The sequence below is a fragment of the Cupressus sempervirens genome, chromosome 7 (assembly GCF_028749045.1).
Source record: "Cupressus sempervirens isolate cs-2001-9-10 chromosome 7, ASM2874904v1, whole genome shotgun sequence".
Classification (NCBI taxonomy): domain Eukaryota; kingdom Viridiplantae; phylum Streptophyta; class Pinopsida; order Cupressales; family Cupressaceae; genus Cupressus; species Cupressus sempervirens.
Window position 1 is genome coordinate 431,095,070 of NC_143124.1, and position 144,179 is coordinate 431,239,248.

Below are 144,179 nucleotides of genomic sequence, written 5' to 3' on the forward strand. Positions count from 1 at the left end.
CCAAATAGTGAAAACACAAAAAAAAAAGCATCTAGGAAATTATTTGGAAAAAGGTATATGTATAGTTCTAAAGACCTGTAAATCACCTATCTAATACTACATAATTAATTAGAGATACTAGTCAAAATTTATGAGCTTGGGAGTTGAAATTGAAGATCTAACTTTGACTATGTAGCCAAAAAAATAAAATTGGATCTGATGATGAGACCATTGCCACTAGAAAGTGCCCATAATCAAATTTTTCCAATGATATCTTGTTTTCCCAATTTTAATATCATATGCAAATGTTATACCCATTTTACCAAAATGTGTCAAAAAATGTGGGCCAATTGGTGTGTCTTGATGTTATCATAGGGAATATTTATTAATAATTTGGCCACTAGAAAAAGGTCAGTCTCTAGAATATGCTAATTCCCTACTAGAATATTCGTTCCAATAAAACATCTAAAAGTTAGATGAGTATATATGAAGGGATGATCAAAAAAGAATATTCTATAAGGTGTGTCAAAACTTAAGTCAAATTGCAGTATTAGGTGGGATGCCCAAAAGGTACATTGTTGGTATACGATGCGAAGGTGCATGGAGTCATATGAGAAGGAAGGGGCACTTGGGGATAAGTGTCCAACCCCCTTTTCCATGTCCCCTCCTCACCCCTTCTTAATGATTTTTTCTTGTTATTTTTTAAAGATATTACTATTTTTTATTTTGCAATTTTGCATGGAAAATGCACATAATGTTTAGGAAAGAAAAACATTTTTATGAAAAAGACCAATATTTTCTACAAAAATAAATATTAAACTTGAGAATAATTATTTTTTCCAACTATAATGGGGCCTAAATTATTTAGTTTTCTAGGGAAAGTAAAACCCAACAACTAGAAAAGTTTTTTGATTTTGAGGAAAATTTTGAAAACCTAATAAAAAATAGTATTATACCTCCATGTAGACCAATAAATTTGAAAATATGGCATGGATCCTAGTACAAGAACCATATTACCAAAAAAAAAATTCCTCAACTTCTCATTTTTTGTAATTAACGCAATTCTTATTTTTTTGTCATTCTAAACATAATAATGAGGCTAGATTAAACTCAAAGTGCAATCAAAATTGTTTTCAAGGCTATATTTCATAAGAATATTGATAGAAACTTTGAAAATTCACTCTTATACTATGTGGGAGTAAAGATTGAGCTTTGGTATTGTTGCCACAAAAGTTTGCACCTATGCTTGGGGGTATGACCCCCAAGAAATCTTGTGAAACATGGAAACAACTTCCAAGCATGGGGCCTTGTCTATGTGATAGTGAACCTCTAGAGAAGCCCATCTTCTTTTCCAATGCAATGGTATTGGACCAACCCAACACATCTTGTTAAACTAGTAAAACCTATCATTGTAAAACAACTCAGCTCAACATGTTAAACTAACTAAACACTAGAGAAAACCTAATGCTCAATCTAAACTAATGACTTTTAAGGAAAAGGGGAAGAAGAATTATTGTAAAGTAAAGGGGGTGATATGCACAATATTGATACTTATTTTCTCATTGCCAAAAATTGAGCATAACATCAATGAGAGCCTTAAACATACACATATCTCAACCCTGATCTACCCCTAAGGACATATACAATTCAGAACTAATGATATATTGCAAAGAAGGATACATTCACACTAAAAAATTCATAACAACATCAAATATGAAATATAAACTTAGAAGACAAAAAATAAACAATCAACATTAGGCAAGAAAAATCACACATTACATCAAACTAGGAGAAGAGGCAAAATTGTGGATTTATGTTGATGTAAGGAGAAGAAGAAATTACAAATGTGAAGCATAGTCACTCCAAAAGAACAAGAGAGTTAAACCCAATAATATGTATTATGATCTCTGCATATACATTTGACTGAGAAGTTAATATGAGGTAACCAAATAAAGACCCCTGCAATTGAGAAGATAAGAAACATGCCCCAAAGATGGATTTTTACATATATAAGTCATGATTTTGAGTCTTTATCATAAAGGAAGGGTACCTCTTCTAGTGATAACTAGGCATGGAAATCTCAACTTACATATGAAGAGACTAGGACAATAGTTAGAGCACTTAGTGCATCTAAACAAACCACAAAAGATTCCCTAGAGTAGTTGAGCATTAAATGCAAACTTTTTCCCAATAAAAACCCTCATTGGGCATTGGAAATTTGGAATGTTGATCAACTATGAATGTGTACCATTGAGTAAATCAGGACCATTGACACATTTACCTTTGGATCAGACAAGTAATGAAGTTACATGCTTAATTTCAATGAGAAAATTGAAATAATCATGCAAGTGTGAGAAAATATTAGCTTGGTGAGCATGTTGAAAATAATCATGTAAGCATGAGTGTAACGCCACTCCAAGAAACCTTAAAAAAATCACCTATTATGTCACTATATTTGCCAAACAATTTTTTTGAAAGATTAAAAACCATAAGAGATAACATAGCAGAAGAAATAACTCACATACATACAAAGCAATACACTAACAGTTACATCTCTCAAGGGTCCCATGACATTGAGTCACATACATAAGTTTCATTAAGATTAAATCTTATACATAAAAAATCCAACATCCTAGAACAACCTTAAGTATGAAATCAAATGACATAATAATACAAGTACATAAGATGCCACATGGCATAACCAGAATGCATAATCATCCTCTATACAAGTCATGGGGTATGAAATGCTAAAATAATATACATCATCATAAGGTACAACATATCATAAGATCTCAATCAAACAAACTACAATAAATTAGAATATGACAATAGAATAATATCAAAGGATCATAAGGACATAACAACTACACAAAAACATCTAGCATCAGCATCTAGTTTTTGGATCTCAATGGTATAATAAACACTATACATGACCTCGTGGAACCTAAATGGACCACTACTAGCATGTTGAGGAGATAATATCAAGTCCCAAACAAATAACAATCCAAAATTGTAACAAGACTAGGTCAAGGAATCCTAGTTGCAATCTATCTTAAAGGTACCAAGTACACAAGTAATGTCTCATTCTAGAGGCAACAAAGACATGGAGGAAACCTACTATGCATGTAGGCAAGTGTAATCACATGATCCAACACTAAGGTTACCCTAGCAGCCTCTCTGGACTCTATCCCTCTAGTGACTCTATGTGGCATTAGTATCCTTTCTTATAGACAAGGCATACTAATGAGGCAAGGTCACACCCAAGAATCCTTTCTACTCCATTACTAGCCACTTCCCAACATACACATAGATAACCAACCCTAAGCTCATAAAAAGTATCTCTCATAAAATCACAATATTCACCTCAGTCCTATACAAAAAACTGGAAATCACCAATAGATAACTGATTGAAAACTCATAGGTTACACCAAGAAAATCACACTATTCACCTTAGTCCTATACAAGCAACTAGAAAGTACAAATAAATAACTGATCAAAAACCTCATCACAGAAATACATGAATGCATCACAATGGTTCAAAATAAAATGATCGTGACCAAATAACGTACATAACAGCATCACAAGTCCCAAGCCTCTGGTAAACATACCTAACTAGTCAAACTAGGTTTACCCACAAAACCCCAACATTAAATAAACATAGCATCTCTTTAAGTAATTAAAGCAAGTGTAGATATTTAATCATTCCAATTTTCTATAGTAATACTCTAAGTTTCGACTTTGAGTAACACTAGTGTTTATTATTTGCTAATGTTCTTAGTTGATAAAATTCTCCATTTTAGTTTGATCAAAATGAAAGTTTCATCTTCATAGTTAACCCATAATTTCCTAATAACCATGCATCACCCTAGTTCGATGATTAAATACTTATTAGAAAAGTGTCCTTTTAAAACAAAAGTCACAAGGTAAAGAGGTTATTTTAATAATAATTAATATTCACATCTAATTATATTGAACATCAATCACTATTTAATTGAAAAGTTTAATTAGCATTAGACAATAATCAAAAATTCAAATATGATTGAATTTAAATTATATTATATTTGAAAAAACTAAATCTATTATTTATTTTTATTTATACAAACTATAAATAAAATATTTTAAACCAAATAACATTTACATAATGTATTTAAATTAATATATAATATTTCATTTAGTTATAAATACTTTTTCTTTTTTCTTTTTTAAGAAAAAATAAATAAAACTTTTTTAAAAAATTAAATTACCAAACCCATGATTAAGAGGTGGTTGTCACGCGATCTGGCTACCATTGCACCCAAGTACACACGAAAAAAGAAGAAGGAGAAGGTGTTGGGGGAGGTGGTGGACCCTATGCACCCAAATTATTATTTTTGAAGTATATATATATATATATATATTACATTTAATAAATAGGTAATTTCATTGTTTCTTTATAAAAAAAATTCAATTGATTTGCAAGTATAGGCCTGGTATATGAGTTTTTCTAGCATCTTTTTTTAAAAATAAATAAAGAACAAAGTGGGTTTTCACAAATTGTAATTTAGTCCCAATAGATTTCTATCAAACCCTAGTCTTATTTGTGTTTCCTAAAATCAAATCTTTTGATGAGGGTTTCAATTTAAAATACAATTTCTAAAACATAATCTGTATACAAGTACAAAGCAAGCAAAGAAACAATATGAGATTTATTGTAATAAACTAAAATAGAATTCCTACATCGATCTGACGCTAAATCTGATGGACATTCAAAGAGTGCAACATTCTCGTCTCCTGAAACCCTTTCCAAAAATTATTCTTCCAAACCTTTATGTTGAGAAATAAGCTCTAATCTCCTAATAAAGGATTTTCTCCTCTTAGGATTTCAATTTTATGAATATGCAAAAACCTTTAATTTTTTAAATTTATTTAATTCTTTGTGTTTTAATTAGAATAATTTTTACTGAAATTATTCTCACTTTATTTTTATTAAAAGTAAGACATATTTAGATAGTATATTTATTAATATAAATAATAATAATATTTAGAGTTCATTATTAAAATGAAACTTCTAAATTAATTATTATTAAATTAAATGAATATAATTATGCCAAATGTGGACTTTTAATTAAATCTTTAAATTTATTTCTTCTATTTAATTAATTTCTCAATTAATTAAATATAATTAAATTTTGTTTTTTCTTTATAATTTTGTTAAATTAAATCATTTAATAATATCTTCAAATTTAATATTAACTAAGAATCACAACAGACCTGTAAACTAATAAAAAACTCATCTAAAAGACAAACTACAAATTCAAACTCAAGGGTTAAAATCTTGAATTCACATCCCTTGACAAATTCAAAAGGGTAAATAACTCATATACTTGTCCTATATTCTAGGACAATTGGCTCAAGTTTAGGATTTGGACTTGAGAATTATCTCTTCTCTTTACCATTGAGATACTACGATAGGGCATGCTCATCCTGGCAATTTAAGGAAGTCAATGCACGGTACCTACAATCTACATAAAAGTTGAACATGTACATCTACATATATATCTAAACTAAGTAGGTTATGGTAGGGAGTGGTATATCATGTAGGTCCCAACTAGCAAGTGACTATGACTCCCTCCCTCAACCACATTTCAAACATCAAACATCAAGCAAAACATACATGTAATCCATAAACAAGCAAGTATGGGGTAAGTAACCAAAAAAATGTATATATCTAACTATCATCATGAAACAACTGAAATCACTATATGAACATAAAAATTATCATCATCAAAAGAATAAACATGAACACATGAAACAATCAAGTATCAAGTAGCTCATCAAATATATAGACTAAGTATGAAATAAAATCAATCAAATTAGGTAACCAAGTAACACTAAATCATAACACATAACCATAAAAGTTGGCCTAAAATAATTCGGCAATATATAACATGAAAAGTAAACTAGGGGTAGGCACTAATCCTCCTCCCCACTAGACTTAAGCTCACTCCTAGAATCCTATAAACAAGTTAAAACTCAAGCACTCGCTAGGAAAAGGATCCACTGCAAACACCCCCTGAGATCTACCCATATCTCTAACTGTGGGTTCTGAAACTATAGGTCTTTGATCTAAGAGCTATGGTTTTTGTTGAGGACAATGGGATGACTTATTCCCACATTGCCTAAATGAAAAAATTCTCCAAAAAACTCCCCTATAAAGCTACCCCCACTAGCAAAAGAATTAGTGCTCTTTGCTAGTCGGTCGTACTGAATCTGCCTATTGTGCTGAGAGTAATGAGAATCCCTAGAGTGTAAACCACCACCACCACTCCATGTTGGAGGATGAGATCCTCCCTCCTACTACTATTGTTGATTTCCTGTAGAAGGAGGCTTCCTATTACTACATGTTCCCTAATTTTGTGTGCCTTTGGACCCAAATGGTGCATGTCCACTAGCAAGTGCACCAAAAAAACCACCATGCCGCAAAGTAACATTCTACTCCACAAGAATAGCCTAATGAAATACTTCCTTAAGGATCTTAGGCTAGAAAACCTTCACACCCCCAATGAAACGGTTGTTCAGACCCTTAATGAAGTGTTATACCATCAATGTTGAATTGTTACTGATTCCTACATATGGCATGAGCTCATAAAAATTTTATTCATACTCCACCATGGCCATGGTAAATTTCCTCAAATTATGAAAATCATCCACCCTTTGGTGGTGCCACTATTTTGGTAAGAAGCGATCATAGAATTTTTCAAGGAAAAACTCCCAGGTAACTGTATTCATGTCTACACCTAGCTTCCTTTCCTCAATATTCCACCATGTGGCTATAAAAATCTCTAAATGTGTGATGGTTATCTTTCTTTGACATTAGAATCAAATTCTTGCATCATGAAACATCTGTCCAAGGCTATCAACCAATTTTGTACATCATAACTAGTACATTACCTGGTAAAGGGTTTGATTTTGACCCACTGTAGGTCTCTCATCTGTGTGGCCTTGTCCAACCTCTTCCTATCACCATGAGGATCTCCCCAAGGAATCCTAGACCTCCACCTCTCCTCATTTCTAGCATGATGTGATTCCTCATGATCACTACCCTTTGGAGGAGGTAGGCACTCTAGAATAATCCTCATCATCTACCTCATATTAGCTTCTCTGAGTTGGCATGCTCTTCTCAATGGTTCTCCTCCATATTTTCTTCCTAAATAAGACTATCTATATGAGTCAAAGGAAGGCTATCATGTCCACCTATACCTCAACCTACACTATGACCCCTAACAACTAATCTAGTCTCAAATGCCATCCTCCTACAACACCCAAGAAAGAAAAAAAAGAAAATATTGACAAAGTTAACAAATGCATACTACCTTAAAGAATAATCATAAGAAACATGTTTGAAATCCAACTCAAGAGTTATTCGATTTTTGCCTTTTTCTATGTTTAAGTAGTCGAGTCTAAAATTCAAGATGTTGAAGTTATAATACATGCATATAGTTGTTTAACTCTCATTTAATTTAACTATTTTTCATCTAGTGGTGTTCCAATATTCCCAAAGCTCTCAATGTAGAAACTTGGGCTCTAATACCAAATATAATTCCTTGCTAGTGAGCCCAATAGAAATTAACCTATTATGTCACTAAGTTTTCCAAACATTTTTTTTGAAAGATTAAAAACCACAAGAGATAACATAGCGGAAGCAATAACTCACATACATACAAAGCAAAACAATAATAGTTGCATCTCTCAAGGGTCCCATGACCTTGAATCACATACATAAGTTTTATTAAGATTAAATCTTAAACATGAAAAAATCAACATCATAAGATAATCTTAAGTACAAAATCAAATGATATAATAATACAAGTACATAAGATGCCACATGGCATAACCAAAATGCATAATTATCCATTGTACAAGTAACAAGGTATGAAATGCTAATAGAATATACATCATCATAAGGTACAACATCTCATAAGATCTCAATTAAACAAAGTACAATAAATCAGAATATGACAATAGATTTATATCACAAGATCAGAAGAACAAAACTATTGCAGAAAAACATCCATCATCAACATCTGACATCCAGCTATCAGATCTCAATGGTATAAGAAACACTACCACCCAACCTCATGGAATCTAAATGACCCACTCCCACCATGTTGAGGAGATAATCTCAAGTCCTAAGTGGATAACAATCTAAAATTGTAACAAGAATCTAGGTCAAGGAATCCTGATAGCAATCAATCTCAAAGGTACCAAGTACACAAGTAACATCTAATCCTAGAGGCAACAAAGACACATAGGTGGGCAAGTGTCATCACATGATCCAACTTTAACGTTACCCAGGCAGCCTCTATGGACTTCGACCCCCTAGTGACTATATGCGGCATCAGTATCCTTTCTTACAAACAAGGCATACTAACAAGGCAAGGTCGCAACCAAGCATCCTCTCTACTCCCATCCTAGCATGTACTAGAACTCGAGGCATGGGCGAGATAAAACATTGACTCTTGTTAATTCATTTTAACCCATTTAATAAAATGTTATCACTTATAAATACAACTTACAATGGGCTACCCATGCAACCTCTTTAGGGCTCTGGCCTCCATTGCAAGACACTTCCCAACATACACATAGATAACCTACCCTAAGCTCATAAAAATTATATCTCATAAAATCACAATATTCACCTCAGTCATATACAAGCAACTAGAAAGCACCAATAGATAACTAATCAAAAACTCATAGGTTATACCAAGAAAATCACACTATTCACCTCAATCCTATAAAAGTAACTGGAAAGAACTAATAAATAATTGATAAAAACCTCATCAAATAAATACGTGAATGCATCACAATGGTTGGGAATAGAAAGATCATGACCAAATAACATACATAACAATATCACAACTCAATCACTTCCCAAGCCTCCGGTAAACATACCTTACTGGTCAAACAAGGTTTACCCCCAAAACCCCAACATTAAATAAACATAGCATCTCTTTGAGTAATTAAAGCAAGTTTAGATATTTAATCATTCCAGTTTTCTATAGTAATACTCTAAGTTTCGACTTTGAGTAACACTAGAGTTTATTATTTTCTAATGTTCTCAGTTGATAAAATTCTTCATTTTAGTTTGATCAAAATGAAAGTTTCATCTTCATAGTTAAAACCATAATTTCCTAATAACCATGCATCACCCTAATTCGATGATCAAATACTTATTAGAAAAGCATCCTTTTAAAATAGAAGTCACAAGGTAAAGAGGTTATTTTAATAATATTTAATATTTACATCTAATTATATTGAACATCAATCATTATTTAATTGCTAAGTTTAATTAGCATTAGACAATAATCAAAAATTCAAATATGATTAATTAAATCAAATAATATTAAAAAGACTAAATCTATTATTTATTTTTATTTTTATTAATTATAAACAAAATATTTTAAACTAAAAAACATTTATATAAAGTATTTAAATTTTTATATATAATATTTCATTTAATTATAAATACATTTTTATATTTTTAAGAAAAAATAATTAAAAACTTTTTTAAAAATTAAATTATCAAAACCCTAATTAAGGGGTGGCCACCACATGGCCCAAGGCTAGCGCACAACCTAGCTTCTTGTTGTCACAGTAGTCCTTGATTGCACAACAACCATAGCTTCCATTGCAACCAAGTATGCACAGAAAAAAGGAGAAGGAGAAGAGGGGGTGGGGGGTATACCCCACCCACCCAAACAATATTTTTTAAAAAATTTAAATATATATTACATTTAATAAAAACATAATTTCTTTATACACACACACACACACACACACACACATATTAAAAAACATTAATTGATTTGCAGGTAAAAGTCTAGTATATGAGTTTTTCCAACATCTTCTCTCTTTTTTTAAATAAATAAAGAATGAAGAGGGTTTTCACCAATTGTAATTCAGTCCCAATAGATTTCTATCAAACCTTAGTCTTATTTTTGTTGCCTAAAATCAAATCTCATGATGAGGGTTTCCATTTAAAATATGATTTCCAAATCATAATTTGTATACAGGTACGATGCATACAAAGGAACTATATGAGATTTACTGTAATAAACTCAACAAACTTCCTACCTTGATCTGATGCTGAATCTAATGGATGCTCAAAGAATGCAAAATTCTTGTCTATGCAAACCCTTTTCGAAAATTGCTCCTTCAAATCTATGTGTGGAGAAATGAGCTCTAATGTCCTAATAAAAGATTTTCTCTTCTTAGGCTTTTGGCTTCACGAACATGCAAAAGCCTTTCTTTTTCTTTTTTTAATTAATTTAATTCTTTGTGCATACTTTTTGCATTTTAACTAGAATAAAGTTTATTTAAATTATTCTCACTTTTTTTTATTGAATATAAGACATATTTAGATAGTATATTTATTAAATTAACTAATAATAATATTTAGAGTTCATTATTAAAATAAAACTTCTAAATTGATTATTATTAAATTAAATAAATATAATTACGCTAAATTTGGACTTTTAATTAAATCTTTAAATTTATTTCCTCTATTTAATTAATTTCTCAATTAATGAAATATAATTAAAATTAGATTTTTCTTTATAAAAAAATTGTTAAATTAAATCATTTTATAATATCTTTATTTGTTTTAATAATAACTAAAAATCACAATAGACCCATAAACTAATAAGAAAACCCATCTAAAAAATAAAGTATGAATTCATACTCAAGGGTCAAAATCTTGAATTCGCATCACTTGATGAATTCAAAAGGGTAAATAACTCATATACTTGTTGTATATTCTAGGACAATTGGTTCAAGTTTAGGATTTGGACTCAAGAATTATCTCCTATCTTTACCATTGAGATATTGCGATAGGGCACACTCATCCTAGTAATCCAGGGAAGTCGATGCCCAGTACCTGTAATCTGCATGAAAGTTGAACATGTACATCTGCATATATATCTAAACTAAACAAGCATTGGCGGGGAGCAATACATCATGTAGATCTCGACTAGTAGGTGATTAAGACTCCCTCCCTCAACCACATTAGAAATATCAAACATAAAGTAAAACATACATGTACACCATACACATGCAAGTATGGGGTAAGTAACCATAAAAAATCCATATATAAATCATCCATCTAACTAATATCATGAAACAACTAAAATCATTATATGAACATACAAAGCATTATCATCGAAAGAATAAACATGAACACATTAAATAACCAAGTATCAAGTAGCTCATCAAATAGATAAACTAATTATGAAATAACATCAATCAAATCCAGTAACCAAGTACCACTAAATCATAACACAACCATAAAAGTTGGCCTAAAAGAATTCAGCAATATAACATGAAAAGTAAACTAGGGGTAGGCACTTCAATGAGAATATTTGAGTCACTGATCTACATGGAGATAGTTGGAGGATAAACATTAAAGACCTGTGGGAGAACTGGAATAATAGGTGACCTAGAAGAAGGGATCAGTTATCAGATAGACAGAAGGGACTCAATTCAATCACTTTATAATATGAATGAAAAACTTAAGGTGTGAAGTTGAAATATTTATGGCTTAAGCCTTATAATTATATGATGCAGGAGCATCCTAGGCTTTCTTGCAATCCTTCATGTTGGAGAGATTTTTCTTAGAGTTGGGTACTCAATCAAAGAATAAAGTATAACTAGGCCAATGAAGGCATTTGGCAAAGCTTGGGGCACTTGGTTGTATTGTTACCCGAGTCAGCTTATTCGATGAAGGAGCTTGGTTTCTTTTGGAGGGCTTGACACATTTCATTGCTCGGCATGGTCTTGGAGCTCAGCGTGGTCATGGAACTCAGCATGGTCTAGGAGTTTGGCATGCTCTAGGAGCTCGACAATGCTTGTGAAATTACTAGTGTTCGGCTTGGTTTTGCTAACACTTAGCCTGGTCTTGGTTCCTATTGGTGTTAATTTGTTTGTGAGCCTAATCTTGGCATTTAATTTATGTATGGGTATTTAATTTTTTTTGTAGCCGACTTGTGGCTCAACATATATTTAATGTGAGGGATTTAATTTAGTTTGTAATAAACTGGGCTGACTTGTGGCTTAGTTGGGTATAAGTAGGGGGTCTTGTAGAGTCTTTAGGCATGATCAAGGGGATGATTATGATCATCTAGATTGGAGAAGAGAATGAAGGGTGGATGTGAATTTTGAAGAGCTAGTAGTTGTGGCTTGGGAACTAGAAGATTGATTGGTGGACCTGAGGGTACAAATGTAGATTCTTCTTAGTGTTCTTTTCCAATTGTGGATCTAGGCTAGCTTAGATTGGGTTTGTGAGTTGGATATTGTGGGATCTTGCAAAACTAATGTTTTAATTGTTCTTTGTATTTGGCCCTAACCCATTGGCCTTACAACCAGGCATATTGCATGTAATCAGTTATTTATGAATAAAAAGTTGTGATTTGGTATCAGATCTTGCATTGTTTTTCCTTTTTTGTTGTGTGGTTATTTTTTGGGGGCTAGGACATCTCCTTTGGGTATTATACTACCTTGCACTAGGTTAGGTGGTATTAGAGTGAATGTTGTTCCTGAGTGTGTTGATGGATTAGAGTGAATGTTGTTCTTGAGTGTGTTGATGGATCAACGAAGTTGAGACAGTTTGCACTAGGATTTGCAAAGAAGGTTGATCTTATGGAGCTAATTGATCTTCTAGATTTGTGAATCTATTGCTTAGGGCTTGTACAAAATTTGGAAGATGCCTCCAAGAAGATTGGACCCTAGGTAAATTGATGATCTTAGTGATGTTGTGGAAGAAAGGATCTTAGAGAAGATTAGAACAGAATTTATATTTGAGATTGCATTGATGAAGAGTGACATGATTTCTGAAATCATGAGTGTTTTAGGTGGTGTACCTAGGCATGTGGGTACTAAAAGTAGTTATGAGGAAGATGTTGAAGACTTTGAAGTTGTTGGATCTAATGGTGAGGACAGAACTGACCATGTGGAGAGACTTATTGGAACAAGGGTTGGTCAGTTTGCTAAGCCTGGACCTTAGTTAAACTAGAAGGATAAGATGGAGGTTTCTAATTCCTTGGGTACTTTGAATCCTAAAGACCTGATTGATTGGATTGGTGAATTGGAAAACTACTTTGAGCTTGAGGATATTAAGGATAGACTTAGAGTGAGGTTAGCACAAACTAAGTTGAAAGGACATGTTGCTCTTTGGTGGAAGGAATTACAAAGAGACAAAGAAGAAGAAGGTGAAATGAAGATCACTAGAAGGAGGTTGATGGTGACTAAGCTAAAGGCTAAGTTCATTCATGTTGATTATGAACTTGATTTGTTTAAGAGGTTTCAAAATCTAAAGTAGAAAGATATGACTGTGAAAGATTATATTGAGGAGTCCTACAAGTTAGCTATTAGGTCTAGTCATACAGAATTGTCAAAGGAAAAGGTAGCTTGGTATGTTAATGGTTTGAGATTCAATATTTAGGATGAGGTTGGTATGTTTGAGGATGCTTATCAATATTCCCTAAAGGAAGAAGATAAGTTGAAGAGGAAAAGTCAAGGTAATGCTAGAGGAAAGGAGAAATGGGATAGCTCGGCTCAAGATAAACCAAGTACAGAAGATGAACCAAAACTTGTTGATTAGAAAAGGAGGATGGGTGGAGGTGGGTTCAAAGGTAATTGCTTCAAATGTGGTAAAGAAGGGCATAGATCTTTTGAATTTCCTCTAGGTAGAACAATTGCTATTGTGAATTATGTTGTAGTCTAGGATAGTCAATTTGAGAAAGGAGAGAGTTTACTGGGTCGGGGAGTACTGGTTGGTTAGAGGACACTAGATTCTTGTCAGAGGACTAGTTTGTTCAAGATTTTTTGTAAGTCTAGTGGTAAAGTATGCAAGGTGATTGTGGATGGTCATAGTACTGATAATCTTATTGCTAAGGAGATGGTTCAGAAACTTGGTTTGAAGAGAATGATACATCCTTATTCTTATAGGATTGGTTGGTTGCAAGGTGAGCATACTTTGGAAGTGAGGGAGAAATGCCTTCTTGACTTCCAGATTGGGTAGTACAAGGATCAAGTGTTGTGTGATATTGTGGACATGAACAGTTGCCATGTGGTTCTTGGTAGACCTTGGCAGTATGATTGTAGAGTTGTGCATGATTGTGTCAATAATGTGTTTACTATTAAGAAAGGTGGTAGGAAGAGTTCCCTAATTGCTTTGTAGAATGAAGAGCTTAGTAGAAGAAACCTAAGTATTGGCAGCTGAGTTGAGTTGGCAAATTTTGAGAAGGTTGGAGATCAGTATGGAAATCAGATATGTAGCACATTGTGGATGGACATGAAAAAGTAGAAGAAGAACAAGGGAAAGAATGTACAAGCTGAAGACTTGGAGGATATGTAGGTGAGGAACTAATTTGGGATTTATATGTTGAATCCCAAAAGATGTTCTGCGAACTTTTGGAACATCTTTTCAAACCTAGGGTATTTGATGCAAGAGCATCCTAGGCTTTCTTGCAATCTTGCATGTTGGAGGGATTTTTTCTTGGAGCTAGGGACTTGGTCAAAGAAGGAAATGTAACTCAATTAATGAAGGTGTTTGGAAAAGCTTGGGGCACTCGGCTGTAGTGTTACCCAAGTTAGCTTGCTCGATAAAGGAGCTTAGTTGCTTCTAGAGGACTCATCACATTTCATTACTTGGCATGGTCTTAGAGCTCGCCATGGTCTTGGAGCTCACCATGGTCTTGGAACTTGGCATAGCCTGGGAGCTTGGAAATTCTTGTGAAATTATTGGTTCTCGGCTTGATTTTTCTTACACTCGGCTTGGTCTTGGTTCATGTTGGTGTTGAGTTGTCTATGAGCTAACTTTTGGCATTTAATTTATGTATGGGTATTTAATTTGTGTTGTATCTGACTTGTGGCTCAACATATATTTAATGTGAGGGATTTAATTTAGGTTGCAATGAACTAGGCTGACTTGTGGGTTAGTTGGGTATAAGTAGGGGGTCTTTTAGAGTCTTTAGGCATGATTAGGGGGTGATTATGACCATCTAGATTGTAGAAGAGGATGAAGTGTGGATACGAAGTTTGAAGAGCTAGTAGTTGGAGCTTGAGAACCAGAAGATTGCTTGGTGGACATTAGGGTACAAATGTGGATTCTTCTTGGTGTTATTTTCTAGTTGTGGATCTAGGCTAGCTAAGATTGGGTTTGTGAGTTGGATCATGTGGGATTTTGCATAACTAATATTGTAATTGTTGTTTGTATTTGGCCCTAACCCGAAATTCCTTACAGCTGGGCATATTGCATGTAATCAGTTATTTATGAATAAAGAGTTGTGATTTGGTAACAAATCATGCTTTGTTGTTGTGTAGTTATTTGTTGGGGGATAGGACATCTCCTTTGGGGATTCTATTTCCTTGAATTGTGTCATTATAACATATCTTGTTGGCAACAAATGTGTAATAACAAAACCAATTGTTTGAAAATACGACTTGTTAATCTATGCATTGTATTGATAGAGTTTAGTTCACTATGAAGTTGTTTTTGATTGGTTAGTGATGGCAAAAATAGTCAACATATACCATGTAGAAGTTGATGATTATTTCAATTTACAAGTCAAGAAGCATTTACTAGTACACCACTTGTCAAAAAGAGAAATCAAGATAATTTTCTCAATAGACCTAATACTTTTGTAATGATTACACAAAATGATAATGAGATTTGATTAGGACTGAATTATAATGTATAATTAATTGTTTTTATAGAAACAAATATCCCTAATAATAGTAAAAAGATAAAAAAGAAAAATATAGCTCAACTAGACTCGAGTACACTTAATTAGGCACAACTAAAGCTTTTATCTATAAACTTGACTTGAGCATGAATGTGAAAAATGTGGTTAAATAAGCATTAGAGTGCATGATTATGGGTGAAATTATGTAATTCAATATGAATGTGTATTATAATACAATTGACTTTGGATTTTCTAGGAGATTTGGATCTTTCCTTGGACTTGGATTTATTGTGCTTCTCATTCTTCTCATATTTGCATTTATGTCTTCCATGAATTTTTAGGGTCTACTTGGCATTGATGCATATGATCCTCCTCATATCTTTAGAAAGAAAATAATTCACCATATCTCTAGTTGTCAAAATTAGAAAAGCACTACCAATGGCCATAGCAAGAGAACCCCACAAATCAAGCAAAGAACAAAGAAATATTTGAAATTCACCCTTCTCGTCCATTTTGATGCAAACTTATTCCAATTGATTCATCAACATATTGAGTGCTTCTTGATGGTTTTCAATTCATCTACCCTCCTCTATTCTCAAGGAATAAAATTTCTTATGTTAAAAAAGTATTCTTCATTATAGATTTGTCTTGATACATAAGACAAAATTTCTTCCATAGCATCTTTGCAAATGACTCTTCATAGACATTGATTAATATAGATGTTTGAAGCACAATCTAATTAAAAAATTGGCTTTATATTCCATAACATCATATTAAGAAATTTTAATGGCATATGTGGGTCTAAAGATATTATCTTCAATAACATCTTATATATCTCAATTTATGAATAGATCCTGCATCTTCAGCTTCCACATCTCAAAATTATTTCTAAAGGAATTATCCACCCCTCTTCTCCCTAAAGAACTTGTAACTCTGAAATTCTTGTGACAAGATAAAAATTTGTCTTCTACACAAGCTCCCACTTAAAACTATATCAGTTCAAGAAATCTCCAAAATTCACAACTAAAATCAAAGGTGATCAAGCTCTGAAAGCACTTGTAAGCAAGCTAAGGTAGTAAAACCACTTACTATGCTAACCTTGAGAGGAGGGTTATGAAAAAAAAATTTGAGATCTTTACAAAAATCATAGAAACTTCACAAAAATAAACTTAGATAACATGTGAACCATAACATATTGATCTACATGGGAAAAAACTTTTGGGAGAAGATAAGATAAGATAAGATAATTTATTAATGTCCAACAAGAGACCACAAATGGGTCTAAGGGATTTAGAATACAAACATGGGCTAGAAGGAAACCAGACCACCAAACGGTGTCTAAGTACAACAAAAAAAAATAGAAACAAGAAGAACAAGAAGAAAAGAAAGAGGAATAACAAAAAAAGGGGGTTTACAAAACCGTAAAACTAGTGGTTCATAACCATGGAAAACTAGCCAGTGAGAACCCACTCTAGAAGAGCCCAACTAGATGCATAGGGCATGGGGCCATCAGTGAGAAGAGTGGTAGGGAAAAACAATGGTATCATCTTGGATGTCAATAAAATGCTCCACATAGAAGGCCATATGAGGATGGAGACCTCCCAATAGGTTGACCCAAGTCACTTGGATATACCTATTTTAGATGTCCATCCTGGTAATCTCGTTCAACTCTGATCAAGGGGGAACGAGATAAGTAGGAGCGTCCAACGAATACTAAAAAGGGGGAAGGTGATCAATATCAATACCAACAGTGATGAGGAGCCTAGAAACTTGAGCATACCAATAACGAGCATGATAGTTGGATTCGAGGTAGCAATCAAAGATGAAGAATAGTAAGTCGGGTAAGAATAACAGTATCTACCATAAATAGAGTTTGTGAAACCCCTGAGGTTGTGAAGTAACCAAACTAGATCAAATATCCTACAAAGTCTAAAGGGATGAGCACTAAACTCGTCTAAGATAATACTAGTGGAGTACTCGATAGACAATGGATGAGGCATCGCAGAAGGAGAGTTTGAACTCTCTCTACTAAAGCCTAGTTGGTGGTCAGGAGGGAGGGCCCCTAGATAGTGGAACCATAGAGGACAATAGGTCTAACTAGGGAGTCTAAGAGAGACATCTTAGACGTAGTATCCTGAAAATGGTATCTGAAGCATTATTTCTCAAGCAAGGCCAGTGAACCCAACCCCTTATTTACTCATGGCATCATGGTTGGTCTCAAACTGAAATGTGGTCCTGAAAACAAAATGCCCAAATAGTTGTAGCTGGAGCTCCTCTCAATCTCAGTCCCACTGAAAAAGAATCAGCCATCTGAGGTTTTCAAGCTATTGAAAACCATAACTTGGGTCTTACCCAAATTGACCACAAATTGTCAAGAATCACAAAAGGAGGCCAAACCATCCAAAAGTTGATGTAACCCATCAAGTGAAGAGGACAGAAGCACCATGTCATCCACAAAGAAAAGGGTGGACATCTAAACCTTATGAAGGTAACATCCATCCTCAGGATGTGAAATGCCTCTCGGGATAGTCTAAAGCTCATCAATGTAGATGCTGAAAAGCATAGAGGAAAGAAGGCAGCCCTGCTTAACACTGGTAGAACTCTAAATGAAGTCAGATAAGCCCTATGGAGTCCTAAGATGTCCAACAACACTCTCATAAAGTCTCATGATGGCAATAAGTAGAATCTCAGAAACCCCAATATCTCTAACTCACTAAAATAACATTACCCAGGGGACCAAATCAAAAGCTTTGTGAAAGTCAACAAAGTAACAATAAATTTTTTTTGAGTGGTGTCAAGCCTCCTCAATAATGGCCCTAAGGGTGAGAATATGGTCAGAAGTCTAAAAATCTGCTCTGAAACCTACCTGACCTTTAGCCCTACAATCCAAACTATCCAGTTGTCTCATGAGAGTGATATGTAGCACTATGGCATAGAGTTTGGAAAAGGTATGTCTGATCATTATAGTCCTATAGTTTTCCGAATCAGACATTGAACTAGCCTTATGGATTGGGTGGATAATATGGTGAAACCAAGAAGGCAAAAAACTAGTGCAAACCACTATGTTGAAGAGAACAAAAAGAGATGATCCAAGGGCCGAGATCCCCATCTTGAAGAGCTCCACTTGGAATCCTTCCTCATCAACACTCTTACTACAACTCATGGTTCTAACAGCTTCAAAGATGGTAGAGATGGTAAAGATGTGGAAATAGGAGGGGAAGTGACACAAAGATGGGGTTGGTTAGGGATGTCATAAAGGGTGATGATGTGGGAAAGGAGGGAGCCAAAGTCTAGGTTTGTGGGAAGAGTGAGGGGGCGAGGAAAGAGCATACACCAAAAGTGTTTCAAGGAGACCTAAAGGGAGAAGCTGAGAGATGTGCATTGCTCAAGGTAGAAGAGACACTTCTTCCATCGAAAAAAGCTATGATAAGAGAGCCTAACCAGGAGAAAGCAGGGATCTAGAGCAGTGTGCATGGAATAGAGCAAGCGATGGAAGGACTTGCAATCATCATCAAACCACCAATTATGAGGACAAAAACTAGGGCGAGAGGGATGAGCAACAAGAGTGAGAGGGGAGTGAGGGAGGGAGAGGGTGGCCGACTCACAGATCATCATGGAGATAAGGTCAAACATGCTAGAGGAACAAAGTAGGTCGATGAGGGAAGCAGCTGGAAGGAGGCATCAAAGGTGGGTGAGGAAGAGGTCAAGATCAACATCATTGAACGAGAAGGTGGTGCGAGTGGGCGAGGGCAAAGCTGAAGGGCAGTGGGGGTGTATGGTGGGAGAGGAAAGGGGGTTGAGAGGAGGGGCATGAAGGGTGAGACAAAGGAGGGAGTGATCTGCCAATGGAAGGTTGGAAATAGAGAAGCGATTAATGAATAAGATGAAGGAGCTACAAGCAAGGACGTAGTCAACAACACTAGCCCCACCACAATGGGGCCAGCATGTGAAACAACCAGAATTAGGGAAGCAAGAGAGTCCATTAAGAACCACAAGAGAGGAAGATTTACATAGCTGAAGAAGGTGTTAGCCATACCGTGTTAGAGGGCCCTCAATGTCCTTGGATGAACATTGTAGATTAAGATCATCCCTGTCAAACTCAAAAGTGCACACGGAGTCTGTCCACCAATCATGAAAAGTCACTTGATATATTATTTAGAATTCAAGAATAGATTAATATATTTTCAAAGCAAGCTTCTTAGAAGAGTATCACCAAAAGAGTTATGAAGGCAACTCAACAACTATCGAACTCTTATGATACATCACAATATAATAGTTGTAATACAATGTCGCATAAAATAAGGTTGTCTTCTGAGGCAAACAAAGGGCACAAACTATTCGTAATTATATCTATAACATAATGATGAATAGTCAAAATTCATAATCATAAGTTATAAATATTTTTTGTTTTAGAAGTATTATCCTCAAAAATCCCTGCCAAAATATGCTACCCCTAGCCCCCATCTAATTTTATTAGTCCAAGGTTGAGACGCCATTTATGTACCATTAACTAAGAACAATAACCCGCGAAAAATAAACACTCAATTTTTTATAGATAGCACAACTCCCAAATAGTGAAGGCAAGCAAACTCTATGATTGCTTATAGAACTTTCATTTTTCCCACATTTATTATTCAAAAAATATATTTTGTTGTACTACTATCGCAACTCATAAATCTTGTTATATTTGATAATTATTGATCATTTTCTTTAATGTTGTTATTCATTTATAAATTAAGTACTCTTCTGAATAGTGATATTTGTTATTAAAAATTATTGATCATTTTCTTTAATGTTGTTATTCATTTATAAATTAAGTACTCTTCTGAATAGTGATATTTGTTATTAAATAAATAATCTCTAATACTGTTATCCAACTTGCATTACATCATATTAAGTGGTAAAACCTTTCTCAAAAACAAACAAATATATAATTACGTAGTTGTTTATATCTCTGTATACCACATATTATATTCCTTACTTTGACATATAATTATTGATCATTTGCTTTAATGTTGTTATTCATGTATAAATTAAGTACTATTCTGAATAGTGATATTTGTTATTAAATAAATAATATCTAATACTGTTATCCAACTTGCATTACATCATATTAAGTGTTAAAACCTTTCTCAAAAACAAACAAATATATAATTACGTAATTGTTTATATCTCTTTATACCACATATTATATTCCTTACTTTGACGTATAATAATGCATCTCTCCCATACATTTATAAAATCCATCCATCCATAAATAATGCAACCCATTTAGTTAAAAGGTAATATCACCGAAGCCATAGAGTTTGTTAAAAAAGGAGCCTAAATATGTTAGGAAATCAATTCACATACCAATGAAGCAATATAATTTGTTAAAAAATACTTAAAAGTGTGTTAGGAAATCAATTCAAGTTCTATATTAATAGTATTGTGTGTTGGCAAATAGCTTTGACTTAAAGCCTTAAACCCAAACAAGATACAATTATGTAAGGTAGATCTCAAGCTCATTTACCATTATAAACAAACAACTAAGTGCAAACCAAATAGTCCCCACCATCACTAGTCCCCACCAAGGGTCCATCTGGTGCACATGTAACCATTCTTATCATCCTTTAGTCACCTCCAAAGTGCACATGGCACCACACCCAACTTGAATCCAATAGGGATTTTCATCCACAACCAAACAAAAAAATACAAATCCCAAATTCATCTCATTCCAATCCGCATGTTGCATTTGGTCGGTGGATACCAAGGAAAAAAGTGATAATGCCAAACAAATCAATCAACAAATTATTTTCCATGATGTATAAGCACAACAAACATTCACCACCAATATAGAAACCAATTTACGTATTAAACAACAATATACAATAGACATCCCCAATGACATAACTCAATTAAATGTCAAGTTAGTCACTTTTTAAAAGGTCCAAACTGTGGATCCAAGTATTCCACTGAATTATGGAGATTCCTTTGAAAATGTCCGTATGTAGGAAAAAAATGCAAAAGCATGCCATGCCTCGCTGGCATGTCGCTAAATGCCACGACGGCGGGCCCACCTTCGTAGTACGACCCACCGGCAGGATGTCATGGACGGTCGAACTTACGTTTCTTGCCAGATGCCACGTAGGACTCCTGCGTGGACTAAATTCTCCTGAGTCGAATGGTATTTCAATATTGAGGAAAACACTACGATCTGTCAGCAATGCTGAGCTGGTGACAACGTGGACAGATCAAGGGTGATGTGGCGAAAGCCACGTCAGATTCCGTTGGTACAAAAATATAGGCAGGGGAGCTGTATTAGGAAGAAAATTTGCTGAATATTATCTCTGTGTTGTTTGATTTGGGTGTAATTATAGTGTTTCCTGAGAATCTCTAGCCGCCTTCTTTGATTCGGGTGTAATTATAGAGGATTTCTGGGTTTCTTCTTTGATTTGGGTGTAATTATAATTATAATTATAGTGTTGCTTGAGGATCTTAGGCCTTATGCAACTCTGTGAAATTTTGGTAGAATAGAGTTGTTTTGGGTGTGTGAATAGATAGCAATGGGGGAATGCACAAGCAAGGAATGGGGGAGGGGGAAGAAGAAGATGGTGAAGAAGAAGCTTACAAGAGCAGAGGTGGAGTCTCTTATACCAAGGAGGCCTGGCATGACTGCCTCTGAAGCTGCTGGTGCAACTGATGTCATCATGGCCGCCATGGAAGATGTTTCTACTTCCTGGGAAGTTCATGATGATGATAAGTTTGATCGCCATGAAGATCAATCCAGTGCCAGAAAAGATGATGAGGTATTTTTCGCAATCTATGATGTCAATTGTTAAACTTTTAGATTAAACTTTGCGAAATTTTATTTCATCATCAATGTTTTGGATCATACATCATGATCTAAAATTTAAGTACTTTGATATTGATTACGGCCATGATCTAGAATTTACATACCTCTGCTACACTTAGCATTAGATGTGATAGTTTACAGAGTTGAAATTATAGATTTTGAAAGCCTCCATCATCTACTTATCTCATCCAATTTAACTCCATACCAGTACTGATGTTTTATTTTTCTCTGAATTTAACTAATTTTGGTGAATACCAATTACATAATCTATGCTTTGTTGGTAGAATTTATATACCTCTGCGAGACTTAGAATTTGATGTCATAGTTTACACAGCTGAGATTATAGATTTTGAAAGCCTCCACTATATACTACTCAAGCCCATCCAATTTATCTAATGCCAGTAAGCTCTGTTCTACTATGAATTTAACTGATTTTGGTAATTATCAAGCACATAATTTATGCTGTGTTGTAGAATAAATATATGCGCCTGATATTTCAAATTTGTATTCGAGCAAGGATTTAGGATTTTCTTACTGATTCTTTCCCTCAGGAACTCTTGAACTAAATTTTTATTAATAAATATATATGTGGTCTTATCTACTTAGTTATAAAAAAAAAATTTTAAATTAAATTAAATTAAATTATGCTGTGTTGTAGAATTTACATACCTTTGCTAAGTTTATAATTAGACGTGATAGTTCACATAGCTGAAAGTATAGATTTTGAAATCCTCCATTATCTACACTTAAAGCTCGTTCAATTTATCTAATATCAGTATGCGTTTTTTTTCTCTGAATTTGATTAATTTTTCTGAATATCAGTCACATAATTTTATGCCGTGTTAGTAGAATTTACATGCATTTGGCTACACTTGGAATTAGATGTGATAGTTTACAGAACTGAAATTATAGATTTTATGGTGTTCTGCTGAAGCCGATCTAATTTATCTAGAAATCAGAATGTTCTGTATCATTCACAAAAGCATAACAAACAATTTTTGACTGCAAGCTGAGCAGATTTTACTCCGCGTTGTTTTCTTATGTGGGTACTTGTGTTTTATATGTCGTCCAGGTCTTCAATTTTGATCTGGATCAAGATTTCAGATCTGGGATTAATTTCGCTCACTCCTCAATATCAAACCCAAGATCTTTCTTTTATTAAGATCTAGCTGTAGTTTCTACCCTGATTTCCAAATATAACCGTAAAAAGTTAAAAACCTCCTGTTTTTTCTCTCTAGTGATCATATTTTGATTTTCTGATTTAGAAAACTAAAAATTATTTTTAATGCAAAAAATTATAAAAATTGATTCAAAGAATGGAAAATATTTTTCTTATTTTGAAAAATTTTGAAAAATTTTAAATAATTTTTAAAAAGAAAAAAATTAGAGTTATATTGATTATTTGGTCGGCTTTAAAATTCAATTATATGGTGTGAACATTTATAATACCAAGTACTATTGGAATTACAATAGGAAAGGTAAACTTCTGAAGGGAGGTGGAGTGGGATGGGGTCGGGTCGAGTCGGGTTGGGTGTAGTGGGGCGGGTGCAGCCGAGGGGAGGGTGAATCAGCAGTTTAAACTTTAATTCATAAAAACTTTCACCACACATCCATCTCATGCATTCAATAAGTAAACTGAAATAACATTTAAAGCATATACATTTAAATCATGTAAACATATAAGGATTCACACATGTATGACACCAAATATGATTACCCAAAAACCTTCCAATGAGAAGGTAAAACTGGGGTGGGTATGACACCCACAAATCTTCACTGCTACAATAATAAAGTGTATCTTAACTAGTACTAATACATATACTTCATTTAACCACTAATATTTATATATATAATAGTTACTTTATAATTACTAAATAAACCCTACAATTCTATGTCTATTCACTACAAATCTATTAATCTATGTTTTGCTTTAATACACCCAAATGCTAATTTTATTATTCATACCAACTACTAACATAGAACCCTAAATTCCCCAAAGACTCCACTAATCCCTTTCATAAAACTTTCCCTAAATATCCTAGTAATTCCATTAGATAACATGCATTCCTTTTTCTATACATAAATATGAAATAAAAAGAATAACAAAATAATTTAATACCATCATCATTCTAACTTACCACCTACACTTTCTTTATACCACCTAAGACTTTTCCTTTTTCCAAAGCATTAATATTGACCCCATAACATGTCATAAACTCCCCTTATCCTAACAACTAACACACAACTCAATAACAATCTAACCCTAAACATTTTAATTTTTTTAAAAAAAAAAAAAAAAAAATTGTTGTTTTTTGCCTTGTTAAATATAGGGCATGACAAGATGACACCCACAAATCTTCACTACTGCAGTGATAAAGTGTATCCAATGAAGGTTACAATGATTTGATCATGAGACATGATCTACCCTATGAAAGATCTGCCATGTTAAAGGCTTACAAAGACTGTTAGATCTCACCTTATTAAAGGATTTCAACACCCTATTAGAAGTGTGTCTTGCTAAAGGACTTTAACTCACAATGAAGTAAGCACCTTGTTAAAGGATTTCAAGACAGTCTGTTAGGACTACTCTGTTAAAAGATTTAATTGATTCACCTGCTAGAATGATTCTACATTTAGCACTTGATTGCTTGATAACATATCACCTCTAAACTGATGTATTCTCGATCCTTCTTAATCAAATGTCTTTTTGTTATATGCTCTTATCTTCCTCTGTTCTCCTTTAATTGATTCTGCAATGCAATCTCAGATCATAACTCCTTAGCCACCATGAATGATCTGTTTGTGCATGCAAACTTCTCTCTTCACTCCTTCATACACCTTCTCACACTCTTTAAGAGTTTAGGAATTGTCCTCCTTAAGAAGACTTAGGTGACTTAGGGTTAGCTATGAATCAATGGCTATGATTCATCCATTTTGCTGCTTAAACCTTCCCTTTTTCTAATTTTCTACATGTAATTACATTGGGAATCCAACTTAAGATTCATCTTTATCTCCAAAATATTGTAATTCAATCTTTAGTCAGCTCAAAAATGGTTTACATAGTAGTTTGTGCCTTTAAAAACAACTATGTCAAAACTATCTCACTTGGCATCTGAAGTCTCTGATGCTCGGCATATACTATCTTCTATATTGTGACTCAGCATCTGTATTACTCGGCATGCACTGCTTGCTCGGCACCTGAACCACTCAGCATACACTCTTTACTCAGCACTTGAGTGACTCAGCACATGAGTGGCTCGGCACTCACTATGGACTCGACATGCACTATTATATACATGTTGTGCTTTGCATGTACTACTTGTTCGACATGAACTAAGTAAATAAGTGTGTAGACACTCACTTGTCAAAATCAATTTGAGATCAACAATCTCCCCCTTTGACATGAGTGTCAAAAATACTTGGTCATGCATTAATATTCTTAATCTTTCGAGCATAACATATCTCTTATTCGGCTTATGTACAAAACTTTCAAAATTTCAAAATTTTGTAACTTATATACCTCAAAATTTGATAACTCCCCTTGAGTTGATAAGTATGTTCTATATTCAAAAATTATATACTCCTGCTGAGTAAATGTGTCTCACTGATAGTCTTTGACTTCATGTTGTTTATCCTATTCTTTGATTGCTCCCCCTTTGCATATTCTATCTTTTTCTGTTCCTTTTCTTACTTTCCCCCATTCTTCTCTATCTCCTCTCTATTACTCTCCCAGAATCTATATCTCCCCCTTTTTCTCTTATCTTTATTTCTCCCCCTTTTTAACACTTATGTCAATGGGCTATACACTAATAGTGTGTTTGTCCATAAAAGATTTATGGGCCTCTAGTATTATCTTGAGAGTTGCATCCCAATTGTCACATGCTACATTCAAAGACTTGATTTGGATAGCCAACTTGGTAGCAAGGTGGACTAGGTCGTCTAATGTTGAAAGATTGGGGTCTTTCTTAATAAGAGTTTCATCATAACCTAATTCTTTTTGCAAAATTTCCATGTGTGGGGTCAATGTGGTTTGGATGCTAATCAATTTTGCCCTTATATTGGCTTCATCTATTGATAATGTAGCTAACTAACTCTGGGTTTGTAAAAAAGTTCTAAAGTGCTTCTCATTGAACTGGATTCATAGGCAGTTTTATATTGGCTTCATCTATTGATAATGTAGCTAACTAACTCTGGGTTTGTAAAAAATTTCTAAAGTGCTTCTCATTGAGCTGGATTCATAGGCAGTTTTGCACATGATGCATTAATTTGGCTTTCTAGGCTCAAAATGTGACTTCTTGTCTCTTGTATGAAGAGTGTTGGATTGCACAGTTTAGTGTACAATGAGAACATGTTCTCAAGTACCTTCTTCACACCTCCCACTTTAGTTACCAATGCAACTTATGTGAGTGCTATGTCACCTGATATCTTTTCATTTACTTTATTCTGAAATTTCTTTTCTTGCTCACCAATACAAGATTATCACATAATTTTGCCTACAGTGTAGACTAATTAAGTATCTTCTTGAGATCTTCCTCTGTAAGGGGATTGATGTTCTGAGCAGTTAGATCAAAAATATCCTTTCCTATTATTGTTTCAGTATTTTCACTTGTTACATGTTGAAGGCTGACATTAGGCAATTTTGTATCTTGTATACTCTCTTCTTCTTGCTACTCTGCCTCAATTGTTGCCTTGTCATCTATGTTCATTTTTGTCCCTCCCTCAACAGTGCCTTTATTTTTCTCACCATCTTCATCATCTTGGACCTCAATGGGTTCCTATTCTCCTTCCTTTAATATAGCAAGCCCATAAGTGATTTTCCACATTTGTGTGGAGTTCTTCACAACATCTTCACTATTGTTTTGCAGTATGCTAAAGGCTCTATATTTAGGTACAAACCTAACTACATATTTCTTCATAGCCTTAGCAATTTGTGCCTTACTAAGTTCAGGCATCACTTGTGCAAGTGAAGTCTCCCTTATTTGTCTTTCCAAGTTCAAACAATAGTGTCATTTCTGCTCAACTCTCTCATATAAACTTTTAGGCATAGAGTTAGCAATTTTTAGTGGGCTTTCTTAAAATTTACCATCATGGCATATATAGCCTCCTCCACTTGATTTTTTTCTACTTTACCAAGGTTATCAAAATCAACATGAGAAAATCCTGACAAGTCTGCATTATTCTTAACATTTTCACATAGATTCTCTAGATTTGACAAAGGATTGTGACTAACCACTTTGAATTGGGTATTGTCATATAATTCTATTTTCTCCTCATTAGATTCAGCTTGTGCAATCTATTTCCTCCTTGGATTTTTCTTAGCTCCTCCTTCATACTCTGTTGGTTTGGCTTTCGCCTTAGCCTTTTGAGCAGTCACACGTTTACTAGCCCTCGTAGTAGGTGTTCAAGGCTTGGGTTGGCTTGGTTTTGTAGTCTTCTTAGCCCTTGTCACTGGTTGTGCTTTGGCCTTCCTCTTCTTTTGATCAGTAGGTGTAGGTGCTTCCTTGGCTTCTTCTCCCTCAGCACCTTCAACAACTTTTGTCTCCTTCTCTTCCTAATCTTCTCGCATTCCTTGTGTGAATGCTAGTAGTGCTTGTGTTTGGATGTCTTCTTCATCTTCATCATTTTCCTACTCGACACCTTCACCAAATTTAGCTTTCAATTTCTTCATCAATTTTTCTTTCTTCTTTATAATAGAGTCAGTCTTTAATTCCATAGTGATTTTAGATTTTGTCATTTTATAGTTTCCAAATGCCTTGGCATTTTTGTCTACCTCTTATGCCAGTAAAGCTATAATAGTTGCAGAGGCCTCATCTACATTTATTTCATAGCCTAATGGTCTCAACCATCTTACCCTTGGAGTAGCAGCTTGAACAAATGTGTAGTCAGCATCCACTAGGAAACAAATATCATCATAATACTTTTCCACTAGTGATACTAGAATTCTTAATCTTTTCTTTAGATATTGCTTAAAATCCTCAAAATAACTTGTCATCAAAGACTCAAAATTCTCACCTAATTGTTCAATGAATTCACCAATCTATATTGCCACTGACATATTTGTTTTCTGTGCAACTGTGTCAAATGTAGGAAAAATGTTTTGAACATAAAAGAATATACATATCAGGATAGAACCAAATTTACATTGAGCACTCTTAGTCTTCCTTATTGCTCCTAGGTTCTCAACTAGTTGTTGTAATTGTAGCTCTACAAGATCATATGTGTGATCTTTCTTTACAATCTTATAACCAACATCTACTACAATACAGGGCAAATTGTTTAATCTGTTGGATTGGTAAAACTTATGTGAAATAACCCTTACTAAAAAGTCTATCAATGGATCAATAATGGTATCAATAGTCATTCCTCTTTTTTTCTACACAGCTCTGGTATTCTTCTTAATAACCTCTTTTGAATCACTTCTCAATGTCTTAGGTCAACCTAGGATTGGATGCCATTTTACCCTATGGATTATTCTTTTGGTTATCTTGATAGGTCCATTGTCTAACCAAAGTGAATTTTCATGTATCCTACATAATACTATCCTAATCCATTCTATTTTGAACACATTCGGGAAATCTAGGGCACAAGTTAACCCTTTCTTTTCTACAATTTTAAATTCTTCCTTCAACACACCATTCTCACAAAGTCTATCATATTTTTTCGTAGTCCCCATATCACAAATGCTTCCAATCTTACAATTATAACATTTCCTAACATCTTGAACCATTACAACATTCAGTGGTGTCATGGATAATGCACTAGAGGGGTCTTGTTTGTAAGTAATATCAAGTATGGCCTTGAATATTGGTTGCTTAACCTCATTACTAACCAATTGCACATTCAAAACCTCCTTACCCTCTACATTCTTTGAACTAGATGCCATTATGTGAAACTAGGGTTTAAAAAAATACAAATAGTATAATTCGGCACTTGGTAAATACCTTGCAAGATCTGATGAAATGGTGTTGAATCATTGCACAAATCATTTGCAATCACTTTGGATGGATTTCCAAATCACCTCTTGCTCTCCTTGCTCTTTCTCAATTTTGAAATGATGTAAAATGAGTTAAAATCAATCAAATACCCTTTTGAAAACCTACAATTAATGTTGAGTGCTTACATAGCTATAAGCTTGACATCAACCAATTTCATACTCACTCAGCATCCATTAGCATTTCATTCACTCGGCAACCATTACGAGCTCAGCATCAACTAGCCAATTTGTTACCTCAACATCCTCTACCATTTCACTCAACACATATAGGAAACTTTTCATGCTCGGTAGTAACTTGAAAAACTTAGATTTTTTCTTGGATTTCTAATAACATCTCGCATCTTTGTTCATGCTAATGTAATCTTTTCAGTACTAAATCCTTTTGGAACTGATGAATGATATAACTTTAAATATTAGTCCCACATACCTCTTGATTGCTTAGTTTGATGAGGTGTGATCACCTGACCCATTGGGTGAAGTGATCCCTTCTCCATTTGATGTGTTGCAATCATCTTTCTTCTTTCATGTCTTGTTCATTTCATTTTTGACATTTTCAACATCTGTCTTGCCTTTGCCTTTATCAAATTCACAAATTAGTGTCTTTGACTTTGTTGGGCAATATCTATTGATGTAACCAGTCTTCAAACAGCTAAAACATGTTGTTTGGCTCAAACACCTTTTGTAGTCACCTCTGAAGTGTGCCCTAATACAATTCTCAGGAACATGTCCATATTCTTGACAATAGTGATAGCTATATCTTGTATTAGAATCCCAGTTATAAGAGTTTTCATTATTCCTTACCTTTGTTTGCTTGTTTAATGACCATATGGGTTTGGATCTGCACTCAAAATCTCTATGTCCATACTTTTGACAGTTATAGCAATATCCTTCAAATCTTTGTGTGTGCATGGTCTTGGTTTTGCATTCATGTGCCTAATTACCTTGTTTCTTGCACTTATGACAGTGAACCATGCTTTTGTGCTTGACATTCTGATTTTTAGTTCTGCTCCTGCACATATTAGTAGTATGTCCTTTCTTACCACAATTATGACAGGTAGGTTTGGAATTCTTACCTAAGTTGCTCCTTTCTTTAGCACTTTTGGATGACTCTCCTTCTTTAGTACTTGTGTATCCTAATCTAGATGTGTCATTGTTAGGTCTAAGGTATCTCAATAATTTCTCAAAGTATTTGATGGCTTCACTTGGTTTATTGAAACTTTCAACAAATTTCTTAATTGCTCATTCTCCAACTTCAATGATGTTATCTCAATGTCCTTGACATTCAGCTCATAGTTAACATTCATCATTTGAGACAAAGTATCCAATTGTATGTTGGAAATATTGGTTAGCTCTGATGATTTCTTTTTCAGTCTATTGGCTAAGACTCTTTTGTCTTCTTCAATCATGGCTTCGTCTTCCATAGCTTTCTTCTTCTATTCAGTCACCTCACATAGTAGTATGGTTTGTGATTCTTGCTCTAACTTGAGATTTTGAATTTCCTTAGCTTGGGCTCTATTCTTTTCCATTAGATCTACAATTGCTACGTCAAATTCATTGGAGTATCCATTGGCAAATAGCTTAGTAGTGTCTATCTCTCTATATTGTGTGTCATTCTCCTCAATAGCAATTTTCTTCCTTCTCTTCAATGATTTCTTTAAATCTTCTCTTGCTTGATTCAGTTGATGTAGAATGAGATGTATTTCAATCTCCTATTTTTAATAATCTTTTTCAACTTGTAGACTTCCATTTCAAGATCTTTCCTCAAAGCTGCAAAGCTTCTTTTTCAGAAAACAAAGCTCTGATACCAATTGTTGGAATTACAATAGGAAAGGAACTTCTAGGGGGGGTGAATCAATAGTTTAAACTTTGACTCATAAAAACTCTCACCACACATCCATCTCATGTGTTTAATAAGTAAACTAAAATAACATGTAAAGCATATACATTTAAATCATGTAAACATATAAGGATTCACACATATATGACACCAGATATGATTACCCAGAAACCCTCCAAACAAAAGGTAAAACTAGGGTGGGGATGACACCCACAAATCTTCACTATTGTAGTAATAAAGTGTATCCAATAAAGCTTACAATGTTTTGATCATGAGACATGATCTATCCTATGAAAGGTCTGCTATGTTAAAGGCGTACAAAGACCATTAGGTGTCACCCTGTTAAAGGATTTCAACACCTTGTTAGAAGTGTGTCTTGCTAAAGGACTTTAACTCACAATTAAGTAAGCACCTTGTTAAATGATTTCAAGATAGCTTGTTAGGACTGCTATGTTAAGAGATTTAACAGATTCACCTACTAGAATGATTCAACAATGATCCTGCGGTTAGCACTTGATTGCTTGATAATAGATCACCTCTAAACTGATCTATTCTCGATCCTTCTTGATCAGATGTCTCTTTGTTGTATGCTCTTCTCTTCCTCTGTTCTCCTTTAATTGATTCTGCAATACAATCTCAGATCATAACTCCTTAGCCACCATGAATGCTATGTTTGCGCATGCAAACTTCTCTCTTCACTCCTTCATACACATTTTTACACTCTTAAGAGTTTAGGGTTTATCCTCCTTAAGAAGACTTAGGTGACCTAGGGTTAGGTATGAATCAATGGCTGTGATTCATCCATTTTGCCACTTAAACCTTCCCTTTTTTTGATTTGCTACATGTAATTGCATTGAGAATCCAACTTAACATTCGTCCTTATCTCCAAAATATTGTAATTCAATCTTTAGTCGGCTCAAAAAGGGTTTACATAGTAGTTTGTGCCATTACAAACAACTATGTCAAAACTGTCTCACTTAGCATCTAAAGTCTTTGATGCTTGGCATGTACTATCTTCTATACTATGACTCGACATCTATTTTACTTGGCATGCACTCCTTGATCAACTCCTAAATCACTCAACATACACTATCTACTTGGCACATGAGTGACTCGGCACACAAGTGGCTTAGCACTCACTGTGGACTCGACATGCACTATTATATACATGTTGACATGTACTACTTATTCGGCATGAACTAAGTAAATGACATAGTTTGTAGACACTCACTTGTCAAAACCAATTTGAGATCAACAAGTACAAGCTCACAATCACAAACCTGCAATCGGGCTCAATGAAATTATTACAGAACAAGATTTGCTAATATTTAATATTATTTTATTCATATTTTATGTTTGATTAATTTATAATATTTATATTTTACATAAAATGTTCTAATTTAAAGATTAAAAAATTATCATTCTATTTCAAATATTTAAAAAATAATATCTTTTAATATTAAAAAAATTATAACTAAACAATATTTCTAATTAATCATATATAAATGTCATGTTCTATTATATTATTATTAGTATACTAAGTTAAAATGTAGAAATTTTGGTCCATCATATCCTATTTTAATCTAATAATAAATTATTTGAAGAAAAATATGTTATTTGTATAATATTTTTACATAAAAAATATTAATACTCTTTCGTAAATATAATATATTAAGTATTATAAAATATAATATGCAAATATTATGGTGTACATATTAAAATAAATATTTAAAACTAAAAACTATTTATTTCCACAAAATTAAAATGTACAAATTTGGGTCTATGATAAATTTTAACCTAAACACTAGTTAAAAACTTTCTTTCACATTACAAAAGTCAATATGATTTATGCATGCTAAAATTAGGTATTATAAAATATAATATGCAAATATTATAGTGTACATGCTAAAATAAATATTTAAAACTAAAAAATATTTATTTCCACAAAATTAAAATGTTCAAATTTTGGTCTACGATAAATTTTAACCTAAATACTAATTGAAAACTTTCTTTCACATTACAAAAGTCAATATGATTTATGCATGTTGAGTAGTACGCAATGTCACCACCATCCCAATTACCACCCAAAAAATCCTCAGTTCCTCCATACAAACATGCCAAAACATATCACCATGAACACCAATAGTCATTCGCTTTTGTTCATTTTTTAGTTTTCTTGGTTGATGATTGATTTATTTGTGCAAAAAGTTGTAGTTTTTTGGGTGAGCTGCTATTTGGAGGTGTCTTAGTGGCGGGTTTTGGGTTAATGTTTTAAATAGCACTTTTAGACCACTTTGCACTTCTACGAAGGTTTAAACTCTTCACTCACCTATGAAGGTTCACTGAAAAAATTGACAAACTCATACGGATTAGAAAATGTAGTTGTGCAAAGTTAGCCTAGATGGCTAGTGGGTTGTTTCCCTTATTGTAATAACTTTTTGAGAGGGAAAAGGTTGTAGTTCAAATATATGGTTTAAATATGTAGGTATATGTTATTTTTATGCACATGTTAATACAACTTTAATATTTTATGTAATGAAAAATTTATTTTAAAAAATTTGAATTTTATTAATTTGTCTTAGTAAGATTGTATGACAATTATAAAGTATCATATTTTTTAATAATCCATCAATAATAACTTAATATTTGGTTCATATTGAAAACAAGAGACGCATTGCATCAAAGTTCTTGCCAATAGTTAGGAAAGAAGGAAATTAGAGAGTAAATTATATGAAGAGAGAGTTAAAAGAGATATATTCGTCGTAATAGTTAGAAAAGAAGGACAATGGAGATTTATAGATATGAAGACAAATTGAAAAGAGAGATAATGATAATAGAGATTTATAAATAGAAATGAAGGATACAAAGGATATGAAAAGATTTAAAAGAGAGAGAATGACATGTTATTATAGGGACACTAAATAGAGATAGTTAGAAGAGAATGTTAAAAAAAGATTAAGGATTATGTTATTTTAAGAAATATTTAAATAACAATTATAAAATTGAGTTAAACCAATGAAGTATTCATTTCTACCTTTTCCAATATAAATTCAAATATTAAATTTTAAAAAATAAATTGTTGACTACTTGATCCAAACCAACAAAAGAGTTAGTAAGTTTGAAGAAAAATATTAGTTTTACAAATTTTAAAATGCAAAAAAAAATATTAAAACAAGATTGGAAAAAATAGCTTGTTAAACATAGTGTGGAAAAAGTTAGCATTTTATGATTGACAAAAGTAAGGGACTATAAAACTAATAAATATATTTAAAATAGAAAATATAAAACATTAAAAACTAAATTTAAACTTTTTTTGTAACAAAATTTTAAAATATTTTTAGTAAAAATTTATCAAATAATTATATTCTTAAAATATATTTTTTTATTTATTAATTTAATTATAATTTAGAATAAAAAATTAATTTTCAAATTAGAGTAAAATAATTTTAAATTATTGTGAATAAAATTTAAATAAATGTATTTTAAAATGATATGATAATTAGTTTTTAAGTAAGATTTCAAATAAACTTAAATTCACAAGATGTTAAAAATAAGGGGCGCATGCACCAAAGTTTCTGGCTTCATGATTTTATGGTTGATTGAAGTAGGTTTTGGTTAAAATATAATGTATTTAATTTAATAAAATAACAAGTAAATAGTAATGAAAAATATAATATTATAGTGCTAAACTAAATTAAATTACAGAGTATAGTTAGTATATTATTAAATTATATAACTGCAATGATATATATATTAATTAAAATAGTAAAATAGTATATAAATAATAAATATTATAGTATTATGATAAATTAAAATTAGATGACATCCTAAAGAACATTTATCATACCAAAGATATTTATCAACTAATTATATGTAAGATATAGATTTTAAAAAAAAAAAAAATTAAAGAGTTAAATTGACTAATTTTAATTATTAAATTGTTTGATATATCTTGTTTAAGCGATAAATTCATCCAATTGAAGAAGTTGGACAATATTTTTAAGCTTAAATCTAATGCATAAAAATAAATAAACATAAATTAATTTAAAAATAACATTTATGCTTTAAAAAACCCAAACACACTTATAATAAATAAAGTTGATAATATACCAAGCTAAACAATTTGAACTTGATTAAAATCGATACAAAATTAATATTATGTATTTTAAAGTATAAATTAAAAATATCGATATAATAAAAAATATATATGTTAAATAAATGTATAATATAATAGAATTATATATAAAAATTAAAAATTAAAAAAATCTATTAAAAGCATTGGTTTAGATATGTAAAAATAAAAATAATTAAATTCTAATTTAAACTTATATATAAATTAAAATTAAAATAAATATGAAATTAAACTATATAAAAAATAATTTTTAAAAATTGACAATTTAAAAGAGTTAAAATATCTATATTTGAATAACATTTTACAAATTATAAAAATAAACATCAATTAAAATTAAAATTGATTGTCATTTTTAAAAAAGTTTATCCAATTGTCACAAATGTGGAAAAGATAAAATTGAAATTAATGCATTCATTAATAGAAGTGTTAGAAAAATGATTATTTTTTTAAAAAGTTTATCCACTTGTCACAAAAGATAAAGTTGCAATTAATGTTGCATTAATAGAGGTGTTGGAAAAAATAGTTGTATTTTTGTTGAAGAAAATTGAATTTTTTCATTGCCTTTTTCATAATAAGCCAATAAAGTTTTTTTTTAATTGTATTTTTCAATTTCAAAAAAACATGCAAATTAATAAACATTTCGCAAACATTAGTATATCAATGAAATTTTTAGATTATGGAACTAATATGAAACTTGGTGATTCCATTAGTTTAGATCGATATGTTTACAATCTTTGGTAAGAAAAATGATTTAGTTATTATTGTTGATTAGACATGCATTTATGTCTTAGGTAGTGAGGTGGAAGATAAAATAATTACTTTTTCAAAACTCTAATCAATTTGTCACAATTGTGAAAAAGATAAAGCTATCATTAATGCATGACATCATTGTTGTTGGAAAAAATATGTGAATTTTTGTTAAGGAAAATTGATTTTTCTCCCTACCAAAAATAGTATGGACCAATAGAATGAACACAAAATGTCATTTATAAAATAAGGAAAAATAAAAAAATAGATATACACATTGTAAGTTGCATATAAACTTTTAAATTCTCTGATTTGATTGGTCAAGTTAATATCATATTAGCACTAACATGAATGAATAAGTATTCCTGCCAATAGCAAGGCACTAATAATAATCAATTATCTTAATTGCATAATTAATTATTGGAGCCTGGAAGAAATTTACATTCGATAGAAAATTTATCTACCAATTTTTTTTATATAGCCAATCATTTCAAACCATATAAAATTAAGAATATTCCTTAAACTTTTATAACATGTCCACTTAGGCTTTATCTCTTAAGCAATTATTACTAAAGTTAAATATATTTTATTACACTTGTATCACTCAATCTCATTTCACTATTGTCCAAATATGATACAATATTCAAAAACATATTAATGCATACTACTTGTGGCTCTTTGTTATTGCAACCAAAGGCACACAAGTAAAAACTTCTTCATTTCTTAAGACTTTAAATCTTCCTTGTTATGTTGGTTGCATTAGTTAATTTAATATTAAAAACACTTTACTTATCTAGTACTAATGATTGAAGACTCAAACATTAGATGAAATATGGAGGCAGTAGAGTTATATTTTTAGTTTTATGATATGCTTTTCACTATTACTCAATATATGTGAATTTGGGATTCATGAAATTTTATTTAAAATTGTTAATACGATTATAATTGAAGAGGAAAGAATTAGCATATTTATAGTTTGTGTTCTATTTTTTGATAATCAATAAATTTTAATTTAGAAATCATAAAATCTTCCTAACTTAATTTTTATAAATATCTCATTATAATATTTAAAATAAATAAATTAAATCAAATGTAATTTGTTATCAATTTAAATATGAATATTACAAAAAATTATACTAGCATGTCGAATAAGAAATTATTTTTTAATATATTATAAATTAAAAAATTACTTTTAATAAGATATATTAATATAAAATCACTTGTATCTACTTTATATTGTCTTTAAAGATTGTACTATTTAATAATTTTAGTCATTATATTTGATCATTTGTTATTATATTTGTTTTTGTTAAAATCTAAAAATAACTTAATTACATTATTACTTCTCTATATCACAATTTCTATATTTATCTTTACATTATTTCTTTGTATCACAATTATTATCTTTATCTATATATTATTTCTTCCTTTATGTACTCTCAATTTTTTTTCAATTTCCATCCATTTCTTCTTCATCTCTTTTCAACCAAAAATATTATTATTATTATTATTATATAATTTAATCAATTAATCAATATTATGTCTTAAAAGAGATATAGTTTAAAGATTGAAACTAATGGTAAAGGAAATTCAAATAGTTTGAATTAAATAGGAGAAATTATAAATGTATAGAAGGTGAAAGGTTATTATTTTTAAAGAAAATGTCATTTTATTGAAATTTGGAATTATTAGATGAATTTTTTTTAATTATCTTAACTAGTATTACTTACTATTTTTAGGAATTTTATAAGCAAAAATATCATGAATTTTATAGCAATGAACAAGCATAAAACTTTCAACTCTAAAATATTCAAGTTAATTGTGTTTCTATTAATTTTATTATTATTGTATTAAAAATAAAAATAATTGGCCCCACTCTATTTTTTAATTTTCCATCTTGTGATTTTTCAAATTCTTTGATTTCTAACCTCTATGTGTGTCGTTACGAGGGGGCCTAGTGGGCCCTTTTCAAAACAAGTAAATCTTGTACCCTCTTTTAGTGGGACCTACTTATGGTGATCTTGTTGCAAGGGAATCCTCAATCCTTGGATTGGATTCCTTCTTTGCTCAGGAGAAGTCAACCTTTTTTGTTGCAAACTTGGTCAGGAATAACACTCCTAAACAAAAAATAAAATAAAAGATAGATTCTAGAAAAAGTTTAGCTATGTATTTTGCAGTTGGTCTAGAGGTCATTATATCAGACAAAGTTAGGATTCTAGGTTAGAAGATAAGAAACTTTCCCTAATAGATAAATTATTGGCTCTTCAACCAAATGTTGGTCAAGTTAAAAGATGGGTTAATACACAATGGAAACTTTCAGTTAGTGTGGCCATTACTACAATGACCAAATAGTTTATTCCTCTTTAACTTTGTTAGGTATGAGGATTTTGTTAAACTCTTGAGTGGAACTCCTTGGGATTTTGATAAAGGCTTGAGAAATTTCTTATCCTTGTCTAAGTTGGGATCTAATCCTTTGGTGGATCTAGGGGTGGTTGATTTTCCTTGGGTTCATCTTCTAGAACTTCCATTGAAGTTTTGGGATTATAATATCTTCAAAAGAATCACAAGTTCCTTTAGTACCATTTTCATAGTTGACAAAGCTACCATGTAAAGATCAAGCCACATCTTTGCTAGATTGTGTGTCAATGTTGAGGTTAATAAGGTCCTTCATACTTCCACAACTCTTAAACCAAAGTTTGGAAGATTGAATTCATCGATTGTGTAGAAGGATGCTAGTTTATTTTGTCAAAAGTGTAACAACTTTTGTCACCTAAGTGCGGAATAAAAAATCCTTACCATATGTAAAAACAAGTTGGTCCTAAGAAAGAATATTCAATACTCCTCTCAACATGAGGGGGAAGGAACCATGTCAAGAAGGTAGAACAACAAGAGAAAAATGGAGCTAAGAAATAGAGAAAAGAAAAAAAAATCTTAAATTAGGAAACAACATGATTCCTAAAGGTGTGAAAGGTCAAGATTCAACCAATGTGATTGAACAAGTTAAGATCTCTAATCTTTCTCCTATTAATATGATTGCATTGTTCAGACCCTTTTTTCCCAAGTTAATTCCTCTATAGAGGCTTTGAATGATAAAAATAAGGGGGAAGATCAATAGGATAAGGAATGATTTAAAAGCTCTAAAGATAGTAATCAATCAGTGGAGAGGGAAGAACAATAGGATAGTGAACATGCTAATAACTCAAAAGATAATAACCAAATTTAGAAGGAATTAAATAAGGGATAGAAGTCCAAATTAACCAAGAAGCTAATTTAGCCCTTTTTCTGCCTAATCAAGAAAACGTAGAAAGGGAGTATATCTCCCCAATTGTAGCTTAGGAAAAACAAGTTTCAAGACATGTTCTTTGCAAGATATTGTGGAAGGTGATAACTTTTTATCAACAAAGGTTGAGAAGAAGCTCCTTAAGATGGTGGATAAGTAAAAAGATTGTAAAAGTTTAAAAGGATTTTTTGGCCTTTTTCATGTTTTCCTCTCCCATAAGGATGGAGAAAAGGAAAACAAATAACCTCAAGTTCTAGGAAAGCAAAAAAACATATGTTGGCTCATGAATAAAAGTTGGGACACCTTTCCAAAAAGATCCAAAAATGAAAGAAGAAGAAATAAATGTTGTAAGTGGAAGGGGAAAAAAAACCTTGATAATGTGTCAGGGATCAAGAATAAGAAGAAATAATTTTTTGTCCTTGAGTCTATTGCCTTAGGTATATTTGTATTACAAATAAGAAATCTTTCTTGGAACAATAGACAACTAAATACCCCTATGAAACAACATTTTCTTAAATGGTTTGGTATGGAAAATAAAATTGATGCTCTTAGCACTCATGAAATAAAAATGAAATTTGAAACTTTAAAGAAAATCATTAAAAACATGTGGAATATTGACCATCTTGTGGCCTTTGATGTTGAGGTGGCCTGTGAAAGACTAGATATTCTCTGGAACCCTACAAAACTCAAGGACACTCTTATTTCCTGAAAGAAAATAGTATACTTGTTCATATGGAGAATGTTACTTCAATTGTTAATCTAACTATTTTTTTTACTAAAAATTCTATGAATGGAAGAGTTGTTATATAGAATCACTTAGGTAACATAATTAAGAATCATAGTATAGCGTAATAGATGATTGGTGGGGATTTTAACTCTCTTGTTTTTTACTTTTAAGAACTTGAAGACCAAGAGGAATATTAATTCAATATAATGGATCTTGTTTATTTCTTTTCTATATCATGGTTAATAGATTTTAAACTAAAAGGTGCTAAATTCACCTAGAGTAATAGAAGATGGGTTGATAATTTGATACAAGTTAAACTAGATAGATCTTCATCACTAGTAACTCAAATATCCTTCCACAATTCTCTCGTAATGATCTTCCTAGAAATGGTTAGGCATAATGATGTTCTTCTTAATTGGGAAAATAATATAATAGAGTTCATTTCCATTTATATACAAAATTGTGCGGTCATTCCACTCTAATTTTAAAAAACTAATTACTAACTAGTGCAATTTATCGATTAATTGTACATATGTTTATTGTCTCTCAAAACCTAAAAAAAGTTAATAACATGGTTAAAGGGTGGAATAAATTTTCCTTTTGGAATATTTTTCAAAAGAAAAAATAAAATAGTTCAGGAACTACAAAAGCTCTCTACTAGGGTTTTCATGTAGTACAACTTTTTGCTTTGAATTAATCTCTGGTTCTGCACCTGTCATATTGCATTTACTGTGGGACTTCTAGCAGTTTTATTATGGCTCTAGGAAACTTTAGCCCAATAGTTCGTACTAGAGCTAGAGTTGTTGAGACAAATGCTCATGGCACCTCCACTTAACAAACGACCTCGCAAGTTTGTTCTAAAAGTATTTCATGAGGTAAGTCCCCTGATATTATTCTCAACATTCAAGATTTTGATAATGCATGTGACTAGTTAGAGAAACATATCCTGATAGGGTATTTTGTAGGTAGAACTCCTCGTAAAAGCATGCTCAAAGAATGAGTTTCCAAGGCCTAGAATCCCCATGGGGTCTGCCTAGATGGCATTTCAAAGCCTCACCAAGGGATTTTTCTTATTTTGATTTGCTAACCCTTCCCAAACTAATGCAATTTTCAACAATGTGCCTTAGACGAGTAGGTGATTGTTGTTGGTTTTTTAGCATTAGTCCCACGACTTCTCTATCTTAGACGATAAGAAGTTGAAGGTTCATTTTTGGGTCAATTTTTTGGGCCTCCTTGTGCCTTGTTGGTCATTTATCTAGGCCATTTCTCAAACCCTAAGGTTATTTGCATGTAACCTAAAAAGTTCTTTAATGCTTGACCCTAGAGAATGGTATGCATTGAAGTCAACCTTTCCCGTGATCTTAAAGAAACTGTTGATATTTAGGTTGGGGCTCATACCTTCTCCTAGAAAGTGTTGTATTTGAAAATGTCAAACTAGTAGTATAGGTGCCAATCGGCTAAGCACAAGATCAAAGATTGTCCACTAACAATGCCTCACAAGCTAGCCCCTAACAAGGACCTACACGCCATGCCTATCGAGAATGGCAAGAAAGAGGAATCGACAACTGTAGTTTGCAAGGGTAAAACCTCTTTTTTTCTTAAACAACTAGCTTCCTCCTCAGCTCAACCTTCACATGAAATTGTTCTAGATACTTTTGTTGCTGCACTTGTTACATCGGTGGTACCTCTAGACCTGTTTCAAACCCTATTTCAAAAGGGACTAGAGCGATGTGGGTGCCTCTTGCCCCACTTGGGTCTGCACTCTACAAGTGGCCTCCATGATTGTTTCTTAGCCCTTACGAAGGTCTTGTAGCCCTAATGGTCATGGAGATGAGCTAGAGAGTGACTCTGAGAAGCAAAGGATCATCTCTAGTGATGAGTCCTCCCCCACCTTTGCCACAACTTCCTTCTTGCACAACAATTTCTCCTCTCTTGAGGACAAGGATGACATGCAAGAACTATTATCATGAACTTTCTTTCATGGAATGTGTTGGGTCTCATAGACCTTCCTTGCAAATATTATGTGTGAGACACCAGATGCAGAATTGGCATGCTTGATATTTTTTGTCTACATGAATTTAAAATTTTAAGGTTTTTGCTCAGTGTTTCTTGTCACATTATTTGGCCAAACAATGCTATTTTTTTCATCTCAACATGGAGCTACTTGAGGTGGTGTGGTTACTCTTCTCTCAACTCATTTAATTTCTTCTGTTATTTCTCATGATTTTTACCCCATGCACATGTTTGAATTTGTTGTCCTTCAATAATCACTCCTTTCACATTGTTAGTGTTTATTCTGCCAATGATGTTGTAGAAAGATCATGGCTATGGAGATGGATGGTGGATTTCCTATCACCTGCCATGTGGATTGTCCGTGGGGACTTCAATATGGTTGAATTGGCTTCTAATAAAGATGGCATGCTACCTTTTAGATGGATAGCTAGGGAAAGAGAAGCTTGGTACTAAATGCATAGTAAATTAGGCACTTTATCCCACTGCCCATTTATGCCATTGTTGTGGGATTTGGCATACTAGGTCTAATTTTAGAAGGTTCTGATAGAATTTTTTTAATGCTCAATCGTGCGATGATTATTGCACAATATTTCTTTTCCTTTTCAGAAGATCGAGAATTACATGCCCTTCCTCCATCAGATGTAACCTTGTCAGACCAAAAACCCATTCTTTTTACTATCACCTGGCAACTAGCTCAAAGGCATCATTCGAAAAAGTAATTTTTTCTCAACATGTCACTGTTGAATCATGATCCCACTATTGCTCACATTTTGCATGTTTGGAATTCAAAGCCTCAGCCCCACACCCACATTGGGTGGGTTCAATGGTGGAATGATGTCATCTCTTATACGAAGATATTTCTTCACATCTACAGAAGACAACTTGTGTTGCACCACAAGCATTCCTATGATGCTACCACCAAAGATCTTTGTGCAGCTTCTGAAGCCCCAGCTCTAAATCCATTTGATTTAGAAATGCAACTTTGCCTTGCCAAGCTTCACCATTAGAAGCAAGTTGCTTAAAACTATGCAGCCAGAGGTTCCTAGATCAAGGTGTGTCTCTACTCGCTCGATATTTGTGACCAAACCTCAAAGGAATTTTTCCATGCTCTTCAAGATTAGTACAATTTGATAGGGAGAAAAAAGATCAAGGAAGGTCAACAAATCTTTTCAGATTTTCTTGACATTCTTCAAGCCTTTGTTCGCCATTATGAGAAGGTTTATCCTCGCAAGGTCATTCACCTGTAAGGGACCATGCCTTCAAGGAGTGCACTACTATTACTCCTAATTGGCTTGCGGTCGAGCAATGTGCTTTCTGTGAGAAAATGCTCACCCTTAGTGACCAAGGAAGGAGTCTTCTCTATGGAAGATGACAAGGCCCCTAGGTGTGATGGCTTGCTCAATAGACTCCATTAGGCCTGACCTTTGGCTTACTTGGAAGCATTCTATTCTAAATCCTTAAGCAGTCTCATTAATAAAGGTAACATCAAATTCATATCTAAAGCTGGTGATCCTGGGGATATCTATAATTTGAGATCCATCACTTTGTTGATTGTCTCCTACAAAATCATCACTATAGCCTTGGCTCTCAAAATTTGACATTTATTGTCTTTGATCATTCAGCCTAAACAAATTGGCTTCACTTAGTCTAAATGTAATATTATGCAAGTGACAACAAATAAAGAATATAACCGTTTCCACTTAACCCATAATAGATCTGAAAAAAACATGGAATTAAAATCCACATGCAAGAGAATAGACAACATACCCACAAAATTGTGACACAAGATATACCTTAGGAAACCCTCATTGAGGGAAAAACCCAACCTCCAAAAGCATCCATCACCATGTATTATTCAACAAAAATACCATTGCCATACAACCATGGAAGCCTTTATGGCCATAGCCACAACCGAGCAAACTATGTGAACAAGCATGGATCCACACATCCCATGCCATGCTTCCAACCTTCACAAATGCTCCCTTGGCTAACCTGTCAAGCCTTGTCCCGCTCGACTCTTGCCTTTTGTCTTCTCCTTGTCACTCTCTCTCTCTCTACAACAACTACCCTTGTGGCTTCTTATATAGTAGCATGTCCCACAAAACCACCAAGTGGTATTACATAAACCATGTGCTAAAACCATGTGCTAAAACCATGTGCTACCTAACCCACTAACCCCACATTTAATATTGGGCATTTAATTCTTTTCCCCAATATTAAATAATTACATAAAATATTTTCACAATGTTACAATACAACTCATCAAGAATATTCCATGGGAATCTTTACATGTTGCACGTCCATCTAGGTACAACATTACATAATAAAATAAAATAATAAAATAACAATATTATGCAATGTGTGCAACACCCATTATCTCAACACTAAATGCATTCTAGACAATATCATTGTGGTCTGGAAGGGCATGGAATGGGCCTATTGATCCAAACAGTAGCCCTCTTTCTCAAGATTGACTTTGCCAAGGCTTATGATCATATAGAATTGCCCTTCATTCTTGCTATGCTTAGGTATTTAGGATTTGACATAGTTCATTTGCAATATGTGGACATTTCATTTGAGGATGCTTCTTATTGCATTACAATCAATGGAAGAATGTCTGAGGCCTTTAGGATTTTCAAATCCATCTATCAAGGATGTTCATTAGCTCTACCTTTGTATGTTCTTGTTGCTAAAGGGTTTGGGTATCTACTTTCCAATGTCATCTCCTTTTAGTTGTGTTAAATGCATTGCCCTACCTAAGTCTCCTACCTAGTTTGTCAATGGGCACTTTGTTAATGATTCCTTCCTCACTCTTATTGAGGACAAGAAGAATGTTTTGAATTCTCTTCATTGCTTGGACACTTTTTGTTTGGCTTCTAGGTATGTCATTCAATGGTACAAAAATATTTTTTATAGGTAGTCTTTCCTCCATGCTCTGCCTTAGCTTTTGCAATACCAATGGAAGTGGAATTCAACATGGTGAGATTTTCCATTTTCTGGGCATTCATTTTTCCTTCCAAGCCTCAGTTGTTGACCTTTGGAATGTTGTGATTGCCAAGATTTCTAAAATGTAAGACTATTGGCTCACTAAATCTCTTTCATGGGTGGTAAATTTCATATTTTTTCTAAGGTTTTGGCTGCCACCCATGTGTATTGATCCTCTTGTTGGGCTCCTTCCAGGGCCTCTTATCTTAAGCTTGAAATGCTTCTCAGATATTTTCTCTAAGCCTCAAATTTTGAGCATCAAGGATTTCACAAAGTCACTTGGGATTATTGTTGTTTTCCCAAGGAGTCTAGAGGTTTTGACCTCATTTCCACTCAGAAATAGGGTATAGCTTTGTGTACTAAATGGGTCATTTGCATCCTTTCTAGAGATGAGGCCTAGAAAATTCTTCTTAGAAATTGCATCTCCTCTAGATTCCTAGTCAATAGACCAATGTGCAAGGAGCTTGTCTTTCAAACCCTTCTCACCATCCTAGAACCAGTGAAAATCCAATGCTCTTTTGTTATTAAAAGCATCTAGAGAGCTTGGGAAGCTACCAAGTCTTGGCTTCGTTGGGCAGGAAATGGATTTGGATATGGTTTCTCATGAATCAACATAATATTTGGTGGGTGCCCTTGCTTTCCATTCAAGGGATGCCTCTAGCAAGAGCCAAGGTAACAATGCCTTATGCTTTTTCAAACATTGCATCAGAACTCCAAAAGATCTCTTTTCCAAATCTACTATGAGTCTTAGATCTTGGGAGGATATGCATGTTCAATTTCATCTAACTCACCTAGATCATCAGAAATTCGATTTACTGCTCTCTATTATTCCTCCTCATATGCTTCACAAGCTTGGTATCCAGCCCATCAAGCCCTGGTTGAAAGACTAGAACTGGTATATGTGTACTCCCCTTATTTTGATTAAGTAAAAACAAATTTTGATAGGACTCAAGACCTTTTACAAAGAGCAGGGCATATAATCAAAAAAAATTCCAAATGAAACTATGCATCAGAAACCAAAAGAAAAGCAACCATAAACAAAGAACCCCAACAAAGGGTCAGACAATAGAGACAACAAAAACACCAAAGAAATACAACAAAAGAACAGCTAGAAAGTCTTCAACAGGTCCACTGCCTGATCAGCCAGAATGTTCATTTTAACTGTAGAAGCCCTTAGCTCATCAAGCTCCTTATCATCCATAGCCTAAGGTTTCTTTGAACTTTCCCTAGTTTGTTTACTAGGTCCTTGATCATTCCTCAACTCCTTATTGTCATAGTCCTTTCTACCATGTTCCAACTTCTCCAAAAGGATCTTAAGATTTTCAACAGTGGCCTTTAAAATCGAGTAGCTCTGTTCAACAATCCTTTTCAAAGTGTTCTCAATTCCCATGACCCTGTTGTCCACCTTATCCACCCTTTTATGCACATATTTCACCATATTGTTTGTATTTCTAACTATCTCCTCAAAGGGTGGCACTCTTTTCTCATATTTGTAACATTTTCAGCATTACCAATAAGATCAGTAAGTCTATCTAGGTGTTAGCCCAAAGTTCTCTCTCCCTTATTGATTTTACTAAGATGCTCAAACTCCCTCTAGATATCATGCATTTTACCCTTAATTAAATCAATATCCTTCCTCATCAATCCTAGGTTGTTGAACACACCAATCACATTCCAATGATCTTTTACATAAAAATTGTCTCAGATTGTCCTCCCCTGAGTTCAAATTAACATTCTCAATGTTATCTTCCAAGTTTAGATAGACATCCCCTTTGAGCATCTTATTCTTACCCTCGATGCCCATAGCCCCTGGATATAGGAAAGAGGTTCCTCATCCAATGAAATGTCCATACCATTGTCAGTATTTTCTTTTTATTTCTGGTATTAGTTTTTCTACCACTAGTTTCTTTCCCCCCTTACCCTTCTTACCTTTTTTCTTCGCAATCTCCTCATCAATACCCAAATCAGTATCATAATTTACCTCCTCATTATTCCTTTTCCTTCTCTTAGAAGATGAACCACAATTGGCAGAAATCTTCCTCTTATTCTCCACCAGCTAATACTCCTCATTCGTCTCATCCTCACAGACATCTTCAAACTCACTCCCTTCTATACCATAATCCTCCAAAGTATTCCTGCTAATACGAGGCATTTCCACGTCCTTCATTTTCAAGAGATTCAAGATTAAAACGATAAGCCCTTCATGACAAGCATGGTCCCCATCTGGGTCATTTTGTAAACTCAGAATAGTGTTATCCAAAGATTGCATGAGGTAAAAAGGGAAATAAATTCTAACCCCATGCCTAAAATGGTTCACCAGCATGAAATGGTGACCATCAATTTTGGAATAGCACCCATCCAAGGTAATGTACTCAATCAAACCAAACAAAACAAATCTCCAAGGTCTAGAAGTATTTTTAGGGCTAAAGTAAGAGTTACTAATTTTAACCAACCTTTCTCTTTCCTAGTCCAACAATGTAAAAGAATCAACAACTTTGTCTAAAAATTTTCTATCCCTAAAGAAGTTAATCTAAGCTTGTACCTTCAGCAATAACATCCTTAGCAACCTCCATGTGTTTGTTCCCCACAAGAACGCTTACATTCTTCAAGGATTTGAGAAATTGTTAACTACAAGCCCATGATGGTATACATTTTGTTGGTGCCTCATTTTCCCATGGTTGAGACTCTCAACCTGTCCTAGCACCTCCAGTCTTCACAATAGAATCAGAGATATAGGTTTAATACTATTTGGAATGTCATCACTAAGCTAAAGATTGCACACTTTTCTTGGTGTGTCCTCTTCTAAGGGTTGCCCTTGGGCCCTTGGCTCAAGCACTTGGGAGTTTTTGACTCTCTTTGTCCCTTTTGTGGGCAACTACAGTCTTTCCTACACATTTTTTGGTTTTTTTGAAGAGCTTAACAGTGCTAGCTCTGGATTCATGTCTTTTTGAAGCCTTTTAGGTCGGATTCATTTTCCTAGCATATGATTCTTTAGGATGATTCTCTCATAATCCCTTTCAAGTTTTCCCAAATTTGGCATGCTTTCAAGATGGGGATTATTTTCACTCTCTGGAAGGATAGAAATGTAGTCTTATTCACTAGCATCTTTCTTGTTATAAATGTTTCTGTGTACACTAAAGCTTCCATATGTAATAATGTAATGATGCATATTCAAGTACAAGAAAACAAGGTGGCCCACTTATAGGAGCTACTCGATCATTAGGGCAATATGCCTTTTATAATTGATTGGGTTCCACATGAATCTATCTCAGCAGATCAAATGTCACCTCGTGGTCGCCATCGGGGGTCGCAGCTCTTTTCCCTATAACTTGCAAATGCCTCAGTCCTAGGCCCCCTATGGCTCTCCTAATAGCGATTAGGATGTTTGTTGTCATTGTTCTACCTCACCACGGCATGGTTCTAGTTGGTTCCCAGTTTCTCCTCATGTTGCCTCTGCTTTGCCTATTGTTGGTTCTAACCCTAAGTGGTCATTCCCCCACATAGACTTGGTAATTTTTCCTTGTAAGGCGAAGGGAGAGGAAAAAGAAAAGGGTGTCATTTTCACTGATGGGTGGGTTCCTCATGAGCCACCATCCAACCCCAAGGATGCTTGGGGTTTTCATGATCATCGGGATACCCCTCCCTCAGATAGCACTTCTTTAGCCGCTTGAGGATTGTTTATATATTATTTTTTATGAACAATTGTATATTTTTCAGCTCTATCAAGTGAACTCTCACAGAGTGATCTCGTATCACCTGGCCCTTTTTTGTGAATATGTAACTTTTATATTTTATTAATAGAGAAGGGACTATTCATCAAGAAGGAAAAAAATATACTACATTTACATTGAAGGATATCCAGTCTCAAATGGAGAAGGTACATGTGAAGGACAACATATATAACAAAGAAAGATACATGGGAGCTCAATGGTTTAAAATATCTAAAGAAGATGAAGTATTCTTGAAGAAAAAGTGAATGATTTAATGGATAAAGGAAGCAGACAAAAATCATAAAAACTTTCATTTATCCACTATGAAACATTGATCAAGAAATAGAATAAGAAAATAAATAAGATAGGATTTCTCAATTCTCACTAAGAAAGATGGTATAGTTTTTAATTAATGCAAAAATAGGTTTTGAAGGGACACAAACCCCTTTACAAAAGGTATTGTATGGATCCAAAACTCCAAACAAATGGTCACAAAAGATATTATGTGGCTTCCCAAAATGAGGAGCGGAACAAAACCAAGACGAGGGTTTTATAAGGAAGAGAATGTAATTACTAAGATTGTTTCCTTCTTTTCCTGAATTGATCAATAAATTCATGGCAACAAGATTAATATGGACAAGGTATTGGAGATAATGCATAGCTTAGTCATTGAAGTGATTTGAAATAACTAGTTAAACCAATTACTATGGAAGAATTTAAAAAGGCAGTATTCTCCTTTGCAACTTTGAAGTGCCCAAGATTAGTTGGTTTCCCTCTAAACTTTCTAGAGATCGCTAGAATATAGTGGCAAAAGACAATTTTAAATGGCCAAATATATTTTGAAATCATGTAGAATTCGTAATCATCTCAATGTTAAATTCATTTCTTTGATACATATAAATGAAGATGTGTCAACAATGTAGAATTTTTACCCTATCAACTTTTGTAATACCATCTACAAAATTATGTCTAAGTTGGTGGTTTTCAAACTCAAACTTGTCTTAGGAAAGTTGGACTCTCAAAATTAGAAGAGATTTGTCCAAGGAAGACACATTATGGATTATGTGCAAGGTAATATTTAAGAAACCCCCTCCAAAAAAATTTATATATATATATATATATACATTTCAAATTTTTTATTTTAAACATTATTTATATTGGTGATTATTTGGAACCATAATTTTTGTATAGAAAATTTTGGTGAATCTCAATAATAATAGAAATTTCATTAATCACTATAGAATATTACAAATGAAAATTGAATATTTTTTAACTCGTGGAATATTATGAGGATCATTACATTATATTTTAAATCAATAGTGAAAACTAAATATTTGTGATATATCCCTAAAGTAACTAATAATTATGATAATTATTGGTGAATTAATTTTAATTGCTCCAATAATATATAATATTGAAGTGAATTAAATATAATCATATATCGAATATATGGTGAATCTTTGAATATAATTTTTTTAATAAAATAAAGTATTAAGCAATTTTAAATATTTTAGAGCTAAAATTTATAAAAATATGGTGATTTAGGTTGCATTAAATCTTAAATTATTAGCCAAATTACTAGCCACAAATTTCTAAATTTAGCCAATTGATAAATATTAGCCACTAAAAAATACCTTGATTATGTGTTTACCATATCAATTGATACATTTTATGCAATATAGTAAAAAAATAGGTATATCCTTTAAATTTGATATATCCAAGGCCTATGATAGAGATTCATGGTTTTTTATGATAGACATATTCAAAAAAACTAGATTTAGAGGGATAAAAGTTTAAAAAATTAGAATCCTACTTCACTATTCCATCTTGTTTTCTTTTGGTGAATGGCTCACCCAAAGATTATTTTTCTTCTGGAAGGATCCTAAGACAACGTGGCATATTTTCTGCCTAGCTTTTCATTCTTGAGGCTAAAGCTCTATGATGAAATTGTACAAGGCTTTTTTATCGTGGTCTCAATTGCTTCCTCCCTCCTTACTTGTTAAAACTCATCAACAATTTAAGGGTATGACACAACTTTTATTGAGGCAGATCATTAAAGTGAATAGTGGAAGAATATTCTTATTAACTATGTTGGAAGCTTAAGTCAGTTTATAAACAACTTTAAAAGTAAGTTATATGTGCTTAATACTTATCCTATTTTAGCCCAAAAAGTCATGGATATCATAGCTTGTCAGAAAAATATTCTTCTTGTGTCCTATCTTATTCTCCTATTAATCTTTAAATCTCTCGATAATACATTCTAGAATGGTATTATTGAAAGGTTTCACAAAAAACTTTCAGGATGGAATGGTGACGTGTTGATCCAGAGAGGAAAGAAATAGTTACTAAAATCTTTTGTTTAATAGCTCTATTTATAATCTCTCCTTGTTCAAAATCCATGCAGTTATGGCTAATAATATAGAGAAAATCCAAAGTAAATCCTTATGGACGGGCAGAAGATAAATCTAATCTGTCTCTTGTAAGTTGGGATAAGGTTTACCACTCATATTTAAATCTCCAAACAATTCCTTTAAGAATGGTATTGAAAGGTTTCATCAAAAAAATAGGATGGAAGGGTAACTTATTGATCCAAGCTGAAAACATCTAGCACCTAAAATCTTCTCTTTAGAATATCCCTATTTATAATATCTTCTTGATCAAAATGTGTACAACTATGGCTGATCAAATAGAGAAAATCATGAGAAACTTCTTCTAGACAAGAGAAAAAAGATAAATCCAAGCTCTCTCCTATAAGTTAGGATAAGGCATATCTCTCAAAAGATAAAGAAGGCCTTGGTACAAGAAGACTTAAAAAATTTAACAAATCCCTACTTCCCAAGATAGGTTGGGAACTACTTAAAGGATCTAAGGACTAGGTGATTCTTTTGAAAGCTAAGTATATAAATGGAAATGATCATTTCGCTTTCATTTTTGTGATGGTCTTCCTAGTCATTCAATCATTTGGATTAACTTATTGAAATGAAGGAATTTTCAATGAGGAGAGTAGGAAGAATAGTTGGTAATGGAAAAGAAGCCCTCTTTTGGAATGACATGTAGAGACATGAAAAATGTTTGTCCTCATTAGATAATGAGAAAGGGATCAAGAATTATTACATAAGAATGATTGGAGATAAAGTACAAGATTGCACTATCTATACAAGGGATCTCCTTCTTGGATCAACATCAAAGAGATAGACTTACAAAAAATAGACAGAATAGAAATAAATGGTAGCGTGATTAGGATAACAAGATTAGGGACATTTTATTTATCATAGGTGAGTGGTCTTTATTTGACCATAATTTGTAGGATTCTTGGGTTTGGAGACTTTCACGTTGAGGTGATTTCTCTATCAATTTGACTTGTTTTTTGTTTGATTCGCCCTCCAATGTTTTACACAATTTAATAGGTAATAGATTTGGATCCTGAAAATCAATAGATTTTGGTGGATAGTTTCCCACGACAAAATTTGGATTCTAAATAATCTCAATTTGTTAATAGGTGGTCACTATGTTACAAAGAAAATGAAAGCATCAATCATTTGTTCATGCATTGCCCTTTTTCCCTAGAGGTCTAGTCTCAAATTATGCCTCTAACTTTGATGAATTGAATTTTCCATGCTCCCTTTCCCCATTTCATAGACTCGTGGTCTCTCTAACGTTTTAACAATATTATAACATAACTATGGAAATTGATTCCTCCAATGGTCACCTGGGATCTATGGAAGCAGTGCAATAATAAAATTTTCAAACGACACTACAAAATCTAACTTGGAATTATTTATGATTATAAAACATCAAATAGCAAAGAGTGTCAATGCTACTTCATTTGTGGATTTTAAAGATATGCCTACTCTTCAGAAAATCAAACTAAAACAAATATGAGGCCTCACTTGCAATATGAAACAAATTACAACTCACTTTTAGATTACAGATCTCTGTGTCAATCCTCCATTCTGCTTGGATTTCACACACTTCAGCTCCAATAGCTTGTTCCCCCTTCGAGCATTCATACTCTTAAGCCTTCTTGATTTTCATGTCAATTGCAATCACTTTTGGTCGGCCAATAAATGAAGCAATACCCTAAACTCCTTGTCTTTCTTAGGTTCTTGCACATGAAAACCTGTGCTTCTAACTAGCTATCTCTATAAATAGAGAATTAAGATCTTTTGCCGCTTAACCACAATCGCCCATTTTAGGGTTAGGTAGGATATAATGAATCTACCCACTTTTCCATTTGGTTCTTCTAGAAACTTCTTCTACAATCTTCCTTGAATTCACCTTAAAATAGTTTACCTTGAATTATGTGCCACCAGCTCCTCATAATTATCTTCCACATGTTTCACACAATTCAAGAAAACAAAATAGTTGGCTCAGATTTGTATTTTTTGTCACTTGGCAACTATTCAATCACTCGGCCAACACTAGTTCACTCGGCAAACACTAAATTTCACTGATGCTCAGCACCAACTAAACTTTACTCGACATATACTAACAATCACTCAGCTTGCACTATTTTTCATCTTTGCTCAACATCTCTTTCTTTTCACTTGACTTCCACAGATTTTTTCTCGGCTTCCATTGACTGCTTGCCAAGGCTTGGCAAACACTTTTCATACTTGATCTTCTTCTAGTCTTAACTTGAGTAATCTTTCATTTCAGACTAAGTAGATAAGCAATACACTATAGTATCAATGTCTTACTTGGTCTTACTGCTTCTTTTACATAGCAAATAACTCAACCTTTCTCCAAGTGTTATTGTTATCTCCTTTTTTCAAATCCTCTTTGCCAATCAACTAAATGATAGCTTTCAGACCAAAAAGCAATCGTCTCACCAATAGGTAGCAGGTTAGACATCATTGAAAATATAATGATTATTCCATTATAGGTTCTTCACTTAAAAACAATCTTATATCAACATTTTAGTCTTGTCCTTCTAGGTTCCCTAGCAAGGCATGACAAACTCTTTTTACCGTAATATTATCTTATTTATCAAGGAGATTGTTATTTTTTACCTTTGCCCTATAACTTTCATTAAAAAAATCTAATTGTGCTTTGGTGGGATTGGTGATTTTTTGTTGTTATAGGGAGCCTAGAAAGTGTACAAATCCTATTAACTATGAGTCTTTAGTGAAAAATGTTGAGTTGTGACCTATTTGTTGCAAACTGTCTTTCTCCCTTTTACAAAGAAAAGTAGGGGTTCAAAGTTCCCCTCTCTTCTACATTTATCAAACTAATGGTTTAGAAGTAGAGTTAAAATCAGAAGCCTAGAATTTATTATCTCATCTCATATGATAGAAGAGGCTAAGAGTTTATAAGTGGTCAAGAGTTTAGAAAATATTGTTTCAAGTGTTGTGAAGAAGAGTTAGAGCAATTATCCAATTTATACGAATAAATTATTGGAAGGTGGTGAGCAATTGAAACATTTCAAAAGGGTTGCAATAGGTGTGACCTCCATCCTCCATATTCTCTAGTAAGCTTACATATCATGCACGATTTCACTTTAGAAGGAAGATGCATGGTCGTTCATGCTTATCATTTCCCATGATTGAGCCATGTCAAGCCTAGGGAGAAAATTAGTATTCCCTTCTTTCTATTTTCTTCTCTATAATAATATTGAGAGTAGAAGCTCTCTACCTCTTCATCAAGGCCTAGTTATGGTTGTGTACCATTTTTTCTTGGATAGGGGTCATCATGGTAACCACATACCCCTTGAATATGAGGTGTGCCTTCCCTTCCTACCTCACAACTCCCAATTGAGGTTCCCAAGCATGTTCTTATGGGTAATGCATAGGCCATCCCTTTAGCCAATAAGGGCAAGAAATATAAGGGGGTTGAGAATCCCCATCCCCTTCTTATTAATGAGTTTTTAGTGGAAAACCCTAAAAAAGTAAGCCCCTTTTGGACTTCCCTGTCTCAACAAAGAAAAAACCTAATAAAGACTCTTCTAACAAGGGGAATACTCTATCTATTTTGGAGGATAATGAGGAAAACATGTAGAAAAATCCATGGGTGTCAAAATTGAAGAGATTACCCCTAGAACATGGAATAAAAGGTCATCTAGGTTGGCGAAAAGTTTGGCAAACCCTCTTACTAAAGGGAAAAGAATAATTTGTGAGGAAGAAGATACCTCTTTTAACAAAAAAATTTAAGAAGATGACAACAAAAAAGATAATTTTTATGTTGGAGAAGAGGATTAAGAGGACCAAGACACATCTCCTCCTAACTTGTTAGAAGACCAAGACATTAACATTGAAAGAAAGACATTAAAGCCCCTAATAAGGATAACTATAGCGACTCCCAAGAGGATGAGGAATAAAACAAGAATATGCAAGTGATGGAGGGAAAAGAAACATCTTTGGATAATCCTTTAATTGGTATTATGGGAAGACTTGATCAACTCAAAAGAAGGATGAATGAGAAAAGTCTTTCTACTAACAAAGCCCTTGATCCTCTTATGCATATCACTAGTACTATCATGAACATAGAAATTAAGGGCATTACTATTGGAAAATATATGATCGAGAAATGGCCCAAAAATATGAGAAATAATGAAGCTTAACTGAGGCTCTTCATAATTCAAGATGAAATTTTATATTTGTCTTGGTTTTTGTCATGTCACTACTTGCAAAGAAAGTTGTATAAGAAATTTAAGACATACTAGACTATTATTATATACTTAGATTATAATATTCTTAAGTGGTATTTGAATATAGTTGTTAGTTTAATGTTAAATGATAGTAGAACTTTTTCTTATAGGTGTAATGATAGGTATATTGATGTTAATTAGATAATTCTACTTTTTGTGCTTGAATTTGTTTGTTTGGGATTTTAGTAATCTAGTTGTTTTCAATATTGGGGACCCCTCACTGATTTTGTTGTGTTAGGTTGTTGTTTTTGCTATGTTGTGCCTCTTTCTATAATGGATTGGGGCCCTTTTCATTCTTATCTAGTCTAAAAACAATAAAACTAACTTTTTCAAGAATTAATATGATTTAGTAATATTAAGCAATTTTATATCTACCATGTAAATCTTTCTTAATATGAATCAAGTTTTGATACAACTAAGGCTTTTTTCTAATTAAATGGAGAAATAAAATTAAGTTGAAAAGGGAAAATAACTCTAGTCAATAGAGAATGATAGCAAAGCCTAGAAAAAATTAGTAATAAAGTAAGACTAGCTCGGCATATAGAATGGTTAATACACACATATACATTTGTAATGTTGGAAATCTAATGGGAAAGTAAGATACTGTGGGGGGCTAAATCAGAATCTATTAACACTTCAAACATTAACCATATCTGATATCTTTGCCATTAAACCCTTATCACAATATCACCATAAAATATTTACTACAATGTAATATCTAATCTAACAACTAGTAATATAATAAGATAAGATAAGATAAATCTATTAATGCCCAACAAAAGACCACCAAGGGTCTAAGGGACTAAGAGCATACAACCAAAGCAGCACACAACAAGACACCAAATGGTGTCTAGGAAAGAGCAAGCGAGAAATAAAAGAAACAAAGCAACAAAGGAGCCAACAAGAGGAAAGAGCTAGAGATCCTTCCTCTGTTAAAAGAAATCCAACACTGAACGAGACAATTCTAGGCAGGAAGGAACTTGGGTCCATTGTTGTGAGCTACGGGAGTGGTGCCACTAAAGAGTAAGAATAAACGTGGTGCAGGGTCTCACTAATTTGCAGTGGCCAACCATGGGGGTATTGGAGGCACTAGAGGTCAGCTTCACCCCCTATGATTTAGAGATAAGAGGGAGAAGAAGGTGGTGATTAGGAGCTGACCTAAGGCCTTTCGGGGGGTCAAGCATTGTAAAGTGTGGTCCTGAAACTACATTGCCTCCCTAATATAGAGTGCCAGACACCTCTGATCTATGTATGAAAAGAAAGTTGTGAGGGAACTACACTCTCTAAATAGACAATAGAATCTCCCTCTGATCTCATAGTAGGAGGGGCAACGGAAGATGAAATGAGTCTCAGTCTCAACCTCATCCAAGGAGCACAAGTGACAGATGCAGTCCTCTTTGTCCATATGATGATCAGTTTGGATCTGTAATCGGTGGGAGTCGTCTCTAAAAGATCCAAGGGATATGCGTAAGGCATGACACCAACAACATGACAAGTAGCCAGGTCATGTAATAATTCGATCAGTGATAACCAAGAAGTGCTCAGCGTAAAAGGCCATCTTAGGAAATAACCCCACAACTAGGTTACTCCAAGTCGCGGTGATATACTGCCTATAAATGTATGTCCAAACAATGCCCATTCAACTCCTATTGTGATGGGAGGAGATGAGCAGGAGCATCCAGTGAAAACTAGAAGGGAGGGAGATGGTCAATATCAATCCCTATTGAACTCAACAAAGAGGTCACCTGAGCATACCAACATCAACCTCTAAGGGAAGGATCTGAGGCAGAAATGACAACAAAGGTTTAATAGGCCAAGTAAGCATATCTATGATGACCATCTACAGATGCAAAGCCACAAAGCTGGTGAAGAAAGAAAACCAAATCAAAAATGGCACCCAATCTAAAAGGATGAGCCCTAAATTTTGCCATAATAATGTCATGGGCGTGAATCTATCACATCTGATAATGTGTTGAAGAAGCAAAGTCTGAACACACTCAATAGAAGCCCAATCTGAGTCAAGAAGAGATAGTCCCCATACCACTCAACCATAAAGCACTATTAGTCTAACCAAGGAGTCCAGAAGGGACAACTTGAACACTGTGTCCTAGAAGTGGTGTCTAAAGCATTGTCTCTCGAGCATAGCAAGGGAGCACATCCCCTTGTTAACTTTGGGCTGGATGGTTGGCCTCATACTAAAGCGATGTCTTGAGAACTTGACACTGAAGTATGTGTAAAAAGAGGCGATCTCAATCTCTTGTCCCTAAAAGTGTAGATCAGAGCTCTTCAGTCGTTGAATACCATAACCCGAATCTTACTCAAGTTCACAATCAGCTGTTGCAAGTCACAAAAGGAACCAAAATCATCTAGGAGCCTCTAAAGACTGTCAGGAGAGGATGCTAAAAGGACCACATCATCAGTAGAAAGGATAGTGGAAATCAAATCTAGTGTAACAACCATCACCTAGGAGCGAAGACTCTCTGAGAAAGGTCTCAAGCTCATCAATATAAATGCCAAATAGTGTGGGGGAAAGAGGGAAACCCTGTTTCATACCAATGTCTCTGAGCCTCTAGAAAAGGGCCACCCGTAGGACAGTGTCAAAAGCCTTAGGAAAGTCTACAAAACCACAATAAACTTTCATAGAGCAGTGTCGAGCCTCCCCAATAATAGCTTGTAACGTCATGAAAAAAACATGTAAATAGAAGATCAACACATAACACAAGTATTTGGTTTTAGAGAAACCCTCCAAGGTGAAGGTAAAACTTTGATGGAGATGACACCCACAAATCTTCACCACTGCAGCAATAAAGTTTGCTTGTTAGGACTACAATTTTGATCACTTTCGATAATCTACCCTGTGAGGGGTCTACCCTATTAAGAGCTTACAAGACTTACTCAACCTACCTTGATTAAAGGATTTTACCTTACAACTAAGAAAATACTCAGTTAAGAGATTTACAAAGGCCTATTAGGACCACTCTGTTAAGAGATCTAGTCCCTGAAAAAACCTGTTAAAATGTATCAGTACTTGATCCTTCAATTTGCACTAAAATGTTGATTACAAATCTCCTTTATTCAATCTATTATCACTTCATTGATATGATATAGCATTACTCTACACTTCGCTGCTACTCTATATTGCTAGGTTGCTCTATCTTCTTCACCTTCAAACTTCACATCAAAACATCAAACTCGCAACCTCTCTTCCACATTCTCACTCATATGAAGTTCGAGTTTGGATCCTTCCTTTATAATCAATTGTAGAAGTTTCTAGATCAAAATCAATGATCTAGATCTATCCCTTTTGCTACTTAGTCCTTCCATTTTTCTAATTGGTTAATCACCTTACATAGGGATTGATGTTCCTTGATTAATGCCATAATCATCTCCTTGAATCTCTAAACATGTGTCCAACTTGGAAAAAATAATTTACCTTAATGTTTCTACCATTCCAAAAAAATATGTCAAAACTATCTCACTTGGCACTAGAACTTCATGATGCTCAATCACAATTAATCTTCATCTTGACACTCAGCTCGACTTCCTTTGTGTCACTCGGCCTTTATACACTCGTCTTATGTTATGCACTAGGCTAATACTGGAGTACTTAGCGACATTAGACTTTCTCAATAGTAACAACGGCTATGCTCAAACTAAAATATGTACAAGTCTACCTTTCATTGCTTGACCTATGTAGAATAGCTCGGTCACAATGATGACTGACTAACTCTACCTAGTGAATGACTAAGTGTTTGACACTAACTGACAATACATGATTGCCTTGAGGATCAACAATCTCCCCCTTTGATATTAGTGGGAAAAAGACTTTGTCATGATCAAATCTTTACAGGTCAAAACTGAAACATAAGTACTCCCCCTTAGGATATAATCCATACCTGTAACTTGGTCTACGTTATATATAATGCCAATGCTCTATTTCTCGATATATACATTTCAAAATAGCCAAATGCCCCCTTATATATAAAAATCCCTCTTATTTTTGTCACTCATGGTTGTTGGGGTATAGGGGTAAAGCCATACTTGTCCAAAAATGGTTTGTACATGCAATATCATCGCTAAAGCAATATCCCAACTGGTTATTATAGAATCCAAAACTTGAATCTTTATTTATAGCGAGGCAACTAAGTCTACCAAACTATCAGCAGTAGAAAGATTTGGATCTTTCTACACTAACTCTTTTGTTGATTGTAACTCTCTATAACCTCCAAATGAGGTATCAACATAGTCTGAATTGAGATAAGCTTGGCTCTTATCTTACCATCTATAGACATCAGCTCAACTAGTCTCCCTTGTGTGAATGTCAATTGATTAAAATGAAATGAACTTGAACTTGTGTCCATGCTCAATTAGCTTCTTGAGTACTGTAAATCGACTTGTAACTTATCAATCAACTCTTGATTGTTGTTAGTAAAATGTGTAACATCACACAAACTTTTATAAAAAAGAATGTATATTCTTAACTACTTCCTCCAAAATATTTACAAGATTTGAAAGTTCAACTTTCCTTAATGCAATTTCCGTTGAGACTTTCTCCAAAACTTTCTTCACAAATATATTTGTTGACCATTGCATCAATTTCTCATTTGTATCTAGGTCATGGTCATTGATCTTCTCTACAATCTGAAATAATTGAGTCATTATAGGTGCTTGTACATTAAGATTTTCCACATCAAAAGCTTCTAGGAAAATATCCTTAATCTCATGCAATACATTTTTTTTGTTCTCTCCTAAACTCTTCTTGCCTTGTGTTTCTTTCCAACAACTCTTGTAGAGTTATTATCTGGTCATATGTTAAGTTATTTGTGTCCAAATTCAAAATCACAATAACTTCATCAATTGTAACTGGCTTACCAAGTGATTTCACTTCTTTTTTCTAAATTCTCTTGCTTTTAGAATCAAGGGTACTAGAGCTCGACAATGGTAATTGCAAACTTTGTGACTATAGCTCCAAGCTCAATCTTTGAATTATTGTGTGTGTGGCCTTGGTCCCCTTTGGCTCTTCTACTGACTTCTGCTCCTTGGTTGGTTTGAGTTCAACAGTGGAACTTGGCTTAACTATCTCCTTCATCTCCTCAATCTAGGTATCAAGACATCTTGTCTATCTTCACCAATAGTAGTTTGCTCTACTTGAACATTATGGCTCTCATCCTTCTTGTCCTCATCTATGTTGCTCTTTTTGGCATTATCTATCTGATCAATTGCTTGTGCGTTTCTTTTTTCATTGGCTGGCACACTTTGTTGCTCGGCGACAGTGGCATCATATGTTGTCTCCTTTTGAATATGCACACTAGAATCAACAATAATAGTAGATTTATCAATGATATTAGCTATTACCTATTGAGATTGGTCCTTCTCTCTAATCTTAGGATATTCTTTGATTCGCACAATTACTAGCTTAGGTTCCATTAAGGCTTCTCTTATTGTCTTTGAATTAGGAGATTGCTCCTTTTCTTGTTCAATCTTTTTAGACTCTTCTTCAGTATTAGTCACATATAACACTATATTTTCTAGTGGTTCATCCTCTATTGTGACTACATTTGTATGCTTCTCACTCTGCTAAACCATTTGATGAAACTTTTCCACTAGTTTCTCAACATCATTATACATATCTTCTTTATTGTCAAGCTCAACTTCTCTTGTCTCTTTCTCTTCATTTTCTTCCTTCTCCTCATCCACAGGTATCAAACCAAAAACTTTCTTCCATATTGTCTTTTTTTCTTGTACAACTTCAATTTTGTTTTTCAAAATCATATATGCCCTTCTATTTGGCCAAAACTTATTTATGTATTCTTTCAAAGCTATAGACATATGTTGTTTACCTAAATCAGGCATAACTTGGGCTAATGTAGCCTCTCTCATCTATCTCTCTGTGGTTAGTACCTATTTCCACTTACCATCAATCTTATTGTACAATTCATTAGACAATTTCTTACCTAATTCAATTTGTGTATATTTAGAATTCACTATCATTTCTACAATAGCTTGTTCTACTTTTTCTATGTCACGCACACTCAGTGTATGACACTACTTAATGTAATTCAATCCTAACAAGATTGATGTATTTCTCAAATTCTCACATACCCTCTCAATATCTCGAGGCCCTTTGCGAGTGAAAACTTGGAATTTGCTCAAGTCATCAGACTCGGTCCTTTATGCTTCATCTTCATCATCATCAAGTTTCACTATCAATCTTCTTCTTGGTTTCTTTTTCTGTTGGCTCTGCTTGGCCCCTATTGTATCAAATGTCCTCTTCTTAGGACTTTTGCCTTGAATAGATCTTGTGATTTTTACAACTCCTTTTTGCAGTGGCTTGGCAACTAGAGTACTAGCTACCCTAGTTCTTTGTCTAGTTACTCTTGCAATTGTGGGGTTAGGCTTTGTAGTCATCTTCTTCTAATATTTCTTCACCTTTGGATCCACCACAACAATATCTTCCTTTCTCCATCTTCTTCACTGCTCAAATCCTCTCATTTTCCCTTAGAAACATCAATGGTGTTTCACCAAGTTTGCCTTCAAGGTCTTTAATAATTTTCTTCCTTTTTTTATCCAATTAGGAACCTTTGTTTGCATCATCATTTTTATCTTTGTTTTCTCATATGTGCCAAAAGGTTATGTAGTCTTATCTATCTCCTCGGCCAACAATGTTCTAATTGTAGTTAATACTTCATCAATATTTACCTCATACTAAAGAAGTCTTAGTCATGCAACTCTACGAATAAAAGCTTGAACGTATGTATAGTTAATATTGACTAGAAAACATACTTTGTCATAAAATTGATCTACAACCGACTTAGGTATTCTAAACATATTCCTCATTTTATGTTTGAATTCATCAAAATAACCATCCATAATAGTCTTAAATTTTCCTTCCATCTAACTAATAAACTCACTAATTTGTTGGGTTACTAGCCTTTATTTATCCCATACAACATCTCTTATAGTAGGGAACACACTTTTTCCTTCCTTATTTCTCATAGGTTCTCTGCTAGTTGATTAAGTTGTAGATTTGTTAAATCATAGTTGTGATCCTTCTTCACAAGCTTATGTCCCACGTCAACTGCTACACATGGCACATTGTTCAGTCAACTCAACTGTTAGAACTTGTGGGCAATGACTCTTATAGAAAATTCAATCACAAGGTCTTCAATGGTATTAACTGACATCCCTTTGTCATTCCACTTGATCTATATATTGGCTTCAATCACATCTCTTCCTTGGCATCAAATGGCTTTAACCTTATCTATAATAGGCTAGCCTATAACGTGTTGCACAACTACCTTGGTGATCTTTACCAATCCATTCTCAAGCCATAGTTTCATGTCGTGAATACAACTCAACATGATCTTGATCCATTCAAATTTGAAGTTTCTCGAAACATCTAAGGCATGTGTTAACCCTTTGTCTACAACTACCTTGAACTCATATTTCAATTTGTCATTGTCACATAGTTTGTCATATACATTCTTTAGCTCAAAAACTCTAATTTCTCCTATCTTGTACATGTAGCATGATTTGACATCATGAATCATGATCACTCTCAACGACATTGACAAAAACACACCAAAGGAGACTCCTTTCAAGACAATGTCCAGATATGCCTTGAATTTCGATGGTGGGCATGCCTCATTCCTCATCAATTGAGCATTGCTCCCCTTTAACATACTTTTTTTGTCACTTGCAAATGTAGAGGATGTCATTTCTCAATTTAGGGTTTGATCTGTGAACTTCTGCACAACTCGGCAATCTACAACTTCCTTAACACTTCACAACAATTATCGATTGCATGTTTGAATCTCTACTAAAAACTCTGTAGAAGCTCGAATTCACTCTGCTCTATAAAAACTCGATTGCTTGGTGCATGAAATTACTTCAACAATTTGCTTTATACCTTAGAAATTTGAATTTAGGCCTCATTAATACTTCGTACAAATAGTAGGTGACATATAGTTGTCTCAACCAACACAAGACAACTCAGTTATAACACTTCCTTTCACCTCACCAACTCGATCAATACCTTAGCCTGGTCACAACTTACACTACCAACTCAACACTCGGTCGATATGGCAGCTCAGTCCATGCTACAAGTTGGTCATCGCTAGGTTTCCAATACTAGCACTTTGCACCAACTCGGCATACATTTCTACTACTCAGTTCACACTTCATATATGTCCTAATGCATCTTATCTTATGTTGATATGGACTTCAATGCTTCATATGTTAGGAAATGATGTATGATATATCATTTGAAATAGAGTTCCATACATACCTTCTTGACTACTGTGTAGTAGTGTGATCACCTAATCCATTGGATTGGGTGATGTCAACATCATTTGTTACAATGTTGCTTCGTTTTTCCTTCATTCTCCAGGTTTGATTCATCTGGTTACTCACTTGTTCAACTCCAACTGTTGATTTTCCTTGTTTTGTTCATCATTCAATGTTGGTGCTAGAGTCTTACAGTTCTACTCAAGTGTCCAATCTTATGACAGTTATAAAAAACTATACTATCATTCATCCAACTTTTGGATTTCTTCATGAAATGTGTTCTTATATGACTTGTTGCCTTATGGCCATATTCACCACATAATTGACAATTATACCATGTATTGTAATCCCAATTGATTTTGTTACCTTTGTTAGGTCCATTTCCTTGCTACTTGGGTGTCCAATTTGGTTTTGCATTGGATCTGCAATCTTGTGCTCTATGACTATACTTCTAACAATTGTACAAATATCCTTCATATATAGATGCAAATGGTGTGTTGATTTACACACATTTTGCTAGTGTCCATGCTTATTACAATTAAAACAATATCCATTAAATTTAGGCTTAGGATTGGACTTACCATTCTTGCTCCTATAAACTTTTGTTGTGTGACCTGGTTTTCCATAGTGATAGCATGTAGGTTTATTGTTCTTTAGCTTTGCATTCCTTTGTTCTCCACTCTTTGATGATTCTCTTTTCTCAAGTGATTATAGATGCTTGGTATAGCATAGTCCAGAGGTATCATGGGGTCTTCTTTGTGATCTCATAGCTTCTTTAAGTTTGTTCATCCTTTCAATGAATTCCTTTTCAGCTCTCAATTCATTCTTCATTTGATCATTCTCTAATCTCATATTTGCAATCTTCACATATTTCCTATTAAGTTCTTGATTTGCACTTAGCAGTTGGTCGAGGATGTCAAATTTCTTATGTGTGAGCTTCTCCTCATCAAAGGTTCTTTCATCAAGTCTTGTAACCATTTGTCTCTTGACTTCATCAGCCATTGTTTTGTCTTCTTCAACTTTCTTCTTCTATTCAATCACTTCACATTGTCTTACTATACTATTTAGTTTTGAATCATGGACCCCCCACCCAATCTAGCAACATTACAGCAGATAGTTGATCGCTTGACATTATTAGAGTAGGATAATGCAGCTCTGAAAGTCACTCTTTCTCTCTCAACAGTTTCCCAAGGACTCTTACTATAGTTGCAAAAGTTCGAATCAGTTAACCAAACACTCTAGGACACTATTCACTCCCTATCTAAATCATTAAATGACTTGAACCAACTATTTATGGCTAACTCTTCACGCATCCAAGACCACTCTGAAACTTTTACCACATAAAGAGTAGGCATTACAAAAGATATCAACTCTATTATTGAAGACTTCAGGGATATTGGAAACCTCAAGGACAAGAGCTTGTTTATAAACAAACATCTCTCTTGACTGAAACAGAGCAGCAAATTAAATCTTGGGTCTCCAATTGCAAAAACTCCAGCACTACACCTTTGCCTGAGGTCAAAAAAATTGTCCAAGAGAAGTTGGCAAAAGACCAAGTTAGGCGCTTCAGGGAACTCAACCTTCGGGTTAGAGGTCTTCCTTTGTCCTCCATTGATCCTCTCCCCACAAGCTACTCATTTCTCAGCAAGCAACTGGGTATTTCTGATATTACATTAGACAAAGCATGGTTTGGACATGATGGCACCCTTTTTCTTAGGTTTATCTCACTGGCTAATCGACTACAAGTTCTCAAGGAAAAGAAGAAGCTCTTCCTTCTTCCCACAAAGATATTTCTTGATGAGGACCTCACAAAATCACAGGTAGCTGAACTAAAGCAGTCTAGGAGTCTTGTGGTAAAAGCAAGGAGTAGTGAAAAATGGGCAGTAATAAGGAATCTAAAGCAGTTATTCATGACTCACCTCCCAAGGGTTGGGATACGAGACATGCCCAAGCCAAATGATAGCCTGAGCACCAATGGTTGGGCAAGCCTAAGCCCTCCATTGGCTCTTTGCTTGTCAATTGTTGGAACGGCAATGGCTCCCTGTGGTTTTTGCTAGGCTTACTTCATGATGCAGTTGGGTATGTTGATTTGTTGGTTGTTACCGAGACTCATGAGAGTCTTGCTTAGCCCCTTCCAGGTTACATAGGGTATACGTGGCTTTCATTTTGCAAGGAGGAGTTTCGCGCTTCAAGTGGTGTGCGTGGTTTTGGTGGGGTTGCTTGTTTGATTAGAGATTATTTGTTTAGTACTACCAGTTTGGTTCTTTCTAACATTCATGCCAAATTTATGTGGATCTGAGTTGGAGGTACCAGTCGTCATCAAAGAGATCTCTTCATTGTCATATGTTAGTTTTTGTTGATGTCCTCACCTTATGCCATTCATAGTGTTGAGGACAGGAACCCTTTTACAGACCTATTTGAGAGCATCTCCAAGTTTGGGGCTATGGGTGGCATCATCATCTTAGGAGATTTTAATGCACAAACTAAAGATCTCCAGACCCCCCAGTATGATCGTGGATCTTACTTGATTTGTACTACTAAGAGGGATCCTACTAGTATGGGGCTTCAACATTTATCTGAGGGTCACGGTGGACCTCTAACTTGCTATATTCACCACCTTCTCTAGCTCTATAAGTCCTCCGACCTGGTGATTCTGAATGGCCTCTCTTGCTTTCTAGGTTCTGAGCTTTTTATGCATTGGCCTCATAGTGGGGGTGCAAGCGTGGTTGATTATATCCTCATTGTTGTTTCTTTCCTCCCCTCCATCCAAAGCTTTACTATCTCTCGTCTTCCCTTGGCTAATCATGTCCTCCTTAGCCTTTATGTTCATGTTTCTTGCCACCCTCTACCACCCACCTCTAGTCACCCTGCCCAAATCTACCCCCATACTTGTTTCTATTTTGAAGATAGTGATCAAGACCTCTTCATTTTTCATTTGAGAAGATTCATCTATCCCACTAGCTTCATGGATCACAATCAGGTTTCAACCTTGTTTCACTCACTAGCTATCGCGATTTGGGAGTTGGCTCTCCTCTCTATCCCCCACTGTTCCATTCCCAACACTCCCAAATCTATTCGACAGAATACTTATCCCATGAACCAATGGTTTGATGATGCCTGTAAAACTTTCCACTAGTCGTTGCGCTTGGCTTTTGATACTCATTCCCCCGCTTTCACCAATTTACGACTCTCTTATAAACACTTTCTTCACCATAAGAAATGATTATTTATTGCTTCATAAGGAAGATCCCTCTGTGACACGCTTATTCAATATCCCAAGTTGTTTTGGCACATCATGTTCCCTCGGCATAGCCAACCCCAGTCCACCCCCGACCTTTGCCTCCTTGCCTCCCATGTCTACACATTTTATGACATCTCAGGTCACCTCGCTCCCCTTCCCAGCCCACTCCCCCATTGTCACTTATTCTTCACCTCTAGCATTTATGAGGCCATCAAACTTATGAGATACGATAGGACGGTTGATGAGGAGGGTTTTCAAGCTTAGTACCACGATCTTGGGCCCTTATCTCTTTACACTCTTTAATAGAGTGGTTTGTTTTGGTTTTCTAGACTCATGGTCAAGACACATTATTCACCCGATCCATAAGTCTAGGCTGGCCTCCAATGCCAGAAACTATAGGACCATCATGATTTGGCAGACATTTGCCAAATTTTATGCTACGGCATTGAATAATATCTTATCCAATGAGCTTCATAGGAGGAATTGCAGGGCTAAGGGTCAAGTAGGATTCAAGGCAGACTTCCAGACCATGGATCATATCTTTACACTATGGGTTATTATTGAGGAGGCTTGGCACCACTCAAAGAAAGTCTACTCCTATTTTCTAGATTTTCATAAGGCTTTTGATTTCATCCCTAGAGCAGCCCTTTTTCAAAGATTGAGAGATATTGGTATTTCTAAGATCTTACTGATAGCTATCATGAGGTTATATGAGACAGTGATTGGTAGACTCAAGACAACAGAGGGCGTCTCCGACCCTATCCAAAGCACCATTGGGGTGAAGCGGGGTTGCCCCCTCTTGCCCACCTTGTTTGGGATCTACATTGATGAGCTTGAGGCTTTTCTTGTGACTCCTCACTTCTGGGTGATGGTTGTCGTCTACACCAGGTATTGATCTCCATCCTTCTCTTTGTTGATGATGTGGTTCTTCTTGTCTATTCTCCTGAGGGTCTTCAGAGGCTTTTGGATAGACTTGCATCTTTTTGCAACATAAGGCAGTTGGTCGTGAACCTTGAGAAGACTCATGTTATGGTCTTCAACAATCTAAAGACCTCGCATCTCTATTTTCACTTCCAGGGTCTGGAAGTTGAGATTACATCATCTTACACATACCTTGGGGTTAAGTTTTCCAGATCTCATTTCAGCTTGAGACCAGCCATTCAGCCTCGGATCAATAAAGGGTTGGGTTCCCTTGCCATGCTCGAGAGATAGTGCTTTAGACACCACTTTCAGGACACATCATCTCAGCTATCCCTCCTAGATTCCTTAGCAAGACCCGCAATGCTCTATGGTTTGGTGGTTTGGGGTCCTTTCCTTTTAGACTTAGATTGGGCCATGATCGAGCGTTCTCAGACTCCGCTCCTTCATCAGATTATTAGATGTCATAGATCTACCCCCCACAGTATTATTTTGGCTAAGTTTGGAGCTCACCCATTCAGGCTTGCAGCCATTTTTTACCTGATCTGGTTTCTCCACCATCTTTGTTTCTTTGCAGACTTGGTTGAAGGCCAACACAGATACCCTTACTTAGCCTACTGCTCAGTTGCTATTGTAGACTCTATTCCAGCCACTAGAGCCTGTTGTTGGTATGCTCAGGCTACTATCCTACTAAGTTCAATTGGGATCGATATTGACCGTCTCCCTCCCTACCAATTCTCATTGAACACTCCTGGTCATCTACTCCCCTCTTGATAGGAGTTGAATGGGCATGTCATACTTGACATTTATAGGAAGTATATCATACAAACCTGGGTGGATCCTCTAGGGGAACTACGTCCAAGGATGGCTTTCTATGTCGAGCACTTCTTAGATATTCGGGATGGGATTATTGTATGCCTTGAGTACTTACACATATACTAGACACATGCCCTATGTATCTCCCTTGGCTCCTTCAAGGTGGGCTCGCACAGACTCCGGATCCAAGTCGATCACCATAATGCTAGAGAGGATTGGGTGTGTAGACTTTGTACCTTAGCAAAGGCAAAATTTGAGATCCATTTCCTTTTTAGATGCCCCATATACTATGAGATTAGAGGAATTTTTTTTTGTTTAGAGATTGCAAATCCCTCTCGAATTTTTTCAGGTGCACAGATCAGCATTGCATTGTGCTCTATCTTCGTGAGTCCTTACAACTTTGTGACCATACTTTACAGCTATCATTTTGAGGAGGCAGACCTAGGCACAGCCTATTATGACCTTCTTCTCGCGCTTAGCTCCGACTTGGAGTGTGAAGCGGCCATACAATTTCCCTAACACAGGCCATTCTAGATCTGTGAGACCCTACAAGGGATCTCTTCACCAACGACACTCCTCTCATAGCACTCAACTTCATCACAGGGCCTCTGGTAGCCACACAGACCAGTCGTTGTTGGACTTTTTCCCTGTGAGGACAAATACCTATTCTTTTCTATGATGTCTCTTGCTTTCTTCTTCTTTTGTTGTACTTGTTCTTTTTTGGACATCGTTTGGTGCTCTGTTTGTCAATTTCCTCTTGTTATAAGCTTCGAATCCCATAGACCTACGTTGTGCTCTTTTGTTGGATATTAACAAAATTATCTTATCTTATCTTATCTTACTGATTGGACTTCATGTTCTCTCTTTAGTGCTCTTATCTCTTCATTTAGAGTGTTGTTCCTTCCCAAAAGGTCTTCTATTGATGCATCAGTCTCACTAGATCTGACATCATCAAATAGATCTTCAATGCTTTCCTCCTGAGATTGAGTGTCATTATGTTGGATTGTCGTCTCCTTCCTTCTCTTTAAGGATTTCTTCAGTTCCTCTTTTGCAATTTCAAGTTGTTGCAATGCAAATTGTATGTCAAGCTTCTAGTTCTCAACCATCTTTCCCAATTTGTAGGCATCCATCTCCAAGATCTTGAATCTAAAGTGGTTAGAATTCTGCTAAGAGAACACTACTCTAATACCAATTGTTGGAGATGTAATGGGAAAGTAAGATATGGAGAAGGGGATGAATCAAAATCTATTAAAACTTTAACACTTCAAACATTAACCATATCTGATATCTTCACCATTAAACCTTTATCCCAATATCACCATAAAACATTTACTACAATGTAATATATAATCTAACAACTAGTAACATGAACAAAACGTGTGAATAGAAGATCAACACATGACACAAGTATTTGCTGTTGCAAAAACCCTCCAAGATAAAGGTAAAACTTCAGTGGGGATGGCACCCACAAATCTTCATTACTACAGCAATAAAGTTCGCCTATGAGGGCTACAATTTTGATCACTTTTGATGATCTGCCCTTGAGAGGTCTACCCTGTTAAGAGCTTACAAGACTTGTTCAATCTGCGTTGATTAAAGGATTTGAACTTACAACAAAGTACTCAGTTAAGAGATTTACAAAGGTTTGTTAGGACCACTCTATTAAGAGATTTACTCCCTAAAAACACCTATTAAAATGTATCAGGACTTGATCCTTCGATTTGTACTCAAATGTTGATTACATATTTCCTCTATTCAATCTCCAGTCACTTCATTGATCTAATACGTGATTACTCTACAATTCACTACTACTTTGTACCACTAGGTCGCTCTGCCTTATTCACCTTCAAACTTTGCATCAAATCATCAAACTCACAACCTCTCTTCCACACTCTCGTGCATATGAAGTTAGGAATTGGATCCTTCCATTATAATCAATTGTAGAAGTTTCTAGAGCAAAATCAACAATCTAGATCAATCGTTTTTGTCGCTTAGTCCTTCCATTTTTTTGATTGGTTAATCACCTTACATAGGGATCAATGCTCCTTGATTAACGCCATAATCATCTCCTTGAATCTCTAAACACACATCCAGCTCGATAAAAATGGTTTACCTTAATGTTTGTGTCATTCCAAACAAATATGTCAAAACTGTCTCATTCGGCACTAGAACTTCTTGTTGCTTGGTCATGATTAATCTTCATGTTGACACTCAACTCGGCTTCCTCTATGTCACTCGGCCATTATACACTCCGCTTATGTTATGCACTCGGTTAATACTAGAATACTCAGAGACCCTAGACTTGCTCGGCAGTAACAATTTTCTTGTCTCAAATTGAAATATGTACAAGTCTACTTTACATTGCTCAATTTATGTAGAATAGTTCAGTCACAGTGATGATCGACTAACTCTGCCTAGTGAATGACTACGTGTTTGACACTACTTGACAATTGCATGATTGCCTTGAGGATCAACAATGTACATATATACATATACATGTACACATACACATATCTCTTGTATTTTTAATTAATGAAAAATAAATAAAGAATTATACTATGAATTTGAAAATAAAGCAAAACATATGGTGAAGGGAACATCCTTACTCTATATAGACTATTTCTTAGATTTGAAAATATATTCTATGTCAAAATATTTTATTCTTCTTTTTCTAAAAATCTTCCAATTTTTCAGATGATGCCTTCAAAATCTATTAGTTTTTAAATAATATAATGTTAAAAATTAATGGAGGTTATAAATATAAGACTATAGTGTTTAATTTTTTTAAAGAATAATTATTTTTTGAGTACTTAAGCAATTGGTTTTTAGGAAAAGAATAATTGTTCACATTATTGAAAAGAAATGGTATTATATATTCATTAAAAATGGGTAGAAGAGATCATATTGCTTTTTTATAATACGAAAGATTTGAACTTGACACCTTCAAGGTGCCTACCACATGGAATTTCCCATTGAATCAAGTGTTCTTTGGAAAGCTCACATCACACTTCAAAGTTTTAGATTGTGAGAATTATATTAATTTCAGAGAAAAAGTATTATTGCATATGTTCTCAAGTATGCTTCATAATTAAACCATTTTCATCACCTTTTAATTATAAAGTCCTTGAAATTTAGTCATGTCAGCTACAAATCTCTAACAAGACAAAATTGGACAAAGATCAAGTCCCTAAGAGTTCTAATGTGCATTTATTCATTAAGTATAATCACCCTCACCACCTAAGAGTGACAATAAACCCCAAGAGCTATAAGCCTAATAACACAATGGCATTGAACCCATCTTCCCCATCTAATAAATTATATCATGATTCATTAATATATAGCAATGAAAGAAATGGGGTTTTTTTAATCTTTTAAATTAAACACAGTGTGGCTTTCTTGATTTTGCATAAAAAACGGACCCTAAAACCATCACCTATTACAACAATACCATTCAAGCCTTTCTCAAGCTTGTAGAATGGGCCCATAAAAACCATGCACCTAAACTCCAATACTCCATATATAGTGAAGCTCCTTTGTCTAGAGATCTCGTTCCAAATCAAGAATCTTGTCCAGATCTCTCTTGAATTCTAGTTAGACTATACAATCCACTACTCTATTCCCGCAACCATTTCTTTAACAATTGGAAAGATTGACCCTAAGAATCATCTTGGCAATTAACATAGATTCTTATGTCAAGCTCCAAAAACTCCACACCCAAAATCTCATTTATATATTTATTGATCATTCCTAACTACATAATTTTAAACAATAAACCTACAGCAAAGATTGGCTTTCTAAAGGCATCATTCCTCTTCCTTGAGAATAAAAGGAACAACTTCATACATATTCCAAGCACATAAAACATAAGTTGTCAGCTATAATAAAAGAAACATATTTTTGTCTAATTGTTTTCACTTTAACTTTGGAGTTCTCTAGACTTCTTGCTAGATAATATCTTATTAGTTTCTTTATATTTTTACAAATGTTAACTCTAATAATGCAAATCAAATGCTAATATAAAAGCTGATGTAGATTTTTTTTTTGTTTTCTAGGTAAGTGAAAAATAAGAATATTTTAGTTTAAAACTGAAAATTATATAAACCGTGTAAGTTAGAATATAAAATAGAATATAAAATGAAAAAGTGCAGGAGACAAAGTGACCCATACGTGAAGTTGAAGCTTTTTTATTTAAGACATGGCCATGATGTACAATTGTTTAACTAACACACTATAACCCAAACTTATGCAGTACTTTCCAAAATGTTATAAAAGTACAAATTTTCTCACTTCTTATGTACATGAGACAAAGCATAAACATAATAACATTCCAAGATATATCAAATCCTAAGTGTCATAAAATAAAGAAAAATGGATATGAAAATACTTAATGACAAAAAGAATGAAGGAATAAACCCAAATGTATGGGCATCATAAGCTTTTAAAACTCATTAACTTAGACAAGAAGGTTGGGGTTGCTTAAAATCTTTCTAGACAATATGAAAAGGGAAGCAATGTAGAATTAAGATAAATCACCCCACCTTTTCAAGGATTGCACATTCAGAAGGAATATGCCCCCAATAGGCTCAAGATGTGACTCAAGCACTACAGGAGGACAATGTTTCTTTCACTAATAACTAATTTCAAAATGGAAAATGAGTAATAGAAATAGAAATGTAAATCAAGAATAAAATAATTGCATTTAGATATCAAAGGGGAAACTAGTAGCTTCATATCTAAATAATTCACAAACAAAATGTTAAAAATACATATAATTGATTTTATGACATCTTGACACTATAACCTACCTACCTATCAAATTTGACTTTTTTTGTTAGATATATTTTATTTGAGACAACGTAAACCTGAGTATAAGTCATTTTATAATATGTGTACCATGTGTTTTCACCCACAAATTGCAAGGTTTGTCCGACTATTACCAATATTCTTATAAAACTTCCGAGAAGGTTGAATAGAGGTGTTCGCCTTGGTCAAACCCTTGTTTAGGAATCAACCCTGAAATGAAATGATTCAATTATAGAAGACGCTAGATCTAATAATCAAAATTTATCATACCTGGATGATAAAAATGCTTCTTTATATAAAATCAAACATGTTTATGTAATAGCTTTGACTTAATACAAAAATTATAAATAAAATCATGAAAGACAAAACTTCATTTCACGAGTCATGTAATTCACCACAATGTCTGATTAAGGGAGAAAGAAGAATACTTGAATGAATGTAGATGAGTGTGTATCTCCTTCCTTGATATAATACTCCTTTTCTTAGCCTCCAATAGGTGAAAGAATCTAGATCTATGGATAGGAACACCTTGAATGCTTGGGAAGAATGCTAGATCTTGAATGCTTAGACTTGATTTCTTGATAGCTCTTGATCTTAATTTGCATCCTTACACTTCATAACTTGATTGCAATTATGAAATATTAATAATAGATCATGAATGTTAGATGGTCGATCCCAAAATGAGGAGAGAGATCGTGTTTATATACCTCTCACCACATCTTAGGGGTTAAAAATCATTTAGGTTGACAATAAATCCAAATCCCTCACTAAATTGTTGGGATGGGAACCCAATTCAAGTTTGGGCTTAATACTTCGGGTATGGGTGGTCTCAAATAACCTATATCCTCTAATCAAAGCCCAAATCAAAACCATAAGACTTAGGCAATGAAAGGATGTAATATAATAGGATATAGTTAGTTATGATGTCAAGAGAGAACCTAAATACAATAAATGGTGATATAGGGCTTAGGTGATGATATGAATTATGGGAATGGAGGGGGGGGGAAAAGGAGCATGCATAGAACTAAGAGCTAACCTTAATTTGGAACAAGATTGAAAAGAGAGAGGACCCATATTTGATTTTAAGTGGAGTGACAAATAGTCCCTAAATTGTACACTAGTTAGGTGTTTACAATTTAAGACAATATATTTAGCCCCAACTTTAGTAGGAGTATAAGATAATGTCATGCTTATGGTAAAGGAATATGGGAGAGATGATCATGTGTGAACTGATGGTCTAGCGAACTTTGTTATGCTAGTCAATTCCACCTTGAAATATTCTCTCGTAGGGGTAGCTTGTAAAAACTTTATGCATAGGGATGACTTTGAAAAAAATTGCACACAAAGGAAGCTTAACAAGTTTGCATTCATGCATCTAAATCTTTTATTAAGTTTCTGATATGGGAGAGACTTCCTTACCTACCTCTTCATCTTTGGTTGATTCCATGTTGGAAGTCGTAAGAGATGCTCTAGGTAATTTCTTAATGGTCGATGATAAGTCATCAAATATTATGCATTCTACTTATATGAGAATCCTTGTGGAGGTAGATATCTCTAAGGGATTTCCTGAAAAGTTCAAATTGGATCTACCTAATCGTAGTTGGATTCAAACTTTTGATTATGAAGGAATTTTCTTTAGATGTAGATAATGCTATAATGTCGAGCATTTGACGGCTCAATGTTGTTTATAGAGGGTTAAGCCTAAAAAGGCTTCTTTATGGTGGAAGGGGGCTTCTTTTGAACATTATATTGTTGCTAAGAAGAGGGTGCAGGTTTCCCTCTCTATTGAGCATGTTGGTGTTGTGGTTGCCTCTACTATTGTTCTTTAACCGAAGGATGCTACTAGTAATAATGTGGGTAGTGTTCTGGTTGGTATGAATGATGTTGTTGGTGGTGCTAGTGTTGCTTCTATTCATGCATGTTTTTCTAGTAAATCTCTTAGATGTCTTAAATGTCATGTTGTCCTTGTTGGTCTTCAATCTTTGGATGATTCCTTCACTTTCCCCTTTGCTCTTGTAGGTTCCCCTTTGCGAGTGGCGACTCTTGGTGCTAGGTTTTATGTCAATGTTGGTTCTAACGCAGTGGCTTCCTTTGTTGTTGGGCTTGTTTCTAGCTATGTTTTCATTGCTAGTCTCGCTCCAACAAAATTGCTTCTTCTGGATTCGTAGAGGGAGATTTATTTGGTTGAGGAGGGGTGGAACCGAGTTATTGGAAAATACAGTAAGAAGTCCTCTCCTCATCTCAACATGAAGTTATGCTCCAAGAATAAGGGAGGAAAAGGAAAATATTAGTTATTTCATGATTTTAAGCTAGATAAGGGTTTCATTTCCCTTGAGGTAGATTGGGTCTTCAATATTTATTCTTTTGATTTGGTAGTCTCTTGTATAGGGTGTTTGGGTACCTTCAAAACATGTTGGTATGGTTGTCGACAGTAGGTAGTTGGGTTTCAATTGTAGGATTGTTGGTTATGTCCATCTCTGAACCATTTTGGGGCTTTATTGTTATATCCTTTATAAGTTATGGGGATTTGGGCCCCCCTTAAAACCTGTTTTAATTGAAAACAAGTTTGTGCACAAGGGTGGCTTAAGGTATGAGTCCACTTGAAAGCATTGTCTCCATATGGATCCAAAAAGGTGGTCAACCCTAAGGAAAGCATTATCTCCTTAGGGTTTTAAAAAATATGCTTAGTCCTAAGGAAAGCATTTTCTCCTTAGGGATCAATAACAAGGATGTATAATACACAAGTTTGCCCCCTCCTTATGATTGAAGATAAGATTATGGCGGCATCCTAAGTAAAAGAGAACAAGGATATTGAGTTCCAACAACAAGGAGATGAAATTAAAACACAATATATGCTCATTCCTTTAGCAAAGAGTGAATACTCTTGTTAGCCAAGGAAAAAGATGATCATGAAAGGACATGTGCAAGTGAGAAGAGAGCCTAAAAAGGAAGTGATATTGGCTTCAATATGTCTATCTTCAAGAGGAGATCTTGAGCAAAAACATCATCTTCAAGACAAAGAGGGGAAGAGAACAAGAATGCACCCTTTTAGCTCCCATATTGCTAGATGAAAAGGGGAGTATTGATGAAGGATAACATATTTTAAGCCTCAAAGTAAGGGAGTTTATTTAGAAGGAACATAGCTTTTGGAACTAAAGAAGAGGTTGTAATTTAGGCTACACACCTCTTGCATAAAAAAGAATCTTGAATCAAAATGAAATATTTCCTAATAAGAAAATAATGTTTTTTATTTAAGGGAAAATTAGGTTATGATATTATGCACCGAAACCCTTTATAGCAAAATGTTGTCATAAAATAACAAAAAATGTGTTGTCATAAAATAACAAAAAATGTCTAGCAGAACTAAGCAAAACAAAGAAATGGTACCAAAGATAGCACCACCCTAGAAACCCCAGGAACAACAGTCAAGAAGAATAAACATTAAGCCCAAACTGCCCATGACACTTTTAACACTAGGAACCCATACTATGTGAGACAAAAAAGAAAAGGTAGTACTTCCCTTTGTCTCCCTTCTTTTGGGAGGAAAGTGTCATATCAAAATGAGGAGGGTTTCTTTGAATATTTTCTAACAATTGGAATCCACTCCTCCTCCTTGACAGTCTCATCCTACCAAACATGTGATTCCAAAATAGAAGATCTAGAACACATAAGAGGGTCAACACCATGTTCAAACCCCGAACCAACAATAGAACAAGAACAAGCATGAACAGAACTAAAAAGAGATGTTGCAGTGAATGGAGCTTCTTGAATAAAACTAGCAAATTCATCCACACCAGGATGAGTAGCCTCAGCATTTAGTTGACATGAATTAATGGACTCATGTACGATGATATTTCACTAGACAAAACCATCAGGTGCAGGATCCACAAAAAGACTGTCATCAACCATAGCCTTTTGCACTGAAATAGAGTCAAGGGTGATTAAAATCCAAACCATCTAGCAACACAAGCTCTAGAGAAGCCTTGTCAAATAAATTCTCCACCTCTTGAGAGGACTTTTTAGATATTGTATAGTGTTAAGAAGAAGCTCTCTTCCACCAGAAGTAGGGTCTTGGGCTTAATTCTATCAAGATCACACTAAGTTGCCACATGACATGTCTTGAGACACTTCCTACATTTGAAAGGAATTCCCTCATAATCTGAAGTTTGTATCCAAGAGCCCTTTGGAGTACATATTTTAATCACCTCAGGAAGACCTTAAGATGCATCAATCTCAACAAGAATTTGAGCACACATGGAATGAAGAATATTTGAAGATTCTACATCCACCATTAAAAAGTCTCCTAAACCCCAACTCACTTCCTCAAGGACAAAGTTCACCCATAGATGAAGTGGAAGGTTGGCAAACCAAACACAAATAGGTATCTTACAAAAAGATTGTGTGGTAGGATTAAAGTCCTTATGCCAAGGTTTGACCATCAAAGGGTAGAGATATTCCCAAGTGAAAACATTCTGACTAAGGATTACCCTCCTATCCTCTGGATTATAAAATCTAGCTATAAAGAAACCCTTCGCCAAGGGAAAAATCTAAATATTATTTGAGATAATAGATTCCCAGTGCTTAGAAATCCAAGCATGGAGACCACAAAGAGTAGGCCAATAACCCCTGATGTGATAAATAATAGTGTCATTGAATAGAGCCTCAATTTGTTGCTCAAATCTGCAACAATGTCTTCATCAATATTCAAACTTCAAGATGACAAATTGGGAAGGAATTAGGATCATATGTAGCAGCCCTCGAACCCCACTAGATGCAAATGTTTGGGCATGAAAAATCCAACCTTAGCCTTATCAAATTTCACAAACATTGAAGTTATGCCCAAGGAAAACACAACAATCTTGATGTCCTAAGATGAAGAAGGGTGAGACCTAGCACCAACACCATTAGTTCAAGCCTCAGCCAGCCCATGAAACATAGGCCCTAGTAAAACATCTAGAGAATCCATCTCAACTCTAATGTTGGAAGGTGTTATTGACAAACTAAGTCTACAATGTGGGGGTCTTCTACTATGTGTGTAGCAGACTTGTCTACTAATGTCTTTGCACATGTAAGTGGGGTTCTTAGGTGTAAGTGGGGGTCTTTCCTTTGTACTAGTTCCAGATATGTTGGATGTGTTGGGAGATTCTAGAGAGGTTGTTAGGGGTTTAGCAGTTGCTTCTTTTAAGTCTTTCAAAGTGGATGGGGAATGTCCTCATCCCAAAGAGAGTTATGCAAAGAAGGTTGTGGTTGGAAGTGGAAGAGTGGAGATTGTTCCTTTTCTTATCTGTCGATCCATTTCTTTTACATTGGAAGAGGATATTGTGGCAAAGATTAATCAAGTGGTCTTTAATTTGTCCTCTCATATAATTATATGCAAATTTAGCAATTTGTGGCCCTCTCTTTGTGGTCTTCATCAATAGATTACCAAACACTACGAGCCACTAATAACAAATACGATTCACATTTTTCCTTTAGCTAAGGGTTTTTTTGTTGCCAAATGTCAAGATGTCTTGGGACCTAGAAAAATTTTTCCCCTCGCATGAGGATTTCAACCCCACTTTTGAATCCTTCTGCAAGATGCCTATTTGGGTCAGGCTTCCTAATCTCCCCCTTCATCTCTAGATTAGTTCTCTCCTTGAAGAAGTGGTTCTCTTGGAGATTTTCTTATGGTAAATAAGGAGCCATTGATATCCTCCATTCTACCTTTGCTCAATTTTAGTTGATATTAACGCTTCTAAGGGATTGTTAGCTCAAATCCAACTTAAGTTAAAGGTTCTTGGATTCAATATTTGGACTATGAAGGTGTCCATTTCAAATGTAGGAAATGTTTCATGACCTGGCATGTTGCTACAAAATGTAGGGTTGAAAGAGCTAAATAGAAAAAGTATTCCTCGTGGTGGAAGGGCGCCTCTACTCACCATTATATGACTTATAAGGGCTCTCTATTGAATGGACATGCTACATCCAATGGTTTGGGGCAAGCTCATGATGGTGTTTCTCCTTGTGAACATACATTGGGTTCCTCTTCTTTAAAAGATGTTGTTGGGTCTTAATATTATAGGTGTTGATGTTGGGAAGGTTGTCCCTATCCTAGTTGATTCAAATTTTGTTATTGTTTTGTTAGGGAGTGTGATTGATGCTACTACTAAAGTTGGTGTTCACAATGTTTCACATGTTATAGATGCACCAAAGGGTTCATGATGTCTCTACTGTTGGGGGAAGTGTAATGTCACCTGGTGTTGGCCTTTCACAATCCCTACTCTTCCAAAGTATGTTGTCCCTGCCTTGGTGGGTTATGGTTGTTTAGAGGACCTGGGCTCTTGCCAAGCTGAGGTTGCCAAGGTGGAAGAAGGATGGATTTATAATCAAAGGAAAAAATTCAAAGAATCCTCTCCTCCTTTTGACATGACCCTGAGATCCCATAAGAAGGGATCAAACAGGAAATCTTAGATTTTGATGATCCCTTGTATTTGGTAGTCGGTGGATAGTTGTGTTTTTTCTTATCGAGATTGTCATTTTTGTTTTGATGGAGCAAGTTTTCTTCTTGGCTCCCTTTTGCTCCACTTTATCTTATCTCCATTGTGTCTCATTTCTTTATGAAGGGCTTATCGCATATCTTTTGTTGCTAGGTTTAAAGTACCCTTGTTTTAAACCTGCTTTGTTTTGGGTTTCAAGGTCCCTTCAAGACATGTTGTCACTTAATCAAAAACTTAAAGTGAAACCTTCACATTCTAATCTCGAACCTTCTTAAACATTTAGTAAGATTCTGGCATGGGTTGTGCTTCCTTATGTCCCCCTTCACTTATGATTTGACTCTCTTTTAAAGGAGGTTTAAAATGCACTTAGGTTTTCTTAATGATGGATAATGAATCATCTTATATTCCTCATTCCACCTTTACACATATTTGGTTAACATGGATATTTGTAAGGGGCTTCCTGCAAAGATCTTAATTAATTATTCTAAAGGAAGATGGGCTCAAACTTGGGAATTTGAAGGGATTCTCTTTGCATGTAGAAGAAATTTTAAAACTAGGCATGTGGTGTCTCAATTTGGATTTGAAAAAAATATGTGTAGCTTCGTGGTGGAATGGTGCTTAGCTCAATATTATATGGTTGAGAAGATTTCTAAAAACCGTAGGAATTTACCCTAGGTGGATGAGTGAATCCCTCTATGTTATCTGCCTTTTTCTCATATCCATATTCTAATGGTGGGATTATTGAGGCCATTGTGCCTCTAAATGTTAATGCAATTGTTTCTCAAGTAGGTATGGTTTTTGGTGGAGTTTGTCTAGAGGTTGGTTTGCATATTGTTGCTTGTAAGAGGACTTTTGTTGGAGACTGTGCTTTAACTATTGATAATGTTCCCAGTGTTGTCTCTCTAGTTGTTGTTGACTCTGTCTCTCAAGATGTTTTTGCCCTATAGAAGGTTATTCGATGGGTGTTGTTGGTCTTCACTCTTATGGTGTTGGGATTTCAGCGCCAAATTCACTGGCCTAGCAGGATGCAATTGCTAAGGTGGAAGAGGGTTTGATTACGATGAAAAGAAAAAAATGCAAAAACATCTTTACCCTCTTTTGACACGAACCTTTTTTTCCCACAACAACAGGACTAAAGGAAAACCATAAAGGTTTCTAGTTGTGAGTGTTTGGGTTGATGTTTTTTTTGGTCCTTTCATTATTTATTGGCTACACATTAGTTTTTTCATGCAACATTTGCCTTAGGATGTGGGAGCTTGTTTGTAAAATCCTTGTCTTAGTCTTATTGTGGTACTCCTTGTGGGATATCACTGAATATCTTTTGAGACCATTTTGTTAAGGGTTTTGAGTTCCTTCAAAAGATATTTTACTGTTATTTAAAAACTTGAGTAAAATAAAGTAAAAAGAGAGCCAAAACCTTATTAGTGATTAATGAATTACTTGCACATTTATTTTAATTTTTTTAAGTTAGACCATTTATTCCAGATCCCCTTGATATCTTTCTTGTAACCAGATAAAGGGCCTATAAGATCTCTATTTCTTTTGAACTTGGTCCTAAAATACATTTAATTGTTATTCAACTCCAGCTTAGATCCTTGTTTTTTTATCTTAACCAAACTCAATATTAATATCACCACCAAACTCCCACAAGACAACTTTTAAATTAATCGCAAGCTAATTCCACATATATATCAACATGTCTCAAATTGGTGCTTTAATTACACCCAAACAATCATAATACAAGGGCAAATATTATGATCAATAATATTTGAAGTGATACTCCAGTTGAGAGAATAGAAACCTACATTCCCCTTTACATGCTTTCATGAGTAAACCTCTATATTTGGCCAAATAAAGTTGCAAACACATTTCAAATTAAATCTTTTAGTTGTCACACCTTACAACATAGTAAGGTCAAACCCCTACTTAGATTAGCAGGTTGATCTTGGTTAATAAAACAATTTTGATGGTCATTCATCTTCTCCTACCATAGACATTTTCTCGGGGGTCTACCACAAGCATGGCCTGGGTACAACCCAAGTACATTACACCCGCAACATACTCAAGTCCCCAACGTAAATCCCCATTGCAATGGCCCGAACACGTGTGACAAAAAATGTTCTAATCCAAGAATCATAAACAATTAAATTTGAGCCACAAAGAACAATCCAAGTTCACCTATATATCTATTATAATACCTGTCTGCGTATGTTTTGTACAGTTTTGTTCTGGGAATTCTCACTTTATGAAGCTCCAACCCACAGTAAACAAACTGCGTATGTTTTGTACAGTTTTGTTCTGCAAATTCTCACTTTATGAAGCTCCAACCCACAGTAAACAAACTACAAACCAAGGGCCATAGATGGAAACTGATGACCAGCTTATGAAATTAGCTTGTTCCATAGTCTGGTGATTCTTGGTTATAAAACTATTATGATATATTTATTTATTAATTATTCTATATAAAAATCTACAGGCCATGAAGTTAAATTATGTAGAGCGAGAAGAAGATAAAGTCAATTTATTTATTTATTAATTTTATTGATAAATAACTGAAGCCATACCATGTTGCTCATCTGTATCAGATACCTGTACAATAAATTCAAATCGCTCTGACTGCTTTACTCGAGTTCTAGGCTTTTAATTGATGTCAATCCAAATTATACCTAATCTAATCTTTCATGACTCTCCAAGCAGGATAAACACCTCAAACGATTGCGAGCAATGAAGAATTATAAGCTAATCAAGAGTTCGATGGTGTCCTGTAGTTTACTTCACCTCATTCAGATGATCTTCCAGGACTCTCTCAACCCAAGCAAGATACATACATCCAACCACTGTGGCCAGAAAGTATAGCAAGCTAGCGATGAGCCTGAATGTCATGTGCAATCAGATCTTACTCCTGCTCAATCACCTGCCATCCCTCTAGAATCAGAAGGAAAACGCAGAGTTTACTCCTGCTCAACTGCTCGTTGAGCCTCTAGAGTCATAAGGAGCACAAAAATCCAAGTAATTTTGAGTCTGCGTCTTCCTCCTCTCTTGTCTGTAAGCAGCAGTCTAAAGAACTTGTACATCCTCATCAAAATGTCATCCGCAACACAATTGCCCCACTCAGAAGAAATTTAAACAGCTACATTATCCTTTTTAGCCTCAGTCATATCTTTAGCATCTCTGCTGTCTCTGAACTAGAAACCCTTGCCCAAAGTAGCTGGCCTACATTACATTCCGGCCATCAACATCAATCTCCACCTCACATTCATCAGGACCCTATTTGTGTCCAACTAGGGATAAGTACGGAATCTTACCATTAATTAAAAGCACTATGCCATAGAGATCTCTGAATATTCTTTCAATATTTACCTTTTTCTCCTTTCAACCTCCGAAAGTGGTTTTTCATATTAATAATATCCCAGCCATAGTATTTTTGGCTTTCTCATTATTTTGCTGTGATTTGTAATGGTTTGTAAATTCATTTGCCAAGAAATTTTGTTTGGCAATCCTACTTTACGACTCTCATTCAGTGTACATTGATTATAGGCTTCACTTGGAAGACATGACCCAATCTTGAAAAATGATGCCAACTGTGCCAGAGTTTTAATACCAAAATTTGATTTATCCTTTGCAAATTGCATTGAATGCCCATCATATATTCTAGGCCATGCAATTTTGTTCTCTTTTGCATGTTTTCTAATACTCTTTCCTATTTGCTTGTCATCTTCAATGGAAACTAATCAAATTGCCTTGGTTTGCTGCAATCCACTTCTCCTCAAAGTGATTATACTTGTTTTGTATTCCAACTGAATTAATGGACTTCCAACGGAGTATTTGAGGCCATTTACCAATTGCATTTCAAAGTTGCCTCAAATGGACAATGAAGAAATTAAAAAAATCTGCAAATGATTCTTTGTATGTATATTCAACCAAATACATCCAACACAATATGCACAAATGAGTTCTACGGAATCAAGCAAAGATTATTCTAAGTATTTATGAAGATGTAATCAATAAAACAGGAAATGACCAAAGGATGTAACTTAAATTTTTCCAAGAGCAAGCTTTTTCATGCTAGCATAGAAATAGGGATCAATATCCTCTCATAACAAACAGTACTCATCTATCACATCAAATATTGCATTTCATATTGCCATCAGCATGCCTTCCAAAGGATTATCTAAATCAATTACTTACTGTGAGAAGAAATAATCAACAAGAATCATTCGTCAACCAATAAAAAATTGCATGGCAATGATTAAATGCAATGATCAAATTCAAGTATAGCATGTGTGAAGGATCCATTCCATCATTACTCTAAAGACTGATATAATTCAGCTTTAGCCTTTCCTAGATAGAGGCCAATAAAACCATAGTAGCATAAAGCAGGGATAACCCACAGTTAGTCATGAGCAGCCAGTATCCAGTACTCGGGCCAGTATGCTCAGGTAACCTAAAAACCAGTCAACGCCCACTTGTACCTGGGTCAATCTATTAAAAACTTGCAGGAAAGTGCAAAACTCACATTTTTAACATGGTAATTGATAAACAGCATTTTTTTTTTTTGGGGGGGAGGTGGGGGGGACCAAGGGGTATTTGAGCAATCTAGCGATTTTACATTTGCAATGTTTTTATGACTAGTTTTCAGTAATTTAAAATTTGCATTGTTTGTTTCCATTGAAAACATTAATAATTGAATTCCATTTCTCACTTTCAGTTTGCCATGCCATTTCCATGTACCATAATGCTCTGTGATAAACCAATATAAATAAGTCAAGTTTAATGACAGAATTTTCATTTAGTTTGTATGAACTGCTCCATGTTGGCTATAATCAATAACAGGTCAAACGGCAGGACGTAGTAACCATATCAACAAGAATTGAAGTGCCTCGGCATAATTTAGAGGAAGTGATTGAAAATGTTCCTCCATCTTCTGATGCCAATGCTCAATTGGACAAAGAAAAAGATGACCATCCAGTGATATGCACAACTGCAAGTTCAAGCCAACGTTCAGAATCCTTGATTGAAAGCAATGAATATGTTCAAGACAGTGACTCTCGCCTTTCAGATAAAAAAACTGAGATAAAGTCTGACACACTACTGGCTGAGTATTTGGCAGCTCAACAAACATTTGAAAAGTTGTCCACTAATGCACCTCAGGATCCAGAACACAGAAACAAAGAAATTATTGAAATGATCCATTCTACTGGTTTACTTGGAAGTGTAAATAAAAGAATTCAAGACTTGCTACAGCTTCAATTACAAAGTGATACTCAGGTGATCAAGGAGCAAGATATGAATGAATGGGAGAGGGAACAAATGAAAGAAAGCCTCACCATAGGGGGGTCAACACAACAAATGTCAAAATCCTACATTGTAAATCTTCAGAAAGCACTCCAACTTATACAGTTGAGAGAGGCCACAGAAACTGAACATCAAATAGGTCCAAAAGATCCATTTGCACCAAAAAAAGTCAATACATCAGAATGTTGCGGGACCTCTCAAAGTTCTTCAGCACAAGAGATAGCACATAAAGACACAAATTCGAACCTGAAACAGAAGATCCTTACTGAGGCTAAGTTAGCTTCCTTGGAAAGCTTAACTGTGGCCAATAGATGTGAGTTAAAAGAGAAATTGGTGAATGCCGGTATCCTGCAACAGGAACAAATTAAGGAAGTTGAAAGTATATCTAATCCAGGGGAATCAGATAGCCATACTGATGGTAAGGCAGAAAACTCTCATTCTATTGAGGAAAAGGACTTTTCACCAATACCTACTGAAGATTCAATCAATAAAGAAACAACTCCAATAACAGACAGTGGCAACAAGACCAGTAAAGTTTCTGATGGTGAGTTAACCTGGCTGTCAGAACAGGAGCTGATTTCTGATCTCCCAAAAACCAAAAATGGCAATAATACAGATTCAATGAAAACAAAACAGACATCCTTAAACATTGCATTAGACTCTGTCAATACAAGGTCCAATGCAAGCTTGCAAAGTAATATGGAGGAGGAAGCTAAGTGTATGTGTGTAAAAGAAGCGACAAGCATCCAAACATTGACATTTCCACAGGATGCTGTCACATTTGAAAAAGATAAAATTGAAAATGGGAATCCAAAAAATCCAAAAAGAGGGAGTTTGGAAATTGATGAAAGCTCAAAAACCCTTTCACAAGCTTTGCCCATTATCATCCCTGTTAGGCCCAATGAAGACAAGCTAAATGCCAGCCCAAGCACTGTGTGTACTCAATCAGAAGAAGAATCAGTCATATCAAATCCACAAAATGATGTCATGCTAGAACAGCATTCAACATCGAAAGAACCCCACAACATGATAAAGACTTTGGATTACCAAGAGGTTCAAGTGACTGAATCAATTTACAAAACAGGTGGTGGCAGTAAGGAAGATCAAAAAGTAGATACAAATATTGAACCAGGAATATATAATGAACCAAAGCTATCTGAGAATATAACTAATGTGGTTGAACAAAATGAAGTCAGTTCAAATGAAACACAATCAAGTGTTCATAATGAGATTGCTGTAACCCTTGCCACTACACGTATTGAGACTGATGTTGGGCAGAAGGAACTAGCTGCTTCCTCAAAGTTAGATTCTTCTATTGCAGTTGTAGATCGAGAACAAAAGCAAAAAGAAATTCTGATTGGTGATATTGAGGAAGAGAAGTGTGAAGAGAAAATCCAGCAGCAACTTTATCCTGCAGAACATATCGAAGCTGTAATGATGACACAAACTCTCTCTTTGAATCAAGACTCTGACAATTCAATTGTAGCAGTTAATAATACCTCGAAACATTTGCCAGCTGATGATGATCAATACCAGCAATTGGCAGAAAAGACAATTCAAGAATCAATGTCAGATATGAAGAATGAACTCCTTGTGCCAGAAGGCTCATTTACACAGGCGGCTCAGAAAACATATCTCAGTGCTCCAATTCTTGAAGATGCTATGGAAGTCTCAGCATTTGATAGGAGTACAAGAACAAATGAAAATACTTCTAAAAATATTGAAATAAGGAACAACAATGTTTTCCAAGGGATGAGTAATACTGCACCTGAATTGTTTCAACAGTCTCACACCATTACTGCGGTAGTTGAAATGAACAATGGAAATAAGAAATGCACTGCAGAAAAAGAATTAGAACTTGAAGAAGTAAAGATAGACAGCGGGATGGTAAACGAAAACGATGAAGCAGAGACATTTCGAAGTGAAGAAAAGAAGCTCGATGAGGATAGCCTTCCACAAGCACCGATAATCTCATCCATAGATGGCTGTGAAACATCTAAAAGCTCACTTCTGATTGAATTCCCTTCTAAAAAAGAATCAGTAGCCATCTTGCAGCGTCAAACAGAGGATGAAGCTCATCCCAAGGAGTTGGCAAAAGAACTAGCTCTGCACACGAGATCAAAAGCAGATGCAGAGATTTTGATAGATACAACTTCATTAACTGAAGAGGTGAGGAAGGTAACAATTCGTGAGAGAGACTTATCTGTTTTGACAGATCAAGAAGGACCAATCAGATCACCAACAGAGATGGAAGTTCAAGTGATACAACCAACAGGCATTAGTTCAACATCAAGTATCGATGAGACAGCTACGAGAGACAGAACAGAAAATCCCATCTCAAGTTTAGAATTTCAAACTGCAGAACATGCACTGATATCACAAGAGGGGAAAGATAAAAACATAAACCAGATTAAATACATAAACAAAGATGATGGGGGCTTTAAACAAGCATTAGATTTTGAGATTAAGGCAGCTCAGAATGTGGACACACCAGAGAATGCCAATAGATTATCTTCAGATGAGAATCGGTTAGTTCATGTTCCAGAGGTAAATAAAAATATGCCAACTCAGGAAGAGGATGCAGCAAGAATACAGAATAGTACATCCATCTCACTGGATCAGGTCATAGTAAGTGATGATTTGACATCAGAGGAGATGGATAAAATTGATCAGGATTCTGTAACTGAAAGTTTTGAATCTCCAGATATAAAGTTGAATAGTCAGACAGGTATTGACAGTGTAGAAGCGCTTCAGACCATGAATGTGGCAACAGACAATGATCTACAAGAAATAAATGAGAGTACAATTCATCCAATGCAACATGGTGAATCCACTGTCAATGAGAGCTCACCAGTTCTTTGTGATATGCCTATTATAACTGATGGTGCTACAACAGATGAATGCATAGATGGTGAAGGGACAAATGAAAGTTCCCCAACGCTTGAGCTTCCCATCCTCACAGACAAGGAAGATGGTTATGTAGTAAAAAAGATAGGACAAACAGAGGAGTGCCAAGTTCAACAAGTGAAGATCTATGATGATATAGAGAGAATGAATAATACTGGAACTGCCCTGTCTCAGCAAGCTGAAGCTATTAAACACGCACAAATGTCACCTAAAGAAAATTCAGCAGCTTCAAGCCATGTTGCTGTGTCTCCAGTTCCTGACGCTAAAGAGTCAGAGGCAGTCTCGACCTTCAACCAAGGTGCAATGACAAGGGATAGTTATCCTGCTATAGATACCGGGGATAATGATTTATTGGGAATTCCAAACACTGTTCCATTCCTCAGTAGGCAAACCAAAGCTACGCAATATGAACAAATGTTATGTACAAAAGATTCACTTGTTGTTACCTATGTTACAGAGATTGTGAAGGAAGCTGCAAATATGACTACTGAATCACCCAGAGATCTAAAGCCTTCATTTGACGAGCAGGAAACCTTGAGTTCACTTCAAACTGATGAATACAATATTACCATGCCAATTCCTGAAGTTGAAGCATCAAAAGCCATCTCAGCTTTCGACACAGGTAAAATGGCAGACAAGGATAGTTCTCTGGTTATAGAAAGGGGCTACAATGATTTACTGGGAGCAAATGAGACTGGGCCTATCCTGGTTCAGCCAGTTGAGCCTACTCAACATGAGAAAACATTGTCAATAGAAGATGCAGTAATCATGAACCATTTTCCTGTAGGAATAGGGGAAGCAATTCAAAGTGACACTATGGAAAAAGCAAGATATTTACAGCTTTCAATTAACAGGGAAGAAGTTGCAAGCTCACACGAAACTGACAAGTCCAACCTTATGGTTCAAAATCAGGACATTGAAGCAACAGGAGCAATCTCATATTTTTATGCCAGTGGAATCACTGATAAGAATAATTCTCCTGTAATAGAATCAGGGAATTACATGTTACAGGGAATGACCAACACTACGACTGTACTAGATCAGCAAGCTGAACTTGCTTCACAGCAGAAAATATTATTTGAAGAAGAGGCAATAGTTGTGACCCATGTTTCTCCAAGGACTGAGAAAGAGACTTCAAGTGACATTCTAGATTCAACAAGAAGTTTACAGCTACCATCTGAAGAGGAAGATGCCTCAAGCTCACATGAAACCGATGAATTTGAACTCGTGTCACTTCCAGAAGACACAACACCAGGAGCAGCCCAAACCTTTGACATAGGCGAAGTGACATATAAGGATAGCTCCCCGGTTATTGAAACAGGTAATAACAAATTAATCGTAATGACCAACGCTGTGGATGACCTGGTTGCACAGACAGAAGCTGTTGAAAAAGAGCAAACCTCATCTACAGATGACTCAAAAGTTGTGACCCGTGTTGCTTCGGGGATTGAAAAGGAAACTGCAAGCAAAACCCTTGAACCAATGGAAGCTTCACAAATTCCATTTGAAGAGAAAGAAACTTCAAATTCATACTATATTGATACATCCCATCTTCCTGTTCCAATTCCACAATCAGCAGAATACAAAGTTCCAGCCTTTGACACAGGTGTCATGGCTGGTGAAAGAATTTCTCCAAGCACTGAAACCAGGAATGATGATTCACAAAGATTGACTGCTGATTTACTAGTTCCTACCAGCAATCCACCTTGCCTGGATCACCAGATTGAAGCAACTCTAGATCAGAAAATATCATCTATAGAAGCCCCAGTAGGTGGGAGGAATCCTTCTCTAGGGACAGAAATGGAAAGTGTAAGTGAGAATATAGAATCAACAAGAAATTTACAACTTTCATTTAACCCGGAAGAAAGTTGGTGTGAAGGAGACAGACCCAATCCTGATATCACAATTACAGAAGTTGAAGCACCGGAAGCAACCTCAGAATTTGACCCAGTTGCAATGACAGACAAAAACACTTTTCCTGTCATAGAATTAGAAAATTATGATTCACTAGGAATGACTCACACCAAGACTGGCCTGGTACAGCAGGATGGAGATGATCTACTCAAGCAAATATCACATGTGGAAGACTCAAAGGTTGTGACCCAGGTTTCTGCAGAGATTGCAAAGGGAACTTCAAGTGAGACTCTTCAATCAACAGGAGATTTACAACTCCCACTTGAAGAGAAAGAAATCTCAAAATTGCACAGAAATGAAAAATCCAGTCTAATGGTTAAAATTCCAAGAGTTGAAGAGGAAGATGCCTCAAGATCACATGCAACTGATAAATCCGATCTTACAGTTCCAATTCTACAGGTTGACGAGGAAGACACCTCACACGCAAGTGGAACTGATGAATCCAAACTCATAATTCCAATTCAAGAGGATGTCTCAACTTCTGACATAGGTGCAGATGCCCATGAGGATGGTTCTCTAGCTAGGGAAACAGGGAATAAAAAATTAGGGGGAGATACCAACCCTGTACCTGCCCTGGTTCCACAGGAAGAAGTTACTCTAAATGGTCAAATGTCATCAACAGATAACTCAGTTGTTGTGCCCCACGCTGCTACAGAGGTTCAAACGGAAACTGCAAATGAGACTGCAGAATCAACTGGAGATTTACAACATTCATTCGAAAAGGAGGAGGATTCAATCTCATATGATATTGATAAACCCAATCTTGCAGTTCCAACTCTGGAGGTAGAAGCAACAGAATCAGTTTCTGCCATTGTCACAGATGCCATAACTGAGAACGAAAATACTCCAGATAAACAAACCAGGAGTGATGACTCAGTAGGACTGACAGATAATCTTCCAGTTCTGACCAATATCAAACCTGCTCTGGTTCGGCATACTGACAATATTCAAAATGAGCAGATATTGTCTGTACAAGACACAGTAGTAGATAAAGCCAGTGCTGCAATGACTGAGAACGAAACCATGAGTGAGCCTACAGAATCAACTGGAGATTTTGAATTTAAATTCAAAGATGAAGAAAGCTTGCATGAAATTGATAAATCCAATATTACATTTCCAATTCCAGAAGTCAAAGAATCAGAGGCAGTCCCGGCCTCTGAAGCTGTGACAGTGACAGACGAAATCATAATTCCTGACATACAATCAGAAAATAATGATTTCCTGGGAATGGCCAACACCGAGACTGCCCTGGCTCAGCAGGATGGAAGTAGTCTACTCGAGCAAATGTCAAATGTAGAGAACTCGATGGTTGTGACCCAAGTTTCTGCAGGATATGGGAAGGAAACTTCATGTGAAACTCTTGAATCAACAAGAGATTTACGAATTTCAGCTGAGGAAAAAGAAGCCTCAAGCTTGCACGAATCTGACAAATCAAGTCAGTTGTTTCCAAATCCACAAGCTGAAGAGTTAGATGCCTCAAGCTTATACAAAACTGATAAATATGTACTTATGGCTCCAATTCCAGAAGATACATCAGAAATAATCTCAACCTTTGATATAGGTTCAGAGGCAGATAAGGATACTTCTCCAACTATGAAAATGGAGATTGACAAGTTAAAGGAAGTGACCAACACTGTGCCTGCCCTGGTTGCACAGGCAGAAGTTGCTCTAGATAAAGAAGCCTCGGCCACAGATAACTTAATAGTTGTGAACCAGGTTACTACAGGGATCGATGAGGGAGCTGCAAATGGGACTCACCAATCTGGGGGGGATGAACAGCTTCCATTTAGAGAGGAAGAAGCCTCAAACTCATATTATATTTATAAATTCAATCTTGCAGTTCCAATCCAAAAATTAGAACCAACAGAAGCGATTTCAGCCTTCAACACTGTTGACATGATTTGTGGAGAAAGTTCTCCAGCTACAGAAACCAGCAGTGATGATTCTCCAGCTACTAATGATTCACTGGTTCCGACCAACATTAAACCTGACCTGGTTCAGAAGACTGAAGCAACTCTAGATGAGCAAATGTCTTCTATAAAAGTTCCAGTAGCTGAAATGCAAGACACCGCAGCAAATGTGAAGGAAACTGCGAGTGAGATTCCTAAACCAACAGAAGATTTACAGCCTTCAATTGGAGAGAACGAAAGCATGTCTGAAATTGATGAGTCCAATATTACAGTGCCACTTTCAGAAGTTGAAGAATCAGTGGCAGCCACAGCTTTTCAAACTGATGCAGTGACAGACAATTTCACTGTTTCTGGAATACAATCAGAGAATATTGATTTACTGAGAATGAACAACATTGAGACTGCCCTAGTTCAGCAGAATGGAGCAACTCTTATTGAGCAAAAGTCATCTGTAGAAGACTCAAAGGTCTTGACACAAGTATCTACAGGAATTGGGAAGGAAACTGCTAGTGAAACCCTTGAATCCACAAAAGACTTACAGCTTGCAGGCCAAGAGAACAAAACCTCGAGTCAAATTGATAAATTTACTATTACAATTCCATTTTCAGAAGTTGAAGACTTGGAGGCAGACGAAGCCTCTGAAATTGATACAATGACCCACAAATTCATTACTCCTGTTGTTCAATCAGAAAATGATAATTTACTGCCAATAACCAATAACAAGACTGCCCTGGTTCAGCAGGACAGAGCAACTCTATTCCAGCAAATATCGTGTACAGAAAATTCCATAGTCCTGCCCGAAGTATCTGCAGAGATTGGGAAGGAAACTTCAAGTGACATTCGTGTATCAACAAAAGATTTACAGCTTTCAGTTGACGACAAAGAAACTTCAAATTCGCATGAGTCTAACAAATCAAGTCAGATGTTTCACATTCCAGATGCTCAAGAGAAACTTTCCCTGAGCTCACAAGAAATTGAGAAATTCGAACTTATATCTCTGATTCCAGAAGATACAGCATCAGAAGCAGACTCAACCTTTGGCATAAGAGCTGAGGTAAATAAGGAAGATTCTCCAACTATGAAAACTGGGACTAACAATTTAGTGGGAGTGACCAACACTGTGTCTGCTCTGGTTGCACAGGCAGAAGTCACTCTAATTGATCAAAAATCAGCTACAGATGACTCAATTGTGGTGACCCAGGTTGCTGCAGGGATTGAAGAGGAAAGTTCAAGTGAGAATTCTCAATCAATGGAAGATTTACAGATTTCATTTGATGAGAAAGAAGCATCAAACTCATATGATGATAAATCCAGTCTCAAAGTTTCAATTATTGAAGTAGAACAAACAGAAGCAGTTTCCATCTTTCACAGGGTTGTCACAATCGATGAGGAAAGTTCTCCAGTTATAGAAACCAGAAATGATGATTCACTAGGAGTGACTGCTAATTTACTGGCTCAGCAAGCCGAACCTATTCAACATGAGCAAATATCAACCATAGAATTGTCGGAGGTTGAGAGTGAGACACATGAAGCCACAGGGACTAAGAAGGGGACTGCGACTGAGACTCCTGAATCCATTAGAGATTTCAAATTTTCAATTGAACAGGAAGAAAGCTTGCGCGAGAAAGATAAGTCTAATATTTCAGTTCCCATTTCTAAAATTGAAGCATTCGAGGCAGTTCCAGCAATTGAAATGATTGCAATGACAGATAATATCGTCATTCCTGTTGGCAAATCAGAGAATAACAATCTGATAGAAATGAGCAACACTGAGACTGCCCTAGTTCACCAGGATCAAGCTACAATATTAGAGGAAATGTCATGTCTAAAAGATTCAATGGTTTTGACCCAAGTTCCTGCAAGGATTGGGGAAGAAACTTCAAGTGGAACTTTTGAATCAACAAATGATTTACAGCCTTCAGTTGAACAAAAAGAAGCCTCAAGCTTTCATGAATCTGACAAATCAAGTCAAACATTTGGAACTTCAGAAGCTGAAGAGGAAAATTCCTGGAGCTCACAAGAAACTGAGAAATCCAAACTTATGGTATCTATTCCAGAAGATATAACATCAAAAGTAGTCTCAGCCGATGACACATTTGTAGAGGCATATCAGGGCAGTTCTCCAGCTATGGAAACTGGAGATAACAAATTAATGGGAGTGATGAACACTGAGCCTGTCCAGGTTGCAGGGGAAGAAATTACTCTAAATGCACAAATCTCAAATAAAGATGACTCAATCGTTGGGGCTCAAGCTACAGGGATTAATGAGGAAACTGCAAGTGGGACTTTTCAATCAATGCAAGAATTAGATCTTTCATTTGATGACAAAACAGGCTCAAAGTCATTTGATTTCAATAAATCTTATCTTGTGGTGCCAATCACGGAAATTGAAGAAACAGAAGTAGTTCCAACCTTCCATACAGTTGCCACGACTCATGAGGATAGTTCTCCACTTATAGCATCAAGGAATGATGATTCACTGAGATTTACTGATGATTTACTAGTTCCAACAAGCACTGAGCTTAACTTGGTTCAGCAATCTGGGCCTATTCAACATGAGCAAATGTCATCTATAAAAGAGGTTGAGACATATGATGCTACAGAAAATAGTCAGGAAACTGTGAGTGGGATTCCAGAATCATCTAGAGAATTATCACTTTCATCTGAGCAGAAAGAAAGCTTGTGTAAAATTGGTGAATCCAATATTTCAGCTCCAATTCCAAAAGTTGATGCATTAAAGGCAGCCCCAGCCCTTGAAATGACTGCAATGACAGACAATATCATTATCCCTTTTGGAGAGTCAGAGAATGATGATTTAATAGAAAGGAGCGACCCTGAGAATTCCCTGGTTCGCCAGGATCCAGCTATCCTTTTGGACAAAATATCATGTGTAGAAGACTCAGTGGTTGTGACCAATGAATCTGCAGGGATTGGGAAGGAAACTACAAGTAAGATTTCAGCCTCAACAAGAGGTTTACAGCCTTCGTTTGAAAAGAGAGAAGCCTCAATCTTTTGTGAATCTAACGAATCAAGTCAAATGGTTCAAATTCCAAAAGTTGAAGAGGAAGATACCTTGAACTCACAAGAAAATGATAAATCTGAACTTGTAATTCAGTTTCCAGAAGACACAACATTACAATCAGTGTCAACAATTGACATTGATGCAGACGTAGATTGGGATGAGTCTACATCTATGGATACTGAGAACAACAATTTAGAGGGGGTGATCAACACTGAGCCTGCACTTGCTGCACAGACAGAAACTACTACTCTAAATGAGCAAACCTTATCTATAGATGATACAGTACTTACAACACAAGTTGCTGCAGGAATTGAAGAGGAAACTGTGAGTGAGACTCCACAATTGATGGGATATATACAGCCTCTGTTACAGTTTCCAGAATCATCTAGAGAATTATCACTTTCATCTGAGCAGAAAGAAAGCTTGTGTAAAAGTGGTGAATCCAATATTTCAGCTCCAATATCAAAAGTTGATGCATTAGAGGCAGCCCCAGCCCTTGAAATGACTACAATGACAGACAATATCATTATCCCTTTTGGAGAGTCAGAGATTGATGATTTACTAGAAAGGAGCAACCCTGAGAATTCCCTGGTTCGCCAGGATCCAGCTATCCTTTTGGACAAAATATCATGTGTAGAGAACTCAGTGGTTGTGACCAATGAATCTGCAGGGATTGAGAAGGAAACTACAAGTAAGATTTCAGCCTCAACAAGAGGTTTACAGCCTTCATTTGAAAAGAGAGAAGCCTCAATCTTTTGTGAATCTAACGAATCAAGTCAAATGGTTCAAATTCCAAAAGTTGAAGAGGAAGATCCCTTGAACTCACAAGAAAATGATAAATCTGAACTTGTAATTCAGTTTCCAGAAGACACGACATTACAATCAGTGTCAACAATTGACATTGATGCAGAGGTAGATCAGGATGAGTCTACATCTATGGATACTGAGGACAACAATTTAGAGGGGGTGATCAACACTGAGCCTGCACTTGTTGCACAGACAGAAACTACTACTCTAAATGAGCAAACCTTGTCTATAGATGACACAGTACTTGCAACACAAGTTGCTGCAGGAATTGAAGAGGAAACTGTGAGTGAGACTCCGCAATTGATGGGATATATACAGCCTTTGTTTGCAGAGAAAAGTTACTCACACTCATATGACAATTATAAATCCAATGCTGCAGTTCCAATTCTGGAAGTGGAAGTAGCAGAAGCAGTTTCAGCCATTGACATGTGTGCCATGACTCATGAGAAAAGTTCCCCCATTATAGAAATCAAGAATGATGATACACTGGAATTGACAGATGATTCACTGCTTCTGAACAACACTCAGCCTCCCCTGATTCCGCAGACTGAAGCTGCTCCAAATGAGCAAATACCATGGATAGAAAATTTGGTGGTTGAGACACATGATGCTACAGTGACAAAGAAGGAAACTATGAGGGAGACTCCTAGATCAGCTAGAGATTTAAAACCTCCATTCAAGCAGGAAGAAAGTTTGTGTGAAATTGATAAATTTAATATTACAGTTCCAAACCCAGAAGTTGAAGCATTAGAGGCAGACTCGGCCTTTAAAATGATTTCAGGGATGGAGAAAAAGAGTAGTCCTGTTGAAGAATCAGAGAACAAAAAGTTACTAGAAATGAGCAACACCAAGATTGCCCCAATTCACCAAGATAAAGCTGCCCTTTTAGACCTAATATGTGCAGAAGACTTAATGGTTGTGACCAGTGTTTCTGCAGGCACTGAGAAGGACACTTCAAGTGAGGTTCCTAACTCAACAAAAGACTTACAGCTTTCAGTTGTAGAAAAAAAAGCCTCAAGCTTGTATGAATCTGATAAATCAAGTCAAATAGTTCAAATTCCAGAAGTTGAAGAGAATGATACAATATTAGCAGTTTCAACCATTAACATAGCTGCAGAGACAGAGCGGAATGATTCTTTAGCTATTCAAAATGAGAATAAAAAATTAGTGGGGGTTATCAAGACTGTTCCTATCCTTGTTGCACAGACAGAGACTGCTGTAAACGAGAAAACCCCATATACAGATGAATCTGTGATTGAGACACAAGTTGCTGCGGGAATTGAAGAGCAAATTGTATATGAGCCTCTTCCATCAATGGAAAATCTACAACTTTCTTTTGAAGAAGGAGAAACCTCAGAATCATATGATATTGTAAAATCCAATCTTGAGGTGCCAACTCCAGAAGTAGAAGCAAAAGAAGCAGTTTCAGCCTTTCACACAGATGCCATGACTCATGAGAAAGGTTCTCCTATTATAGAAACCAGGAATGATGGTACACTGGAATTGACTGATGATTTACTGCTTCTGACCAACACTGAGACTGGCCTGATTCAGCAAGCCAAATCTACTCTAGATGAGCAAATGCCATCTCTAGAAGAGTCATTGGTTGAAACACATAATGCTACAGGAACTGCAGAAGAAACTGTGAGGGCAACGCCTGGATCAATTAAAGATTTACAATTTTCATTCGGACATGAAGAAAGTTTGTGTGAAATCAACAGATTTAATACTACAGCTCCACCTCCAGTAGTTGAAGTGTTAGAGGCAACCCCACCCATGGAAATGATTGCAGTGACAGACAGTATGATCATTCCTGATGGTGAATTGGAGAATAACAAATTAATAGAAATTAGCAACACTGAGACTACCCTGATTCACCAAGATATGGCTACTCACTTAGACCAAATATCATGTGTAGAAGACTCAATTGTTGTGACCGATATTTCTGCAGAGATTGGGAAGGACACTTCAAGCAAAGTTGCTGCCTCAACAAGAGACTTAGAGATTTCAGTTGAAGAAAAAGAAGCAGCCTCAAGCTTGAACACATCTGCTCAAATGGTTCCAAGTCCAGAAAATGATAAATCCAGATTTATTGTTCAGAATACTACAGCTCCACCTCCAGTAGTTGAAGTGTTAGAGGCAGCCCCAGCAATGGAAATGATTGCAGTGACAGACAAGGTGATCATTCCTCATGGTGAATTGGAGAATAACAAAATAATAGAAATTAGCAACCCTGAGACTACCCTGATTCAACAAGATATGGCTACTCACTTAGACCAAATATCATGTGTAGAACACTCAATTGTTCTGACTGATATTTCTGCAGAGATTGGGAAGGACACTTCAAGCAAGATTGCTGCCTCAACAAGAGACTTAGATATTTCAGTTGAAGAAAAAGAAGCAACCTCAAGCTTGAACGCATCTGCTCAAATGGTTCCAATTCCAGAAAATGATAAATCCAGACTTACTGTTCAGATTCCAGAAGATACAACATTAGGAGTCATGTCAACCATTCACATAGCTGCAGGGTCAGATCAGAATGATTCTCCAGTTGTGGAAAATGACAAGGATATATTAGTTGGAATGATCAGCACTATGTGTGTCTCTGTTCTACAGACAGAAGCTACTCTAAATGAGCAAACCTCGTCTATAGATGATTCAATGACTAAGACACAAGTTTCTGCAGATATTGAAGAGGAAACCGAAAGGGAGACTCAATCAATGGGTAATGTACAGCTTTCGGTCAAAGATGAAAAAACTTCACACTCATATGATATTGGTAAATCCAATCTTGAGGTTCCAATTCCAGAAGTAAAACCGACAGAAGCAGTTTTGTCATTTGACACTGATGCCATGACTCACAGGGAATGTTCTCCTCTAATAAAAATCATGAATGATAATACACTGGAATTGAAAGATGATTTACTGGTTCTGACCAACACTCAGGTGGCACTGGTTCAACATACTGAAGGTAATCCACATGAGCAAATGCCAGTTATAGAAGTGTCATTGGTTGAGACACATGATGCTACAGGGACTGAGAAGGAAACTGTGAGTGAGGCTCCTGGATCAACTAGAGATTTACAACTTCTACTCAAACAAGAAGAAAGGTTGTGTGAAACTGATGAATCCAATATAACATTTCCAATCCCCGAAGTTAAAGCATTAGAGCCAGCCTCAGCCTTTGAAATGATTTCAACAGATAAAACCACTATTCATGTTGGACAATCAGAGAATAATGATTTACTAGGAAAGAGCAACATCAAGACTACTCTACTAGAGAAAATTTCAAGTGTAGAAGACTCAATGGTTGTAACCCATGTTTCTGAGGGGATTGGGAAGAAGGCTTCAAGTGAGACTTCTTACTCAACAAGAGATTTGGATCTTCCAGTTGGTGAGAAACGAATCTCAAGCTTGCACGAATCTGATGAATCAAGTCAAACAGTTCCTATTCCAGAAGACACAAAAATAGAAGCAGAGTCAACCTTTGCCATGTTTGCTAAGGCAGATCACAACATAGCTTCAGATATGGGAACTGAGAATAACAAATCAGTGGAAGTGACAAAAGCTGTGCCTGCCCTGGTTGCAGAGGCAGATGCTAATCTAAATGAACAAATCTCATCTATAAATGATCCAATAGCTGTAACTGAAGTTGCTTCACAGATTCAAGAAGGAACTGCAAGTGAGATTCTTCAATCAGTGGAAGATTTGCAGCTTTTGTTTGAAAAAAAAGAAGCCTCGAGCCCATATGATATTGATAAATCCAATCTTGCAGTTCTCATTCCAGAAGCAGTTTCAGCCTTTAACACAGAAGCCGAGACTAACAACGAAAGGTCTTCAGTTAAAGAAACCACAAACAATGATCCACTGGAATTGATTGATGATTGCCTGCCAATGACCAACACTGAGCCTACCCTTGTTAAGCAGAATGAAGATACTGTACGTAAGCAAATGTCACCCATAGAAGAGTCAGTTTTTGAGAGACGTGATGCTGCAGAGACTGAGAAGGAAACTGTAACTGTAGATCCTGAATCAACAGGAGACTTACAACTTTCACTTGAACAGGAAGAAGGCATGTGTGAAACTGATAAATCCAATATTGCAATTTCAAAAGCAGAAATTGAACCATCAGAGACAGACCCATTTGAGATGGCTGCATTATCAGATAAAATTAATATTCCTATTAAAAAATCAAACTCAAAGAATGGTGATTTACTAGAAATGACCAACATGGAGACTGCCCTTACTCAGCAGGATGGAGCTACTCTGTTCAAGAAAACATATTGTGTAGAAGACTCGATGGTTGCAACCTACGATCCTGCAGAGATGGGGAAGGGCAGTTCAAATGAAATTCCTGAATCAACAAGATATTTACAGATTCCCGTGGATGAGGAAGAAAAGTCAAGCTTGCACGAATCTGGCAGATTTAGTCAAATGGTTCAATTGAAAAAAGTTGAAGAGGAAGATGCCACAAGCTCATCAAAGCTTATAGTTCTGATTCCAGAAGATGCAAAACTAGGAGCAGTGTCAAACTTTGACATAAGTGCAGAGGCAGATCGGGACAGTTGTCCAGCTATGGAGACTCAGAATAACAAATTAGTGGGAGTGGCAAACACCGTGCCTCCCCTGGTTACACAGGCAAAAATTACTCTGAATGAGCAAACTTCAAATCTAGATGATTCAATAGTTGTGACCACATTTGCTTCAGGAATTGAAGAAGAAACTGCAAGAGAGACTCCACAATCAATGGGAGATGCACCATTTGAAGAGAACGAAGCTTCAAACTCATGTAATACTGATAAATCTAATCTTCTGGCTCTGATTCCGGAAGCAGAAGCAGCAGGAGTGCCAAGCTTTGATACAGATGCCAAGACTCACAAGGAAAGTTCTCCAGGTATAGAAACCAGGAATGACGATCCGCTGGAATTGATTAATGATCACCAGGTTCTGAACAAAACTGCACCTGCGCTGGTTCAGCAGGCTGAAGCTACTCTACAAGAGCAAATGTCATATACAGAAGAGCCAATAGTTGAAACACATATTGATGTAATGACTGAGAAGAAAACTGTGACCAAAAATACTGAATCAACAGGAAATTTACAGCCTTCGCTCAGACAAGAAGAAGTCGTGTGTAAAATTGATACATCCAGTATTGTAGTTTCTGTTCCAGAAGTTGCACCATCCGAGACAGTCCCATTTGAAATGGTCGCAGTGACAGAAAAAATTAGTGTTCCTGTTAAAGAATCAAAGAATAATGATTTATCAGAAATGACAGATACAGAGACTGGCTTAGTTCAGCGGGATGAAACCCCTTTGTCTGAGCAAATGTCTTGCATAGAAGATTCAATGGTTGTAACCTATATTACTGCAGAGGTTGGAAAGGAAACATCAAGTGAGATTCCCGAATCAACAAGAGATATTCAGACTGCAATTAAAGATGTAGAAGCCCCAAGCTTACATGAATCTGGTAAATCAAGTCTACAGGCTCAAATTACAGATGTTGAAGAGGAAGATACCTCGAGCACACATATGATTGATGAATCTGAACTTATGTTTGAAACACCAAAATCTATATCAGAAGCAGCCTCAACCTTCAACATCGATGCAGGGGCAGATCTGGGCGGTTCTCCAGATATGGAAACTGAGAATAAGAAATTAGCAGGAATGACCAGCACTTTGTCTGCTTTGGTTGCACATGCAGAAACTACTCTAAATGAACAACTCTCATTCATAGATGACTCAGTAAATGCGGCCCAAATTGATACAGCAATCAAAAAGGAAATTGCAAGTGAGACTCCTCAATCAATGGGAGATTTGAAGCTTTCATTTGAAGAGAAAGAGGCCTCGACGTCATATGATATTAATAAATCTGATCTTGTAGGTTCCATTCCAGAAGTAGAAGCAAGAGAAGCATTTTGTACCTTTGATACAGAAGCCACGAGTTTTCAGAAAAGTTCTCCAGTTATAAAAACCAGGAATGATGATCCACTGGAACTAACTGGCGATTTACAGATTGCTACCAACACTAAGCCTGCCCTAGCTCAGAATATTGATGCTATTCTACACGAGCAAACAAAATCTATAGAAAATCCAGTAGTTGGGTCACATATTGCTGCAGCAACTGAGAAGGAAACTGTGACTGAGAATCCTGAATCAACAAGAGATTTGCACATTTCACTCAACAGGGAAGAAAGATTGTGTGAAGTTGATAAATCCAATATTACAGTTCCAGCTCCAGAATTTGAAGCATCAGAAGCAGCCCCATTTGAAAGTATTTCGGTGCCGGATAAAATCTTTATTCCTGTCATAGAATCAAAGAATAATGATTTACTAGAAATGAACAACACCAAGACTGCACTGGTTCAGCAGGATGGAGCTACTCTGTTCGAGCAAAATGTTTGTGTAGACTCAATGGTTGTGAAGTATATTTCTTCAGAGACTGAGAAAGAAACATCAAATGAGATTCCTGAATCAACAAAAGATTCAGAAGCCTCAAACTTGCACGAATCTGATAAACCAAGTCTACAGGTTCAAATTCCAGATGCTGAAGAGAATGATGCCGTGAGCTCACATGAAATTGATAAATACGAATCTATGGTTTTGATTCCAGAAGATACAACATCAGAAGCAGTTGCGGCCTTTGACATAGATGTAGGGGCAGATCGAAGCAATTCTCCGGCTATGGAATCTGAGAATAACAAATTAGTGGAAGCGGCCAACACTGTGCCTTCCCTGGCTACACAGGCAGAAATTGCACTATATGAGCAAACCTCATCTGTAACTGATTCAATAGTTGTGCCCCAGTTTGCTACAGCAATTGAAGAGGAAACTGCGACTGAGACTCCTCAATCCATAGGAGATATAGAAGTTTCATTTAAAGAGGAAGAAGCCAGAGAAACAGTTTCAACCTTTGACACAGTTCTCATGTCTCATGTAAAAAGTTCTCCAGTCATAGAACCCAGAAATGAGGATTCAGTGGAATTGCCTAATGATTTACTGGTTTTGACCAACACCAACCCTGCCCTGGTTCAGAAGGCTGAAGCTGCTCTTCATGACCAAATGTTGACTATAGAAGACTCAGTAGTTGACAAACATACTGCTGCAGCAACTGAGAATGACACTTCTGAATCAACAGAAGATTTACAACTTCCCATGAAAGATGTATTGTGTGAAATTGATAAATCTAGAGCTACAGTTGCAGTACCAGAAGTTGAAGCAACAGAGGCTGTCCCGGAATTTAATGCACTTGCAGTCCCAGAGATAAAAATTATTCCTGTTACAGAATCGGAGAAAAATGGTATACCGAGGATGGCCAACACTGAAATTGCTCCAGTTCAGCTGGATGGAGCTTCTCTACTTGAGCAAATGTCACATGGAGAAGACCCAATGGTTGTGACCCATGATTCTGCAGGGATTTGAAAAGAAACTTCAATTTAGACTTTTGAATCCGCACAAGATTTACAGCTTTCTTTTAAAGAGAAAGAAGTCCCACACATGCATGAATACCTTCTGCTATAGAAATTTCACTAGCAGAACTACGATATTTTTTAGAGCTTTACCTGGGATAAGTGCCCCCAAATGTTCAACTGTTTTGCTTATTGATAAACAAGTAGAGAATGCCAATGCAGATCTGCCTTTCAGTTATGGAGATTCCATTAGCAAACCTCAAAAACAGTTGTCAGAGATTTACCTGAGATTTCCTTGTGATAGTGAATCGTTTATGCAATGTTCGGTTCCAACCATGATTTTGCGTAGTTTCGTCGTTGTCCGTTTCAAAAAATACGTTAAACATCCGGGTGATGATTCGCGTGATTAATTTAATTTCATCTCTTCAAATGAACTGTAATGGCTAGTCTGACCTATTTATGGAAAAACACCGTGGCCACTGCCAAATTGAAGCAAACGCACAAAATCTACTTACTAGGCAGGGGTTCCATGGGAGGGGCTTGTAGAGCAGGTGGTTCCATGGAAATTTTTTAGAATATTTTTACACAAAATAAGAGCTCTGAATGCTTAGCCTTCTCAATTTGAGTGTGGGGCTCGATTTAGCCCCACCGACTTAGTGAAGATTTATGCTATTTGTCAACAACATTTTCCCACTAAACAAATTTATGAAGAAATATAATTTCTCATTTTCAAAATTCATGACACAATCTTCCTTGAATTTAGGAGCTAATTTTTAAAACAGATTCACATATAAATCCATAGGACCGCTTCCCTTTTTAAATATGCATAAAAAATCTCAGCAGCACCCACTCTAATTTTACGGAAGCAGGTGCCCATGGGACCCCAGCCTAAGGGCAGGTCCCCATGCAATTGTTAGGCTTATTTTAACTAGCAGTTGCTCTCCATATTTTTAGCATTAATTTGTGGAGTTGATGGCCCCGTGGAACCAAAATGTGTTGCTTGTGTTTTTAAGCATCATTGTTAAATGAAGGTTTGTGGGATATTATTGTGAATAAATATTAGAAGAGAAATTTTAGGCAAATAAAAAAGAAGAAGAATAAATGAGGTGAAGACATTTGGCATTTTTCCAATAAGCAATGACTACTTATTTTCAGCCCCACCTTTTTTTCAAAGTTTATCTTAAGATTTTAAGCAGTAGTTGCTCTATTATTTTAGGAAAATATTCTAATTTATCCTTTCCTCTAAACTTAAAAATTCCATGGGAATGCAGATGCTTAATTTTAAGCATAAATTGTCCATAAGCAGCGGCATCGAGACATGGGTAAGGTAGGGGTCCCATGGGAGGGACTATTGCTCTATTTTTTAGGTGGAAGAAGTCTCATGAGAAAATTTTGGAGGGTTGAGGATAATTTGGAATCTTTTCCTCCAAAATAAGAGCCTCTCCTTTTTAGGCCACTGAATTAGAGCGGGTATAAGGCAAGGGTTCCATGGAGGGGACTTGGGCTCTATATTTAAGGAACAAGAGGTCCCATGAATTTTTTTGAGGGGGTTACAGCTTTAATTGGAATATTTTCTTAAAAGATAATAGCTCCTACTTTTTAGATGTTTTATTTTGAGTGAGTAAAAAATGGATGGGACTGGAAAAGCTTAAGAGAAAATTTTACCACGTGTCAGCAATTTGCTCATCTTTTTTCCACCAAAACAGTCCCCCAAAAACAATTTGAAAAGAAATAAAGTTTTGTTTATTTAATCTTTCATAAGTTTTATTCATGGGACCACCAACTTTCTTAAATGTAGGAGCTAAACTTTTTAAGTCGAATGCCATATAAGTTTCATGGGACTACTTCCTTTTAAATGTTCCTAAAAAATCTCAATGGCACCCACTCTATTTATAAGGAAGTGGGTGCCCATGGGACCCCAGCCTAAATGGGATGGGGCTAGAAATAGCCCCACTAGCTTAGGAGAAATTTTAGCCACATGTCAACAATTTATAAAAAAATTCCTCACTAAAACCAAAATTTTAGAAACAAATTTTAAATTTTATTTTTAAAAAATATTTAATCAATTACACATCACTTAAATTGAGGAGCTAAAACTGTGAGAATGAAATACAATTAAAAGTTCATGAGACCATTGTCGTTTAAACATTCTTAAAAAATCTCGGCAGTCATGGCTCTATTTCTAAGGAAGCCCCTGCCCATGGGACCCCAGCCGAAACAACATCCGAGCTCAAATACACTTGTAATAAAGAAGTAAATAGTTGTGGTTGGATTACCTCTGCCCCATTTGGTTTTATGAGTTATCTCCTCGCATCAGCTCTTAAATGCATAGCATATGAGACATGATGATATTTTGTGTATTTTAGGTCTTATATAAATATTAAAGTCTTGTTATATTCATGTTTTGTATTGTTGCTTAAAAGGGTCAAAAGGCTATGTTTCGTTGATGGGATACAAATAGAGTAAGAAGAGAAAATTAGAATATGGTTTGTATTCTTTCTTTGGTGTGCCAAATTGAAATTGAGAATAGGAAGACATATTCCCATTTTGCTCCTAAAATGAACATATGTCCATTTCAAAAAATACATGTTATTGGAATAGCTCATTCCTCTTCCCAATCTAACTTTTCGAGATTGTATTATAATTTTGGATCTATGGTTATGCAAGAAGGGTTAAGGGAGAAATAAGGGTAGAGTGACAGTGGTTGTAAAGAGGGTGAAGAAGTGTAACACCATGAATAGGAATGAATAGGAGAAAAATGTATTTATGCTTAGAAATTTGGGGCACCTTGATCTAGTTTCTATCATAGCCCACTTCTATGTCAAAGATGAAAGCCACCTTGTTTATCAGTCATTTGGTAGAGAAGAAGCCACAGTCATCGATGACTCCACCTTAGATTCATTACATCTATTCTTGATTGACATTGGACCAAGGTTAGCAAAGTTTTTTTGCATCGATTGATCAACACATGTGGCCTCTTCTCTCTCATTCATGGTCAATAAACCAAACCAATTCTTCCCCATATTAACTTATTTTCTATGATGCTTGAAATGTTAGTTAGGTATTCCTTATTCTCTAAACCTTTTGTTTCTCTACTTTGTTCATCTGTCAATCTTTTTAATACTGAAACACTAGTTTCTTTTGGGCATTTGTAGTTTATTTATGTGGGCTTTTTCAAACTTAATGCATTTCTTAAGCTATTGGTAAACATCTTCAGTTTCTATGTGTAGACATGATATTCATGGAAGGAAATGTGAAGCTTCTGCACTGGACATCATGTATAAAGATTGCAAAAGACATAAGGGAAGGTTTGACATATTTCCATTCATCGGGAATCATACACAGAGATTCAAATCTTCCAACATTCTGACCAGTTTAGATTTTGAAGTTTGCATTATATATTACGGTCTGACCGCCTAGTCTTGGTATCTGAAGCAAAGGTAGAGACCTCTGAGTCTGCCCTTGCCAACTCATTTTTTTTCTCACAGAGCACTAAAATGCAAGTGCCTCCTAAGTATGAACCAAACAAGGGGTTAACATATTCCTAATCAAATTCCAAGTGAACCAAACAAGATTAGAATTGCAACTTCTCATTCCTATTTTCTATTCTAATTTCCAATTTTGTAGATTTTAATAATCTAATGATTGTCAATACAACATATTTTATGTGTTTTTTTAAGCAATTATGAGTACACTCAAATGTACACTTCATATCTCCCCTATTAAAAAAAGGCTAAATTTATCAAAAATAAAGAAATATTTGTATTCTTATAATTTAACAAAATATGATATTAAGTACATATATATACATATATACATTAAAATATTTAATATTTTACTTAAGAATTATTATTTATTAAAAAATTAAGTTTTAAAAGATTAAAAAAAAAAAAGTTTTAAGTAAATATATTTGTATATAATAATATATATAATATTATTTTATTATATTTTTAAAAATATATAATATTAAATAATATGTATAACATTAATACATTAATTGGCTCATTCATGGGCTTGGTAGGGTTAATCCTATTCAAAAAAGTGTAAAGGTTTGATGGACACCACCAGAGGAAGGATGGGTTAAAATTGTAAGAATTTTCCTTAGGGCAAAATTCACCCAAGACCAATAAGCACAATAACTAGCACAAAAGACCAATAAAGTATGATCAGAATAATGATATGAGAATGAATAATGTTCTTAGATATTGGATATTGGATGAAAGTACACTAAGAGTGCCTGTATATAAAGGCCTCTAGACTGACTAGGAGTCAGCACACTGATAAGTCTTACAACTAGGCACATGTCCACCAAGAGTGGATTATCCTCCATTAAGCAGAGGAGTTAGTGTGATGAAGAGAGGATAAGCCTACAAAGGTGTAGCACATAGAATTATGTTGTAGACACCATGTGCTAAAATAAGAGTGCAAATAACTGTGTTGTCAACATGACAACTCAGTTAATTATGCAAACTCCAGTGTTGTAGACACCATGTGCTTAATTAGAGTTGCTTACTCCAGTGTTGTCAACATGACAACTCATATGAGTACGCAAACTCCTAAGTGTCTAACCTAAGAAATAATAAAATAATGCATTTATCCTATGTAAACTTATGTAAACTGTAAATAATAATTATTTACACTAACACTCCACCCCCCCCCCCCCCCCCCCCCCTCCCTTAAGTGCAACTTAGGGGAATGCACTTAAGCTCACAAAATCTATGATGAAATGAAAAATGGGTCCTGGCTACTAGGCCATGTTAGCTACCCATGTACAAATACAAAACACACAATGCAATGCAATCTCTCTACAAATGGGGAAAGAGGGAAAACCTCATGGGAAAAACCCTCCCCCAAAAAGAGAGAAAAGTACAATAAAGAAAGATGCATGAATGGATGGAGTAATCAAGACCCCCCCCTAAGATGACATACATCTTTCATATACAATAGAGAATCCCTCGATGAAATCCCCCCCTTAGTGAAGGATCCCATAATGATAACTATCTGAAGACAGAAGAAAATCCAATGTCAACAAACAACATTATCATATTGTTATTCTGATCATACTCTGTTGGTCTATTTTGTGTTAGTTATTGTGCTTCTTGGTCTTGGGTGAATTTTTTCCTAAGGCAAATTCTTACAAAAATTAGCATTGACGAGGTGGCTAGGGGAACCAGGGGGTCTCAGGGTGTGGTTGTGTAGCAAGAGATTACAAGGGCAACACTCTTGCCTTTGTGGCAAAACATTTGCATGATGGCACAAATAATGTGGCTGAATGTTGTGCAACAAAAGAGGCTCTTGTTTTAGGAGCTAAATTGGCATTACAAGAGTTCATTTGGAAGGGGACTTAGAGATAATCATTAACAACATTAAGAAAGGGAAGTTGGATGCTTGGCACCTTGATAAACATATTTAGCAGATTAAAAGATTGTTAATGGAATTTGAAGACTTGAAGGTTTTCCATGCCTACCGAGAAGCAAATAGGGTGGCAGACATGTTGGCTAACATGGGCGCAAATGCAGCTATGGGAACTCAAAATGAAATATTTGAGGAGCTTAGACTCCTTGTATTAGATTAAAAAGAGAAAATTTTATGCTTTGGCCAAATTTATAAATAATAATCTTATATCTTTGTCAATTTCTTAGGGAAGACATCATGACTCCTATGCCCGGTGGCATTTATTCTTTTATGGCATGCAGAGATCTCAATCCTCTATGTGTGTTAGCGTGTGAAATCATTTCTCAACACCTTGACGTATGCTTGTTTTCAGAGAGTTCCAAGCAAGTTAAATTTAGGCAGAAGACAAGCCAAATTTCAGAGTTTTTCATCAAAGGCGATGGAAATGGACACAAATATTGCTTTGGGCTCTAAGATCACTATTTGGTGCCTTAAGAACATATTTGTGTTTAATGAACCAGATTTCTTAGAGGGAGTCCACAGATGTTTGGGCTGAAGTACCTCAATGCATATTGGAAGTGGCAATCAAACCTAGATGTGTCATTTCTATTTTTTGGCACCAACACTAATGATGGGCAAAATGAAGGAGGAAGTTCATCATGTAGTTGCATCTTGTGTTGACACACAATGACTATTTGGGTTGGAAGATATAATTGAATGAGTTGTCTTGGGAGTGGGCATAGAGATGGGAGAGAGCCTTGGAGATTGATTGGTGGTGGGGAATCATATGCTCAACCACTAGTAGTGTGGTCCCTTGCAAATCCACAAGGAGTGCATGTCCCAAAAGCAGAGCAGGGTTGGAGAAAGATTGTAGATTTTCTACTCAGGAGAATTTGGGTGTCAACTGAGAGCAAGCAAGGCTTCATGAAGGTTACATCGCGCAAGAGCACGCTTGCTTTAGGGCAGCCACTATGTCATCAACTTGTAAAGAAGAACCAACAAGAGGGTGTTGTATCCTTGGCAAAGGGTGTTTGGATGGATGCCTCATTGCTTGAAGAGGTGGGGGATAACTGTAGTAAGCGTTGTCAGGTTAGGCAGGGGATTTTTGTACTAAACGATCACTCTATGACAACATTCACATGCAAGAAGGCAGCTTGATGGTTTAAGGATTAGCTATAGGAAAATGGTGGAGACAATAGCATTAGCATGTGGGCACCTTTTTCTTTCATCTCTGGTGTTTTTATTTGGTTTGAGTGGTCCATGTTTTTGGCTAGGTGTTAATCCTCTACAATATTTTGTAATGAAAAATGTATGGCCTTGGGACTAGTAGATTTACAGTTGTAAGGTATATGGCCATACCTCAAATATTGTAATCTCTCTCTTTAATATCAATATAATATCAATAATGTTATATATATATATATATATATATAACATTAATACATTAATTTATTTTAGAAATATTTTATTTTTATTTATTTTTAAATCATTATTTATAAATAGTACAAATTTTAGTGATAGAAAATTTAGAATATACATTTATTAAGTTAAAAAAAAAAAGAAAAAAAATATATATAATTCAAAAATTAATTATAGAAGAGTAGGGTGGCTTGGGAGTGTCTAATTCAACTATGCATTCCTTTGTTAATTGTATTAATTGTGTCATTGTTCTTTTGACTACATTAAGATGTACCTAATGTAGACTAGATTAAAATCTTCATTAATCATCATTACCAAATTTTCATCTTTCACTTAAGAAAACCATGTATAACATCCTAAGTCTCTTTCAAAAAAAATTCTCCTATTAATTTTTTTGTGTCTGCTAGTTTGTTTAATGTGTATATTTTATCCTTTGCAATAATGAATTCTTCTGTAATGTCTCATCCTTCTTTACTAGAAAAGGCACATCCATTTCAAGCCAATCAAAACCCTCTTCTTCAAGGAAGCAGCCAAGAGACCCCTAAGAAAAAGAGGTGAGTAAACCTTGAAAAAAAAGTTGCATGATTGGAATGTTAAGGATGAATGTGCTTTTCTAAGGACAATTCTGTCATTTTATAGAAAATGTAATGGCTTGCCTAAAAATTGGGGTGTTTTATATGATGTTGTTAGGAAGGATCGGGATGGATATTATATGGCAATCAACTCTATAATAATATTAGGGTTATTGAGTCTAGGTTTGGTATGATTAGGAATAAGATTATGGATGAGAATGTTGTTAGGTTTAAGGATGAACATGAAGAGAGTTTGTATAGAATCTTTAAGAAAGTCTAGGGAAAGGTGGTTGGCATAGAGAAAGAAGGTAAGGGAGGTAATGAAAGAGTGGAGAAGAAGAAGAATAAAGTTGTGGTGAATCTACATGGGAGAAAGAAGAAGCGAAGAGGAATAAAAATGAAGACGTGGGCATGGCTTCAAAGGAGCAAAGGGAGAAGAACATGGAAACAAAGATGAAAGCAATGGAGATGAAATTTATTTCAGGTCAAGGTGAAAATAATGTCATGACTGCACAGGGAAGACCAAATGATAATGGGGGACAAGATAATAGGAGAGAAGAGAAGGGTTCTTCTGATGAGGATGAGGATAGTGAAAGTGAATTCCAAGGGCTTTTTAGGGGGATGAAGGTTGCAACTGTAGGTCATAATGATGATGTTAGGGAAAATTTGAGTCCACCTATTCATGATGGAAAGCATGATGTAAGGAGAAGATTGCAACCATTGATCTACCAAACAATGAGGATAACTTAGAAGAACATGCTCCTATCACAACAAATAGAAGCCTTACTATTTTAATGACTAATCAACACCAGATGTTTGATTAATTGTGAAAAGAGAGCTTGTGAATATTTTGTTGACAATTCGCTATATGTAGATATGTAAATGTTGTCATCAATGGCAACACGTGAAGTACATGCTTGTAGTAAACCTCAAAAATAAAGATACTTAGCTTTTTGGTACTCAAAAAATTGTCTAAGTATGAAAATGGTTTACAACAATGTATTGTTTTGTATTTAACTTGTTGCTGACATTATATTATGACTAGCAAGGTTACATGGAGGTAGAATGAAGTGAGCTAAACATGTGGTTAGCATTGCTTGCAGGAATACTAACTCAGACAGTTGTTATTCATGTTCTAGTGAATATAGTTATATGTTTATCAGACAGGAACAAAAAGTATAAATTGTTTATATGATGTTATTATTGAGAGAGAAGTTATATGGAAACAATATACATGTTGATGATGATGTGTATAACCTTGGACATCAGTACAGACAATACAAAAAAGAGATATTTAAGGTTTACAAAACAACAAAATGAAAGGTAAAGGAATTTTTCTTTTTACAAAATAATTACTTGACCAATTAGGGACGACATCCTAGATGTTTACTCTAAATTGGAAAGTTTATTTTGGTCTTAGCTAACCTAGCAGCAATTTTTGAAAAGGCATGGTATTTATGTAAAAATATCTTACGAGATTATGGTGTAGACATATGCAAAAGCTATGAATGCGAAGTTTTGTATCATATGCATAAGTGAACTTTTGATAACCTGATTTTGTGATTTGAGATCAAGCTAAGATCAAAGATTAGCTAAAAGAAGGTACAACATCTATACTTATGTATTCAAGGAACTCAGAGGATAATTTACTAGTTTGGGTAGTGAGCTCTTCTTGTAATTGAAAGTGCATGTTTGGGCAGTGAGATCTTTTTGCATATATTGTACCATAACTCCTAATAGGGTTGGAATCTCCTAACAGGGATTCAAAGTCTCCTAACAGGGACACTTATGTACTGAATGTGTTTATAGACTCCTAACAGGGTCCATCCTCTAACAAGTTTTATATATATATATATATATATATATATATATATATATATATATATATATATCTTTGTGAGCATCATTCCCTCTGGGGTTTTCTCTTGGCCAGGGTTTCCCTAGTTAACAAAATATGGTGTTATGAGTTATCTTTGTGCATGGTTACTCTTATTGTTCAACATTACTTGTTTACTTTCTTATGCATGGTTAAAAGTAATAAATAATATCCAAGTGGTAACAAAAGTTTGTAAAATACTAATTCACAACCCCCCCCCCCCCCAGTATTCCCTATTTCTAACATATTTAATACTCAATTATTGAAAACACTTGATGGGTTCAACAATGAGGTTATGAATATTATGAATATTGGAAAGAATGAGATTTTGAAATGGAAATGAAAGAGCTTCAAGGTTTTAACAATGTAAGAGCCATTGGCCTTTATTTCTCAATGATTAACACATTTTCTTCTATAAGGAAGTTGTCATCACTTATCAAATAAAAAGTTGAAATGTTTGACCAAAAGAGGAAAATAAAACAATTTATTTAGATGGAAGTTTCTTTCAAATGTTTGGCATTACTAATCAATTTTGCATCACGTAGGATGTCAAGAACTTTTTTGCACTTGTTGAGATGTATGGGTGTCTTTCATCCTAATCAAGTTTTTTTGTGCAACTTCTGTGAAAGCATGACTAGCTACATTAGAAACCTCAAGAATGACGGTTAGGGTCTCCTCACAAAAGAAAAAATACCTCCTAGATTATATCTTGTGCTCTTTGTATGATCACAAAATGGAGAGGTGAGTGGAGTTTTGTGAAAAGGATGATGGAGGAGGCACTTTCTTGATTCTCTATACATATAAGGTTTTGTTAGTTGTTTTATGTTACAACTATTGCAAAACTTCTATAACACTCTAGAAAACCATTTGCCATGGACAAAAATATGAGAAGTATAAAAAAATTATTTCATTTCTGTTGAATCTCATTGTTTTTTTTTTTTTTTTTAGAGGGGTAAACGCTTTGACCTGGAGCTATGAACCAGTGAGGCCACAAACGGGGGACCTCATCCCCATGAGATTTGAACCTTGATGGCAAGGATAACAACACAACAAATTAACCATCACAACATTCCACTATTGGCCTTGAATCTCATTGTTTTATTCCTTAGCTATTTTACATTTTTTTCTCATAAATAACTTGAGGAGAGATCAATATTTTTTCCATTTTGTTTAAATTATTATAAGAAAATGCCTTATTACTAAAGTTTGTATTTTTTTTTTTTTTGATAATCTATTTGATGAATGAAGTACTAATCTTTTTGTTGCTTGAAAATCGATATGAGACATTCTATTGTTGTATTTCTTAATTTTTAACCAAACAAAAATTCAAACATCAATTTGTGGTGCTAATTGATTGCACATAATCCACAATGCAATGAAAATCTAATAAATAGATTAGGCTTTCCTATTACATTATATAAATTTATTTGCATATGCAATTGCCCCATAGTCTCCAATGTTTGTTGGTCGATATAAACTACAAGGTAAACTCTAAAATTTTGAGATAGATTAAGAGGAATTCAATTTGTGTAATGTCCCCTTGTTAGAATTTCTCGAGATTGGGACCAAATTCAAAATTCAATAGACTTATTTATATCCCTACCTTGTACTTGTTTTTTAATTTTCCATGATCAAACTTATTGAAGGTGATTTTCAAATGTGAAGTCACAATATTTGTATCATAGAAGATAACCAATGATGAGATGAATCACTAAAAACTTCTTATGTCTTAATACTAATGGAGACCAATCTATAAAAGCTATATTTATATATGATTCCCAAGTCAATGTTGGCATAATTTCTATATGACTAGATATTTCCCTTGATCAACAATGTTGTGTATGTCAAACTTATTTTTTGAGAAAGAGGCAAGTGACAATATGCCAATGATCATTGACTTGATGAGTATTAAAAATAAATAAATGATAAAAGATAATGTTATTTATTATTTAGATTTATACAAATGATAATTTTTTTTACAACAAAACAACAATACTTAATATAAAGCATGTTAATGGGCTTAGTTGGGTGCATCTAGCCTCTAAAGTGTGAGATAAATATGTAATCAAATGAAACAAACCTAAGGAAGGATGAATAAAGATTAACTTTGATAGGCTTAGAAGGGTAACTTGGGACCATCTAGGATTTTATGTGTTGCTTGGGATTGCAGTGGGAGCATTATGAGTTTGGAAGTGAAATGAATTAATGAAGGGATAAATAATATAGTTTAAGTGATTGTAGCACTACAAGATAATATAATGAGTCATTGAATGGGAGTCAAATGATTACATTTAGAAGGGATTCTTAAGTGCTAGTAAATGCTAACATAGTGTGATCTTTCTAGCCCTAGAATCTCCAAAAATTCATCAATGTTGTCCCAAGAGAATTACTACATTTTGAAAAGTTCAAGTGTCTTATACACTCTGACATGATGAGGTGGTGGATATACTATCCAAGTGGGTTTTTATGTTTTAAGCAGGTGAATGGAATCAACAAAATTTCTAAAATCTCAATCTTGCATCGAAGAGTGATGATGATAACCATATACTAATGAATCTTGCATCAAAGAGTGATGATGACAACCATATGCTAATGATGAAATAATGTGGTGAAATGAATATAGTTGATGAAGTGGAAATTTCAAGGCGTATAGGAGTTGGCAATTGTTTTGGTGGCATTAAATTGTTTTTTTCTCCTCCCTTTTGAAATAATAATTTTTCTTTACATATCTCATGCCTGAGTGTGACTGTAAGGATGGAGGCTACATTCATCCTTCTCACAATAAGGAAATGAAAAACATTTTTGGTAATATGAAGATGCAAGGGCTTAAGTGAATGTGCCTTTATAAGAACAAGGCATATTTAAAAGCTTTATTGAATCTTCTTGTGGATTAATTTGTTATGGCAAAGCACAAGAATCACATCAATGTTGATTTTTGGGTTGGCATTGAAACTTATAGAGGACGCAGAGGTTGTCAAGTGAGTATTGTAGACTTTGCTCACTGAGAATATGGTCCTAGGAATAGATCACATTTTCAAATTGACAGTCCTAGGTCAGGGTTTTGATGTTTCAAAGGGCATTAAGTACCCACTGAAAGTGCAACATTTTAGGTTTATTCTCTTTATAAACCAGCCAAACCTTCTAGACAATTAGTAGTATTTGCAAGAAACATGGGTAGCATTGGAGGATTTAAAGAAGAAAAATAGGGAGTTTCATCTCAAAGTATTGGAAATGGAAAATAGAAGTTGTGCAATCAATGGTTTTGAGACAAAGGGGGACTTGATGTGGCAATGGAGTGCATGAATATTTGGTGACTTGAGTTTGTAAGAGTGAACCAAAATAATGACAAGTGTAGTTATGGAGATGGTATTTTTTGGGTGGCAAATCTCAAAGACCTACATGTTGAAATGGTAGGAGAATGTAAAGGTGGTGAATATGTTGTGATTTTTTGTGGTACATGTATGTAGGGATAAAAAAACCTTTTTTGTGGTCACTTTTTTGTATGATTAGAAATTTGCATCAAGGTGATTTTTGGTAGCTCATTAGGGCTAATGGTTTACATTGAGGTTTGTTAAAAATTACTTTTAGAGCGGTAAAATTATGGTTGTTGTATCATCTTAAAATAGACACACTCATGATAAGACATTATCCCTCCTTTAGTAGATGTCTTAGGCCCTTCTTAGTCTTTTTCTTCATGTCATTTCCCTTCTTCTTAGTTTAGGAGCCTTCTTGGACCCTTTACCCCTTTTTCGGACCTTGTTACGCAATTTCCCATTGTTTTTGCACTTTCCCCAATACCACTGAGCCTAATCCTAAGGTCCTATCCATTTAGGAATGGGACAAAATTAGCCATATCCTAGGATAAGGATGAGGTCAGACCTATCCCGATGGATAGAGATGAGGTCTGCTCTATCCCTAGAAGGATGGAACACTTAGATCTTGGGCCCATGTCTTAGAATATTAAAATCTTCTCAAGTTGGCCCTCTCATGTGTATACTCAAACTTTGGTATATAAGGAGGTATTCCCTCTTCAATTTTACATCAAGTATATCTATCACACATCCATTGAAGATTGAGGATTCAAGTACTCAAGCAATTGAAGGATTTAATGCAAGGCCTTTCATAGAATTTTCAAAATTTAAGATCTCCCTTCATACATTTAAGATCCTTTATTGCATCTTATACATTCATTCCTATGGAAAATTTCAAGCACATTCATTCATAAATATTTTAATTTTCTTTGATTTTTTTTCTAGAGTTTTTGAAGTTCATTCAAGGCTATTGAATCAATATATTTGATTGCATTCTAACTTCAAAGCATTTTCATAGATTTACATTGCTTCATGTTAGATCTACTTCTACTACTTGCTAGCATTTTTATTTCAAGGTTAATTCTTAATCTAGGATTTGCAACCCTTCCCCCCCGCACAATCAAAAAACAAAAACACTTTTCTTGTAGGTTACAAGTATTAGATAGCATAACATAGTATAGATACGAATACCCATTCTGTTGAACATCAAAGATTCAAAATTGATTTTTCAATCGGGCACAAAAGAACTAACACACATTTCTTCCATGTTCTGAAAAATCATCTTCTTCTCAAAAAGTCATCTTCGTCTCGAAATCATCTATGTTTGGAGTTGAACTATTTATGGGTTTTGGTATATCTCATGATTTTAGGTTGAGAACATGAGTTTTAGTAGTTTCAGATAGCATCTAACATTGTATTTATATAGATTTGTATTCTTCAAGATGAGTTTTCTTCTTTATTCTATTTCAATGCATATTCCCTTTCCTTTAGGTTCAAATTTTGTACTGCCTATTTACCTACATAAACCTCTCCCTTTATGAAGGTGACAGAGAAGTAATTCCAATCAATTCACCCATTTTGTATTGGTCACGAGTTGACACTTTATCTTGTGTTAATCGAGCCTACATTAGGAGGTAAATCTTGGTTTTCACCCTTCATCTTTGTATAGGGTAGCTAATTCATTCCCCCTTATACATTTTGGTGAACCTAATGTCTTGCGCCCTTTTCTTGGATCTAGATCTTTCTCTCTTGTAATCTCTCTTATTTTACATCAATTTCACTATACATTTTGGTGAACCCAACATCTTACACCTATTTCCTTAATCTTGGAGTTAGATCTTGTTCTCTTGAGATCTCTCTTATTTTGCATCTATTTCACTATAAATTTTGGTTAACTTGACTCATGCCCCTTTCTTGGAGTTAAATTGTTTAAAATTTGTTGTTTACCTTCTTTTGGTAAACTTCACACTTTCCTCCTTTGTGTAATTTTGGAGTTAGATCTACTTTGTATGCTATTGTTTGTATTGGTGGTATTTAGATCTCCTTTTGCATTGTTTTCATATGTTTCCATTGTAAATATAAAATACAAATTACATCTAGTACATTCTTAGATCACATTTCCTCTCAATGGGGTGGTTATTCAAGACATTCCATTTAATGCATATGATGACACTTCAATGTGTTCTTCCATCAAGGATCCTCTTTTTCAAGATGATATCGATAAACCTCTAGTGAGTCATGGTGTCCCTAACATAAATACTTCTACTATTTGGGATGACCCCTTAGATAAGGACACATATTATTCCCTTTGCCATAAAACAATCTATATACCATGAAGAACCACTACCTATGCATTTTCTTGATATTCCTTCTATGTATGAGGCCTTAAGAAGTCTTGTTTCTCCTTCTCCTAAGAAAACCACACCTTTGATGCTTCTTCTTAGTCCTCTCAAGACACATCTCAAAACAAATTAGGTCTTTTTGAAAAAGATAATGACCTTATTTTCACCAATCAAACCTTATATCATAAGGACCTTAATCACATTGACCCTATGGGTGGATTCTCAACTATTCAAGATTCAAAAACCTTAGGTTTCACACCAACATTCTATTGTAAAAACATACATCCTTTACTTTGTTAATCAAATACCTTTATTTAATGAGTATATAAATATTGAATGTTTATCTTTAAATTTCAATCTCATTACACCTAAGAGATCTTTGTTTACTATGCTTCATCCTTATTTTCAATATAAAGAATTCATTTCTTATGTTATGTTTCATATGAATTTTAATTATGTATGCCATTTTTTTCATGATCATTCTACTTGATACATTCTACATCCCTATTATGTTGGTCCTAGCTATGTGATATTGTTAGCCTATTCTTTGTAGGCTCGTCATCCTACTTTATGAGTGACATAATAGTCATTTTCCTTATCTCCACATTTCTGGAGCAAGGGCCATATTTCCTTTTTCTATCTATGTCATAGGATCTATTTTCTCCCTTTATTGACTTGTTTTTATTAGTTCCTACCATGGGTAGGAATACTTATGCATTCATGTGAGTGCTAATATGACATTAACATTGACCAATCAAATCAAATAATTTAAAAGATTATATGAAACTTCAAATGTTTATATCTTTTTCATTATTTTATAAATCACATTTTTCATTCATCTTATTGGTCCATACTATTTTTGGTGGGGGAGAAAATACAAATATTTTCTAACAACTTCATCATGCATTAATGAATGCATTAATTACAATTTTATCTTGATAAGATTTTTTTAAAAAAAAATTCAATCATTTTATCTTCCACCTCACACAACATGTCTAATCAATATTAATTCTCAATAGGAATATAATTTTAATATGTTGTATCTTTGTATTTGAACTTCTAATTTTTTTAAAACTTTGATTTTTTTAAAAAGTAGTTAAATTATCACTATTATTTTAGTTTTATAAAAATAAATTAAACAATATTATTTTTAATTATATTTTATAATAGTGTTTGTAATATGTAAACTTATCGGTAAATGACCAAAACCTAGATTAATTATTATTATTTGTTAGAATTAATTATTATTATATGTTAAGCGAAGGTAGATTCGAACCCAAGACCTCCCACGTGAGAGGTTCACAAGTTATCGTTGCATTGTAGGCTTTTGCCTTTTGTAATATGTATAATTGATAAGTGTTACAATTTATAAATTACATCATTTATTATTATTATTATTTGTATTTAAACAATTTATCATTTAGTTTAAATATATTTAAAACTTAAATATATATTATAATATTAAATTAATAATTATATTTTAGATCAAAAAAACATACTAAAGGAAATAACCACAAAAAGAAATAATGCAATTCTAAAAGATATATAAATTTTTATTAAGTTTTTATAAACAATGTATTAAAATAAAATAGTTATATTCTATTTCTTATTTATTACATCATATTTATTCATCAACATCAAATTTATATGTATTACATCTATTTATTATTTTCAAATGTACATATTAAATTATATAGATATTATTTCATAATTAAGAATTACTTAATTTTATGAAAAATTTGGAAATTCAAAACATTAAATAGTAAACCTTCTCTAATTGTGTAAAATTAAACAATTAGCTTTACTTATAAAATACTTTTATATTTCAATACATTTCATTTTTTCTTATACAAATGTGAGTTTTAATATAAAAATTAAATTCTTAGTTTCATTAATAACAATATAATATATTTTAATTTTTATTATAACCATGATTTTATTTTGACTATTTGTTTTATTAAGAAAAATAACTATATTTAACTCTCTCTCTCTCTCTCTCTCTCTCTCTCTCTCTCTCTCTCTCTCTCACACACACACACACACACACACACACACACACACACACTCCTCTATATTATCTATCCTTTTTTCCTCTGCATATATGTTTTTGTTGTTATTGTTCTATACTGCTATCTATCTTTATCTAATGATTAAAAATAGTGTGACTTCCATTTGATAATCAAGATGAGAATAATACATAGTTGGGAAAGTTTTTCCAACTACTTATGGTTCTCTAGTAGCATGCATAACATGCTTAAACATATAATGTGATACTCCAAATGCTTCATGACTTCTTCAAGTTCTATAATTCAAATATTGGTATGGATATCTTTCCTCATTGCACATATTTTAAGTTGTCAATGTAGAAGGTGCAAATTTTTCTAAAGCATATGTATTGATCGTAGTATGATATTAAGTACTTAGTGCCATATTGGGGACTTTGGCCTCTTATTCTTGGGTTTAAATTCCCAAAGATATAATGATATAACATGAGAACTTAACAACAAAATATGAGCCATCCTATGAGATCACAAGTGCATTTCTAGGACGAGAATTTAACAACAAAATATAAGCCATCCTATCAGATCGCAAGTATATTTCTAGGCAAAAACTAATGCATTCACAATGTTCATTTAGAACTATTTAACCTTATTCTCACTCATCTACACCTCTACAACCATTATGCATTAGGCAGGAACTATGACACATTGTGTCTCTTGTTTTATATGATGACATATTGTCTTGCATTCATTTATTATGTTAATTATAGATTAACATCTCAAGTGCAATCTTATGTTTTTCTTGAAATTACACGTCTAGTTTAAATTGAAACCACTTAAGGAGACATAATGTGTTCTTCTTCCCTTGTTAAATGCATCAAAAATCCTTTATGAATTTGCATTCTCTTATAATTTGATGTTCTCTTTTGTATGCATTTATTGTGTTACATAGGGATAAACATCCTGATTGCAATCTTAGGCTTATAAATATATCTTTATTATAAAGAATCTATCATTCAGGGCATATATTGGATTTTCTTTTTCTCTTCTCTTTGGGATCCTTTTCTTTTTCTCTTTCATGATAACTAAGTAGTCATAACATAGTATCCTTTCATCTACATCTTTCATTTCTCTATAGATTTGCATTATTTTATGGTACATTCTTAGTTGTGGGTATGTAATTCTTTTTTTCATGTGTGACATGATTATTGTCGCCTAAAAATGCCTTTTCATGCCTTGGATTTTAATGCTTCTCATTTAATAATCATATATAGCTTACTTCATATGTGATATCTTTTCTAACATCTTATGTTGTTTGGAATTACATATATACTATGATGTTTCTTGCTTTAATTTTCTCGAATGTGTTGCATTATTCTATGATACTTCTTGTTGGCTATATGGTGTTTTGTTTTGTGCATGTCTAGATAATGGCTATTGTTTGTAGTTCATTTTTATATCTTGCAAGATTTTTTAATATAATCCACCATAGACTTATAGTTCTTTTCTCATACTTAGGGGGCAAGCTTTTTTGTACATTATTTATCTCTCTTTGTCTACAGGATTGACTTTCCTTAGTAAAATGGAATTTATTTATCATATGAGATTCTTTTACTATAAAGAATTGTGTCTTGACCATAACTCTCTCTTATACACAAGAGGTACATGCCTTCAATAATCACCTCTTCTTATTTGAAAAACTATGTTCATTATAAACATTTTTCCTTACTATGTGTTTTAAAGTTTGTCATCCTTCATCCAAGGATCGCTATTCCACTTGTACATGGAGGGTGGAATAGGTGCATTTTTGTTCTTCTTCCTCTATTTTGTCTTGAAGTTGTATCTTTGTTTAGAAACTCCTCTTAAAGGTAGATGTCTTGCTAACAAGATCTATTCCTTTCAAGTGTTCTTCTCATAAGTGCTTATCCTTTTCATGATTGTATATGTTCTTATATTGTAAGTGTTAATTTCCTTCACTATGAATATAGTATGCATTATTTCATTATGGTTATCTCCTTGTTGTGTGAAGCAGGTATCCTCTTTCTCTTTCTTATCACCTCTATAAGGAGGGGGCATACATATGCACTCCTTTGTATATAGTTTTGCACTTTTTTTCTTTTACAATATGCTAAATAACATACAAAGGTAACATATTTTAATTCAATACACTAAGTTCCATACAATGGCAATGCATTATAAAAAACATGCCAAGCCCCAAACATGGGTAACACATTTTTATTGGGCCACTCCACGACGATATGAGGAAATTGATTTATGGGTGGAACTTTGATGGGTTTAATAGTGGATTATGAACCCATTAGACTATTCAATGCCATCTTTTGCAAGCATCTCATTCTATGATACATGGTATGGAGGCCGCCTTACTAGGTGAGGTAATCATGTCTTTGCCCCTCTCTCTCTTTTGCTCTCATACTAGTAGGAATAGATCATGAAGCTATGTTATTTATGATGTTGCTCCTATATTTCTAATGTCATCTCTTATGATCTTGTAATAGCCTTATAAATATGATATTAGTGGTTCAAACATTAACAGTCGAGGTCTCTTCACTAGTTGATTTGGGTTGCTTTTAGTACTAACCCCTTTCATGTCTTTGTCTTGGGTTTTTGGCTTTATTTGTTTTGTTTTTACTTTTGTACCCTTGTGCATGGGTGTGGAGTTAGGACCATTTTTTTGGTAGCTCATGCCCTTGGACTAAGCAATGTACTATCTTATTGTGATTTTCCATATTCTCTCTTCTCTACTTTATTGTATGTGAATGTCCTATACTCAAACTAAAGTGGGGGCTAAATGTATCATCTTAAAATGGACACACCCCTTGATAAGACCATTGGTCCCTCCTTTGGTGGATGTCATGGGCCCCTCTTAGTCCTTTTCCTCATCTCATTTCCATTTTTCTTAGTTTAGAAGCCTCATTGGCTCCTTCAACTCTTTTCTAGACCTTATCATGCAATTTCCCACTATTTTTGCACTTTCCCCAAGACCCTCGGGCCTATTCTTGAGGTCTTGTCCTTCTAGGATGGGGATGAGGTCAACCATGTTTGATAGACATATATGAGGCCAACTTTGTCCATGGTAGGACAAAAGCCTTGGATCCCGAGTTCATGTCTTGGAAAATTCAAACATTTCCTAGGATGACCCTCTCACATGTATGCTTGAGATTTGATATATAAGGAGGTCCTGTAGTGCCCACCCATAGTTTTATATTTTGTTCTTATAGTCAAACTCTTTTAGGCCAATTTTCATGCATATTTTAGTTTTCAAAGACACTTGATTTACAATTGTGTGATATCATTCACCATTTGATTATATATCAAGATTGATTACATAGTTCATACATTTCATGTGTTATTTGATAATTGTGATTACTTTTGTAATGATGATGCTTTAATTTCTCTTAGGTAGAAAATGTAATTTCTTTCATTGGCAGGTCAACTTAATATCTTAGAAACAAAGGATTGGACATCCTCTCACAATGACTCCATTCTTAGACATAATCATGTGTTTTCCTAAAGAATAACATACTAACTTCATTTTATTTTGTCAACTTGGGAGCGTAAGCTTGAGAGGGTGACTGCAAAGTATATGCTCTAATTCCTTTTTAAGTCATTTCAACTAAAACAAAGGAAATGTTGAAGGAGACTTAAACTAAGAACTGAAACAACATCTTATCTTAGAGCTTAAAGTAATGCTACATATAGTAAATCTATCTATGCACCTATGCTGCAAGAATAGTTCACTAATTCTATTATCAATGGCTATAGGAACAACAAAATTCTACCTTGTGAAGAAACAAACAAGGAAATGAAATTTATTCTAACAAAGTAGTTCACTCATCAAGTGGGCTCCCTTAGATGAGTAAATAGAAAAGACAGTCAAAACATAAGATGGAAACTTGAACTTTGTAGTCTATTCATTCATGACAAGAGATTACATTTGATTAAAAATAAGATCACATGCTGTTGTTATGAAAATCAATCTATTCTATCTCTTTCTAAAATCTTCTTTCAAAGCTACAATGAGCATTATTTAAAGGGAAACTACAACAATTTCCTAACTCTATTATCACTCCATCAATGAGGATCAATTACAGGTTCACAAAGTTTACAATAGAAAAATCATTAACAACAATTAAATCCTCCAAGAATATAGCAGTTTGAGGGAGCTATATTCATGTGCTACCATAACAACAATCACACAATATTCTACTCGTTGCAGTGATTTAGCAATCTGGTTGGCTTTGACTTAGCACTAAAGTGCTAACTTTGAATACACGTGGCAAGTACCTACAAGACATTAAATGCATACAAATTCCACATACATATATTCATTTTATTGCTAGTGTTAGAAAAGCTATAATGTTCAAACTATCACTCTTTGCAAATCCTATGGCTACAGGAAGGAATCTACCCAAAACATAGCATGAATGAGGAAACATTTATCAACATATAACATTCCTTCTTTATACCATAGAAGTCCATAGATTGAAGAAAATATAGCATATCTGAACTATCTATCCTTCAACTTCACATCTTAACATATAGATAACATATTCATAAAACCATAAGTTCGTTTACTACAACCATAGAGTCATAAAAGTTTCTGCAAGATAATTGTCTAAAAACAAGATTAAAAAGATGTCAAAATAATGGCCTTTTAGAGGCTCATCATTCCCCCCAACTGATCTATTGTTGGTCCTTAGCAATCATGAAGTTCCTAATTTAGGCTCGCACTCGCTAATCACTAGGTGTCCTTTCCCCTGGTTCATTCTTCATATAGTCAAAGTAACCATAATTCACCTTGAGCCTTTTCCAACACCTTACTTTAGCTGTCATATCGTGATCTTTTGCATTGTCATTTATTGCTAGTAGTGGCTGTAGGAGAACGGGGTTAATACCTTAATGACAACCAATGTTTGCATTGATTTCTCCCCAAGTCAATATACCATGGGATTCTAATTGTAGCAAGAGTCAAGTTTTGAGGAGAGTGGGGTTCTCTTATTTTTAGATCATGTGGCATCCCAATCCATCACTGCCTTGAGGCAACAATTGTTGTCTCAACATTTTGAGATGAATGTTGTTCCCAGTCTGTAGAGGCTTGTTCTCTGACTGAACACACCTTAACAAATCCTTCAGGATTTCCCAAAATAGAAATCTAATCTAGACATGTATGTCTAGAATGTTAAACTTCTAGTCTCATGAACAATGGCGATGTCATTTCACTCTCCCTATAAGGTGCAACTTGATGTTCTCTACTTATTTCATTTTGCATCCATGATATCACTGCTCTCAATTGCACATCTCCTACATATAGGTCTAGGTTCCACTCTATGTCATTAGGTACTGCTAGATTATGAAGATACAAGTCACATAGTAAATTTTTCAAAGCCATGGGAACAAATTAAAATGCATCATAAAACTCATATGGGGTAGAAATAAAGGGATTAAGACCTTCCACAATTCTAGTCAATTTAAAATTTGTAAATTTCTCTTAAGAAACAAGGCATACATTGGTGATGGTGACCTACATTCCATTAATTTAGGAATCAATCCTGTGATCTGCTCAATTTTTCTTTTCAAGACTTCATTTTGATTTGAACTCCATTTCAACTAGTAGCTTTGCTCATTAATAACATGTTTTAGTTTTTCTTTCTTCAACTTCCATTGAGCTCTCTCCCATGAAAATTGTTGAAACAAATTAATTCCTACAAACAAAGGTGTAGACAGATTGGGTGGTGGCAATGGTTCTTGACTAAAGAGGTCTATCCATTCAAATGCCAAATGGGGAGTTTTGTTAACATCCTGTGGTGTGGAGAATTCTCCTTTTATTATGACAATTGTTGTCACCACATTTGCTTCCCTATTGGATTTAGTAGTTGTTGTAGCTAATGTGTCTAACCCATCTTGATCCAATTTTTCTATAAATTCCCTAACAATTTCTTGTCTAAATTTTGGGTAGTCTTCCGAAGGGAACTCTACAAGATTCTCACTAATATCTTTCATATAAGGGCTTCCTTCAAACTCCTCAGATACTTCAAGTTCACCAGACTCCTTATCACTGTCAATAAGCACATAGTCAACACTATAGTTAACGTTTGGTTGCAGATTTTGAGATTGGTACTCATTCTCATCAGCTATGTTTTGCTATGATTTTTCCTTCGGAGAGGATTCCTTTTCAAATTCAGAAAATTCAGGGGTAGCTATGGGAATAAAGGCTTTAGGAACCCTACCCTCATAAATCCTTATACTTTTCCTTATGGGTGGTGTTGACAATCATGGAGGATTTTTTTGTTTCCTCTTGCTTACAAGTATTTCCACCACAAGTGCTTCAGGAGATTTCTTTGAACCTTCCTCCTCTTGCAGATGCAGGGTTTCATTAATGTTACTCTGCTCATCTGGTTGTTTCTCTATCCTTTCTACCTCAGGTTCCATAGTTTTATCTTTACCTTTCTTAATGGTAGACCTATTGTTAGCAGATGATGGGGTCTCAAGAGCATTAACAACTTCTACATTTTTGCTTCTCTTTTTGCTAGCAATGGAGGGTTTAGCTTTGTAAATCCTCTTCTTAGTCACTCTAGAACTAGAGGGAGAGGCTTCAAGAACATTTTTAGCTCTGGGAACAACTTTATAGAAACTAGTAGATGTTTTTTCCCTACGTCCAACACCGACCAACCTAGGTTCTACCTCTTTCAACTTCAAAAACTCTTTCCATGATCCAATTTCTTGCTTATTCAACTCCCTTTATACAATTATTTTACTAAGCAATGGTGAGAGATAGACTTATCCTGTTTTTACTGCACTAAACAAGCTTGCTTCTTAACAATGTTAAACAAGAAATTTGAAAGGTTTACCTATCTGTAATGATGTTGTAGGTGAGCCAAAATCTCAAAATGTAGGGCATGTAGGTATTTGTAACATCCTTTGCATGTAAGTACTCGATGATAAACACAGTTGGTTGAATAAACTCCATCAGCAAGGATAATCTAAAAGTACTTTGTTTCTTGTCAATTTCTAGTGGAGGGTCCTGGTGTACACTAAATTGTGCCCTAGTTGTCCTTAGGTCAAACTCTTTTTCCTAATTTTTGTCTTCCTAGGGTAACCTAGTGACCTCGACTACCACCTCTTCTGTGAACTCAATTCTCAGACCCTTAACTACTGCAATACCATCCTTTAAGGTGCTCATGAATTGAAGAGCAACCTCTTCATCAAATCTTTTTAAACTAAGGCAATAATCCAACCATCCGCTTCTTCTAAACATTTCACAACTAACTGCATCACCCAAAAGAACCAGATGATCAACTGGCTTGTTCCTCTAGAGACCTCCACCCATTGTTGGTTTCAATAGAAGTTTGGCACAATCTTGATGTTTCAGAGCTTGTTGAATCAAAGTTTTCAATATTATGGCACTAGTTACCTTAGAAAAACTTAGAAAATTTGTGTGTACTTGGCAAGTTTAATACAAAATATCTCATAATATCCTTTTTTGATCAAATTTCATAATTTCCACTCATGTACAAGTTTGTCACCCGAACACATTGCAAATTATCATTAAAAGTCAAGTAACTACTTCCAATAGCCTTAATTCCATAATGACATAATCACAAAAGGACAAGTCATCAACATGTTACATTTAAGCATTCAATTATTTCTAGTCATTTCAATGAAATTTTAAAGTTACATGCAATTTGAAATTGATTTGGAAACAAATATTTAAATATTTCCCTCCCCCAACTATGAAAAGGCATGGATCCCATCAGGACAAGATATGTAAGAGCGAAAAAGTATAAACAATACCAATTCCTAACAAACCATGAATAAACTAAAATGCAGGCAAAGTTATGTGGTATGTACCTAGAAACTACTGCAGTAAAGATGTTCTAGAAAAGATCATCGAAATTGATAGAGTGATGGGACAAAATGGTAAGATGGGAAAGAGAGAAGGTGAAGTGGAGTGGATGGTGAAGAAATTACTTTCAAGAAGAAAGTGTTTATTATGAATGCCTTGAACAAAGTCAAGAAGTACTAGGAGTTAGGGTAAGAGACCCACACTCTTTGGCTACAAGAATGAGAATATCCTCATTATGTTGGAATTAATGTAGGAACTCCTCATGGGTAACTGGTTTACTGTTAAGCTTGAGGCAATGGCCATTGACAAATAACTTGAAGTGGAAAAGATCAATGGTAGATAATTGAATTGCACCATTTGGAAATACGAAAACAATCTCATACAATCCTAACTAGCTTGTGTTTGAAACTTTCCTTGATTATGCTTGTATTTGGAGTCATAAAGGAGTGCTCAATCTCCTACAACAAACATTTTTTTTTTTTATAAACCTATCATGCCACTATTTTCTTTGGTGCTAAATGAGTTTAGTGTTGCTCAATGCAGATTTTCTCCATTCATCAAGGCCGTTTAAAATTAGGATTTGGTCTTGTTGTGCAATAGTGAGTTCCATACGAAGCTCCAAGGCAGTCCTCAATGTTTTATATTCAAATTATTTAGGCATTAGTGTTGACTTACCATATACAAGCTCAAAGGGAGTAAAACTAGTTGTGGATTTCCAGGTGGTTCAATAAGCCCAGAGAGCTTTAGGAAGGCATGTGGCCCAATCCTTCCTAAGGAGTGCTACTGTCTTGGTGAGGATGGATTCTAGCTCCCTATTAGTAACTTCTACTTGACCATTAGCATGTGGATGATAAGGTGATGATTTACCATGCCTGATAGTATACTCCTTTATAAGAGCAGTTATCAAATGTGAAGTAAACTGGGCCCCTTGATTAGATGTCAATTCCTTAGGGACTCCAAACCATGTAAAGATGGATTCATACAAGAACTTGGCCACGTTGATATACCTTGGATGTTTCATGGGTTTAGCCTCTACCCTTTTGGTTACACAGTGCAAACTAGAATGTAGGATTTTCCCTGTGAAGAAGGTTCAATAGGTCCTACAAAGTCAATCCCCCATTTGTCAAAGGGTGTAACAACTACTTCAGGTTGTAGGGGCATTTCATCTTATTTAATGGGTCTTCCCATTCGTTGACACTTGTCACATTTTTTTGTATATCTAGTTGCATCCTTGTGCAAACTTGGCCAATAATGTTACATCCCAAATTTTGACCTAGATTGAAATATAGCCATTGAGGTTCACATGAAGTTAGTTGGCTATTTAATTTGATATAATTTGGTGAAATGGTAAGATAGTTGGTCGTTATGAATTCAAGTGTAGATGACATGTTAGTTGATCGTTAATTGCAAATTCATGGAATTAAGATAAAAAGTTAATTGTTATGATTATTTATGATTATATAATTTATAATTTAACTACAGAGAAATTCCTTGTAGGGATCATGTCGAAAGGGTGGAAGCATTGTCAGAAAGGAAATAGGTAGGGCATCACCATCACTGGGCAGACAGGTAGAGGACCTAGCGATTTGAAACATGATACATTTGTGGAACTACATGAATTATTTAAATAAATAATTTAATTAAAATAATTGGGTTAAAATATAAAACACATCTCAAAGGATTTTAATTTATCTTTCATCATATTATTTTAATAAATATTTAATTACGTATGAACACCATAATTAAAAAGGCTTTGCTTTGCCTTCAATGCGAAGATGTCGAATTACAACCCTGCGAAAAAACTTGGCCAGAAGTATATGCAAAGAAAAAAAAAGAGATATCATAAGAAATCATGCCCTAATGAAAAAAAGAGTCAGAGATTTGCTACAATAGATCGACGAAGGCTTCACAGGGAGTCTCAAGAGAAACTAGATGCCAGATTTGTTGTATCTACGGTCAATAGTTTCGCAGTACTCGAAGATTGTGCATGAGAATCTTACAACCAGCATCCATGTGGAGGACATTAGAGCCATCTAAATAGAGAGGATAGTATGGAAGTAATCTTGACTATTTAATTTGCTTTCGTAGGTTCTTATGAACCTCCCTCTCATCCCCCGTTCTTCACAATAGAATACCTTGATAATCAAATTCATGTCTACAACCTCACAAAATATGTGAAGCCTGAGTTTCAAATGTAGTCACTCACTCCAGTATGCAATTCTCCTCCAATAACACCTATGACATATAGATCTCCAGTTGTCTCAATTCCCCCTTCCTGCTACATCCCTCCACACTGCCAAAAAATTAACCACTCGCCGCCAGCAAACCCTAATTCATCAACCAGGTTGTCACCGATTAATTTTTTTGACAAACCCATTGATATTTTGATCGAAGTAGTGGAGGATTCATGGCATGAATGTCTCAAGGGAGGATTTTTTGCAATATGGAATGGCCCCATGAAAGATGTCCCTCTAGTATTGGATTGGCTAGAGGAAAACTATGAGGATCGGGTAAGTATTTTCCATTACTTTGATAGGATTTTGTTTTTAAAATGTGAAGAAGAATCTGTGAAAAGAGAATTCATTTTAGTTTCAGAGTGTTTTTTTAAATGGCCATTGCATCAAATTTGTAGAATGGTCTCATAATTTTCAAATAGAAAAGCTAGAATGTATGATTCCTTTGTGGTTCAATATACCATCGCTCCCCTCAGAGCTATGTCAAGTAGACATAATCAATTCTATAGGATCTGTAGTGGATGAAGTTAAAGGGATAGATGCATCCTTTTTTTTTTGTAATAGCGTTAAGATACTTATTAACACCAGTTTTAACCACCCATCAGAATTTCAAAAGAAAGTAATAACTGGTAAAGCTTCATATGATATCAAATTTCAAACCTATAAAGGCAAAATTGTTGACATCTTGAGATTTGATGAATTTCACAAAATTAGACCCAAGATTCTTCCTCTCACTTCTAACTTTAGAAGTAAATTCCCTTGGATGAGAATAATGAAGAATAAGAAGTTACAGGATCTTAGTAAAAGGAATAGCCCAAAAAACAATCAAAATGAGGAGGTAAGTCAGGAAGAGCCACCTCACAATAAAGATGATATCAACAAAACTATGACAGAAAGATCCAAACTAGCAACAATAATGGAATCTAAAGGTAAAACAAGGATTAAGAAGGATGATAGAGCATTAAAAAATTCTAAAGGAAATAAGGGAAAGAAAGCAGATAAGACCAGGGAGGATACAACTAAAAGTGGATATGGTGACTCTATAATGCAGTAATACATAATCAAGGACAGAGTGATAGAAAGATCAGAGAAACTTCCTAATACAGAAACCAAGGATATAATCAAGGATGTAGAGCAAGAAAAGATAGAAAGTAGGTTCCAAACATATTTGGGTAAGCAGAACAAAGGAAATGACATGAAGGAAATGAAGAGCCATAGACACCCCATTTTATATATCACAGAGGATCCTTCATTTCAGCATAATCTAAATGAAACAACAAAGGATGATAAGGGAGAGTATGCAATATCCTTTTTGAAGACAGCTCAAAAAGGAGGTATTGACCAAAACAACGAGATATTAAGCAAGATAAGTGAGGCAGACTTAGAAGAAGAGAGTTCTAGAAAGATGCAAAACAAAACAACAGAATCTCATAAGGCTCTTGATATAGTTGAGATGGAAAACTCTCTACTCTTCTCTGCATCAAACACTGGGGGGAGGATAATTCTTATAAAATAGAAAAACATGATCAACATTTGTTGACTCCTCAAATAACCATTAAGGTTTAACCATCTACTCCTAGTGATAAAGGAATCAAAGGTGCTTCCAAATTTTGGTAGACTCCGAATAGGAAAATTACTTCTCCTTTTACTTTAGGGCCTGATCATTTAGGCATGTGAGGTGAAGATATAGGCACAGAGGGATCTATTGTAAAAGAAGTTCAAAATTTTTTAAACAGGGATCTGGACTATCCTCTAGAGGAGGAAGTGCAAATAATAGATGATAAGTATTTAGAACAACTTTCTGAGGAACTTGCATGGGTGTTCAACTTTAAAGACATAAATAAAAGTTCATCCACCCAGAAAGAAAAGATGATACAAAAGATCATCAAATTAGGAGGTAAGGACTATACAACAAAGAATCTCAGGAGGGATATAATTAATATAGAAGCAAAGGATAAATTTTTGAGACAGTTGGGAAAGCATGGAAAGGGATTAGAAGTAGATCAGAGTTTGAAAAGTCCAGGCTTGGATCAGGAATCTAAAATCAATTTGGGGAAGAGGGTCAGGAGAGGGATAAAGAAGAAGGTCTTTAGTGAATTGGAAAGGGAGGAATTTGACAAAGTGGGAGATCCCATGAATGCTTCACCCAACAGTCCGATCAATTGGCAACAAGAACTTGGGATACATAGGAATCAGGATGGATTGAGTTCCCCTAGATATGGCAGAGTGAAAGGGAAAAGAGGAAGGAAAACCTTGAAGGAATTAAGAGAAGCTAAGGGTCTGAGCAAAGAATAGATAAAAATTGACAACCTTTTCAACATAGGGAAGGAGAAGTACCTTCCCAAAGTACCATGAGGATAACTACATGGAACACTAGGGGTCTAAATGCCCCTAGCAAAAATAGATTAATTAAACAATATTTAAACAATTTTAATTCTAATATAATTTTACTCTAGGAGACAAAATTAAGCATGGTAGATGGATGTAAACTCAAGAAGTCCTTAGGTTTATGGGAGTCAGTTCTTTTAGAAGCCATGGGAGCGTCTGGTCACTTAGGTCTAATTTGGAATCCTAGGAAAATAGATCTACAATATTTAGAACATAGTCGCAATTGGATGTGTGCTAGCGTGTAGAGTTTTAAATCAAACCTGAGATTTATTCTAGTTAATATTTATGGCCCAAACAACCCTTCAGGGAAGAGGGATGTGTGGAATGAATTAAGTTCTTTATTTCTGAAATACAAAGATAGTCAGATTGTCATGGGTGGGGATTTCAACACCATTATAAGCTTGGATAAAAAGGTAGGAGGTGTGCAACACCTTAATCTTATTTTCCTAGAATTTAAAACTTGGATAGATAAACACAACATGATTGATATTCCTTTAACTAATGGTTTGTATTCATGGAATAATAGAAGAAAGGATCTAGATTATATAGCAACAAAACTAGATAGATTTTTCATATTAGGAAACTATTATGTATGTAATAATAATGCCCAATCCTTCATCCTACCCTTTGCTGGATCAAATCATTATCATGTTTGTTTGGAATTCTCAGAACCACACAAACCAACCAAAAATCCTTTTAAATGCGAAAAGATGTTGTTTCAGGATTTGAAATTTATCAAGAACATCAGGGCCTAGTAGATGAAAGTTGATTTTGAAGGATCTAAGATGTTCATATTTATTTCCAAATTAAAACTATTGAAAGAAAAGATACTACGATGGAATAGAGAACATTTTAACAATATTTTCTCAAAAAAGCTAGAAATTGAAGAAAAACTGAAAACATTGAATGAGGAGATCATAAAACATGGCATGAATCGAGAAAGCTACTCTTTAGAGAAAGAGCTTCTTGCAAAACAAGAAGATATACATTCCAAAGAAGAGATATTCTGGAGATAGAAATCTCGAGAAAGACGGATGGATGAGGGAGACCGAAACACAAAAAAATTTCATAATTCCACTATCTGCAATAGATCTCTAAATAAAATCACTAGTATTATTAACCAACATGGTTCTCACATGGATAATCCTCAGGAGATAGTAGATATTCTAGTAACTTGTTTTCAAAAACTTTTGAATAATCACAAAGGCTCAGATAAGGAGGCCCAATCCAAGATATATAGAAAGCAATCATAAATGGGCCAAGATATATTATAACAAATATCTTGATCTGTCCGACCCTTTATAAATATTCAGGATGAATAGATTACCAAAAGGGACGGAGTGTTGGAATTTTATGTCTAAATGTAGAAAGTTGATTAGTAAACATCTGTCTTGGGATGTGGGATCGGGGGACAAAGCCTTGTTATGGGGATGACTCCTGGGATGGTTACCCTCCGATCCCCTCCTCTCATGTTCATGATAGACTGAAATATTTATTGACTATATTATGGGGAGATAAGGTCAAGAACTATAAATTTATGTATCAATCTAATGGGTTCCAAGAGTGGAGGTGGCGACAAGTTGAAGGATTGGGTTTAGACTCTGCATTTGTTAAGGCATTCAAAAAGCTTATCTCAAAAAGAAAGATCAAACAATTTGATAAATCATACAATTTGATTTGGGCTAGTTCAAAGGATGGGAAATATAGTGTGAAACAAGGATACAAGGCATTAGTTCACTCTCAAGGTTGGGAACTAGTAGAGATGCCACTCAAACTGTGTTGGGACCCTGCATGTCTCCCGAAGGCTGGATTTTTCTTATGGCTAACCATACAAAATAGAGTCCTAACTACTAATAGGCTTTCTAGGTTTAGTATTATAGGACCAACTTGGTGTGTTTTATGCAAATGAAACAATGAAGATGTGGACCATTTATTTTTCAACTACCAGTATGCTATGTCCTGCTAGGAGTGGCTCAAATCTTGACTAAGGTGGTCTACCCCTTTGCCAAATTCACTTCAAGCCCTCCTCCTATCATGGCCCACAAGTCTGACTAATGGGGTTTACTCCAAATTGTGGAATATTACCCCCTAGATCATTGTGTGGGAATTGTGGAAAGAAAGAAACTGTTGTATTTTTTAAGACAAAGAATTGACCATAGGAAGATTATTATTAAAGTTAGAAGTGTCCATTTTGGAGGTGCTGAATTCTCACCTTAAGAAATCTATTAAGGAAGAAGGCTCCTTTTCAGTGTGGGATGGGCTCATGAAAAAGAATTAGACTAATCTCATTAACCCTCCCCTTGTTTATTTGAAGTATAATAAAGAGGCACAAGCAAGTTGCAAATGCCCCCCCCCCCCCCAATGGGTGGTTTAAACTTAATTTTGATGGCGCAACAAGAGGTAATCTGGTGGTGGCCAGTATCGGGTGTATAATTAATGATGATAGTGGCAAATGGATAGGAAAGTTAGCTTCTCCCCTTCTGCCCACCTCAAATAATATGGCATAATTGGAAGCATTAGATAAAGGTCTTCTTCTCTGTATGAACCTAGGAATAACTAAGGTCATTATCAAGGGAGATTCACAAATTATTTTGAATGCATTAAGGAAGCGAAAAACACCTAATTGGATTCTTAATTCTAGACTCAAAGATGTCTGCATACACCTAGATAGTTTCAAAGAAACCCAAATCTATCACATATTTTGAGAAGGGAATAAAAAAGAGGACTGGTTAGCAAATAAGGGAGCTAGCGGAGAATCTATTTTAGTTTACAATAGTTGATAGATCCTTATAAATATCATGGGATTAGGTCTATAATTTCGAATTTGTGTTAATACGGGTAAGCATTTACATAGAAAATGCAAGGTGAGTGGAGAAATGTTTTTTGTGGATTGTTTTGAAGTAGAAATTGGCATCCAATACCATTCTTAACTTTAATTTTCCACCCATTTATATAGATCAATTATGGCCTCCTTTTAGGTCTTCTTAGCTAGGTTTCCTTTTAATCGGTTCCTTAGATTGCTATTTAAGTTGATGTTCATGGAGGAATCTCATGTTCAGATTTGGTTAATTAGTCAAGTTTCACATAGTATTATGGCACTAACCACTTTTAACTTGTGATTAATTTGATGTTGAATAACCACTTCATGCAATTATTACAGCACTGTACTTTTGATCAGTTGTGATCATGGTTTTAACTGCAACACATGTTGAAAGTGTAGTGTGTTGATTATAGCTGGACCCAATTATGTATCCACGGTAGGGCTTGAAGACAGTTGGAAGTAGAAGTTTAATGCAGAGTCAGTGTCTTTCACTTAAGTCATAATGGAAACAAACATCCATGTATTCTAGATGTTTGAGAACAGAATAATGGCATTTTTGGGGAGGGTGAAACTTGAAAGATGGAGTAGGCTGCTCAAATCGGTCGATGATATGACACACTTCGTAGTGAGTAGAGAAATAGGTGAGAGGGTCTTTGATTATAGTGCTACCTAGAGAATGAATAGCAATATAATAGGTTCATTCATAGGATGTTCTGTAAGGGCCAACGTTGATCATGGGAACATAGTCAAGTTTTGATAGGACATTTTCAACCCAGTGTGGAGGAAAGGGTTAGAGAAGGTAGTCCACAATATAGATGAGAAATTATGCATTCCCCTTCTCGAAAAATACATGAGTCCACCTCTAGGTGCAGATGAATTGGTCATAGCTCCTCGCTATCAATCCTTGATTATTAGGGAAAGCCTGGCATTTTATAAAGAGTGGCCCCATATGGAAGCGAGCATTCACTTCCTGCTACTTTGGAGGAAAATCATTCTGGATGAGGGTAAAGAATGGTTACAAAGTTACCTCACTCTATTCAATGCCTATGTCAAACCAGGTGTGGTGTTTGATGACCTAAATGCATTGGAATTTAGCACCCTTAATCTTAAGAAAACTACCAGGAAAAAGGTTGATTTTGTACTCTCCCTCATTTTCGCTAAAGAAGACTTTGATGATGTGCCAAAAGTGATTATGGTGTCGTGGAAGCAGTAGGGTCTAGTTTAGGGCTTGAATTTTGAGTATTGTATATAAATATGGATTTGTATATTGGGACTATTAGGGCAATATATGAATATACTTTTGTATGGTAGGAGTAGCTATCATTACATAAAATTAAGATGGTTTTATTATGTAATATGCACCTTTGTAATTATGCATGACAGTTTCATATATAAATTTAAGTACCATTATTAGTTTAGTCATGTGTTATTTGGAAATCCTATGGAAATTCTTAAAAACCTTGGATTGTGCTGCAGTAATGCTATCTCTTTTAATGATTGAATGCATATTGGGTTTGAGCTTTTCTGTGATACTTTGTGATTTTGTCTAATCTTTATTTCTACTTAGCTAGATGAGAATTACAAAAGAGTTGTGTAAAAGGGCCAAAAGGATTCCAAGTATAGTGAATGTATTTATCTGTGGTTCCTACTTGATCTTTCTAGTTTTGAAATTCACAGTTAATTTAGAATTTGGCTATTACAAGAGGTGAGGATCTTTGCAATCATATTGTCCCGAGATTTTGGATTAATGATTATGGGTCTTTGTTTGGCTGTCTTTTAATAGACTCTGTAAAGTGTGGTGATAGACTAAGAGAATGGACTCAGATTACTGAATCACACTCACATGCCCTTTGGCATATTCTGCAGACATACTTATGGTAGATAGTTAGTTTTGCAATCCAAAGACTATTTTGGTAGTTTTAGTTTAATGTTAAGCAATGAACATTTCTTATTTGATTCAGGGCAGGCAATGCTAGGAGACTAAATTTTTTTATACACATAACTGTTTCAGGGTTATAAATTTATCATTGGGAATATAATTTGGCTAATAGAGGAATCAATTTGATAATATATTTACAAAATGGTAGATAGTATGCAATTTGTACCCATCTGGTTCGATTTTAGTAACAAGTAATATTGCTATCAATTTATTTTGACTTGTCTCAGTAGGCACAAATAGCAAGCTTTGGATTCAAATTAATGTAGTATGACTGGTTTTCGGCTTCACCCTATTTTTTTAGTATGGGTCCTGTCCATGGGTTTTTGTGTTCACATACTCTAGGTTTATAGTCATGGGTCCAGTCTGAGACTAGAGTATAGGTTGAGTTAATCCTTGTTTCAATATGATAGGTGCTAATTGGGATTTGACTGTATTCAGCCACAATCCATTAGTATATGAAAGTTTTCTTTAGAAGATAATCTCTATAGGCATAAGATAGTGGATTCTTAGTGATTAGGTTATAAAGGCAGGTTTAATTCCTTTAAGGATTCAATTATCTTTTATGGTAATTTAGGGTGTATATAACCATACGACACTCTATAGTTTTATTGGTGTCCCTTGGTCTTATCTATATAGATCAATAAAGGAGGCAATTTTATTGAATGTGTGGCAACATTTTCCTTGAATAATTATTGGTTGAGAGCTAACCAACATATGTGATTAGATAGCTAGACAACTTTTACAAGGAAGAGGTGCCTTGTAGCAAGATGAGACATTTGAGGCAGGTTTATAATTTGTAGCTACAACATCCAAGGAATCGAGGATATTGTAACTTTAGGGGTATGCCCCTTTATCAAACATAATGTAATTATAACTCTATTAAAATTATTAGGACACTGGGGTATGCCCCTTTTAATATCTGTAATAATATAGGACTTTGGTCCCGACCAAGATTGGAGGATTTCTTCTTCGTTCTTTCCTACCAGTGCCCATTTGAATAGATATATGCTATTGCAATGTCTTCTTTTAATAATTAATAAAAATGATCAAGGCCTTGGTCATTTACCGATAAAAAATAAATAAAAAATTACGTACATTTAAATATAAAAATGATTTGGCACCATTATCATTTAATAATTTAATAGTTGTGCATTATAATAATGTTTGAATTATAATAATTGAATTATTATAATTTTCAAATTATAATCTTCAAATTCTTCTTTCCAACTTCTTATTTTCTTTTATTCTTTTTAGTCGATTTAATAATTGAATTCGATTGGTTGTCTTAAGAATTTGAATGGCTTCTTGTAACTGATGGTAGCCAAAGAGCCAAGCATCTCTTTTTAATATTCTCTTTGATTGTATTTTGGTACAACTCTTACCTCTGTATAACCTATAACTTCTCCTTTTTCATCCGTCTATACATTATTTTTTATGCATTCAATGTGAGGGAGTAATTCTAAGTTTTGGGAATCGATTCTCTTAATTCCTTAGCTATTGTGATTCTTGTTTTTGGCTTTTGCGACTAAACTAGTTTGGCAGCTTATCTTGCATTGCTCCAAAATAATACCATCATCCACGGGTGATTGATTGAGATAGTGATTTACATAAGTGCAAGTTCTTCTCAAAATCGGGTGATAGGGAAGGAGTCACGTAAGACTTCTAATCCAATTCATCAACCTATTTATGCTTTCTTTCTTATTTTATTATTGTAGAACTGGCAGATTAGAATATGGTAATTTTCATTATAAGTATGTGAAACCCGTACTGTAATTAGGTTCATCAATTTCTCAATTGCAGAGTGCTTCTACTTTCCTTGAGATTTAAGAAAGCAAATTGAGCTTGAAGTCTATTGTTTTCCATTAGAATCTATCATCTTTCTTTTTGTGATATAATAAATGATAATAGTTTATATTTCCCTTTCAAGATTGTGGTGTGCATGGAAAAGACTACTGACTATCTTATGAATAGCAAAGTGATAATTTATACCGAAGTTTGTAATTTCTTGGACAACTGAACATGAAATCTTTTGTATTTTGTCTTTGAAATCTATCATTATAGATTAAGTCATTTACAATTTGGTTTATTAAGTGAACACCAAGGAATTCACTAGGAAAATGCCAGAATATGGTGAAGAAGGTGTAAAATATCTTTGTGATCTTAATTCTGATAACACCTAGGAATCACTGGCTTGGAGGCCTGAACAAGGTGAGGAGGTGAAGAGAACTGGCAAAATGAGTTTGTCATCAGTATCATAAAAATAATACATAAAAACAATACTTTAGCTCATATATGCTCCATTCATGTTGAATTTTGTCAAGAATGTTGTCAATTTTGAGATCTTAAAAGAATAAATCATAGAATATGAAATGATGGTTGTATGTAATCTTCTTGAAATAAATTGATAAATTCGTCTACTCTAAGAAATTTTGAATACCTGGGACTCACCTAGCTGTGTGGCCATGAAAAAGAGGAATCTATAATAATTGAATCCATATCAGTTATGACATTTCAATATTTATCATTTAATATGAATTAATTAATAGCTCATGTACATTACTGCTATTGTGATCTCCTATTTCCAAGTCATATAGTGAGTTAATCACCAGGAAGCCGAGTGGTTGGCAAGATGTTTCCCTATCAATTCCAAGTAGGGAGGGCCTTTCTCATTAGGCATCGTGTGGGGATACGTTGTGGTCTGAGGTTGGGTGGTTAAGCCCTTGACAATGCTTCACCTCTCTCAAGATGTCAGATTTGTGTCAAACAAGATATAAGTTATGCATTCAATTGTTTATCAAAAATAGGTATTATCATTTTTAGTTATGTGGAGGTAAGATTAAATTGAATTAATTTATTGTTATCGTCATAGAATTGTGGATTATTTTCATATCAACTATAAGTATATCCCTAACCTTGAGTTACTATCACAGTTAAGCAATCAAAAGGAAAGGAATTTGAAGCCCTAAATTGAATCCGTTGTCATGGAAGCCCTAAAATGAATTCGTCGTCACAGAAGCCCTAAAATAAATCCATTATCATGGAAGCCCTAAATTAAATCCATGGTCACAAAAGCCCTAAATTAAATTTATGGTAGCGAAAGTCCTAAGTGATATAGTGGTATCAGAAGCCCTAAATGAACTGAAGGTAAATGATGCCCTAATTGATACAATGGCATGTGATGCCCTAATTTAAAATATAGTGGTATTTAATTGTAATTATCATTTGATTTAAGATAGCGGTTTGTAAGATGATAATCATCATATGAAATTGTTATAGTGTATTTGAGGACTAACCCGGGTGGTTGCAGAAGTATTCCTAGTTTGATTTCGATCTTAGTTTTCTGAGGAATGTGGTTATCAATTTTTGTACTAATTTCATTTGAAGATATTTCAAGTTTTTAGATAAGAAATTTTGTCTAACAGATTTTAACGGTAAATCTTATTCACATGAACATGAATGATATAACTGTCTTCCTATGAAACAAAGTAGAAAACTAAATTCTTTTACTATATTAGATGTTAATTTAGACCTGGGAAATCAGGATGTTACATATGGTATCAGAGTGCTGGGTTCAACACTAAAACCTTGGGTCCAGGACTATTTTGAAAAAATTGAAAATGCAATGTTGAAAAAGATTTAATTTGCATAACTAGAAAACATATTGGAAAATCATTCAGAATGGCCAGGAAGGCTGAAAGGATATGAAGTGGACAAATGTATAAACTATTAAAAATACAAAAAGGATTGGCAAGTTGAGTGGTGGAGATTGGGTTTGACGACCCACATTTTGAAATCCTTGGCCAAAGTGGAATTAGGTTGATTTGTCGATTGTCCAGATGCTTTAGTTATTTTGTCAAATACCTGTTGGGACTTTAACCAAACAAGTGATCTTTTTTTATTGTCCAAATGCTTTAGTTATTTTTTCAAATAATTGTTGGGACTTCAACCAACCTGAATACTCAGATGGCAGGACCAGAATGATATATATGCCTTATCCTTGGTGGGAGGGCCATTCGTTGTCAAGAATGAAAAGATTAAAATGGGTCTTGTTGCCAAGGCTTGTGCAATCCAAACACAGTTTATATAATTTTAGTAAAATGTTATATAATCCATCATGATCAGGGTTTTCGACCCAAAATAATGACAGAAATAAATTGTTACTTATTCAAACTTGAACTGAATGAAAACAAATTGTCAACCATGATCCTTTCTGATGATTGGATAAATGATAAGGTCATTATGCACTCCAGTAAGGAGTAAACACACTTGCATAATTGGAACTATTAATGTTTGTTTACAGATGTAAACTTTTGATGAGATGGGCATGGAAGCCTCAATCACAGAAATGGGAAAGATGAATTTCCAAGTATTTACAAATGAATGATGAGAATCTTATGAATTGTTTCAGATGTGTAAGATCTTGATTTGATGGTCATGCATAGTATATCATGTTTTTACCCTTTGACACATTGTTATGCATGTATAGTATGCATTTGATGTTGACTTTACATATTCAAGTGTTGTATATTGCTTTGGAGATGAAGTGTATATTCTATCATGAAATGATTGTTATAATGAAATGCTTTTGCGATAAGATAGGCAAAGAGGCTGAAGTTACATAAATGAAAAAACCTGGATCTAATAATCTTTTTTTAGGTAATATGTAAGTTTACCAGGATGATCTACCCATTAATAAGTGCCATATGCCAAATGGTATGTATAAGTGATTTAAGAACTTGCCAGCTGAAGAATTTCAATTTTGAATATTTATCTTACTTCCAGTCATTGAACCCTGAAAATCCTCTTAAATGAATATATCAATATGGAATCAAACTAATGATATGGTGAGTGTCTACATAAGTATGATAGGAATATGAAACATAATCAACTCAATTGATGCTAAGATGACCACCATTACGGTAAAGTGAACTCAGGTGAGTACGTGTTCAATTTTATGTTACCATGCAAGTATCTTTCTGAAAACTTTAAAGTAAAAATGGATCTTGAGTTTCAACTATGATTTTCATTCTAACCCAACTGAGAAAAGAAATGATATCACAATGTTATATCTTGTATGTGGAATATTCTTTTAGTGTCTAAATTATAGAGGTCATAGAGGACAATGAACCACAAGGGGGATGGTACCTTACATTCCAATTTTAAAATACTCCTTTATAATGTTCATTGTAATTTCAAGTTCATCGAGGACGATGAACCACAAGGGGAATGGTATGTTACATCCCATTTTTTTACATAGCTTGAAATATAACCATTGAGGTTCACATGAAATTAGTTGGCAGTTTAATTTAATAGAATCTGGCGAAATGGTAAGATAGTTGGTCATTATGAATTCAAGTATAGATGACATATTAGTTGATCGTTAATCATAAATTCATAGAATTAAGATAAAAAGGTTAACTGTTATGATTATTTATGATTATATAATTTATAATTTAATTGTAAAAAAATTCCTTGTAGGGAACATGTCGAAAGGGTGGAAGCATTGTCAAAAAGGAATTAGGTAGGACATCACCATCACTAGGCAGACAAGTAGAGGACCTAGCGATTTGAAATATGATACATCTGTGGAACTACATGAATTATTTAAATACATAATTTAATTAAAATATAAAACATATCTCAAAGGATTTTAATTTATCTTTCATCATATTATTTTAATAAATATTTAATTACTTACGTTTAAATATAAAAATGATTTGGAACCATTATCATTTAATAATTTAATAGTTGTGCATTATAATAATGTTCAAATTATAATAATTGAATTATTATAATTTTCAAATTATCTTCAAATTCCTCTTTCCAACTTCTTATTTTCTTTTATTCTTTTTAGTCAATTTAATAATTGAATTCGATTGGTCGTCTTAAGAATTTGAATGGCTTCTTGTAACTGATGGTAGCTGAAGAGCCAAGCATCTCTTTTTAATAGTCTCTTTGATTGTATTTTGATACAACTCTTACCTCTGTGCAACCCGTAACTTCTCCTTTTTCATTCGTCTATATGTTATTGTTTATGCGTTCAATGTGAGGGAGTAATTCTGAGTTTTGGGGATCAGCTCTCTTAATTCCTTAGCCATCGTGATTCCTATTTTTGGCTTTTGTGACTAAACCAGTTCGGTGACTTATCTTGCATTGCTCCATAATAATACCATCATCCACACGTGATTGATTAAGACAACGATTTACATAAGTGCAAGTTCTTCTTAGAATTGGGTGACAAGGAAGGAGTCACATAAGACTTCTAATTCGATTCATCAACCTGTTTATTCCTTCTTTCTTATTTTAATACTGCAGAACTAGCGGATTAGAATATGGTCATTTTCATTATAAGTATGTGAAAATCATACTGTAATTAGGCTCATCAATTTCTCAATTGCAAAGTGCATTTACTTTCCTTGAGATTAAAAATAACGAATTAAGCTTGAAGTTTATTGTTTTCCATTAGAATCTATCATCTTTCTTTTTGTGATATAAACAATGATAATAGTTTATATTTCCTTTTCAAGATTGTGGTGTACGTGGAAAAGACTACCAACTATCCTATGAATAGAAAAGTGATAATTTATACCCAAGTTTATAATTTCTTGGACAAC

The 144,179-nt window shown here is 34.8% G+C and overlaps 1 protein-coding gene across 1 annotated transcript; it reads left to right on the forward strand.

Moving 5' to 3' along the window:
* The first annotated feature begins 22,008 nt into the window (after positions 1–22,008).
* On the forward strand, positions 22,009–103,741 carry LOC149547393 (uncharacterized). The gene is made up of 2 exons (XM_089791626.1): positions 22,009–22,486; positions 84,978–103,741. The coding sequence occupies exons 1-2, from the start codon at positions 22,244–22,246 to the stop codon at positions 103,416–103,418; spliced, it is 18,684 nt and encodes a 6,227-aa protein (XP_089647752.1). The 5' UTR covers positions 22,009–22,243; the 3' UTR covers positions 103,419–103,741.
* Positions 103,742–144,179: the final 40,438 nt, after the last annotated feature.

Excerpts from the sequence above, each read along its gene's own strand:
- LOC149547393 (XM_089791626.1), top strand. The coding sequence starts at position 22,244 with ATGGGGGAATGCACAAGCAAGGAATGGGGGAGGGGGAAGAAGAAGATG. Across the intron at positions 22,487-84,977 it reads GTGCCAGAAAAGATGATGAG|GTCAAACGGCAGGACGTAGT; the intron begins GTATTTTTCGCA and ends AATCAATAACAG.